At 53.1% G+C, this 113,193-nt stretch overlaps 7 protein-coding genes and 1 long non-coding RNA gene across 15 annotated transcripts; 6 read left to right on the top strand and 2 right to left on the bottom strand.

The window, feature by feature from the left end:
• Window positions 1-13,762: 13,762 nt before the first annotated feature.
• Window positions 13,763-23,211, top strand: LOC120404518 (zona pellucida sperm-binding protein 1-like). The gene is made up of 13 exons (XM_039537226.1): window positions 13,763-14,010; window positions 16,134-16,255; window positions 16,675-16,986; window positions 17,245-17,515; window positions 18,297-18,440; window positions 19,145-19,329; window positions 19,415-19,512; window positions 20,388-20,515; window positions 20,614-20,803; window positions 20,891-21,041; window positions 21,812-21,896; window positions 22,406-22,529; window positions 23,034-23,211. The coding sequence occupies exons 1-12, from the start codon at window positions 13,818-13,820 to the stop codon at window positions 22,525-22,527; spliced, it is 2,001 nt and encodes a 666-aa protein (XP_039393160.1). The 5' UTR covers window positions 13,763-13,817; the 3' UTR covers window positions 22,528-22,529; window positions 23,034-23,211.
• Window positions 23,212-30,549: 7,338 nt separating this feature from the next.
• On the top strand, window positions 30,550-40,193 carry LOC120404519 (zona pellucida sperm-binding protein 1-like). Of its 3 annotated transcripts, none has more exons than XM_039537229.1 (13): window positions 30,550-30,792; window positions 33,189-33,310; window positions 33,725-33,877; window positions 34,174-34,216; window positions 35,393-35,536; window positions 36,362-36,546; window positions 36,627-36,724; window positions 37,934-38,061; window positions 38,151-38,340; window positions 38,429-38,579; window positions 38,791-38,875; window positions 39,371-39,493; window positions 40,008-40,193. In XM_039537229.1, exons 1-13 carry the CDS (start codon window positions 30,600-30,602, stop codon window positions 40,145-40,147), a joined length of 1,755 nt encoding a protein of 584 aa, XP_039393163.1. In that variant the 5' UTR covers window positions 30,550-30,599; the 3' UTR covers window positions 40,148-40,193. The 3 variants fall into 3 exon arrangements, with proteins under 3 accessions (XP_039393163.1, XP_039393162.1, XP_039393161.1); XM_039537228.1 differs by having other exon boundaries at window positions 33,725-33,976; XM_039537227.1 differs by having other exon boundaries at window positions 33,725-34,009.
• Window positions 40,194-46,543: 6,350 nt separating this feature from the next.
• On the top strand, window positions 46,544-53,870 carry LOC120404517 (zona pellucida sperm-binding protein 1-like). Its single transcript, XM_039537225.1, has 13 exons — window positions 46,544-46,788; window positions 47,551-47,669; window positions 47,853-48,104; window positions 48,138-48,312; window positions 48,756-48,899; window positions 49,608-49,792; window positions 49,879-49,976; window positions 50,599-50,726; window positions 50,822-51,011; window positions 51,098-51,239; window positions 52,087-52,171; window positions 52,671-52,796; window positions 53,691-53,870. Exons 1-13 carry the CDS (start codon window positions 46,596-46,598, stop codon window positions 53,852-53,854), a joined length of 2,001 nt encoding a protein of 666 aa, XP_039393159.1. The 5' UTR covers window positions 46,544-46,595; the 3' UTR covers window positions 53,855-53,870.
• Window positions 53,871-58,897: 5,027 nt separating this feature from the next.
• Window positions 58,898-61,152, top strand: LOC120404606. Its single transcript, XR_005598059.1, has 3 exons — window positions 58,898-59,015; window positions 59,532-59,687; window positions 60,491-61,152. It is a non-coding gene; the product is annotated as an uncharacterized LOC120404606 (long non-coding RNA).
• Window positions 59,962-67,854, bottom strand: PRPF19 (pre-mRNA processing factor 19). Of its 3 annotated transcripts, none has more exons than XM_039537443.1 (16): window positions 67,136-67,353; window positions 66,619-66,768; window positions 65,580-65,656; window positions 65,226-65,367; window positions 64,906-64,979; window positions 64,752-64,814; window positions 64,498-64,539; window positions 64,142-64,216; window positions 63,571-63,646; window positions 63,192-63,301; window positions 62,838-62,993; window positions 62,630-62,699; window positions 62,077-62,162; window positions 61,149-61,319; window positions 60,633-60,738; window positions 59,962-60,421 (listed from the first exon to the last, which is right to left on the bottom strand). In XM_039537443.1, the coding sequence occupies exons 4-16, from the start codon at window positions 65,356-65,358 to the stop codon at window positions 60,324-60,326; spliced, it is 1,260 nt and encodes a 419-aa protein (XP_039393377.1). In that variant the 5' UTR covers window positions 65,359-65,367; window positions 65,580-65,656; window positions 66,619-66,768; window positions 67,136-67,353; the 3' UTR covers window positions 59,962-60,323. The 3 variants fall into 3 exon arrangements, with proteins under 3 accessions (XP_039393377.1, XP_039393374.1, XP_039393376.1); XM_039537440.1 differs by lacking the exon at window positions 67,136-67,353 and adding an exon at window positions 67,572-67,854 and having other exon boundaries at window positions 59,963-60,421; window positions 66,619-66,785; XM_039537442.1 differs by lacking the exon at window positions 67,136-67,353 and adding an exon at window positions 67,572-67,852 and having other exon boundaries at window positions 59,967-60,421.
• Window positions 67,855-68,204: 350 nt separating this feature from the next.
• TMEM109 (transmembrane protein 109) lies at window positions 68,205-75,575 on the top strand. 3 transcript variants are annotated; one of them, XM_039537444.1, is made up of 4 exons: window positions 68,205-68,445; window positions 69,259-69,527; window positions 72,488-72,590; window positions 73,530-75,575. In XM_039537444.1, the coding sequence occupies exons 2-4, from the start codon at window positions 69,291-69,293 to the stop codon at window positions 73,916-73,918; spliced, it is 729 nt and encodes a 242-aa protein (XP_039393378.1). In that variant the 5' UTR covers window positions 68,205-68,445; window positions 69,259-69,290; the 3' UTR covers window positions 73,919-75,575. The 3 variants fall into 3 exon arrangements, with proteins under 3 accessions (XP_039393378.1, XP_039393380.1, XP_039393379.1); XM_039537446.1 differs by lacking the exon at window positions 68,205-68,445 and adding an exon at window positions 68,506-68,792; XM_039537445.1 differs by lacking the exon at window positions 68,205-68,445 and adding an exon at window positions 68,655-69,077.
• An 8,290-nt stretch (window positions 75,576-83,865) lies between these two features.
• Window positions 83,866-93,376, top strand: TMEM132A (transmembrane protein 132A). Its single transcript, XM_039539081.1, has 10 exons — window positions 83,866-84,064; window positions 84,157-84,375; window positions 84,815-85,212; window positions 85,533-85,682; window positions 86,152-86,344; window positions 86,428-86,571; window positions 87,469-87,674; window positions 89,176-89,377; window positions 90,163-90,354; window positions 90,846-93,376. The coding sequence occupies exons 1-10, from the start codon at window positions 84,014-84,016 to the stop codon at window positions 92,040-92,042; spliced, it is 2,952 nt and encodes a 983-aa protein (XP_039395015.1). The 5' UTR covers window positions 83,866-84,013; the 3' UTR covers window positions 92,043-93,376.
• A 2,574-nt stretch (window positions 93,377-95,950) lies between these two features.
• Window positions 95,951-104,129, bottom strand: SLC15A3 (solute carrier family 15 member 3). Of its 2 annotated transcripts, XM_039533489.1 has the most exons (9): window positions 103,402-104,129; window positions 101,482-101,765; window positions 101,216-101,381; window positions 99,660-99,767; window positions 99,202-99,297; window positions 98,184-98,352; window positions 97,811-97,969; window positions 97,248-97,406; window positions 95,951-96,864 (listed from the first exon to the last, which is right to left on the bottom strand). In XM_039533489.1, exons 1-9 carry the CDS (start codon window positions 103,963-103,965, stop codon window positions 96,710-96,712), a joined length of 1,860 nt encoding a protein of 619 aa, XP_039389423.1. In that variant the 5' UTR covers window positions 103,966-104,129; the 3' UTR covers window positions 95,951-96,709. The 2 variants fall into 2 exon arrangements, with proteins under 2 accessions (XP_039389423.1, XP_039389424.1); XM_039533490.1 differs by lacking the exon at window positions 99,660-99,767 and having other exon boundaries at window positions 96,710-96,864; window positions 103,402-103,965.
• Window positions 104,130-113,193: the final 9,064 nt, after the last annotated feature.

Here is a 113,193-nt window from a genome sequence, read left to right as displayed (position 1 = left end):
TTTCGCATGCTGGGTACTCACACTTGAACATGGGCAGTGGGGGAAACTTCCTCTGGGAGAGGCGAGCTCCTAGTCCTGCCTCTTCCGCCCACAGCCCCGCCTGCACTCCGCTCCTGCTCTGCCCCAGGCCCCGCCCCACCTGCCGCAGACTCACCATTCACCTCTTCACCTCCCCTCCCAAGATCCCCTCCTCCGCTCATCTCCTTTCCCGCCTGCTGCTCACCCACCTGCTGCTCACCTCCTCACCCCCACCAGACCCTTTCCCCGCCCACTACGAGACACCCCCCCACACACACACCACCTGCTGTGCAGCTGGCTCGCCACTCGCCTCCTCACATAAGAACATAACATAAGAACAGCCAGACTGGGTCAGACCAAAGATCCATCTAGCCCAGTATCCTGTCTTCCGACAGTGGCAAATACCAGGTGCCCCAGAGGGAGTGAACAAGTGATCCATCCCCTCTCGCCCATTCCCACCCTCTGACAAACAGAGGCTAGGGACACCATCCCTACCCACCCTGGCTAATAGCCATTGATGGCTCTATCCTCCATGAATTTAACTAGTTCTTTTTTGAACCCAGTTATAGTCACCCACCCTGCTGCCGCACCCCCTGTGACACCCTCACCCCTTTTCACCTTAAAGCACTAATAGCATTCCCCAAGGGAACTGAACAGGCAACAGGTATAGCTCAGTTGCCAGATTCTCCTCTGCACGGCAGGGAGCTTGGTGTGTGCTGTATAGAGAGAGACGAAAAGCCAGGCTACCTGCGCCAACCTGAAGCCTAATCTCTCCTTTTGAAAAAGTGCTGGTCATTGACAGCCTGCATAGGCAGTAGTTTAATCACCTTTCTTACCCAGAATTCCCTGCCAGACTCGTTTACTTAAACTGGGTTTGAATAAAACAACTAGATCAAGAAATAAACTCACTGGCTATGTCAGCTCCTCCTTGAGCCAGGTCAACAGTCACTTCTTCTGGGTACGAGATTAATGGAAGGGTCGTCATTTGGAAACTGGTTTTAACCCCAATAACACATTTTCCTACAATAGAAAATCCAGCGAATGTGGCCAAAGGCTTCCTGGGTGTTGGCGAATGCCTGTCAAATGGCTTCATTACCACTTTAATGGTGTCATAACAGTGTCAGTGATCTCTGCTACTAGGGCTCTGTCAGGCTTTTTCACTGTGTAAAGTTACTCAGGGATCCCCACCACTCGCCTCCTCCCCCGCCCCGCTACTGACTCCCCCCTGGCATTCTCACCCTGCGCCCTGCATGGAGTGGGGTTTGAGGAAAGACACAGGCCAGCAGCTGCAGGGACCTCTGAGGGGGGAAGGGGATGGGGTAGAAGAGAGGAGGAAGACTCAACCCAGGCAGCAGCAGCAAGCCGTGGGAGCCTTGGAGAAGGGTCAGAGCAGGGAGGGGAAGAGGCGAGGGTGGGGACCATGGCCCAGGTGTTGGGCAGCAGGGATGGCTGTGCTAGGGGAGGCCTATTATACCTGCCACCTATGCACGTGCAGACCGAACTAGTGGGAGTGTGGATGCTCAACATCTCTGAAAAAGCAGATTCTAGGCTTCTCAAGTGGGGCACTGGGTTCCTGAGACTCTCACAACTAGTAGATGAATGTTTCCCTGGCCCTCTCCGTGCCTCCATTCCCCATCTGCAAGATGTGGACAACAATACCTCTTACCTAGCAGAGGTGCTATGACAATAAACCCATTGATGCTGGTGAAGCACTCAGGTGCTGGGATGGTGCCTACCATATTAAAGCCCAGGGGGAAATTAATTTATTCTGCACTCAGTGCAGGGTTTGGCTGGTGGTCAGTAAACAAGGCATGAGGCCACACATATTGAAAGAGGATAAAAAGAAGTATTATGCCTCTGTCATTAATGTGACGGGTGCACTGAATGAAGGAGTGGAAAAGAAGAGCATGTGCTGATTCAGTTAAAGACCAGCATAATGCAAATGCACAAGGGGCAGGGGCAGCTCCAGGCACCAGCACGCCAAGCACGTGCCTGGGGTGGCAAGCCACAGGGGGCGCCCTGCCGGTCACCACGAGGGCGGTAGGCAGGTTGCCTTCAGCGGCATCCCTGCGGAGGGTCCACTGGTCCCATGGCTTCAGCGGACCTCCCGCAGGCGGGCCACCGAATCCGCGGGACCAGGGACCTTCCGCAGGCAAGCCGCTGAAGGCAGCCTGCCTGCCGTGCTTGGGGTGGCAAAATACCTAGAGCCGCCCCTGACAAGGGGGCACAATTATAACTCAGGGACAGCAAAATGTGCCTCTGTGACCCTAGCACTCATCCCCTGTACCTTGGGTGGGGGGTGGTGAGGAAGGAAAGGAACTACACTTCTTAAAAGAAGAATTGGAAATGTGTCTGGAACTGGCAAAAGTACTATTTTCCCTAACAGTGTTGTGAGCAATGGCTGAGCCATTTCTGGGGAAAGTTGGCCAAAATATTAAGCCTTAGGCAGGGAGCAACCAAGGAATATTTGATCCTATACAGTTAAAGTTTGGCAAAGTTATAAGCCACTGAAAGCAAGTGACGTGCTGGGCCAGTACAGGGCGTCACTCCTTATTCCACTTATAATACCTTGGCCCATTTCTAGGAAACTCACATCTTTGAATAGTGATACAGTAGAACCTCAGAGTTACGAACACTTTGGGACTGGAGGTTGTTCATAACACTGAACAAACTGTTATGGTGGTTCTTTCAAAAGTTTACAACTGAACATTTACCTAATACAATTTTAAAACTTTACTATGCAAAAGAAAAATGCTGCAAAAGAAAAATGCTGCTTTTTAACCATCTTAATTTAAATGAAACAAGCACAGAAACAGTTTCCTTACCTTGCCAAATCTTTGGTTTTTAAACTCCGCCCCCTTTTTTTTTTTTAGTAGTTTACATTTAAAACCAGGCTGTATTTGCTTTTTTTATCTCTACTGCTGCCTGACTGCGTACTTCTGGTTCCAAATGAGGTGTGTGGTTGACTGTTAACTCTGATGTTCATAATTCTGAAGATCAACTGTATTGACATTCAAAGGTGACTGATGGCGTTAATCTTCTCTTGCAAACCTTGCAGCTCCAGTTTGGCTGGTTACAGGTGACGGCTGTCACAGGGACTGTTGCAATTGGCTATCGAGTGAGTGGGAGGGCAACAATGTGAGGAAAATCAACTCGGAGGCCAGTACATTGGCCTTAGCTTTTGAATGGGTGCTCTAGTGCCCTGGTTTCTTTCTCCTGAGCATTCCCATGGTTTTCATCATATTCGGCGCTTCCATGGCACTTCTGGACCACTGCTTCCATGGTGTAACTTCACTCCTGTCAGCAGGGCTGTCCTGAGGATTTATGGGGCCCTATGCAGTATTATTAAACTGGTGCCCCTATGCCCGATGGCAGCCCGGACTCACATGTATTTTAGATAAGCATGGTCTTTTGAAGGATTTATTTAAAAAACTATATGTCTGAAGAGCCACGCATTTAAGGCTAAAAATGAATACTCTGATTGTGCATCTAAAAATTTATGCAACGATTTTTTAGTGATGTGATTTTATAATCTTCAGCAATACACTAATGAAATATTTTTAAAGCAAATTTTAAACGAAGGTCCTGTAGACTGACATGTTCTGAGTAAATATTACAGTAACGCACAACTGTTTTTGTCAGTAAATTCAGAAACTGACAGTATATACCTGGGGGTTGGCAAATGCCTGTTCAATGGCTTCATTACCATTTGAATGACTCTGTAACAGTTTCAGTGTTGTGCTAATAGGTCTGGCAGGCTGGAGGCTTTTTCACTTTTAAGTGCTAGATCCCTTCTGGAGGAAGACTCACCAGGCTGCAGCAGCCAGCTGTGGTGGGAGCCTGCAGGAAGGGTCAGATTAGAACAGGGATAGGAAGAGTGGGGGGAGTGGACACTAAGACTCAGGGGTGCCCCAAATTTTCGGGTACCCTATGGAGCCGGCAGCCTTGTATGCTGCCTATGCCTAAAGATGGCCCTGCCTGTCAGCAGGATTACATCAGGGATAGATTTGGCTGTATGTCTCTACAGCGCTTTACAAGCACTAGCTACTATGCTGTAGCCTCATCTTCCTGGCTCTGCAGAACATTGCAAGGGACTGTCGCAGAGACCGTGTAGCTCCAGACAGGATCTGGAGCGATGTTCAGAAACAGGCTCAAGCTGCAAAGCTCCAGTCCAACGCCACAACTAGATTTCAGACCTGTCAGAGGCAGGGGTGCAGCAATTCAAGGACCCAATGCTTTACAGAGGAGCAGTGGGGCTCTTTGACTTCATTAGGAGTTATTTGTACACTGCAGGGAGGAAACTGGGCCTCCTGGATTGGTCCAAGCTACTATGGAGCCAGGGGCCACTGGTGAAATGCAGATCCAGAAATGGGTTCAGATTTCAGACACCCTCAAAGTTTGAATCTGGGTGTCTGGGGCAGGCCTGTCTCTAGTGATGTTTGATCTTGGGCATCAGAAAGCACTTCGGTCACCTCCCCCATCTCCCCTTCCTGTCCTCCTCCCCTGGTTTTGATCTCAGGGGCTTTCCCAGGCCTGGTTGCAGAGCAAACAGTTTCCTTTCTGGTCTTGCAGGGGCTTTTGATTGCTAGGGTGAGCAGACAGGCAGGTCGGAGCAGCGCTGGGTGGGACACTGACAGCTTCAGAGAGAAACTGCGTGCCAGTGGATAGAAAAGGAGGAAGATAGAGAGAGGAACATAGGAAAATATCCCGGCTACCCAGCCCAGCCGCTGAAAGGCCTTAGGCCAGGGAATGGGAAGAAGGAATGATAGCAGCAAAGCAGCAATGGGTGGGACAGGACTCTCAGAAGCACGGCCTAGGATCAGTGGGGATAGTGGAAATCTCAGTGGTGGGATCCAATGAAGCCAAGGGTCTGAGCAGACATCTCCATGCAGTATGGAAATCCATCTAGACCTGCCTGATCTCAGGGTCTTTGTTAACTACCAGTGGTTTCCTTGAGCTCAGAGTAAGGAGGGAAGTAGCATAACAAACCCATGGCCCCATAGGACTCCTGTATGACTGATCCCCTCGGGATCTCACACTAACAGTGAGGACAGAATAGGGGGTCCTCCTGCTTCAGAAGATCAGCCCAGTGAACGGGTGCAGGTTGTGACCACGTTAACTTAAGAAGTCCCATCTGGCCGTAATGTCTCAGATTCTCTTGCTTCTCTACCTGGCACATTAGGTTAATCTGAAGGGTGGCTGCTCACCTAGGCAGCTGACTTGTCCCATCCATGGGTATGATGCTCCATAGCAAGAGGCCACCTAGTTCCATCCCCTGGTCATCAGGCTGGACCCTCCGACTGGGACCAGATTGCCCTTGATCATATCCTGTAGCCAAGGAGTCTTGTGCCTGGAAGTCAGTTTCCATGACACTGTCAAATCAGAGCAAGGAGCAGATCATGCAGCAGAGGAGTTTGGTGGCTCCGACTCCTGCTCTATGGGAGTCAGGCACTGATTCTTTTTTCTTCACGGCATAACTACCTTGCTTGCTTTAGTTATTTGCACAAGTTTTTGAGCTTGATACAGGGGTAACAGGGTGACATACTCTGGTACGCAGGAAATCAGACACAATGATCAAATGGTCCCTTTTCTGGCCTTAAAATCTACATATCAGGGCAGCTCTATGGTGGTTGGATACCTAAAACCTTCCCATCATTAATTGGTGGGGGCAGAAGTAACTGGTGGATGAGAGGTAGGGCCCGTGTTGTACGAAGTCTACAGAATTAGCTGCTCCATGTTTTGTGTGGGGTAGAACGCATTGCTTTGGCCAGGGAAGGATGAGGGGGTGGGGGAAAGATTCAAACTGAATTAGTGAGAAATTGCCTCTTCCATCCCCCACCCCTTTAATTGCTCCCACCTAAATTCCACTCTCCCATCAAATCCATTCCCTAGCCAGACTCGCCACATTTTTTACCCAGCCTGTTTTCTCTCCTCCATTTTACAGTGAGGGGGGGGAGAAAATCACAAGGACAGGGGGGAATGGAGGGACAGAGCACCCCCAGCCAGAGCACTCAGATACTCCCATCCTCACTCCGGAAAGGCCGAGCTAGAACCAGGGCAACCCTTCCATCATCCCAATGGACAAGGAGCTACCAGGCACTCTCCACCCCACTGGGGCCACATAACCCTGTTACTAACCACACACAAACACGTGAGGCCTAGGCATAAATACACACATGCCCAGGCTGAACAAACACAGTGAGTGTTACAAGAGGGTATTGCCCAATTCCTATACCCTGCACAGAGAGGGGAGCTGGAAGTCCCCATGCCAGCAGCAAATGTTTTCAATTTCAAACACACGCTGGACGTGAGGATTTGGTTAGGACCCATCTCAGTGATGTTTTTTATTAAGCACGGTAAATGGATCAAGTCCCCGCCCCCTGCATTCCTGTTTGTCACTTCCAGACTTTCTGAAGTCCTGGCTGCTGTACCCTGAAACAACATCTTTTGCTTTCAGTTTCTGCAGGCTGGGGCATTTTAGTCTGAATTTCAGGGGTTTTCCATGGTGATAACCCAAACATCCCTGAGGGAATGCCCTAGGACCAACAGCACAGCACAGCAGAGCTGACAGGCTAGTAGGGTGACCAGATGTCCCGATTTTATAGGGACGGTCCCAATTTTGGGGGCTTTTTCTTATATAGGCACCTATTACCCTCCCCCACCCCGTCCCGATTTTTTACACTTGCTTTCTGGTCACCCTACAGGCTAGAGCCATCGAAATAATAAACTGTGGATATGGGTCAGCTGCTACCTAAGAGAAGTGGGCGAGGCGATTCTGCTGGCTAACAAGGACAGCCTGAAAGGAAGGGGTGAAGGAGGAACAAGGACAACAGTGCAAAAGAAAGGATAAAATAAAGTTGAGTTTATTTAATTTTGCAAACTTGCCACCCCAACAACCCAGCTTTTCTCTTGATCAGTCTTTGTTTTTCTCTCCTCTTTCTCCCTTTTCACATTCTCACCATTTCCCCCTCTTTTACTCTTATCCCTGACCCTGTGTTTTATCAGTCATTGAGATGATCTGTGTGCCTCTGTGCCTTTGGGTTGCCAAAAATAAGGTAAAAGAAGCCACTTGATTCTCAATCAGGTCTAAAATCCTCACCTTGCGAATGTTTAGGTTTCTTTCCCCCCACCCCACCCCAGTAAGATTATTTGAATTGTTAACATACTCTTCCATATAGAATGGGGCATCTTATACATCTAAAAGGACTTATGAACCTGTGTCGTTCTCCTGTGATTAATTGTTCTCTCAAAACTCATCTCACTTTTGATTCCATAATTTGATCCCTGTAGCCCTTTAATCCTTCCCAGCATTGCCAGATGAAAACGTTTAAAAATAATGTGTGTATATGTGTGTGTGTGTGTGCGCACACCTTATCACCAAAAGTCACCAACTGGAGGGAATTTAGAGAACAAAATAAAATGCAGTATTGGCAACCCTCATGACTTTATTATAAGTCTCATGATATTGGGTGTTTTTCTACCCCAGTTCCTGGAGGCACACAATTAAGAGAATCTCAGGTTTTAGTAAGGAAAAAAATTTTTTTTTCTAGCTTTCAGGGGCACAGAGAAAAGCCTGAAAACATAGACCTTAAAGGCTCCAAAACAAGAAGGCATTTAAAAACAACCCCAAATGTATTATTTTTTAAAATCTCATGACTTCAAACATCCCCCCCAGCAGCGCACAGATCATATTGGCTTGTTCTCTCCCATAGGCAGTTGTTGCTGTAATGTTATTTCTGGATTCAAATCCTCAAGGTTAGTATTGCCTCAGTGATAGGACAACTGTAATGAGACTTTGGGTATGTCTTACTTGGGTTTGAGTCCAAGCCCCACTCCTGTCCACACACAAATCAGTCTGACTCAGGTCAGCAAGCACTCAGGACCTGGGTCCTAGAACCCTGCTAGCAGGGCCAGATTAACTTTTTGTGGGCCTGGCTCCAAACATATTTGTGGCCCCCCCGGGGGATGATTGTAAAAGGGGCCAAGGGCAAAAGCACAGTGGGGCGGGAGTTAGGGTTGGTCCCTAGAGTAAGGGAGGGGCCTGGGGTAAACTGCAAGCGCAGCAGGGCTGGAGAGGGGGTAAACAGGATCCCCCCCACCCCTACCCACATAGAGCGGGTACCTACCTTCTCCCTGGTTCTAGCCCATTCTCTTCATCTCTCTCTGCACTGAGCTGCCCCTCCTCCAGTGTGACAAAGTGGGAATGTTCTTAATGTTTTCTCTGAATACTGTGTGGGTGCCTCAGTTTCCCCTATGCATTTCTTAAGTATCTAGGTGGTGGGATAAGGCTGTGTGATTGTTGCAGAGCCCTAGAGGGCAGGTGTGATGCTGTCTGCACAGAGAATGGCTGACACACTGTCTCCTGGTAACTGATGGCCTGGGCCCCTCCCCTGCAAGGTGCCAACTGAAGGTGTTGAAGAACAAAGAGATCAGGTGACCTCCTGGCCTGGGGAAAGAGACAAAGGACAGAGGAGGGGCTGGAGGGGGTTGCAGTTTGGAGCTGGCTGGGGAAACGGAGGGAGGCCCAGCACTGGTGTCTGGGTTCCCTACCCCACAAGACGGACCTGATTGAGGGGTCCTGTTTTCCATACCTACAAGCTCTGCTTTGACTGTGTTCCTGTCATCTAATGAACCTTCTGTTTTATCGGCTGGCTGAGAGTCACGGTGAATTGCAGGAAATAGGGGGTGCAGGACCCTGACTCCCGCACGTTCATTGACATCCAGCAGCAGCAGCAGAGGTTCTCTTCCAGCCCTCTGGGGTGGGTGTTGGGAGTGTGAGGGGTGGAGGATAATGTGGTTACTCCTATAACCCGACTTTTAGTTTCCAGTCAGCACTGCTAACTGGACACCCAGGTCCCATTTTCTACTGGAGTTTCCAGTCTAAAACTGGATACCTGGCAACAGGGCTGCCAGAAAAGCCTGGGGGGGAGGGGCAAGCAATCATTTTTAAAAGCAAGAGGGCTAAGCCTTAAGCGGTGGGAAGCAAGGGGTGGGTGGGCTAGGGAGTGGAGAGGAACTAATGGGCAGGGCCATGTCTGCTGTACTGCCCAGGTAGGTTGGAGACTGTGGGGATCAGCTGACACAGTATCCCCAGCCCAGGTGATGTGACAGCCAGTGGTGGATTTAGAGTTAGTGGGGCCCCCCGGCCCTGTGCTCAGCTTCATTTTTGGGGCCCGTCCTTGGGACCCAGCCAAGAAAAAGAACATTCTCTCTTATCTCCCCCTGCCCCCGTTTTTTCATTCTTTTTTCTTCATCCTCCTCCTATAAGTAATAGCAAGTAAATGAAAATAAGGTGAGGTACCTTGATTGTTCTTGTAGCCTAACTTATTTTTCCACAAACCACTTGAAAATTGAGGAGGGTCTCAACGGACCACTTAATGATCTTTCCAAATATTGTAAAACAACGTTGGGGTGCGGGGTCTGGCCAGGAGTTAGGGTGAGGGAGGGGGCTCAGGGTTGGGGCAGGAGGTTGGGGTGTGGAGCGCTTACCTGGGGCAGCTCCTGTTTGGTGCGAGGAGTGCAGGTGGGAATGCAGGGGGTGCAGGAGCTCACATTTGATGCTCAGGATGGGGGTGGGGATGGGGGTTCAGGAGTCAGGGCATGGGATGGGGGGGCTGGGTGTGTGGGGAGGTGCAGGGGGCTGGGTGTGTGTGAGGGGGGCTCAGGGTGGGTGAGGGCTGTGGGTGTGGGCTGGGGTCAGGGGTGGCTCTAGGCACCAGCAAAGCAAGCACCTGCTTGGGGCAGCCCATTTGCAGGGGTGGCAGAACCAACAGGGGGCTCTGGGAGCTGTAGTTCTTTGGCTAGCTCCCTGCCTATAGAGCCAGCCCTGGAGCAGGGAAAGAACTACATTTCCCAGCATTCCCTTGGCCACTACCAACTGGAAAGGACGGAGTGGGACCTCATGCGGCAGTGTGCTGTGAGTGCTGTGAATGGTAGGGACACCATATTTCAACATTCAAACAACAAGACACTCCACAGGGAGGGAGGGTAGCCCCACCCTGCCACCATTCACTCCCTTCAACTGTCCCCAACAGAAACCCCAACCCATCCAACCCCCCCCACTCCCTGTCCCCTGATCACCCCCTCCCGGGACCTCTGCCCCTAACTGCCCCCCAGAATCCCACCCCCTATCTAAGCGCCGCTGCTCCTTGTCCACTGATTGCCCCCTTCCGGGACCCCTACCCCTAACTACCCCCCCAGAACCCCACCCCCTATCTAAGCACCACCGCTCCTTGTCCCCTGATTGCCCCCTCCTGGGACCCCTGCCCCTAACTAAGCCTCCCTTCTCCTTGTCCCCAACTGCCCCCTCCTGAGACCCCCCCAAACTTCCCCCCTAGGACACCACCCCCAAACAGTCCCCAGACCAACCCCAGGGACTCCCATGCCGAACCAACCGCAGCCAGTCCCCAGACAGCCCACCCCAACCCCAGACCCATCTAACCTCCCCTGCTCCCTGTCCCTTGACTGCCCCCCCAGAACCGCCTACCCCTTCTCCAACCCCCCGGCCCCTTTACCGTGCCACTCAGACGAGCGTGTCTGGCTCTGCGCAGCGCCAGACAAGCTGCTGCATACATGTTGCTGTGCTCCCCCGCAGAGCCCACAGCTCCCCCCCACACACACACCCAGCAGCTGCCTTCCAGATTTGAACACCTCAAAATTCAGAAGTGCTCAAGCTCAGTTTGGGCAGCTGTTACTTCATTTCTCCCAAATCAAATATACTGATCCACTGTAACTTGCTGTAGAAAAAGTAGAATAAAATTGAGCAAGAAATGCTTCCCAGTGGTTATTAGGACTGGAATTGCTATTTTCAACAGCCATTGCCTTTTTTTTTGTTTGTTTGTTTAAAAGAAAGACAGTGATATTACATTGGCAAATTCCCCATAGAAAGAAAGAGTGGAACAAAAGAATAATAAAGGCACCTCAACTTTCCCTCGTTGATGTAGGACAGTCTTATAATATGCATCCAGATATCCTCCAATCACACAAGCTGAAAATTGTTCCACTTTACTGCAGTTCTGTAATCATATGGGAACCAATCCTGTCTGTGTTCTGTGCACATCTAAAATTCCTGCTGAATGACCCGCCCTGGGAGCGAGTTACCAGTGACCCAGGGCTGCGGCGGAAGGAGGGTGCAGGTGGGGGGGGAGAGCCCAGGACTGGGGCGGCAGGAGGTGTGGGGGCACTGGTGTGGGGTAGGGGAGCCCAGGGCTGGGGTGGCAGGGGTGGGGAGAAGCCCAGAGCTGGGGCGGCAGGGGGTGTGGGTGGGGGGAGCCCAGGGCTGGGACAGGGGGGCAGCCAAAATTTTTTTGCTTGGGGCAGCAAAAAACCTAGAGCCGGCCCTGGCTGGGGTCATGGGGGTCCTCACGGCAGGGGGCTGGAGGGGGTATGCCCCTATTCCAGCCGGTTCCCCAAAGCCCCACCCCACCTCTTCTCTGCCTCCTCCCCGGAGCAGCCAGCGTGCTGAGGATCCATTCCTCCTCCCTCCTGCGGGCAAGCAGCTGATCAGCGGGGTGGGAGGGGGGGAGGGAACGGAGCACAATGGGGAAAGAGGCGGGGGAGGAGCTTGGCTGCTGTCAGAGCCTGCCCTGCTATAGCAGGAGCCTGCAGCACTAAGCTTCTGCCCCCTGTCTGGTGGGGCGGAGGAGAGCTGGCCGGGCTGGGCCGGGGCCCCTTTGGACTGTGGGCCCAGCACCATGGTAAATCTGGTACTGCCTGCTGGGGGGGTGGGTCAGAGCCCAAGTCCTACTGCAACTCAGGTCCAAGTCCTGTCATTTTGCAGTGTAGACACAGCTCAAGCCACAGGCCCGAGTAAGAAGGTCTGTGTAGTGTGGTATGGATGTGTTAGCATGGCTGAGAAACCCGGGTCCAGCAATTATAAACCCAGGTTTACAGTGCAGTATGGATGCTCAAGTGCAGGCTTGGAAACACTGGATCCCACAGACCCAGACTTAGTGTGCAGTGTAGACATACCCTACACGGATCCAAGCTGAGAAATGCTTCAAGTCCTTCAAAGGAAAACATGGTAGTGAAAGACACGAATGGTTGGAACCAAGAGAAATCCCTAGTGTAGACAAGGGCTAGGATCAGTAGCTCCTTGGGGCAAGGTCTGTGTCTGTACTTGTTTCAGGGAAGTGCAAAACACACTTTTGGGTGCTACAAAATAATAAGTAATGATAATGGCTGGGTTAGGGACACACAATGGGTGCAGGAGGTGGAATGTGTGGGGATAGCAGGTGAGCATGATGGGTGCAGTAGTTGGCACAACACCCTAATAGGCATTTTCTGGTGATAATGTCTCCAATTCTTCTGTTCCTCACCTGTCATGTTAGGTTAATCAGAAGGACGGCTGCTCAGCAGTGCTGCAGGACTGTCCCACCTATGTTTGCAAGGCTCCCTTGGCAAAGGCCGCCCACCCACAACCCTTCACCATCAGCCCAGAACCATCAACCAACACCTGAGCGACCCTGAACATCATCTTCATAGACCAGACAACACTGTGCCTGGAAGCTGATCTCCGCGACACAGTTAATCAGCTCAAGAAGCGGATCATGCAGAAGATGAAGTTTGGTGACTTAGGGTCCATAGCTCTGCTGTATGAAGGCTGGGAACTGAAGGGCCCAAACAAAATGGAGCAACAGGGAGTGAAGAACCAGGCCAACCTGGTCATCTTGTTCAGATGTGCGGGAGGAGGGGGAGAGGAAGGGGAAGCAGGAAAAAGATGGCAAGAGGTCTCTTATCATTAGAGCAGGAGAAACTGCTTGTATTTCTCCCAGGCACTTCTAGGGCACCAATCAACATCACATCTCAGCACTGGTTGCTGTGTCCAGCTTTTCACACTAGGTAGGTTTGAAAAGTGTAATTTAAAAGACTGTGTCTCAATGTTTTTTTCAAAATATAACCCTTGGATGGAAAATGGAAATAAACTAAGAAGAATATTAGCAAACCAGCTGAGTTCTTTTCTCCTGTGTCTTCCGTTCACCTTTTTGTTTTCAATTCTGGTCATGCTCCCCTCAGAGGAGGTTTTCAGACTTTGAAAGAGGGGCAGCATGAACTCCTGGTCTGTGCACAGCATATGCAATCAGGACCCCTGGGTTCTAATCTCAAGCCTGACACTAATCCCCCACAGTGACCTTGGGCATGTTGCTGTGCCGCCTGTGCCTCAGTTTCCCCATCTGTATAATGGGAATAATGATACTTATTTCTCTCACCAGAGGTGTAATGAAGCTCAATGAATGTGTACCAAGAGCTCTGAGCAGCTTGGAGGGATGAGGATGTGGAGCAGAGAAAGAGAATAAATGTAGACAAGGGAGGCAAATATATGACTGGAAAGAAAACTGTGGGACATCAAGTGCAGTCCCTTGCTATCGCAGGCAACCCCATCAAACATGCTGCCTCCCCACCGGGCGATCAACCCCCAGTCTCTTGCATGGCAGGCAGAGATCTGCACCACTACATGAAAGAGGAACACAATGAAATAGAGGGGAAAAGAAGATCATGTGGAGAGGGAAGCTTCAATTCCCATCACAATATCAAAACAAGAACTGGGAGGAGGGCAGGAAGCTGGGGTTGAATTTGAAGATGGGGGTAGGAGCTTTGCTGACATTTCCCTTTCACCCTGAGCTTTGCACTTGTGACCCGGCCCCTCAGCAGCAGCAGGGAGCTCCACAGATGCAGCCTCTCTGCTCTCATGGTTCACAGCCCGCCCCTTCCCACGCTGATTTTATAAAGCTCCAGTCTCATAGCTTCCTTGTAATGGGAAGTGGCTGCTGGGCAGGGTTTTGCTAGCAGTGCCTGAAACTATGGGGCTAGGCTATAGGTATTTTGTGAGCTTAGTACTGCTCTGGTCCCTGGGGACAGCACTTGAGCAGGGGGACTTCCTTGGGGTCAGTTTCTCTGTCTTGCAGCGTGGGTATGAGTATGACTGTGGAGATTATGGGATGCAGCTGCTGGTCTTTCCCAGCCCAGGCCGCACTGTCCGCTTCAAAGTTGTGGGTAAGTGGCTGCCTGGTGGGGGCCTATGCCTTTTCATCTGCTAATGGTGTAAACTGGGAGCTTCTGACTTAATTAGTTCTGTTGGGCAGGCTGGAGCAGGGATGTGATCTCTTAACCTTCAGTTGTGAGGTGACCTCCTTCCTTTTGCCATGATCTTAGCTGGCCTGCCTGTTAACCTTAGATCTTGAACTCCTAGGCTAGTGTGACTGACTGGGGGTAACTTCCTGCATATCCATGGAAGGCCTTGTTGTTGAATTAAATATAAGTATCCATTGTCCTAATGACTGGTCTAGCGCTAACTTGTGCTCCCCAATATGGAGGAGCAGCTAGTGCAGCTCCTCCAGGAACTAAAAACAGTGAATGGCCATTGTGCAAGCTGGCTGTTTTGCCTTAACCCCCAGAGAGGTACCACCTCCTGGAGAGGCTCCTATACACTAGTTCAAACTGGGCTCTCTGGGGACCAACAGACCAGGAAAGGACTCCTGGAAAAAGAGCCTGAGTTTAAGCTGACTCAGCAAAGGGACAGACCTGTCTCACCAAGGATTGGGGGGCAACGCTTGGGGAAAGGCTGGAAGGAGTAACACCTACCAGAGCTTGAGCTGGCCATTGTGGTGCCCTCTGGTCAGCTTCTTAGCATGCATGTAGGATCTTTTTTAACATCTTCTGTCTTAAGAATAAATGTGCTTGCTGAGAAGATGCTGAGTAGTAACTTACAGCAGCTGGCAATACATTGGTCATAGCTAGGGCCCTACCAAATTCATAGTCACAGAATTTAAACTGTAAATTCCATGATTTCAGCTATTTAAATCTGAAATTGTAGGGGTCCTGACCCAAAAAGGAGGTGAGGGAGAGGGAGAATTGCAGTACTGCTACTCTTACTTCTGTGCTGCTGGTGGGGTGCTGGGCACCTCAGAGGATGGATCTAGACTGTTCTCAGAGGTACCAGATGACAGAACAAGGAGTAATGGTCTCAAGTTGCAGTAAGGGAGGTTTAGGTTGGATATCAGGAAAAACTTCTTCACTAGGAGGGTGGTGAAGCATTGGAATGGGTTCCCTAGGGAGGTGGAATCTCCTTCCTTTAAGGTCAGGCTTGACAAAGCCCTGGCTGGGATGATTTAGTTAGTTTGATATTCTAACAGCTGCTGCTTTCTGGCTGCCCAGCTCTGAAGGCAGTGCAGAACTAAGGGTGGCAATACCATGACCACCACCCCCCTAAAATAACCTTGTGACCCCCTGCAACTTCCTTTTGGGACAGGACCCCCAATTTGAGACATGTTAGTATCCCCCATGAAATCTACATCATATAGGGTAAAAGCACACAAGACCAGATTTCATGGTTGGTGACTCATTTTCATAGCTGTGGATTTGGTAGGGCCCTACCTATTGGAGAGAAAGCAAAGTGCAGGTGCTGGCCATTTAGGCAGCCTGGCTTGCTGGGGATACTGCAGTATAGGCAGGGAACACACTGATCAGGAGGCAGAGGTGCAGGCCTCTGCCCAAGAGAGGTGATGGCAGAGGAACTGAGGACCTAGAGTAGATGTCCTCAAAGGACCATGAGTGGGGAATACAGGTGTTGTTACTCGGAACTGACACTATCCTTTATGCCTCACAGGATGTGCTGTGAGTCACTGCTCCTAGGATGTATCTGGATGGCCTAAACAGGCTGGTGCCAGACCTAACTCTCTTCCTTCTAGCTTGTGTTATTGCACATGCTCCTTCCCCAAAATAAGCCTCTCAGTTGTAAGTCCTAGACTGAAGGCAGAGGACACAAGCCTTCTTGTAACCTCCCAAAAGAGTGGCTTTGAGTTCTCAGCTGCTTATGTGGCCTAGGCTTGTCTTGTGGGATAACTTTACATTGGAGTCACTGCAGTGTTGTAATAGGGCTATGTCCCAAAACCTCACTTTGGAATCAGCTGATTCCTTATAAAAGGGGAATCTCCCTATTTTAGGATCAGGCCTACCTGAGCTGCACTGAGATGCCACAATGTAGTGGACCACTGTCCCTGCTCCAAATAGGAATACTTAAGAGACATTGGTCTTCTGCACTACTGAGGCGGGGGGAGGGTGCTGAAGGAACTGTCTCATGTCAAACTTCTCCTGCCACTTCCATGCTATCTCCACAGATGAGTTTGGGACAGCCTTTGAGGTTACTAACTGCTCCATCTGCCTCCACTGGGTCACATCTAACCAGGAAGGGGCTGTGATCTTCTCAGCAGGCTACAATGGCTGTCATGTGCTGAAGAAGGTGAGTTTCTGCACCTCTGACCTCCATGGCATCCTCTGTGCTCCCATTACGAAGACCTGTGCCGCATCCCAGCAAAGCACAGTTCTTGGCTCTAGTCCAGAAAGTCAAGTATCAGAGGGGTAGCCGTGTTAGTCTGGATCTGTAAAAGCAGCAAAGAATCCTGTGGCACCTTAGACTAACAGACGTTTAGTTACTCTATAAGGTGCCACAGGATTCTCTCCAGTCCAGAAAGTGTCACTGAGCATCTCAGCCATGAAGTGTTTACTGTGGGCTGTCCAACTAATTTTACTGACCTCTCCCATAACCCCCAGCAGAGAGGTAAAGCGGTTGGCTCCCTACTAGTCTCCCTGCGCCTAATTCTATTAATGCCTCAAGGTTGATTGACACACCTAATACTTGCACTTTCTTTTTTTGTACAGGATGGCCGTAACCACCTGCGGGTCCGTGTAGAAGAACTGCTGAGCACCAGGGCTGTTGCTGCCACCCGTGACGTGAACATGACCTGCCCCAAGCCCACTGAACATGACTTAACCATGCGCTACGTGCCTCAGCCGCAGCCGGGCCTGGTGCGCCCGGTGCCTCAGCCGCAGCCGGGCCTGGTGCGCCCGGTGCCTCAGCCGCAGCCGGGCCTGGTGCGCCCGGTGCCTCAGCCGCAGCCGGGCCTGGTGCGCCCGGTGCCTCAGCCGCAGCCGGGCCTGGTGCGCCCGGTGCCTCAGCCGCAGCCGGGCCTGGTGCGCCCGGTGCCTCAGCCGCAGCCGGGCCTGGTGCGCCCGGTGCCTCAGCCGCAGCCGGGCCTGGTGCGCCCGGTGCCTCAGCCGCAGCCGGGCCTGGTGCGCCCGGTGCCTCAGCCGCAGCCGGGCCTGGTGCGCCCGGTGCCTCAGCCGCAGCCGGGCCTGGTGCGCCCGGTGCCTCAGCCGCAGCCGGGCCTGGTGCGCCCGGTGCCTCAGCCGCAGCCGGGCCTGGTGCGCCCGGTGCCTCAGCCGGGCCTGGTGCGCCCGGTGCCTCAGCCGCAGCCGGGCCTGGTGCGCCCGGTGCCTCAGCCGCAGCCGGGCCTGGTGCGCCCGGTGCCTCAGCCGCAGCCGGGCCTGGTGCGCCCGGTGCCTCAGCCTCAGCCGCAGCCGGGCCTGGTGCGCCCGGTGCCTCAGCCGCAGCCGGGCCTGGTGCGCCCGGTGCCTCAGCCGCAGCCGGGCCTGGTGCGCCCGGTGCCTCAGCCGCAGCCGGGCCTGGTGCCGCAAATCTATCCTCCACTGAGTAATATCGGTACGTTCTCCTGTGTCTCCACTGCTGGGATTCAGGGAAGCTGTATTTGCCCTTCACCCTTGCCCAGGACACTGCAGTACACCTTCAAATTCAGAACTTAGCCCATCCTGACTCTGAGGCCTCTACCAAGAACCATCATGGCTTGTGTCAGGGACTGGAGCTGGATGATAAAAACAGAACTATGACCTTTCTTGTACTAATGTGGTGTGGGGGGTGGATCTGAGTATGTGGTGTCTGGTCCATGGGTATTGTGTAACACCTGTGTGGGTGGGATCTGTTGTGGTGATTGGGTCTGCACATTTACTCTAACTGTGAGATTCACTGTAAAATGTGTAAGTTTATAAAAATGTCATGAAGTGGTGATGCAGGAGAGGTATAAAGGAGACAGACTGAATTAGCCTAAATGAAAAGGCCTATTGATATAACTCAAGGACCAAGTTGAAACCATACTCAGTAAAAACAGATGTGGAACCAGAGAACATTTGTTTACCAATGAGGCCTAATAAGGGGGTGGGCTAGTCTATCCATTGTTTTCTTGTGGGTCCTTAAAGACAGTAGTTGTGGGGGAAGACCAAACAAATGAAGGCTTCACCCCACTCTCTCCTGGGTCCTAGACTTTCTTTACCCTAATCCTGAGGCATGTCCTAACCAGGCCAGAGAGGGATCGGATGACCTCTCCACACCATCAGTGGTACCCAAAAGTGTATTGGGGTAGCAAAGTGGCCATGTACTGTGCGCCAATCATCTTCTGTGCTCAGTGGTCTGTACCCCAATCTTCCAGGTGCCCACCTGACACCGGAGCAGTGCCAAGTGGTGGCTGGGAAGATCCCCTGTGCAGATGCCCTTGACCAAGCTGCCTGCTTCCAGGCTGGCTGCTGCTATGATAGGACTGACCCAACTACTCCTTGCTACTATGGAAACACAGGTAAGGGACCTGCTGAAGGAGTTCTGTCCCATAGAGCTCAGGGCATGTTCACATGATAACACTCAGTTGGAGGAGCTAGGCCCTGAGCCAGCAACTGCTGCTGTCTCATTCCATTTCCACTGGGCAGGGTGAAGAAGCAGGGGATGGAAAGTGTCCCCAGATCATGTATTCAGGGCCCAGAGTTGATGTAAACTGAGTACATCCATAGATGTTCACACCCAGGCTGAGTACATCCATAGATGTTCACACCTTCCCACTTAAAGCATGGGAGCTCTCCACAATGATTCCCATTGCCCCAACCATAAGGGTGGAGAGGAAATGGCTCAAGAATATAAGCCTGAACTCTCTCAACACCTGAGAAACCTCAGTTTATGAAGGGCCTACACAGAGTGTGCTCTGCCACTGCAAGGTAAGTAGAAAGAATGCATCTTCTCTCCAGGGGGTTCCATTGGGGGAATATGGCCCAAAGCCCTCCTCTCCATAACCTTCTCTATCTTTCTGAAGGAGAAATAAAAAAAAAGGGGGGTGAGGGGCAGCATACTAGCCTGTGTTCTGAGGCACCATGAATATTGGCTTCTTCCCTCAGCATGTCTGTGCCCAAACCTAACTCTGGCTTGTAATAAAGGGTTGGGGTTCCTGCCCCCACATGTTCAGCATCATTAGGCTTCAATTGCTGTGCTTAACCCTACTCCTTTGTGTTGTAGTCACTCTTCAGTGCCTCATGGATGGTCACTTTATTCTGGTGGTCTCCAAGGACATGTCTGACCACCCCATCATCCTGGACAATATACGGCTAGCCTATGCCCAGGCAGGGTGCAATCCCATCAGGATGACAGAAGCTTTTGTGCTCTTCCGCTTCCCTCTCACACAATGTGGCACCACAGTCCAGGTGACAATACATCCCCTGACATGTAGCACAGACTCTTCTGCTTCAAGAAGGGACTAAACACCTCCTGTTTCCTATTCCTCTCCAGATGATTGGGGACAAATTAATCTATGAGAATCAGCTGATCTCTGGCATTGACATACAGACTGGGCCAGAGGGCTCCATCACTCGGGACAGCACCTTCATGTAAGTTGGTCAACTTCTGTCCTGCATAGACAAGAGTCTTTCAGTGTGAGACAAATCCTCTCTCTGAGGAATCTAATAGATCCCTTAGTTTCTAGCTTTTTCAGGACAGAAGAATCTCAAGATGCTAAGTCAGTCTTAATTCTGCCATCTCTATGGTAGACAGCTGACTTTCCAGTACCACAAAGCAAAACTACCTTGAAATTCAGGACTGCTAACAAATACTAGAGCTTGACAACTCTACATTTCAGTAGGAGGGAAAAGCTGACTTTCTGGGGAAAACAGAAATCAAAATTCTGGACTCTAGTCAGTTGGAATTTGTCATCAAAGATTAACTTTGATTAAAATCCCTTCTAAAATATCCTGTGGAAAATTGACACTTTTTTGATGCATGTCCCAGTCCAATGACAAGGAAGAATAAAACAAGACTAAAATGTGCCTGGGATACTAGGAGGATAGCTTCTACTGTAGCAAACCACCATGCAATTAATGGCAAGTAACTAGAGCCTCTTTCTGAATCACTTAAGTAACAACTGCCCACCTCTCCCTATATTAGGTTGGATAACAGTTGGTGGCAGAATTGCTGCTGCCAGGAGCGATGTGGCTACAAATGAGCAGGTGCTTCTAGCCTGTCTGAGAAGGTGTTCCTCTTCCACACCACCCCTCCCCCACCATGTGGCCATGCTTAGACACTTCTGTGGAGTCCAAGTTGTAGGGAAGAACATCTGATTTGCTAGAAGGGTTGATGGAGACATCCAAGTACTGATAGGTCCTGACCTTTCTTGTCTGAACTATTAAGTCAGTGCCAGAAGCAGTATGGCCTCAATCTGAATTCACAGCACCACCCCAATCTCCTCCTTCTGCTCTCTCCTGTGCAGCCTCCATGCTCGCTGCATCTACAATGCCAGTGACTTCCTGCCAGTCCAGGTCAACGTCTTCTTGCCCCCCGCACCTGCTCCAGTCACCCAGGCAGGACCCCTCCGGCTTGAGCTGCGCATTGCTACAGGTAGGTGACCCCTCACTCCAGGGCAGCGAACCCGTTCCCTGAAGGCCCACAGGCATCTCAGCTCAGCTCTGCTCTCCTCCTGCCCTCTTCCCCCACAGACCTGAACTACAGATCGTATCTCACGGAGATAGACTATCCTGTGGTGAAGGTACTCAGGGACCCTGTTTACGTGGAGGTTCGCATCCTGCAGAGAACAGACCCATCCCTGGTTCTGGTTCTGCACCAGTGCTGGGCCACCCAAAGTGCTAACCCCGTGCAGCAGCCACAGTGGCCCATCCTGGTGGACGGGTGAGTGGCTGGGGGCAAAGGGATTACTGGCTCTCAAGGAGTGGCAATCCTGGCAACCTGCTTAAATCTACCCCTCCTTGTTCCTAGGTGCCCATTTCTAGGAGACAACTACAGAACCCAGCTTGTGCCCATGGGCCCTGCCTCATCTGAGCTGCCCTTCCCAACTCATCACCAGCGCTTTGTCCTCTCCACCTTTGCTTTTGTGGACTCTACTTCCCAGACGGTGCTCGAGGGACTGGTAAGTGAGGTCGGGGGCTGAATGCCTATCATTGGTAGCCATTCCTACTACAGCTAGGGGAGTGACCCCTGAATAGCCTCTTCCTCTTAAAGAGGAACTTTGCCCATCCAACTGGAAAAGGTCCATTTTGGAGGGTGTTGCAAGCTGCAGCCCCTGTGAGGAGTTATTCTGACTCCTGGTACCTTGGTCATGTTGTGGTAGGTGAGTTGGCTCACATGTTCTGCAGCCCCACTTCTCTTCAGGAGCAGTGCTCATCTATCATAAGAACATTGGTCTTGAGCCCTATGACCACTGAACTGCATGGTTCTGGTCACTACTGACCTGGGTACAAGACTGACCTTGGGTGGAAGCAGCTCTAGTATATAACCTGGATCTTTGCCTTCCACCAATTAGAAAATAGCATGAAGATTTCCCTGCTGGAGTAGGGCCTCCTTGGGGTGGACAAATACCACCCTAGTTCTCAATCCAAGAATAGCAAACTCATAGGTTTTGCCTACTCAAGAAATCAGTCTGAGGAAATCCTCCAGTGACTTGTACACACTGGCACCTCCTTGGCAGGTGATGTACCAGGATGCATTGCCCTCTGCTGAACACCATGACTAGACTTTCCCAATGAAGATGCAAGTCCAGTATTACAGTAACTAATCAGACCTCAAAGGTTAAAAGGGCCAGTCCTTTCTGGAGATGCATGGTTTGAGGCTGTGCACTTGCTGACTAGAATGACTGGCCAGTGCATTATGTAACTTGGGTTTCTGCCATGTCTGGTTTAGGTGTACATCTTCTGTAGTGCCTCCGCCTGCTCACCATCCCAGCTGGAATCCTGCAGGACCATATGCCCATCAGGGGTAACTGCAAGTAAGTCTGGCCTCTCTGTTCTAAGCATGGGTGTGTCAAGCTGCTGCTGGTTCCAGACCCACACTGGCTGCAGCCCAGCCAGAGCTCTCAACTGTCCAATTAGCTATGTTCTACAGCATAGAAACAGTTGGCAAGGAGTGTGAACTCCAGCTCAGACCAGTGGATCAACTGCATGAGTAAGGTACTCTACAGCCTCTAAAAGCATCATGCATCAGCATGAAGTAACTCAGTACAGCTACATCTGACACAGACCACTAGGCCAGATCCCCTGCCCATCCTTGTGGCAGCCATGATGTAACAATGGCCTGACTGTCTCCTGTAGCTGTGTAGGAACCAATAAACACTCCTTGTCCTCCAGGACAGTCCTAATTCTGAGGCCTGGAGGTGTGAGCAGAGATCACCCCCTTGTCAGGCCAGCAGCTGGTTCTGAGTGAGCTCTGCTTCAGCTTGCTGGCAGCCCTGAAGAGCCTCCAGATTCTCTAATTCTCTCTACTTCCCCCTACCCGCAGGAGGCCGTCGGTTTCTGAGTATCCAAAATGGGACAGAGCCTCTTGATGCGGTGAGCTCTCATGGGCCTGTGATTTTTCTGGGACAGCCCAGAGGCATTCAAAGAGCCAGTCTATGGGAATGAAGGTAACTATCCTCTCAGATCTCACCCCCCCCCCCCACTCAGTGGTGTCAGACACCACGGCCAGGCACATGGCAACTTCAGTCCTGTCTCATTGGGAGGCACTGTCTCCTGCCAATGTGTAAAGGGGTGAGGTAGGTACTGAATCAATGACCTGCCTTGTAGGAGGGAACTGGTAACAGAAGCTTGCTAGCAGCAGAGGATGCATGGACTCCCATCTGGCCAGGCTCTTACTCGTGCCTCTGTTTGGGGAGTGGGGAACACAGGACTGACTCAAGAGTAACTGAGGATGTCCCATTCAAAAGCATGTAGCTGGGATTTAAGTTGCTGGATAGCAGTGTCCCCTAAGGGGCAGGGAGTAATGCAAAGAACCATCTGCCTGCTTCCAGTTTAGCATTAGTGAGTAGGGATGGAGTCAGTCTTATCCCATCCCTGGTAGGGTAGATAAATCTAGGTATCCTACATCTCCTCTGGCCACATATCTAAGCCATAATCTCCTTTTCCCACAGACCCTGGTTCTAAACTGGACCTGTCCCCTGTGCTCCTGGCTGGGCTCTTGCTGGTGGCTGTGGTCTCCATCCTCACTGCCGTGATCTTGCTTTGGAAGAAAGAAGGCTGGATGACCAGGTTCCAAAATCCTCATGAAGGAACATTGTAACAAAAAACAATAAAACTGGTTGTATCCTGCTGGTGGCTTGTGGTCCCCATTCTCTTGGGGTGGGCCATGGCATGCAGTACTCAGAAACAGCAGTTAGATTGTATTACTTTCTGTAAACCAAAGGTGGTATCCTTCCCCCCACTGCCCCAGGTGTAGCCTTCTAAGGTACTAGGGCCCCACAAGCTCACATAGACTTCATACATGCACCAGTCCCTCCAAGCAAATATTAACTGCATCAAGGCTGCCTCAACCAGCACAAGTTCCCATAGCTCAACTTGCTAAGGAGAGCAAGAAGCAAGCCTTGCATAACTGCAACTATGGTAAATCTATGTTCAGCACAGGTTTCTCCTGCATCACAACACCCTGTTGCATGTGTCTCCTTCAAGCATCTGTGAGAAGAAGTGCTCCCCTCGACACTGCCTAAGGGCCAAAATAGAGGAGCTCCCTAGGAGAATTCCATTACTACCCCCACCACAGATGAACTCTACATAATATGCTAGGACTGAGGCACCATGTACTAGATCAGCCTCCACTCTCAGAGGACAAGTCTTGTGGGTAGAAGATAGCTGATGTATCCAGCTGGCACAAGCATTCAGATTCTCCAAAGCAGAGGTCACAAATGCAGGGCAGTAGAGTCTAGGTGTGCAGCAGCCTAGAGCTGACACTCTAAATTCTTCTCTAGAACTGAGAGCCTAGGTGTTTCACATACAGGCTCTCCCAACCCAGCAGTATAACAGTGTGGTATTCCACAGGGGCGGTTCTAGACATTTCGCCACCCCAAGCAGGGCTGTATGCCGCGGGAGGCACTCTGCCAGTCGCTGGTCCCGTGGCTCTGATGGACCTCCGGCAGGTGTGCCTGTGGAGGGTCCACCCAAGCCGCAGGACCAGCAAACCCTCCACAAGCATGCCTGCGGGTGGTCCACCGGAGCCGTCTGCCGCCCTCCCGGCGACCAGCAGAGCGCCCTGCGTGGCATGCTGCCCCAAGCACGTGTTTGGCGTGCTGGGGCCTGGAGCCGCCCCTGGTATTCCAGTGCCTACACCACCAACACCGCTCTAGTGGCTAAGTGTCACTATAAGGGGAGATTTTGACAACCCAGCAAAATGCCTAGGCTACTGCTAGTATTGGAATGTATTATGTTTATTGTCAAAAGCAGCTGACAGCCTTTGTAGCAGCCTTAGCATAACTAGTCAGGAGGGGGTTGACCATGAGATGTGAGCATGACCCTGCTGCCTTCCTTGGTCAGCAATTTCAAAACAGCTTATGTCTGCCTCAGGTTGTTTGTGGTTTTTTTAAAACAGGAAGTCAAGCTAATCTTTAGATTGTAGTGCAGGAATAGTCTTGCAGCTGTAAGAGATTAAAAATCTTGCTTAATGTGTTTTCTCTCCTTGACATGTTGATGTAACTGTAGCAGTTACTAATATAAAGCTGCTAGACAGGTCTGAGGAATTCTGGGTTTAACCTTCTGGACATCTCTTGGAATCACCAGTGATGGGTGGATAGCAGGCTACTTGAGGCCCTCCCTCCAGACCATGGGTAACTCTTGTTTTGCGGTGTTCTAATCCTTAAAGATATGCTAAAGTCCTTGACCTCAAAATAAGTTTGTTTGGCACAAACCCAAATTGCTTTAATCAAATCTTTAATCAGACAGATGTGTTGTGTCCCCCTTTGACTTCTTCCTTTCAAAGAGTACAATTACCCCAAGCTTTGGGTTGAGAGATCCCTGGGTAACATGACTGGACAAACTAAAGCAAGTTCAGACCTACCTGTTATCTCCTAATCACTGAACAAACAACCCATTGGTAGGCACAGCCAATTCTGCTGTGCAATCCTCCTACCAAAAGGGCACAAGGGGGTGGCCTTATTACTAAGGTTCTACCAAAGCCACAGCCATGGAAAAATGCATCCTGGACCATGAAATCTGGTCTTTTGTTTTTACCCTATACTATGCAATTTCATGGGGAAGACCACCATTTCTCAAATTGGGGGTCCTGACCTAAGTTCCCTGTAAGCTGTGCAGCAGCCTATTTACTGTCAGACAGGCACTCAGGGAAGCAGTGCAGCTGAGATCTGTTGGGGGGAGACCCTTCCCCAGCCCCAATCTGCCAGAGCCAGGGGGTGCTTCATCCCCCTTCCCCTAAGAAAATGAGCTCTATCTACTGTGAAGAGAGGTGGATAGAATGGGAGATAGGTCACCTAATAGGTTGCACTGGCCCTGCCTATGCAGTCACCTAGGGTGCTAGGATTTGGGGGGCAGCATTTTCTTCAGAGGCGGCCAGATCTTCGGCCGCCCCAGTCGCCACTGGCATTTAGGCGGTGGGAGCTGGGGCAGAGGGGCACAGGGCTGCCTGCAGCAAGTAAGGTGGGGGGGGGGCAGCATGCAGGGGAACTTCCAGCCCCTGCTCCTCCACCTCCCCGAGCACGCCGTGGCTGCTTCATTTCTCCCTCCTCTCAGGCTTGCGGTGCCTAAGCTGATTGGTGCCACAAGCCTGGGAGGCGGGAGAAGTGAAGCAGCCATGGCGTGCTCAGGGAGGAGGTGGAGCAGGGTGAGCTGGGGTGGGCAGCTGCTGCATAGCTCCCCAGGCTGGGGGGAGCTGCCGTGGGGATAGGGGAGGGAGCAAGGTGGAAGTTTTGCCTAGGGCGTGAAACATCCTTGCACCGGCCCTGGAGATAGGGGAAGCTTGATGGTTGCATGTAATGTGGGAAGCCAGCTGTGGATTTATATAAAGACCTTAATCATCAGCTGAGGTACTGAAGTGGTCCCATATCTATCAGAGGCTGTCAAGGATGTCCATGGTCTCTGACCTGTGATTTCACCATCATCAGATTAAATGACTCATCCCAAGATCACACTGGAAATTGGTTGCAGTGCCGGAAATTAGATGCAGATCCCAGCCCAATCTTCCTCTGCGGGCAATAGAGAGGAAAATAATACTTGTCACTGTAATAGTCATTTTGCCATGTGTGACCAGACACACATGGCAAAATGACTACTCAAGTGGCACTTAACTAGTGCACTACATCTCTGCTAGAGAGTTTTCTTTATTTTCTTCATTTCCTTCTCACTGTTTGCTTACTACAAATAAACAAAAAAAAAAAGCCCCCAGCCTTTCTGGGCACTTCCCCTTCTCCAGCCAGACTACATTGTATGATCCTATGCCACTGTGATGCTTGCTGGGATACCCAGGGTTGTGAAAGACCTTGATACTACCTGCCCTTAGCATGAGCCAGCCCCATCTGTGCCTGCAGTAGGTTAGCTCCCCAATGTCAACAGCTTCTGACAAAATGAGCACTGCCTTTCAGGCCTCTGCAGGTCCCCTTCTCTCTATACAGATTAACTCCAACCCCTGAGCATCCAGCCCCAGCTCCATTGGACGCTCACAGAATGCAGAGCTGGTACTCCCAAAGAAGTACACCCCAGCCTACCAGTTCCACCTCTGCTCACTGCTCTGCTTAACACGCAGCACTTGGATATGTTTATAGTAAAAACAAGAAGAAATTTAGTTAACAAAGATCAGAAATTCATGATGAAACAAGTAGAATTAATGGAAACCAATGGTTACAAACAGTGGCCTGCTGTTCCCCCACTGGTCTGATCCTCTCACCCTACTCCCATGCTGCTTTAACCCTAACCCCTCATTTCAGTGGTACTGGAGCCAGAGTTGTGTGCCTGACCTACCACACCTTTCATATAAAACAAAATCATAGCATGCTGTCTAGAGCCTAAACTTAACTGACAAGACATTCCTCTGTCTCATAAAGATTAGTGCAGCCAAAGTTTGCCTCCCAGCATCAATCAGGTGGGATCCTCTGTTCATAACACAAGTCAGCTGGCAGCTTGTTCCCTCATGAAAGATAACTGGGTGTATCGCTGCACCCCCAGATATAGTACCAATGAGCCATTGTATTCATTTGCAGACAGGATAGCCTCCTGCTTGTTTATTTCTTTCTGTAAATTCCCTTTCTTTAAGATATCAAACTCCCTTCACTAGTATTCAGCTTAGACTGTAGCTGGGCATCCAGTGTGATTTTAATTTACATGTGGTCAGACTGATAGATAATCATAGAATATCAGGGTTGGAAGGGACCTCAGGAGGTCATCTAGTCCAACTGCCTGCTCAAAGCAGGACCAATTCTCAACTAAATCATCCCAGCCAGGGCTTTGTCAAGCCTGACCTTAAAAACCTCTAAGGAAGGAGATTCCACCACCTCCCTAGGTAACCCATTCCAGTGCTTCACCACCCTACTAGTGAAAAAGTTTTTCCTAATGTCCAACCTAAACCTCCCCCTCTGAAACTTGAGACCATTACTCCTTGTTCTATCATCTTCTACCACTGAGAACAGTCTAGATCCATCCTCTTTGGAACCCCCTTTCAGGTAGTTGAAAGCAGCTATCAAATCCCACCTCATTCTTCTCTTCTGCAGACTAAACAATCCCAGTTCCCTTAGCCTCTCCTCATAAGTCATGTGCTCCAGCCCCCTAATCATTTTTGTTGCCCTCCGCTGGACTCTTTCCAATTTTTCCACATCCTTCTTGTAGTGTGGGGCCCAAAACTGGACACAGTACTCCAGATGAGGCCTCACCAATGTTGAATAGAGGGGAATGATCACATCCCTCGATCTGCTAGCAATCCCCTACTTATACAGCCCAAAATGCCATTAGCCTTCTTGGCAACAAGGGCACACTGTTGACTCATATCCAGCTTCTTGTCCACTGTAACCCCTAGGTCCTTTTCTGCAGAAATGCTTCCTAGCCATTCGGTCCCTAGTCTGTAGCAGTGCATGGGATTCTTCCGTCCTAAGTGCAGGACTCTGCACTTGTCCTTGTTGAACCTCATCAGGTTTCTTTTGGCCCAGTCATCTAATTTATCTAGGTCCCTCTGTATCCTATCCCTAACCTCCAGCGTATCTACCACTCCTCCAAGTTTAGTGTCATCTGCAAACTTGCTGAGAGTGCAGTCCACGCCATCCTCCAGATCATTAATGAAGATATTGAACAAAACCGGCCCCAGGACCGATCCTTGGGGACTCCACTTGAAACCGGCTGCCAACTAGACATGGAGCCGTTGATCACTACCCGTTGAGCCCGACGATCTAGCCAGCTTTCTATCCACCTTATAGTCCAATCATCCAGCCCATACTTCTTTAACTTGCTGGCAGGAATACTGTCGGAGACTGTATCAAAAGCTTTGCTAAAGTCAAGGAATAACACATCCACTGCTTTCCCCTCATCCACAGTCCCAGTTATCTCCTCATAGAAGGCAATTAGGTTAGTCAGGCATGACTTGCCCTTGGTGAATCCATGCTGACTGTTCCTGATCACTTTCCTCTCCTCTAAGTGCTTCAGAATTGATTCCTTGAGGACCTGCTCCATGATTTTTCCAGGGACTGAGGTGTGGCTGACTGGCCTGTAGTTCCTCGGATCCTCCTTCTTCCCTTTTTTAAAGATGGGCACTACAGTAGCCTTTTTCCAGTCATCTGGGACCTCCCCCGTTCACCATGAGTTTTCAAAGATAATGGCCAATGGCTTTGCAATCACATCCGCCAACTCTTGTCTGAAAGAAACTTTTTATCACCTTTGGGTGACCAGCCCCAAGTCACAAACCTGAAGAACATAATTTTCAGTATATATTCATTTCTTCTTACACATTATCCATCCATGCATTTTGCAATGAATATGAGGACCAATGGGACACAGGCTTTCAGGAAAGACCTTCCATGACACCCTTTGGTGAACTCAAAACCCAGTGATGTCTGTAACCCTTTACACCCCTGTGCCCTCTACCAGTTGGCTCCAATAGGTCCCCGGATCCCAGTCTCCCATGGTGCAATGCAGTACCTCAGCCAGAGAGAAGACTGTGGTGTATCATAGGAAATGTGGTTCTTCTAGACAGCACAGCCCATAGAGGAGAATGGGAGCATGAGGCACCTGAACTACACCTCCCACAAAACACCATGACAGCATTTCCCAATCAAAATGTTTTCAGCTGAAAATTAGAGGCCAGAAATGTTTGTTTTTCAGCCAACATTTTTTCAGTTTTAGTCTGAAAATTTGGGTTTTTTTTACTTTTCACCAAATAGTCAAAAGTTTCTACAGGGGAAAAAAAAAACATTTGCAGAGCAACTCTATGCTGAGCATTTATGCTGAGCAGTAAGTTGCTCTGGGAACAGTCCCATTTAAATCAACATGAGGATGGGATGCAGAATCTGGCCATTTGACCACAATGTCTTTGGGGCAGGAACTGCTTCTTACTACGTGTATGTTCAGCACCCAGCAAACTGGGGCCTTGATCTCGATTGGAGCCTCTGGGTGCTGCTGTAATACAAATAATAATAACAGTCAAGTGACTTGCCCAAGGGCACGGAAAATCTGTGGCAGAGTCACATTCAAATTCAGAGTCCTGTGGCACCTTATAGAGTAACAGATGTATTGGAGCATAAGCTTTTGTGGGTGAATACCCACTTCGTCAGACACGTGTGACAAAGTGGGTATTCACCCATGAAAGCTTATGCTCCAGTACAGCTGTTAGTCTATAAGGTGCCACAGGACTCTTTGTCGCTTTTTACAGATCCAGACTAACACGGCTACCCCTCTGATATTCAAATTCAGACCATAATGGCAAAGCCCTTGCTGGGATGATTTAGTTGGGGTTGGTCCTGCTTTGAGCAGGGGGTTGGACTAGATGACCTCCTGAGGTCTCTTCCAATCCTAATCTTCTATGATTCTGTGATTCTATGACCCACAGCCCTGGATCCACCCAGACCTACCTGCCCCCAAAAGTCACTGTACTGAGCTGGGGCTAGTGTGTTGCACCATTCCTGTATGTACTGCAGAATTGGTCACAGGCCAGGAATGGCTGTTATGGTGATACAAGGGAGGTCACAGGTCAGGATAGATCAGGACTGGAAGTGGTGGGTGCTAGGCCAAGCTTGGGCAGGACTCCAATTATTCCCTCTCAATAGCAGTTTCTTCTAGCTCCTTCTCACCCACTGGGAAGAGAGTGAATCTTGGAAGGAGTTCCCCTTCCTTCCCACTGACACCCCGCAGTGTGAGAGAGAGTAAAGGGGGAGAGTGAAAGTCACAGGCAAGGAGAAGGAGAGAAAGACAGGGCAAGAGAGGGGGGCAGAGAGGGGACATCCCAAAAGCCAGAGTAACAGTAGGATGCACTGTGTGGGGGTTTTGTTTATTTATTTTTGGTTGGGGGATTCAATGGTTACATTTCCCTTTCATCCTGAGCTTTGCACTTTTTACTCGGCCCCTCAACAGCAGCAGACAGCTCCCCAGGTGCTGCCTTTCTGCTCACCTGGTTCACAAGCAGGTCCCACCCCTCCGCTCACCCTACAAAGCCCCAGTCCCACAGCTTCCTTAGCTATGAGAAGTAATTGCTGGGCAGGGCTTCTTCTGTAACGTCTTCAGCCATGGGGCTGGGCTGTAGGTATTTTGTGGGCTTAGTGCTGCTCTGGTCCCTGGGGCCAGCCCTTGGGCAGGGGGACTTCCGCAGAATCAGTTTTTCTGTCTTGCCACGTGGATATGAGTATGACTGTGGAGACTATGGGATGCAGCTGCTGGTCTTTCCTAGCCAGGGCCGCACCGTCCGCTTTAAAGTTGTGGGTAAGTAGCTGTGGGGCTTGCTTAATAAGCAGCCAAGGGTACCCCCATCTATGTTCAGGTTCCCTTTTAAACAAACATGTTGGAGGGTTTCTTAGAAGCTATTAATAGCTTCCCTGTCTTCCATGGGTAACTCTGTCCTTGTGGACTAGCTTCCTCTCTTAATTGTGGATCTAATTTTTCAGTTTACTATAACTTTCTAGCTTAGTAGTTGTCCTCCACCCTAGGAGGTGTTATCTGGCTGACTTCAGTGGTCCCTCTTCTGATTGTAAGACAAGGGCCTGACTAATGGTGGTAATAATGCAAGAAGACCTTCCAGTCTCTGGCTTGACTCCCTGAAACTTCTCTGCTCTAGGACTCCCACCTGACTAAGCAATAGATGCTAATATCGCTGTACATTGCTGCAAGACAGCCCTTGTACTGCCAGGATTTGGCACCATTCCACTCTCCTTGGTGGGTTTAGGAGAAACTTGGCAAATAAAGACTAACTTGAATTTGGAGATGGCTGGTATCCAAATCCAGCTACCCAAAGATACTATTGATGGAACAAGACCTAGTCCCTGCTTCATACATTTCCCATAGACTTTAAGGTCAGATGGGACCATTAGGATCATCTAGTCTGACCTCTTGCACAAAGCAGGCCACAGAATCTCACCCACCCACTCCTGTAACAAACCCCTAACCTATGTCTGAGTTATTGAAGTCCTCAAATTGTGGTTTGAAGACCTCAAGCTGCAGAGAATCCTCCAGCAAGTGACCCGTGTCCTTTGCTGCAGAGGAAGGCGAAAAACCTCCAGGGCCTCTGCCAATCTGCCCTGGAGGGAAAATTCCTTTCTGATGCCAAATATGGCAATCAGTTAAACCCTGAGCATGTGGGCAAGACTCACCAGCCAGCACCTAGGAAAGAATTCTCTGTAGTAACTCAGATCCCATCGCAGACCATTTGGCATATTTACCTGCTAATAATCAAAGATCAATTAACTGCCAAAATTAGGCTATCCTATCATACCATCCCCTCCATAAACTTATCAAGCTTAGTCTTGAAGCCAGATATGTCTTTGGCCCCCACTAATCCCCTTGGAAGGCTGTTCCAGAACTTCCATCCTCTGATGGTTAGAAACCTTCATCTAATTTCAAGTCTAAACTTCCTAATGTCCAGTTTCTATCCATTTGTTCTTGTGTCCACATTGGTGCTAAGCTTAAATAATTCTTCCTCCCTCCCTGATATTTATCCCTCTGATATATTTATAAAGAGCAAGCATATCTCCCCTCAGCCTTCTTTAGCTTAGGCTAAACAAGCCAAGCTCTGAGTCTCCTTTCATAAGACAGGTGTTTTCCATTCCTCAGATCATCCTAGTTGCCCTTCTCTGTACCTGTTCCAGTTTGAATTCATCCTTCTTAAACATGGGAGACCAGAACTGCATACAATATTCCAGATGAGGTCTCACGAGTGCCTTGTATAATGGTACTAACACCTCCTGTCTTTACTGGAAATACCTCACCTGATGCATCCCAAGACGGCATTAGCTTTTTTTTTTAATGGCCATATCACATTGGCGGCTCATAGTCATCCTGCAATCAACCAATACTCCAAGGTCCTTCTCCTCCTCTGTTACTTCCAACTGATGTGTCCCCAATTTATAACCCAAATTCTTGTTGCATGACCTTGCACTTCTTACTATTAAATTTCATCCTATTACTATTACTCCAATTTACAAGATCATCCAGATCTTCCTGTATGACATCCAGTCCTTCTCTGTGTTAGCAATACTTCCCAGCTTTGTGTCATCTGCAAACTTTATTAGCACATTCCCACTTCTTGTGCCAAGGTCAGTAATAAAAAGATTAAATAAGATTGGTCCCCAAACTGATCCATGAGGAACTCCACTAGTAACCTCCTTTCAGTATGACCCATTGTAGTCTCCCCTTTAACCAGTTCCTTATCCACCTTTCAATTTTCATATTGATCCCCCATCTTTTCCAATTTAGCTAATTCCCCATGTGGAACCATATCAAATACCTTCTCAAAGGAAATGCAGTGGATCTAATTTACCTCAATTTCAGTAAGGCAACAGATTTTTTTTTTTTTGGTCGAAGAAGATCGTTTGTTTGGCACGATCAACCTTTTGTAAACCCATGTTGTATTTTGTTCCAAATTACCATTGACCTCAATGTCCTTAACTACTTCCTTCAAAAATTTTTCCTGGACCTTGCATACTATAGGCCTGTTAGTTTAACATCTGTAGTTACTCAGATCACTTTTTTCCTTCCTTAAAAATAGGAACTATGTTAGCAATTCTCCAGTAATACAGTACAATCCCCATTAGCTTTCCTAGAACTAGTGTCTTAACTTACCCTTACCCATGGGAGACGGTTTGTCAGTGTGACTCTCTCAACAGATGAGTTTGGGACTCCCTTTGAAGTTACAAACTGCTCCATCTGCCACCACTGGATCACATCTGGTGAGAAAGGGGAGGTGATCTTCTCGGCTGGCTACAATGGCTGCCATGTGCTGAGGCAGGTGAGTGAGTTGGCACAAGAGGCTCCAGTGTCTCCATCATCCCTGCTGCTACATTGAACACCTGCCTCTAAATCCAATGCATCAATGTGAAGCGGTTCTTGGCCTCCTATGTAGGACGCTTGACTGTCCTGTTATTGATGAGATCCAGCTAGCGTACCCAGGCAGCTGCAGTGCTGTAGATTCTTTCCTACCTACTGCTGCACAGCTGTACTAAGCTTGCCAACCCTCCAGGATTGTCCTAGAGTCTCCAGGAATTAACAATTAATCTTTAATTAAAGACAGTCATGTGATACAACCTCCAGGATATGGCCAACCAAAACTGGCAACCCTAGCCTGTGCAGGGGGGTCTGGGCTGAGCAGCTGTGGACACTCCATTGCACCACAATCTTACTAATCCTTCTACTTTCATTGCAGGATGGCCATAGCCACCTGAGGGTCCGAGTGGAGGAACTACTGAGCACCGGGGCCATCGCTGCCAGCCGTGACATGAACATGACCTGCCCCAAGCCCACTGAACATGACTTAACCCCAGAGGAGACCATGCGCTACGTGCCGCAGCCGGGCCTGGTGCGCCCGGTGCCCGTGCCGCAGCCGGGCCTGGTGCGCCCGGTGCCCGTGCCGCAGCCGGGCCTGGTGCGCCCGGTGCCCGTGCCGCAGCCGGGCCTGGTGCGCCCGGTGCCCGTGCCGCAGCCGGGCCTGGTGCGCCCGGTGCCCCAGCCGCAGCCGGGCCTGGTGCGCCGGTGCCCCAGCCGCAGCCGTCCCTGGCGCGCCCGGTGCAACAGCCGCATCCGGGCCTGGTGCGCCCGGGGCCCCAGCCGCAGCCGGGCCTGGTGCGCCCGGTGCCCCAGCCGCAGCCGGGCCTGGTGCGCCCGGTGCCCCACATCTATCCTCCTCCAAGCAGCATAGGTGTGTGACATCTAACTGATTTGAGTGTGTGGTTCCCCCTCTAATGGAAGGTTTCCTGCTCCACTTCTGACTCCTGTGTTAATCTTAAGGGGAGCTGCTCCTTGTCTCTTGCTTGTGGCTGCCATTTTAGAGCTGAGGTTGACAGTGTTGTAATCCATGCTCAAAAATGAGATTAGTTTAGAAATCCTGTTCTTTCAAATAAACTTGGGGGAGGAGGGGTGGCTATTTGCCTTCTGGTTTTTCAAAGCCTTAGGGGAAGGCACTTGCTTCCAAAGGTGAGTGTTTGGGTTTTTTTCCTCTTTTTTTCTTTTGGGCAAAATCCAGTCACATGCACCAATGTGTCCTTGCCATTGGCTGCTCATAGGGGTCTCCCTGTTCCTCCAGTATCCCAGGGTTTGGGATCTGATGTTGTTGTATCCCTTCATAACTCACCCCCACATCCACTTGCAGTCGATCTCCTGTTCCCCTCATTCTCCCCATGCATCTTGCACAGGCTCTCAATAGCAGTGTCCTGACTAGCCCTCCCCCTAAACCAGAGTGGCAGCCACTTTGCCTGTAAGTACAGCTTTGGTCTCATTTTAAAGAAAGTGGAAATTAGCAGCCATGTTTGAGGGACACTTCCTCTGATGGCCACCATTTTCCCCAGAGCCCATCCTGCTAGCGTCTGCCCCATTAGCAGTAATGGGAGATGGTGACTTTATGAATTTTTCCTTTTTTAATAGAGCAGGCGTCTGCTCACCATTTCATGAGAAGGATAGAAAAACCCATTCCTGAACCGCTAACTGATAAATCGGAGTTGACAACACTGGTTTTGAGGGGAGGGGGATCTCTCCTCTGACACAGCAGCAGATCAGGAGCCTGAATTTCCATGTCACATTTTAAGACTGGTATCAGGCTTAATACTAAGAAGGGCAACATGTAACATTTGGAGGCCTAGGGTGGGGCTGTGAGCACAATGCTGTCTGAGGTGGTATGTGGTTTGAGGCGGTAGGGTGAGCTTGGATGGAGGACCACTGTGGGAGCTCTTGCAGCCCTTTGGGGAGGAGGGTTGAACTGGTGTTGAGATCAACCAGTTGTCCAGAGGTTGCTACAGATTTTCAAGTCTCTGGGGAAGGGTCTCTTGTGATCCCTTCAGGGGATCTCCAGCTCTCCTTAATCCACACCCTGCTGTTCTAGGTGCCCATCTCACACAGGAGCAGTGCCGTATAGTGGCTGGGAAGATCCCCTGTGCAGACACCCCAGGCCAAGCTGCTTGCATCCAGGCTGGCTGCTGTTATGATGAGACTGACCCTACTACCCCCTGCTATTATGGCAACACAGGTAGGAGACCTGCCCTCATGTTAGCTTATGGAGCCCTTTGCTATCTATATCCTGGGAAGCTTGGTGAGACACCATCCTTCTCAGATGAGCTGGGTCACCACCTACTAGCATGCTGAACTAGACTTGGATCCAACTTTTGTATCTCTTACTCTGGGCTGCAGTTGGCACCAGTTGTGTGCAAAGGGATTCCTTCCTACATGACTGTCTCTCTCCTCAGTTGGCTAATGCCTGGCAGATCTTGAGAGCAAACACCAAATGGCAGAACCATCAGACAGTACAGGCTGGTGCTCCACCATCAGATTGATGGATAACTCTGTTGGCTTGTCTCATTCCTGCACAACACGAGCTGCAACCATGCTGTGTCAAACCCACTTACCCCCATGGAGTTCCACTGAATAGATTCCAAAGCCTGAAGGGACCACTGATCACTAGTCTGCTCTAGGAATTTTCAGGGAAGTGCTATAGCTTGTGTTAGACAGGAAGTCAGATCTGTTAGCAAACATCCAGTCTTGAATTTTCCATTACTGACCCTGGGCAGACCATTCCAATGGTTAATTACCCTCACTGTCAAAACTACATCTTAGTTAAATATTTGTTCCCTGTGTAGCTACTTAGACTGTAATCAAGTCACCCCTTAACCTTCTTTTAGTCTAGAGACAGAATTTGGTCACTACAAGGCATGTTCTCTAATATTTCTCATGACTCTTCTCCAAACACTCTCCAATCTATCTTTTTTCTTTTAACTATAGTTTAGTGTGGCATGGACCTCTTGCCCAACTCTTTACCAGGAACATCTATACTTAATCCTGCTCCTTTGTGTTGCAGTCACTGTTCAGTGCCTTGTGGATGGTCACTTCATTCTGGTGGTCTCCAGGGACATGTCTGATCACCCCATCATCCTGGACAGTGTCAGGCTAGCCTATGCCCAAACAGGATGTGATCCCATCAGAATGACAGAGGCTTTTGTGATCTTCCGCTTCCCCCTCATGCAGTGTGGCACCACGGTCCAGGTGAGGACACACCCACTGGAAGGGTGAGTGCTCTGCTCAGGGTCTTGGGACTAACCCATCCCATGTCTCAACTCTTCCAGGTGATCCATGACAAACTGATCTATGAGAACCAGCTGATCTCTGGTATCGACATCCAGACTGGGCCAGATGGCTCCATCACCCGGGACAGCACCTTCATGTAAGTTGTCCTGCTCTGTTCACCATCACTTCCTTGCTGGTCAATAGCCTTCAGCCCTTCTACAGTGGAAGCGGGAGGCCAGTTACTCTTTTCCCTGGCAAAGATCCAATCTAGCAATTTTCTACAGCCTCTCCTGGGGGTTACAGTGGATGAGAGGCTGGATATGAATCAATGCTGTTGGCCTTCTTGCCAAGAAGGCTAACAGCATATTGGGCTGCATTAGTTGAAGCATTGCCAGCAAATCAAGGGAAGTGGTGATTCCCTTCTCAGCACTGAGGCAACACCTGGCGTACTGCATCCAGGTTTTTTGTTTGTGGGGGGGGGCAACTATAGAAAGGATGTGGACAAACTGGAGAGTCCAGCAGAGGGCAATGAAAATGATTAGGGGGCACATGACTAATGAGGTGAGGCTGAGGGAACTAGGCTTCTTTCTTCTGCAGAAGAAGAGTGAGGAGGATTTGATAGCCCCCTACCTAAAAGGGAGGGTTCCAAAGAGGATGGCGCTAGGTTGTTCTCAGTGGTGGCAGATGACAGAACAAGGAGTAATGGTCTCAAGTTGCAGTGCAAGAGGTCTAGGCTGGATATTAAGAAACACTATCCCACTAGGAGGGTGGCGAAGCACTGGAATGGGTTACCTAAGAAGGTGGTGGAATCTGCATTAGAGGTTTTAAAGGGCCAGCTTGACAAAGCCCTGGCTGAGATGATTTAGTTGGTGTTGGTCCTGCTTTGAGAAGGGAGTTGAACTAAATGACCATCTTAGAATCAGAAGAGTAGGATTGGAAATACCACTTGCTACATGACCTCCAATGACTAGTAGGCACAGCCAGTCTGACCTGAGAAGGCCATGCTGAGGGACTGAACTTCCTACAGGGATGTTAGGAAGAAAGGTTGGATAACAGTTGGTGGCAGAATTGCTGCTGCCAGGAGCGATGTGGCTACAAATGAGCAGGTGCTTCTAGCCTGTCTGAGAAGGTGTTCCTCTTCCACCCACCCCTCCCCCACCATGTGGCCATGCTTAGACACTTCTGTGGAGTCCAAGTTGTAGGGAAGAACATCTGCGTTGCTAGAAGGGTTGATGGAGACATCCAAGTACTGATAGGTCCTGACCTTTCTTGTCTGAAGAACTATTAAGGTCAGTGCCAGAAGCAGTATGGCCTCAATCTGAATTCACAGCACCACCCCAATCTCCTTCTGCTCTCTCCTGTGCAGCCTCCATGCTCGCTGCATCTACAATGCCAGTGACTTCCTGCCAGTCCAGGTGGAGGTCTTCTTGCCCCCCACACCTGCTCCAGTCACCCAGGCCGGACTCCTCCGGCTTGAGCTACGCATTGCCACAGGTAGGTGACCCCTCACTCCAGCACAGATACCATCCCCTGAAGGATCACAGGCATCTCAGCTCTTCTCTCCTCCTGCCCTCTCCCCACAGATGTGAGCTATGCATCCTATCTCACAGAGAGAGACTATCCTGTGGTGAAGGTACTCAGGGACCCTGTCTACATGGAGGTTCGCATCCTGCAGAGAACAGACCCATCCCTGGTTCTGGTTCTTCACCAGTGTTGGGCTACCCCAAGCACTAACCCCCTGCAGCAGCCACAGTGGCCCATCCTGGTGGACGGGTGAGTGGCTGGGATGGAGCGGGAGCATGGCTTGGAGAAGAGGAAGGGAATTTCCTTGGTCCACCATTCTCTCATGTCTTGTTCCCAGGTGCCCATTCCTGGGAGACAACTACAGAACCCAGCTTGTGCCCGTGGTCACTGCCTCATCTGAGCTGCCCTTCCCAACTCACCACCAGCGCTTCATCCTCTCCACCTTTGCCTTTGTGGACTCTGCCTCCCAGGTGGTGCTTGATGGACAGGTGAGAAGGGGTCTGCATATAAAGGGGGTGAGGAGACGGAAGTCACAGGACAGGGGCAGGAGCTCCTATTTTAGTTGGGTTCTGACCTGCAAATTCTCTGCTGAGGTGCTGCACATGTGCAACCAAACTGATAGCTCTGGATTTACTTCCTGGCTCCTAGCAGCACTGGCAATCACTCACTAACTCAATTCTCACTTGTGTGGATTTTTAGGTGTACATTTACTGTAGTGCCTCTGCTTGCTACCCCTCCCAGCTAGAGCCCTGCAGGACCACATGCCCATCAGCTGCTACCACAAGTAAGTCTGAGTGGCTTCATCTGTGTACCAGTGGTCTGAGATCCATGTGGGTTTCTACAAGCTCCTATCCCAAATACCAGAGGACTCATGGTGAACAGAGTTCTGCTTGTCCTCCTATATACTTCAATGAGTTCAGCCCAGCTCTTTGTGTATCTCTACCATGTACTGTAGTGCTAGCTAGGGTATGATGGGCTAACACAGAGGTTAAAAGGCAGTTGTAGGAGACTAGGCCAATGTTGGAGAGCTCATTAGAACATGGTCTCCTGAGGCAATTTCTAGTGTCTGCTACTCCTGAGGAAATGGCCTTTCTTCCCATCTTCTCCCACACTTCAAATAAGCAATTCATGATCTAATACCTGGTACCACAACCTGTCAGGAGGCCTGTAAGGGCTCATAGTTGAGTCCATGGTGACACTGCATCTCCTTACATGATGCACTCTCACAACCAGAGGGTCTTGGAATGGAGAGTTAAGGAACTGTCTGTCCATCTCCCAGGAGGCCGCCGGTTCCTGGATGTCAACAATGGGACAGAGCCCCAGGACCTGGTGAGTTCTCATGGCCCCGTGATCTTCCAGGAGAGCCCTGAGCCATGGAGAGGACAAGTCTATGAGAAAAAGGGTGAGTTCTGTTAACCCTAGTAGGACAGAACTGGCATCTTGCACAGTAACCTGGAATACAGCAAGTCAATGCTGTCTAGGGGGTGCTAATCTAAATGTTAAATGTTCATGGGGCTACATGCAGAAGTCCCTCCATATGTAAGCTAATGTTGTCTGAACCATGTCTGAGTGCTTCCCATGAGTGGGCAAATGTCCAAAGAATAAGGAAATAACCCAGCATTCATAGGATGTCTTAAACAAGAGAACTTAGAGGGCATTAGCACCTTGTATGTCCCAAGCGTCCTTGGCACTTTTGCACAGGAGCTAGCATTGCCTCAGCCATCCAATAGAGGGCAATCAATGGAATGGTAGTGCTGATTCACAATCTAAAAAGTGAGTTGACCAATCAAGCATCTTTCTGATGAAGGCTGACCTAACAGGCAGGGGGAGAACTACTGGGGCAGGGAAGACTAGGTGTCATCTCCACACTTTAGACCCTACAAAAATCTGGATTGTCTTAACCTCTTCTCCTACAGACCCTGTCTCCAGACTCAACCTGACCCTGGTGCTTCTGGCCATGCTCTCACTGGTGGTTGTGGTTTCCCTCATTACTGTGACACTCTTCCATAGGAGAAGCAGCTGGATGACAAGGTCCCAAATATTGCATGGCAGATAATTGTAAAATAAGGGTGGGGAAAAATAAAATCTCTGGATTGCACTAATGTCTTGTGGTTGTGTGCCTCTTGGGGAGGGAACAGCAGTTGCTGAGGCCAGGGGTCTTCTAATGGCCTTGTAGGTTTTTTCCTTCCCTTTCCTCCTCCCTGCCCCCCCCCCCCATTCAGCAGCAGAACAGACCTCTACAGGGATAGACTCCAGAATAGGATGTAGCATAGAAGGCAGGAAGAAGACTGCAAGCTAGTACTAGACAAGGTACAGCAAATGGCTTTCTCTGGTTTTGGGGGTGGGGGTCATCTATGGGGGTGGGGTGGGAAGCCACTCAGCCCAGCTAGAGACTTTAGTTAACTTTACTGTGAATAGCTGGATTCTAACTCAGCTGGGCACACAGTAAGAACTACTGGTACTTGCCAACCTAACCTGAAGCCAATGTGAACCAGAGGACTCACCTAAGTGTAGTAACTAGAAACTCTAGTGTCTTGTTTCTGGGGGGACTGGCCAGCCACTAGCTTACAGGAGGTGGTGAATATTTCCCCATTGTGTATGACTGACTAGGAAACCTGATGCTTCAAGACCTTAAGCATCCTACCTTACAGCTGGAATCTCCCCCATAACTTATCTTCTGCTTCTAGACATTTAAGCTATAGCTATGGGGCAATCTAAAATGTGGCTGTAGGGTGCACAGGCATAAATGAGCTAGCTTTCATCTGGCTAGTTGAAACAGTAGACATGAAAGTGTTATACCATTATAAAAGGCAGTAGTGAGACCTTACCTGGAATACTGTGAACTCCCACGTGTAAAACAAAGTCCAACTGGACCAGATACAGAGAAGGGCTACTAGGATGTCTAGAATAATGGATAACCTCTCTTATGAGAACAGACTGAGAGGCTAAACAGAAGTCTCTAAAAGAATGATAGAGATTGCTCTCTTGAAATGCATCAGAGGGATAAATATCAGGGAGGAATTAAGCACCACCATGGACAAATGGATATAAACTGGCCATAAATAAGTTTTAGGCTTTAGATTAGATGACAGGTTTCTAACCATCAGAGGAGTGAGGTTCTGGAGCAGCCTTTCAAAGAGGAGGGGAGAGAATTCTCACTGGCTTCAAGACTGAGCTTGCTATGTCTAGGGAGGGGATGGTATCATGAGACTGCCTACACTGGTATGCAGCTGATCTCTGACTGATAACAGTGAATATCTCCAATGCCTGGTGATAGGACACTGAAGGGGGAGGGTTCTGAGTTACTACAGATAATTCTTTCCACAGGTGCCTAGCTGGTGGGTCTTGCCCACATGTTCAGAGTCTAACTGATCACCATATGTGGGGTTGGAAAGGAATTCCCCCATGTCAGATCGTCAGAGACCCAGGGTGCCTTCCCCTCCAGCACCAGGCATGGGTCACTTGTAGGCTTAAACAAATGTAAATGGTGGATTCTCTGTAATTTTCTCTTTAAATCATTATTTGATGACAACAGTAACTCAGACAGAGGTCATGGGTCTATTACAGGAGTAGGTGGATGAGGTTTTGTAGCCTGTGATGTGCAGGAGGTCAGACTAGATGACCATGATGGTCCCTTCTGGCCTTAAAGTCTGACAGAAGGGGGGGGGAGGGGTCTCTGAAAGCTCAGCCATGGTAGCAGACAGCCACCTATAAGGAATAACACAACAGTGGAGATACAAGTTGCATGTAACTGGATGAGTGCTTGTGACTTTATTCATACCAGCTACATGACTGTCTATGTTGATTCATGTGCAAGATGTGACAGTGCAAACGCTTGGCATCATCTTGGCACAGAAGCAAGATGAATGATTCTCTTAGGGTACCAGAGACCATCCAAAGGGAGGGGTGTAAGCTACAAGTTTTGCATGAGGATTGCTGGCACTGATTTGTGCCAGGATAGAACAATCACAATAACAGGTTTCCTCAACAACCCAATGCCTTATTTAAATGATGCAAAGCTGGGGGCTAATACTGGATGACTTACAATAAGGCAGTGACTTTGGGGGGAGGGGGTCAGTGTGCTTTCCAGGACTGCAGCAATGGAGAGGGAAGGCTTAGCTAACTAAACTAGCCTGGAGCCAAAACAATAGGGTGGCAGCAGAACAGCAAGTTTCAGGCACAAGGGTGCATGTTCTGTATTTTTTGCTATTGCTGCCCATTAAAATCTTTAAACAGAAAACCCTGGCCACCCCCAATTCTAAAGGCAGGGTGAAGAAAAAGGGAGGCCTCAGTAGCATGCTGAAAGGCCAATTCTGAATATGTATAAAATGTCATTGCCTGGGGGTTTCTTCCAGACACTGAGGGTAAGGCATGGTATTTCCCCTGACAGAAAAGGCCTGCTTCAAAGTCCATGGGAATCCTTCCATTGACTTCAGGGGGCTTTGAATCAGGGGCAGACACACTTGACAGAGAGTTGGAGGAGAGGAGGAAACTTCTGTAGGGGAGAAGTGCTGAATGTGATTGAAAAATGGCCAAATATAATGTTTCTCCTGCTGAAGTAGAGAAACTTGGGCTGAGATTTAGCAATGCCATGAGAAAAAGACAGAGGGAGCCTAGGAAAAACACCAGCTAAGAGAAGCTCAAGAGGCCTAAGCCTATGGAGGTGTCCACAGGTTTCACATTGAGGCAGGCCTCAGCCTGAGCTTTCTGTGGCGCTCCATATTTGGACAAGTTAGGTTTCTTCAAGGCCTGGTACAAGGCCTCTCTGCTTTTTGACTAGTTTCACTCCTAACTTGGCCTCTGCCTAGGCCACCAGGATTAACCCCCTGAATGATTTTATAGCTCTTTTAAAATAAGATTAATAATTATGGGCCTCAGTTCCACACCTCATCAGAACAGTGGCACCTCCATCAGCCTCTGGCACCATGCCATAGTGTTTCAACACTGACACAGACAGAACGGAGTGACTACTAGTGAATTAACACCACTGGTTTCTGTACCTCCTAGCTTTTGCCCACAGATCTCCCTGCTGAGCAGGCCTGATCCTTCTGAAGTTATGATATGTAATGTTAGGTCTCGGCTCATAACCCTTATGGGGTTGGTGATGAGACACAGCACCAGAGTGACTGGTGGCCAGCAGGTGCAGCTCTAGGCATTTTGCCACCCCAAGCACGGCAGGCAGGCTGCCTTCGGCGGCTTGCCTGCGGGAGGTCTGCTGAAGCCACAGGACCAGCAGAACCTCCGCAGGCAAGCTGCCGAAGGCAGCCTGCCTACCACCCTCACGGTGCTGGCAGAGCGCCCCCCCACGGCTTGCCACCCCAAGCATGTGCTTGGTGTGCTGGGGCCTGGAGCTGCCCCTGGTGGCCAGGACTACACCTGTACAGAGATGATGATGATGTCACCTGCATGAGGGGAGAGTGGGGATCTGTTGCTTTCTAGTGGCTGATTCACATGGAGGTTAAAAGGTAATAATTGGAGACATACCAATCTCCTAGAGCTGGAAGGGACCTCAAAAGGTCATCAAGTCCAGCCCCCTGCCTTCACTAGCAGGACCAATTTTTGCCCCAGATCCCTAAGTGGCCCCCTCAAGGATTGAACTCACAACCCTGGGTTTAGGAGGCCAATGCTCAAACCACTGAGCTATGCCACAGCCACTCCCTAGAGGTGGTTAGTCCCTTATCTCAGAAATTACTGGTTTTTGCTCTGAAGATCATGGAGTTTAAATTTCAGCGTGTGCCCAAGCAGGGGCAGTTGAAATTGCAAGCCAGAGATTGACATACAGGGCAATGGGGTGCAGAGCAGTGGGACCAGAAGACTAGACTAGCAGCATGTGTTGTAGGTGAGCGTTAAGGGTACTAGCAGAGCTGAGGGGAAAGCTTCTTTGGCAGCTGCTAGCATCAGCCTCAGGGCCCCATCCTCAATTCCCCAGTCCTAGGAGCAGTTTCTCTACACGCCTTACCTGCCGCAGGACCCCATTGTGCCAGGCACCATACAAACATTAAACAACAAGACAAGGGCTAGAAATCCCTTTTTAAAAAGGAAAGCTGATGTTCTGGTATGTTCACATGACTCCAGGATCTGGAGCTTTAAGAAAAGCACAAAGTATTGCATCACTCACAATAACATGATGAGAGTTGGCAACTCTGTCTCTGCTTCTTCCCCGCTTCGCTGTTGTGTTGTAAACACTGGGGAGGCATCGGTGGAGGTATGTAAAACTCATTCAAATAATAATGGTTGAGAGAAGCTTGAAAGCATGACCTCCGCAGATTTAAAAGCCAGAAAAGCATTTTAAAATAGCCACAAATTTGTTATTTTTAAAAGTTCATGAGTTTTGGGGGTCTCATGATTTTTGAGTGCTCAGGGCTGGCGATACTCTAGGCAGTGAGAAGGGTAGAAAGAGCGAGGGAGATGAGATGGAGAGTCCCAATCCCAAATAGGCAAAAATCATGAGATTTTTCAAAAAATACACTTTGGGGTTTTTTCATAGGTTCATGGATTTTAAGGCCAGAAATGACCCTCAGATCAACCAGTCTGACCTCCAGCACAGCACAGACTAAAGAATGTTACCCCGTTACCTCTGCATTGAGCCCGATAACTTGTGTCTGAGTAAAGCATCTTCCAGGCAGACCACCTGCAGGCTGGTCTACACTAGAAAGTTAGGTTGACCTAGGTGTGTCCCTCAGGGCTGTGAAAAATTCACCCTCCTGAGAGACGTACTTAATCCAACCTATCTCCCAGTGTAGATGCCATGAGCTCACTGGAAGAACTCTTCCGTCATCCTAGCTACCACCTCTCATAGCACTGGATTTAGTGTAGTAAGTGTCAGCACTACAGGGCATCACTGCAGCTGTAGTGTTTCTAGTGCAGACATAGCCTGATCGAGAATCCACCACTTCCACTGTCAGTCTGTTCCAAGGGTTAATCACTCAACCTGTTAAAAATGTGTGCCTTATGTCTACCTTGCCATGGATGGTGGGTGAACCACGGGCTTAGGGAGGCTAGCCCCCAGCCTGGCCCACCCCTTCAGCCTGAGGCCTCCCGGCTGCCAGCCCCCCTCCCTCCCAATCCTGGATTGCCCGAGCTCCACCAGCCCTAAAGCACCAGGACGTGCACACACACATGGAGCACCAGGCTGGCTGCCCCCGGAGCACTGGGTGGGTGGGCTGTCCCCTTCCCCAGCACCAGACCACTGGGCAGGCATCAGGCAGCCTTCCCTTCCAGCCTCCAGCCCTGGAACGCTGGGTGGCATGGCCCCAGCCACCCAAAGTCCTAGCCGCCCCAGCTAGGGTGACCAGACAGCAAATGTGAAAAATTGGGACGGGGATGGAGGATAATAGGAGCCTGTATTAAAAAAAAAATGACCAAAAAATCAGGACTGTCCCTATAAAATCGGGACATCTGGCCATCATAGCCCCAGCCCAACCCAGCAGGCTTCCTGGAAGAGGAGCAGCCGGCTTGCCTGGGCTGGGGCCAACTAGCAGAAGGAGGGGGCCGAGCTTGGGCAGGACCATGCGGGGCTGTCTGCGGAGGTATAGCCTTCCCAGGCTATTTTATGTGCCACCCATGGATTTGGCTGGCTCCAACTTCCAACCAGTGGACCTTGTTCCACCGTTCTCCACTCGATTAAAGAGCCCTTTAAGATAGCCAATCTTTTCTCTCAATGTAATTGAGCCACTTCTTGATCTCCTTTTTGATAAGCTAAACTGACTGAGCTCTGTAAGTCTCTTGCTATCCGGCACTTTATCCATCTGGCAAATTGCATTTGTGACAAGTGTTCTCTGTACCCACTCCAGTTTTTCAATAACCCAATCACACCGAACAAGAAAGAAAAAGGCCTCATTCAATACCATGGCCACACACACACTGACTAGACCTTGTGCCTGCCCACTTCCTGGACCCCCATAGATATACTGACTAGACCCTTCAGATTACAAGGCTGATTCTCTCCCAGGTGAGACCTCAATGTGGGGTCTCAGACTTATACCCCTGAGAACAAGTGTCACTGTTTCACCAGCTGTTATCCAGACAACTTGGCCTACTGATTTTGGGGGCACTTGGGGTGCACTTGAGCCCTGTTTTCAAGCTTTTCTCTGCAACTGTGAAGGCAAGAAATTTACTTTTATTTTGAATGCACACTGAGATTCTCAGCTAGTCCCTTGTTTCCAGGAGATGGGGCTTGGAATAAAACATCAGTTACCATGAGACTTGCAATAAAATCCTGAGAGCTCGCAACACTGAAAAGGGAGCATAACAGGAGGATTCAATGGGAGAGGGGTCTTAGGGCTGAAGGGTTCGATGGTTTTGTTTCCCTTTCACCCTGAGTTTTGCACTTTTTACCTGGCCCCTCCCCAGCAGCAGACAGCTCCCCAGGTGCTGCCTTTCTGCTCATCTGATTCACACCCCACACCCTCCCCTCCCCTCACCCTAGAAAGCCCCAGTCCCACAGCTTCCCCACTTATGAGAAGTGACTGCTGGGTAGGGCTTCTTCCTTAGCACCTTCAGCCATGGGGTTGGGCTGTAGGTATTTTGTGGGCTTAGTGCTGCTCTGGTCTGTGGGGAATGCCCTTGGGCAGGGGGACTTCCGCAGGGTCAGTTTCTCTGTCTTGCAACATGGATATGAGTATGATTGTGGAGACTATGGGATGCAGCTACTGGTCTTTCCCAGCCAGGGCCACACTGTCCGCTTCAAAGTTGTGGGTAAGTAGCTGCCTGGTTGCTTCTTAAGAAAGCTAAGAAGCCTCCTGTTTTCTTAGATATGCAGGAGGGTTTTATGGGTCTCCTGTGAAAACCTCTTACTTATATAGTATGTAATGAGATCCCTTCCCCTCCCCCCTAAAGTTCCTACTCTAGTGTGTTTCTTGGTGGCTTCCTGGCCCTCAAATCTTGAGTAACCTGGTCTCCTGAAGTAAGAGTCTGTGACTTCTGTCCCTCGGAGAAAAGACCAGGGCCACCCAGAGGATTCAGGGGGCCTGGGGCAAAGAAATTTTGGGGGCCCCTTCCATAACAAAAAGTTGCAATACTATAGAATGCTATATTCTCATGGGGGGGGCCCTGTGGGGCCTGGGGCAAATTGCCCCACTTGCCCCCCCACCCCTACCAGGTGGCCCTGGAAAAGACTGGTGTTACCTAGTTGGATTCAACTGTTTGGGCCAAGCTCTGGTGTAACTCAGACATCTGAGTTCAAGACACCTGAATCCCGTGTCCTCCATGGGCTATCCCCTCCCTGTTGTCATGCACAAGTGTGGGATGGGATGGCTGGGTCTGGCCATTACTGGCACTCCAGGCTTGGTAAATGAGGGCTGTCCTTTACCTTTTGAGCTGCTTACCACCATGCTAAAGCTCCACTAAACTGAAGGATGTGACAAACAACAGTTGCTGTTCCAAACATGGCTACTTGGCAAAGCTTCATCATGGGCTTTAACTCTTCCTTACCCATGACGTGTATGACTCTCTCTACAGATGAGTTTGGGACACCCTTTGAAGTTACCAACTGCTCCATTTGTCTCCATTGGGTCACATCTGGCAAGCAAGGAGTGATCTTCTCGGCTGGCTACAATGGCTGCCATGTTCAGAAAAAGGTGAGGTGGGGGCAGGTGTTGCACATGTACCTGAGCAACTACAGAAGCTGTAGATGGGTCCATACCTGCTGCCCCAGCAGCCTGTGAAGATTTGGAGGGGTGGGGGGGGTGGAGGCTGTGCTTAGCACCTACAGTCAGTCTGTTATGACACAACACTGACTGACTGGCACCTCTTCATTGCAGGATGGGCGTAACCATCTACAGGTCCGAGTGGAGGAACTACTGAGCACCGGGGCCATCGCTGCCACCCATGATGTGAACATGACCTGCCCCAAGCCCACTGAACATGACTTAACCCCAGAGGAGACCATGCGCTACGTGCCGCAGCCGGGCCTGGTGCGCCCGGTGCCCCAGCCGCAGCCGGGCCTGGTGCGCCCGGTGCCCCAGCCGCAGCCGGGCCTGGTGCGCCCGGTGCCCCAGCCGCAGCCGGGCCTGGCGCGCCCCGAGGCCCAGCCGCAGCCGGGCGAGGTGCGCCCGGTGCCCCAGCCGCAGCCGGGCCTGGTGCGCCCGGTGCCCCAGCCGCAGCCGGGCCTGGTGCGCCCGGTGCCCCAGCCGCAGCCGGGCCTGGTGCGCCCGGTGCCCCAGCCGCAGCCGGGCCTGGTGCGCCCGGTGCCCCACATCTATCCTCCACCAAGGAACATTGGTATGTCATCTTGTGTGATGGCCTTCACTGGAACTGTTCCTTGTCTCCTCCTCACAGCTGCTATGTTGTTAGAATTGATCATGGTCATGTCTCAGGGGAAAGAGGGTTGAGTGTGGCTCATTCCTCCCACAACAGTAGGAAAGGAACATGAGATCACACAGGAAATTGTCACTGGTGCCTGCTTGATGACAGGCCACATCTTGTACCTGTGAGGCCTGGCATGGAGCTCTGTACACATAGTGGTGTGAGGATACTGGAATGACTGGGGATCTGGAGTAAAAGGCTATTTGAAGGAGTGGGGAGAGTATCTGGTGACTTGGCAGCAGGAGTAATGAAGCACACAAAGGGCTAAGTTTGGATCATCTGAAGGGTTTTAGGGAGGGCCAATTGTGATCCCTTCAGAGGATCTCCAGCTCTCCTAAATCCACACCCTGCTGTTCTAGGTGCCCATCTCACACAGGAGCAGTGCCGCATAGTGGCTGGGAAGATCCCCTGTGCAGACACCCCAGGCCAAGCTGCTTGCATCCAGGCTGGCTGCTGTTATGATGAGACTGATCCTACTACCCCCTGCTACTATGGCAACACAGGTAGGAGACCTGCCCTCTTGTCAGATTATGGAGCCCTTTGCCATCTCTATCCTGGGAAGCTTGGTGAGACACCATCCTTCTCAGATGAGTTGGGTCACCACCTACTAGCATGCTGAACTAGACTTGGATCCAACTTCTCTGTCCTGGGAAGCCTGGCCATATGCTCTCAGTTGAGAGAGGCTGGGATTCGGCTGCTGCTCTAGGACTGCTGTCTCAAGTGGAAACTACTGCCATGTACCCCTTACTCAGGGCTGCAGTGAGTGCCAGCCACATGCAGACTGAGTTACTTCCCAGAGCATGGTTTTGCTGATCTGTCTTGAGTAAAGCAAGACTAACACCACCAAATGTGTGGCAAAAGAGAGCAGCAAGGGAGCACAGACTGGCATCCGCAGATTTGAGAGTGAGAAACAGCCGGTGTGTGCATAGATCCTACACAACACACATTCTACTGCTACCTGACTAGCAGAGGAACCCAATTTTCTAGCTCCATGGGGTTGCATTGTGGGTTAGTATGGCCTGGAACCTGTTTCCAAAGCTCTCCTAGATTCTTGCCCGATACAAGCAGCTGCCCTACAAGGAATATGAAATCCTGATGTCGTCTCTCAACAATGACTATATAAACTAGGGGGGGATCCAGGACTCCTGACCAATCATGTTCCAAATCTATTACTCTGTCCTCTGTACTTAACCTGCTCCTTTGTGTTGCAGTCACTGTTCAGTGCCTTGTGGATGGTCACTTCATTCTGGTGGTCTCCAGGGACATGTCTGATCACCCTATCATCCTGGACAGTGTCCAGCTAGCCTATGCCCAAACAGGGTGTGATCCCATCAGAATGACAGAGGCTTTTGTGATCTTCCGCTTCCCTGTCATGCACTGTGGCACCACTGTCCAGGTGAGGACACTCCCTGTGGAAGCCAGGGAGAGTGCTCTGCTCAGGGTCTTGAGGGACTAACCCACCCTATGTCTCAAATCTGTCAGGTGATTGGGGACAAACTGATCTATGAGAACCAGCTGATCTCTGGCATTGATGTCCAGACTGGGCCAGATGGCTCCATCACCCGGGACAGCACCTTCATGTAAGTTGGCCTGCTCCGTGCTTGAAGAGCTGGTGTTGGAGAAGTAACTCCAACCTTCCCATATCCCAAGGGGATGGGAATAGGCTGCTTCACTGACTAGTGAGATACTGTGATCCCTCCATTCCCCACTTCAACAGCCTCTCCTGTCCAGAAGGTTTCCCTAGCATCTTGCAGACTAAGCTCACTTCAGAAGGTGGCTGATCTTTTTCTGAGGTGCAGTGCACCATCTACCTAACAGCATATAGAAACAACTGCTGTAATGATCTGTGTCCCTAGATAAGCCCCAAAGTACCCTCTGTTCATGGCACTTGGTATGCCAGGAATGAGATTTGACTACAAGTGAGCAGGTGCTTCTCTCCCATCTGAGAAGGCCCCCATGTGGCCATGCTCAGGCACTCCTGCTTAGTCCCTGAGCTGTAGGGAAGAACACCTGAGTTGCTGGCAGGGTTGATGCACTGGCATCCTTGGATGTGTTCCATCCAAGTACTGATAGGGCCTGACCCTGCTTGTCTGAAGTGCTAATAAGGTGACTGCCAGAAGCAGTATTAGCTCAATCTGAATTCACTGAGCATCAGCCCAACACCACCACCCCCATCTCCTCCCTCTGCTCTCTCCTGTGCAGCCTCCATGCTCGCTGCATCTACAATGCCAGTGACTTCCTGCCAGTCCAGGTGGAGGTCGTCTTGCCCCCCACACCTGCTCCAGTCACCCAGGCAGGACCCCTCCGTCTTGAGCTGCGCATTGCCACAGGTAGGCAGCCCCTTTGACTCCAGCACAGAGATCCCATCCCCTGAAGGGATATAGGCGTCTCAGCTCTGCTCTCCTCCTGCCCTCTCCCCACACAGACCTGAGCTACAGATTCTATCTCACGGAGAGAGACTACCCAGTGGTGAAGGTACTCAGGGACCCTATCTACGTGGAGGTTCGCATCCTGCAGAGAACAGACCCATCCCTGGTTCTGGTTCTGCACCAGTGTTGGGCTACCCCAAGCACTAACCCCCTGCAGCAGCCACAGTGGCCCATCCTGGTGGACGGGTGAGTGAGGTGCAGGCATCCTAGGGCTATTAGTGGAGGAAAGAATAGTGCTTGGTCAAAACTGAACAGTGTCCCTCTGCTCTCAGGTGCCCATTCTTGGGAGACAACTACAGAACCCAGCTTGTGCCCATAGGATCTGAGCTGCCCTTCCCAACTCACCACCAGCGCTTTGTCCTCTCCACCTTTGCCTTTGTGGACTCAGCCTCCCAGATAGCACTTGATGGAGAGGTAAGGATGGCCTGAATCTACTCGGGGTGGGGGGGGAACGGTCCTTTCCTGGTCAGGCAAGGACCTGCATCCTCTATGCTTCTCTTGTGGGGACATTGCTCTTTACCTTTTTGTGAAGCTTGCCTCTAGATGAGGCCATGGCCAAGTGGGAGGGTGTGGCTTTAAATACCTTTCTCTTCTCTCCCTCTCCCGCCCCAGCATCAAGCTGGAGAAATTGGTTCCCTTGATCTCATTGGCCTATGATGCTCCTAATTTAACACCTTGTTGAGTGTGGCACTTACAGCCATTACCCCCAAAATGGGCACAGCATCATAGCAGCTGCTTTAGGAACACAGTCCCCTGAACTACATGTGATCCAGGTTGTACATGAACAGTGACCAGCTGGGAGTCTCTGCATCTCAGATGTGCAATGTTCTAGCTCCATCTGGCTAGTGGATAATGTTCCCCAGGATTTCTCTCATGTTTGGAGAGAATATCCACTTACCAGCATCCAGTGTCAACAGCCTCCATGGCATTGCTATACCTTAAGATGCATAACCTGGGTTTTCATGGGGCTTAGTCCAACAGAACCTCCTTGTCATGTAATGTACTGGGGCTGGTACTACCCTCTGCTGGATGGAATCTGTTCTGGTAAGCATCTTGTCAATGACCAGAGTCCAGCAAAGATAAGCCCCTACTGCAGCTAAATGGGTCCTCCATTTAGGCCATGTGATAGCAGCTAGTGCTGGAGCTGAAGGGCCCAAATTCCCTCCTTGGTGCTGCCTATGTGCAGGGAAGCTTGTCACAAGAGTTGCTACCTGCTGGGTCAGAGCTACTCTAACTCCATTTCCATTTGTGTGGATTTCAGGTGTACCTCTTCTGTAGTGCCTCTGCCTGCCGTCCCTCCCGGCTGGAGCTCTGCAGGACCATGTGCCTATCAGGGGCTGCTATAAGTAAGTCCTCTGTGGCTTCCACTGTGTACCCAGCCCCACTGCTTCAAACAAATATTTGAGGAGATCCTGGGGCATAACAGCTAGAACTCTAACTGTTCCATTATATAGTCACTGCAATGTGAACTCAGCTGTATTCCCCTACATGTGACCTGCCAACTAGCTAGGTGCATTGTGAATTTGGAGGCAAGTACCCTGGCTAGATGGTACTATGGTCTACACTGTAACTGCACCCTTGCTATATAGGAACTGAAATAGGCCACTGGGATCCCCAGAACAGATTTCTAATATGGGCTACTCCTGCTAAAATTGCCTCTTCCCACCTGATCCAAACCCCCAATGACCAACTCAGGAGGACATATTGAGCAGAAGCCACTCATCTGTGCAGGTGGGTCTACACTGGCCTATGCATCCTCAAATACTACACTCTCCACCTAATCTTAGACAGCACTGGAGAGCTCTCTGAAGACCACTCCTTAACTCTCCCCTTTCCACCTTCCAGGAGGCCGCCGGTTTCTGCATATTGGAAATGGGACAAGAGAGCCCCAGGACCTAGTGAGTTCTCATGGACCTGTGATCTTCCAGGCAAGTCCTGGGCCACACACAGAGCAAGTCTATGAGAACACAGGTGAGTTGTCCTGCCATTATGGTTGCAAGTCTCAGGCTACTATGCAAGAGACTAGTTAAGTCAATGTTGCCTCTAATGTGGGTACTACTCCATGTGTGCTAAATGTTCCTGGGGCCACACATGGATGAGCAAGAAGTGATCATCTTAATATATAAGCTTATGTTGATTGCCATAGTATGACTCCCAGGAGTAGAACACTTCCTTCACCACAGCAGGAGGACAACCAACCCATCATTCAAAGCAAGGCAGACCCCAGTGGGACATAGACTCATAGAATATCAGGGTTGGAAGGATCTCAGGAGGTCATCTAGTCCAACCCCCTGCTCCAAAGCAGGACCAATTCCCAGCTAAATCATCCCAGCCAGGGATCTGTCAAGCCTGACCTTAAAAACCTCTAAGCAAGGAGATTTCACCATATCCCTAGGTAACCCATTCCAGTGCTTCACCACCCTCCTAGTGAAAGTTCCCCCCACGCCCCCCAATATCCAACCTAAACCTCCCCCACTGCAACTTGAGACCATTACTCCTTGAATAACCCCTTGATGGTGACTTGCAAGCCAGGGAGACTGTGCCTACAATGCACTGGGCTGGTATCAGCACTGACCGCCACTGGATGGAATCTATCCCCAGGAACTTTCTTTATTGACTGACTGGAGCCTGCAAGGAATAGAAGTCTCCCCTGCTAGGAAGAGATGGGTGGTGACTTAATGCAGATGCTTGCCTGGTACACCTGAGTTAATCAGGTGTAACCTCAAATGGCTGTGATGAAGGCCTATGCACTGTTAATGGGTAGTAACAGCATCACTGGGGCAAGGGTGCCTAGTCTTATCTGCATTTGCACATGCACGCACACACCCAGTATTGCCTTAACACCCTCTTTTCCTCCTCCCACAGACCCTGTCTCCAGACTGGACCTGACTCCTGTGCTTCTGGCTGTACTCTCTCTGGTGGCTCTGGCCTCCCTCATTGTTGTGACCCTGCTCTGTAGAAGAAAGGGCTGGATGACAAGAGCCCAAAGCCTCCGTAGTGGCTCGCTGTCAAACAAGGGTGGAAAATAAAAACTGCTGAACTGCACTAGTGGCTTGTGGTGCACTTTGTCTGGAGGGAGGCTAGAACCAGCAGCTGCTTTGTGGACTCTGCCTCCCAGGTGGTGCTTGATGGACTGGTAAGGGAGGGGCTAGAAAACTAACTAGGGGAGTCATTCCTACCATGCTCCAGGCTGGGATTGATTCCTCCGGAGCAGCCCTGGCTCTAGGTACGATCTACTCTGCTGGAACTCATTTGTGGAGTGGCAGAGGGTAGGTGTTGGGATGGAACAACTTCCTCCTCTATCATGGGGACACCAGGGGTCTCCCTGCAGGCAGGGAAGGTAAACTAGCTACCTGAATCAATGTTTCTTCTTTCTCCCCCACACCCCTGCTGCATGCTCTAGTGTGGCACCTGGCTGTTGGATGCCAACAGATGGCTAACCTGAGTAAGGGTCTCCTTGTGCCTTCTCAGTGCAGCATGGCTCCTCTTGTCACCACTCAGGCTGGTTCCTCTGAACAGGAACATTGTGGGTAACACGCTCCAACTTCTCTGGCTTCTATTGGACTAGATCTGATGTCCACCAGCATACTTGTTCCACCAGACGGTGTAGGATGGTCCATGGGAAGGATCTCCTAAACCCTGATAACCACAGTGATGGAAACTCATCAAGCTCAGTGCTAGGGCCCTTTCTAATCCTGCAGATAACAGTCCTAGGTAAACTCTCCTTATCTCCTTCCCCAACCACACTACATAAGAGGCTTTCCCCTAGAAAATATGACCTCCCAGCAGCTGGCTCAGTGCATTGAGCAGCCCTGGCCAGATCTAACTAGCTCCTAACTTGTGGGTTTCAGGTGTGTATTTTCTGTAGTGCATCTGCCTGTCACCCTTCTCAGTTGGAGGCCTGCAGGACCACTTGTCCACCAGGGGCTGTTACAAGTAAGTCTCATCTGTTTTATCTGTAGAGCGGATGTGAGGCACTGTTTTACCAGCACCAGATCACTCAATCTCTGTGGACCTAAATACTGAAGCGGGTGCATCCTACTTACCATACGAAGATCTCCTAACACAAGCATAGCCTTACTTCTCCTCAGCAGAAGACCTGCATGTCAGCCATTTCTGTATAACCTTCAAAATACAGTGCACCTGGCTACATGCATTATGGGCTACCTTGCCTGTGTCAAAGGCATCTGGTAAAAGTCACTACTGGAGCCAGGCTGCCACCCAAATGCAACAATAGCCTTGCATGACTACTGATCCAAGATAGCACAATGCCTGGAGCTGAAAAGGGGTCACGCATACTGGTGCTCTTGTCTCCTCCATACATCCAGGGTCACTCACATGAGAACCCATGGATTCTGTTTCTACTCCTTACTGGGGCAGCAGTTGGCATTCTGTGATGGCCCTAAGGGGGGTTCTGCCCCATTTGCTGGGTACACTTTTCACACTTCTCTGGAAGCCCTGGTGAACAATGTAAGGCCCTCTCCAATACTCTTCTTTCTCATGAAGTCACTAGTTCCCTGGCATCCAAAGTGGAACAGAACCCTTGGACTTGGTGGTGAGTGCTTGTGGGTGGGTGAAGTTATCTCAGCAGCCTGCTGGGCAAGATGGCAAAGACAAAAGTGAGTTAACACCAATTAAGAGTGTCCTGCTGGCATGGTAACCCTGAGTAACTAAGGGAGCCTGAAAGCTGGTGGCACTAGGCCAGACAGCTTCTTGGAGGGTGGCTGTAATCGCAGGTGCATTAGAGCTCAGAAGCTATATGTTGCTGTACCCAGGAGTGAGGGGTTAGGATGAAGTTCATTATTCCAAGGGGTATCTAACTTGCTTCTTGACAGGAGTGGAGAGAATTAGGATGAAGGGACTCATACAATGTCCCTGTAAAGCTGAGAGAGAGAATCCTAAGTGTCCCAACTAGGATCTCCAATGGGAGTAATGACTTCCTATTATATGGCAGGGGGCACCAGGGATCTTTCTACCCTCTGCAAGTCTGTCTCCATCTCACTCTTCTCTCTCTTCCCTTCTCCCCCTCCCCCAATCCTGGCTCCAGAGAAGACTTGAACCCTATGCTTCTGCACTCTGTGGCCCTGGCACTTTTCTCACTTAACATGGTGGCCTCAGTTATTGTTAGTGTGAGCTTGACCTGGAAGAGATGGTCAACTGAGAAGGCTCAAACTTTTTTGTAGTGGAGTTGTGAAATAAGACAAAATCATGTTGCATCTCACTTGTGGTGGTATGTTGTAGGGTACACTCCCACCTTCAGTGCTCTGACCTAGCAAATGTCATGGTGGGTAGGCTGCAGCATTGCTCATTTTCCTGGGTGTCACAACTTCCTATGGTTGTGCTAAGGTAGTTAGCAATACTGTCCATGCCCTGGCTAGGTTGCAAACATGGGGAGGAAACTGGAGATAGTAGGAAGAGTCACCTTCATCTCCCAGCTCCAATGAGGAACTTCAGAACAGCCTTTTTCCAGGACAAGAGATATGGGGGGTGGATATTTTGGACCCCATCCCTCCCAGTCTCCTTATTCTCCATGGTCTGCCTCAAATGAACTCTAATTCTGCTTTCCAACTCAAGGGGCCTAGAAGGAAACATTGGCTGATACTACAGCATCCCTCTGTCTTCATCTCAAGACTAGATGAACTTCTTTCTAGAAGTTAGACTTTAGTGAAGCAAGTTATTGGGCTCCATAGGATAGATACTTGCAGGCCATTTTTGTGGATTGGATGTGATAAAAATTTTGTATGCACACAGGGCTTTACATCTAGGGGTAACTAGGTGACATTTAATGGTCTGACACACACAGGAGGTCAGACTAGCTTTAATTCTGGCCTTTAATTCTATGTATGCTAGAACTACTAGAATGCAATGATGGTTGTATAGAGGATAGGGAGTACAATCCCCATAGCTGAAACTGCTGGTCAAGGTTGTAGGGAAACAACCATAAAAAAACTTCCTGAAGAAATGGTGAGAGGGGCTGTCTTCCACTCACTCTACACCCACAACCGTGCTGCTAATTCAACTCTTCCACCAGGCTACCATCGAGGCTGGTCAAACATTAGCCACTCACAGTTCCCTAGAGCTAACTATTAGCTCTGATGTAGCAACACTGCCCTCCACAGTTGGGGCACCATATCTGAAAACAGCCATCTCAGTGCAAGTATCACAGTGATCTATGATTTACTAATAAACAGGTCAGATGCCATCATCTGTCCAAGAAAGAGGTCTGTGAGAAATGCTTTTAAAATGGGGTCAGCCTTGTTCTACCAACCTTCCTGCAGACCTATCATGAAAGCTTAGCTGATGGTGTGCTTGTAAACAACTAGGCCGGGCTTTGCACTTGAGGATAACTAGGTGTCCACGTGAGCACGGCAGGGTTTATGATGGCCTCCTAAACAAAGGAACAGTACAGGGCAGGGGGCAGTTCCAGGGGATGTGTGAGGTAGGGTGTTGTCACAGAGCAACGGGGCTGGGGTTTTAAGTACATGGTATTAATAAATATAGGGGGTGTTGAGCAGTTAACCAAATGTATTATACTCTTTCCATGTCCATTCTATTCACCATTGTCAAGTATCCTGTAACGCTGTAATGCTGAAGTCAGCTTTTGCATGCAAATGTAAGTGTCAAAGACAAAATGCATTAATGTTCTACCCCAGTATGAGCTGGGGTGATACCTTCCCAGACCAGTAGGTGGAATACTAGTATCTAAAACAAAGATGAGGAAGACAAGGAACAAGTTAGGAAAGTGTTTGTCAGTGATGTGTAAAGAGTTTTGTAACTCAGAAAATACTCCTAGCTGAAATGTATCATTCCAGTGACATACCTGGGTAAGGTGAATTAAACAATGCTTCATGAGATGGCTTCCCAGAAACTGGTAGCCCACTGAACCTTTTCGTGTACTGTTATAGACTTTTAGCAAAAAACCTGCATGACCTTGGTTTTGTATGAAATGTATACAAGAGACCCAATAACCAAGGTGTGGTCTAGCAGTTGACTACACTACTTATCACTAATCCACAGTTTTTGATGGCATACAAGAGCTCACAGCAGGAAAAGTGATCGCAGGTGGCTGAGGCCCGCTTCCCCTGCTGGATTTTGGAAATTGAGAGCCCTTGACTCAGTGGGAAGTCATGTGCAGAGAATGGCATCCGGGTGATGTGTACACAGCAAGGTGCAGATGAGTTCTGCATCAGTTCAAGCTCCCTTCGGCACTTACAGGTCACTGCTAGCTATGAACTGCAGTGACTGAACATGAAGGTCACAGATGCATGAATCACTGAGGCCAGAACTGTGAGGGTGGGGTACATGTTTTCTGGCCAATCATACATGGGAGGTGGGTGGGGGATCTAAAGGACCTGGAAAGTCCAACACCTTGTGTATGTAACTTATTCCCACTCAGCATAGCTCTCTGGCCCTCTAGTGGTAACTGGCTATAGGGAGCCTGCTACAGCCAGGGCTAACAGAGATAACTCTGCTGGCTGATGCAGGAGATGCTCATGTGTTAAGAGCCAAAGGTTCCTTCACTCAGCCCCTACTGCTGCCATTTCACAGAGGAGCATAACCTTATGGGTGTCTAGTTAGAGGCCAGCTGCCTTCAAAATGGGTTCAAAGGACTTTTCATCCCTCTGGCTTTCAGTGTCAGTTTGCTGAGCCCTGCAAAATGGTGCTGTTTACAGCTGCTGGGAAGATTAGAATCTTGCCAGCACCCCAGTTGGCTTCATACCAATGCTGAATAAGATGGAGGGTAGGACTGATTCTTGCCACACAGCAGGATCTAGCCCTAACAGCTGCTTGAGATGCTGCTGTGATAGCGAGATGGGTGTTTGAATAGGGCTCCTTCAGCCATGCCTGCAGCTACCACCAGGGCAAGGATCTCACTGGCTTTCACACATAGAGGTGCTGAGCAGATCCACTCTAAGGAAAAGGCAGCTGCTGAAGTGGTACCAATGACTCCTTTGATGGGAGAAGCCAGCGCACCTGTGGCTAATGAGCTGCTTCCTAAGCAGGTTTTAAGAGAGGGCCCCCTAGGCTATATAAATGGGGGCAGGCCTGAGAAGAGACTCAATCAGGAAATGGGCAAGAGATCTCCAGGGAATGCTCACTGCAGACCCTCCTTGGAGAAAGTGTCAGGAAGCCAATGGAGGGGCTGGGCCTGCTGCCCTTCCTCCACCAGAGGCTGAAGGCAGCAACAGGGTAAGCTGGTCACACTCAGAGCTAGGTGAGGCTGAAAGCTGGGCGTGAGGTGTGATGAGACACCAGAGCTGTCCTGGAGAGTCTGAGCAGGGTGAAAGACCAGCACCGTACTTGGTGTGTTGCAGATACAATTTGGACTGTGTGGGGGAATTCTGGACTCCTGTGGTGGTTTCTCGTAATAAATTAACCCTGCAAGGGTTATGCACATTTGGAAAGTCTTTAAGTACTATTTCTGGGGAAACAGAGGCAGGGGTACTAGTCCTGGGCTCCAGCAGGGCCACCCTTTGACAAATCCCTTTCAAACCCCACTAAAATGACCCATTTCATCTTTAGTGTTCAAACCGCAACAAAACTAAATTCTGTGAATTGCTGTGGGGGCTTGATCTGGTGGTTAGACCAAGGGCTAGGGCTTCAGGCCTGCAGCCTGGTACTCCCAGCCCTCCTACATGACTTCTGCCATGTTTTCTGCCCTTGCTGTAACATGGGATTGTGATACATTCTGTACCTATTTTGCAGAGGACTGGGGAGGATTCATATTCTTAAAGGTGGTTGGAGATCACTAGCTGAGGGGTACATGAGAAACAGCAAGAGCCTGTTTGTACAAGAAGTTACAGCAAGTCCAGTGCTATCCCACAAACTCAAAGGAGGTTGCTAATTTCACAACTCATCCAGGTACCAAGACTTTACTCATCAGCTGAGAACTGCAGCAAGATGGGGCCAGGGCATAGTAACCCTATGCAGGCTCCCACCTCTCTTCCAGTCATCACTATTCAAACAGCACTGGGAGAACTTAGAAGGGATTCAGATGACGTGGATAGTATCTCTTATCCTTAGATCCCCTTGCCCAAAGTCTAGGGGCTCTTTCCCCTGCATGTGCTACCTCACAGCTCATCAGGGAGGAGGTACACACCACTCCCACACCCCATGAGGGTTCAACATTCTTTATTTTTATTTTTTTTAATGAAAGTAGATAGCTGCTTACAAAAAAAAACGCACAATTCCCCATCCCCCCCTTCTCTCCCATGCCTATGCCACCCCACTCTTTCCCCCACCCAGCCTCTCATTCACAGCTGTCTGTCAGTGGAGGGGTTTAGTTCCATTTCGTTTGTTACGATCACAGAACAGAATCTAAGCTGGAAAGACAAACACAAAACTGGAAAAACAAAGCCTTTGAGCACAGGTAATACCTCCCCCTCATACCTCAAAGTAAAGCAATGATAACCCCACCCACCCATGTTACCTCCCCCCAGTAACCCCAACACTACAGTAAAGGACACAGCCCATCCCCCCAGATCCTAGGAAAAGAGGCTACAGGCTGTAGAACTTCAGGCTCCTGTCCATGCCCGTTGAAGCGATGAATTTAGCATGGTGGCCGAAGGCCACACCCGTAGTCAGGCCACTGTGTTCTGTAGGGAGACATGAGAGGTGGTTAGGGGAGAGACACCATATGGTTAATTTGCAATTCATCCTACTAGGACCTTCTCCTCCATCCCAGGACCACCTCATGCAGCACACTCCATGAGGATGGGATCTCAGGGACACAGTGAAAGGCACAGCTCGCTCATCCACTTGATGAACCCAGCACAGGCACATGACTCTCCCGGCTGAGCACCTCACCTGTGAAGTGGAGGATCTCCGTCCACTGCTTGCAGATGTAGATCTGGACGTCTGTGCCGCCCAAGGCCAAGTAGGTACCGCTCTGGTCAAATATGAGGGACTTCACCTACAGATAAGAGAGAGATCTGAGCCCCAGGCACAACTCTGAGTCAGACCCAGGGTGCTGCTCTCCCTCCTGTACCAGGCTGCCAGGTACTCACCCCCCCACCCCCCCACACACATACTAAGCAACCCCTCCCCACACACTCACCTATTCCTACCATACACCTGGCTCCCAGAGGGGACCTCTCCCCATATACCCACCCTGGGCATCTGGGGAGAGGGAGAACCCCCAACACACGTGCACACATCCCATACCAGGCACTGGCTCCCTGATGCAGGGAGAAGCCCAGTCAAACTAGGATGCACAAGGACATGGAGGAAAAGCTGCCAGGTCACACCCCTCAGCTGGCTCATATCGGGGAGAGGTTGTGGGAGCAGGGACAGGGCTTGACAGAGCAGGAGGGTCACACACACCTCAAAGTTATTGTCCAGCTGCAGCGTCTTGAAGTTCTTGAGCTTGCGCAGATCCCAGAGTTTGACGGAGGAGTCGTCAGCGGCCGTGGCCAGGTAGTAGCCGTTCTCTGAGAACGCGATGCTGGTGATGGGACCGGAGTGCCCTGGGAAGTTGGCCACATTGGTGCGTTCCTGAAACGGACAGACAGTTAGTCGCCCATTGCTGAAAGGCAGGCACTGAGTCGAGCCTGGGCCAGCTGGGAAAAGATGGGCGCAGCAGGGAGGCTGGATCTTCCCTTCCCATGAAGAGAGCTTGGTCCAGGGGACAGGAGCCTTCTCCGCAGACTTTTGTGCTGTGATAGTCTCATCCCCCACAACCAGACTCCGGCTACAGAGCGACTCTTTCCCTGGGGAAAGCACCCAGCTAGGACATCTGTGCATACTATCCAACAGGGGCCAGAGTGGAAGACATCTGTGATAGCCAAGCTCCACCCACCACCCAAGCTCCGCCTACTCATGGCCAGCTCTCCATAGTAAGACCACACCTCTCTTTTCCTGTATGCTTCAACCAGCACTGAACACTGTCAATGCTAATGTACAGCATTGTTACATTGCAGAGCTAACGTGACTGAGCTGAATGGAGCACTTTGCCCCCACTGGTTCAGGCTGTCTGCAAACTCAGCCACTGCTGCATCACTCGCACACCAGTCACGTGGGTAATTGTCGTAACAAAGTAAGAGCTAGAGGCGTCTTTCTTTTAATGAAAGCAGAGATCCTAGTGTGCCAGGGAGAAGGCCATAGTTGGCCTGACAGCCCCATGCTCTAGAAAGTATATAGGGACCAGGCCTGGCTCTGAGTGCGCTCCTAGCCATGAGGCTGGAGCTGCCAACATGCCAACATCCTCCAGCACCAGGCTCCGCAGCAGTCAGGCACAGCCAGCCAGCCCTACCTTCAAGTCCCAGATCTTGATTTGAGAGTCCATAGTCCCCGTCCCAAAAATGAGCCCATCAGGGTGGAACTGAGCACAGGTGAGAGCTGCAGAGACAGAGAGAGAGAGAGAGAGATTCAGGGACTGCCAGGGGGAAGTCTCACTTGGATAACAAAAGGACACAGCAGAAAGCAAAGCCCTCTCCCAGCCTTCCCCATCACAGGGTTCTCAAGGACTCGTGTGACACAGAACACAGCCCTTCCTGCAGCCTCTTCCCCAGCAAGAATACGGAAAGATTATCTAGGAGAAAACATTCTAACATATAAAATAGTTTATGCTACAGAAAGCAACTTTATCTGATTTGATGTTGGACTCCACTTAAACTGTACACTAGATTAACATGCAGGGAGTGAAAACATGTAATTGAAGGTTAAAAGTGACCATGTTCTACAGTCTATTTCTGAAACATGCCCTTAACAAGCTCCTCATCTTACGCTCTAGAAAATCATCCAGCTAAAATGAAATGGGGCACAATGGCCCTGCGAGCCAGGGGTCCCTGATACCCAACCCTTACCGCAGCCAGAGGTCTCATCTGTGACCTTGGTGAGCACACGGCCCGTCTGGATATCAGAGAAAGCCCAGTACTGAAAGAGAGGAACAAGGAGTGAATGCATCCCACAGCCGCCAGCCCTCCACTACCTCCTGCCCACACCAGCTCACTGATCGAGGTGAGCTCCAACAACATGGGGAGGAAGGAGGGATCGGGGCGACCTGGGTCTCACCTGGTCATCAGAGGAGCTCAGGAGATAGTCGCCCGTGGCATGCAAACTCAGCCCTGTCACGGCGCTCTCATGGGCCCGGACAACCTGCACACAAGTGGCGCTTGGGACCGACCAGATCCGGATAGTGGCATCGGGAGAAGCAGAGAACACCAGCTCCTAGGTGTGTGGGGAAAGAACATGCACAGGAGTTAGAGCACCAACATTAGGAGGGGCAAGAAGAGGTTAATAGCAAGGCACATTGTAGGAGGGGACCAGACTGTGATATGGGCCTGGAGACCCCCAAGAGGTGGCCCCAGAATCCCTCCCTCAGCATGGCATGGCCAAAGGAGATGGGGAGTTGGCCCTGGCCCTTACCTGGGACGGATGGAACACTACGCTGGTGACCTTCTTGGCGTGCCCTTTGAGAGTTGCCAGGATCTGCTCCGAGCTCTTGTCAAAGACGATGACATTTTTATCCGCCCCGCCTGGAACACAAACAGAGAGGGATGGGGCCCAGAGCTGTGCAGACCTGTCTCCCCTCAACATCCCACAATCCCCAGCAACTGGGTGTAGAGAGGTCCTTACTGCCCTCTACCTCATCCCGATCAGCCCGTAGCCGGAAGAAGTGTGCCCAGGAAACAGGGAGACTTTTGACCCATATCCCCACCCTCTGGCAAACATCAGCAGCGGGTTCCAGAGGCCACAATCCCCACCAGCCCAGTGGAAGAAGCTGGCACCGAGGAGGCTGTCTTACCAGTGAGGATCTTGTTGGTGTCGGAAGGACAGAGGTCCAGAGCGAGGATCCCTGGGATGCTAGCGCTATGCAAGCCCTGTACAAAGAAAAGGGGGTCAGACGGAACCACTGCCAAGCACGAAGAACCCCTCGAGGCAGGGAGGGACCCTAGCAAAGAGCTCTGGGTACAGACTCCATAACCAAGGCTCTTTGTTCCCACCCAGATCTGCTCCGCACCCTGCTATATTCGCCCCTCTCCTCCCAGTGCTTGCGAGCCAGCACCTCTTCGGCTCAGATGGGAGAAGCAAGCAGGACACAGCTCAGGGTCCAGGTGCCAAGAGATGCACCAGGGCTAACAGCCCACCTGCTGAGAGGAGACTCCAGAGCCTCAGTGGACCAAGAGGAAGAAGCAGCAACTGTCCCCTAGCAACACAGTGCCCCCTGCTGCCACAGCAGGGTGAGGACAAATGTGCCTGGGTTCTGAAAGGCAGCACAGCCCTCTGTAGTTGCATCTGGGGAAGGCATTTGATGCCATGAGCAAGGTTTGAGACCCTAAAAGTTAACCTTTGACCATCTGCATCAGAGAACTCACCACATGTGAGGCCACCTGTCGATACTTGCTGAGCTCCTCTGGCTTCACCAGCTCCTCTGGAACTGTCTTGCCTCTCTGCAGAAGGAAGAGCACCCAAAGGGAAATGACCATGCTCCTGGGAGAGCACCCAGTCCCCTGCCTTTCCCCCACCCGGCCAACCCCACCCAAGGAGCAGAGAGATCCTCCTCCTCCTCCTCACAGACAGATTCCCTCAATAGAGACCTCCAAAACCACTGAGCTCACCTCCCTGCTTCTTTACCTCTGCTCCAATGGAGAGCCCCCTTCCAACTCAGACTCCCCCCAGATCCTGCCCCCCACCCTAGGGAAGGAAGGGGATCCAGGGAGCAGGCTCTCACCTTCTTACGCTCCGTGGTCAGCACCGTGGCTTTGTCTTGAAGCTGGAAAACAGAAGAGTGAACTCAAGAATTGTGATGCTAACAGCCAGAAGGCTGGCACAGGAGGGCAGCTCTCTGACTGCCTGCGCCATGCAGGCACCAGGGCACAACAGATGGGGCAGGGAGATGGAAAAGGAGCGACTGCATGGGAAGCAGGAATGAGTCTCGCTCCTGCAGCAGAGCACAGGGTGAAACTGGAACAGATGACTCTTTACCTTCTGGATGATCTCGGGGGTCATGCCTGCCAGCTCTCCCAGATCCATTGGCTCGCCAGCACCCTGGATTGGGGAAAGAAGAGGACCATGAGTCCAGCAGAAGAGAGAGCAGAGTCAGGAGACACAAGGAGAGAGCTGTGCAGGAGGGACTCACCGTGATGTTGGGCTGGGAAGATGGCACAGCCTGGGGGACTATGAGGCCAGCCTGGGGTTTCAGAGTCGCCAACGCTGCGGAGACACAAACAGTGGCTCAATGGGTTAAAATGGGAGCCAACTGCAGGCTCACAGGAGTGCCACAGAGGTTTTGTTACAGTTACTTTTTCCCATCAGTACTGCCCCCTGCCTGCTCCAGAGGCACAAGCTCCTCCCCTGACTGCTCCCAGGGCATTCGAGTCAGAATCCCTCCCTGGACTGACTCTCCCCATGGTGCTGCAGCCTTGTCCTCAGTCAGACCTCCTGCTCCCACCAATTTACCTTCTCTGGCAGCGGTGACCTCTTTGGTGAGACGAGCAATGACGCGGCAGGCAGCATCATGCTGGTACAGTGCGTGCGACAGCTCCTGGCGGGTGGTCTGCAGCTGCTGGCGGAGCGTGAAGCTGTGCAGCATGACGGCGTCCTATGGAAGGACTCAATGTGAGGGAGCCAGCCAGGGCTCAATGCTCCGCCCACCTAGGTAAGTAGAGTGGATGGCTCCACCCAGCCTCAGCAAGCAAGGAGGGTGGGTCCTCCCACCCAATCAGAGCAGAATCCTGTTCTTTCTGCTGCCCCAGCACCCCTCCCATCATTTGCCCACTTGACACCCAACACTGTCCCCACGACAGCACTTACCCACTCATCCTGAAGGGCTTTCAGAATGGCCGGGATGCTGGTGGCCGAGGGTGGCTTGGGCCGGATTGGGTGGGCAACTGTGAATGAGACACACAGGGGTGTGTTAGCCTCAGCGGCAAGGATTAATCCCTTTCCCTGTCTCCTGCATCTCTACTTTTTCTCCATCCCCAAAGCCCATCCTCAAACACACCTGCTCATCCACCCCTTTATCCAGATCCATTTGCACCCTCACTTCATCCTCTACTGTATGCCTACATCAGCTGCTGGTGGAAGAATCCCATTAGAAAATGAGGTTGTTAAAGTATCTCTGCAGTCAGCATACTGGGTCACAGCATCTAAGTTGGTGTCTGACCTACTACCACAGCAGATCAGGCTAGTGACCCAGCTAGCTCAGTAGCCTACCTAGGATGGTGGCCAGTATCAGGTACAGTAGAGACCCCCAAACCCTAGTGATGCAACTCTTCTGATAGTGTGAACTGTCAACGGGAGGGAGAGGAACAGAAATCCCTAAGCAGCTGACTCCATTTAACCAGTCCTCTCAGAGGCTGTTGCGAGTGGGAGAACTCTGGGCCTATACAAGCCAAACCCAGCTCATTCCAACAGGGGAGAGAAGGAAGAGGCAGCATTCAAAAAAGCTGAATGCATGTCAAGAAAAAAAACATCTCCAGAAAGGAGCCAGAGGAGAGCCAAACTCCCTGGGAAAAAGGTACAGAGTTTGGTGAAAGTGGACCTGCCTCCCCAGGAAACTTTGGACTTGCCTGAGAAGAGAACTATGGAGAAATCCTAAAGATTTTGGGTGTAGGTGACGATAAAATGAATCCTGATTCACCCCTTTTATAAGGGTTCCTACATTCTTTTGGTGTCCTTCCTTCCCCAACCTTTTCTGTGATGGTCAGACCAACCTGGTCCACCAGGCAATTGCTTGGTGAGTTGTGGGAGCTCAGGCCATCAGGGTAGCAATGATGGTCTGCCCAACTCCCTGGAGCTGGTGAGAATCCACCAGGTCACACCTCTAGCTCCGCTCCCCTCTGCTTGATACCTTTGATGTCGATCAGTTGCTCTTCAGACAGCGGCTGGTTATTCACTGGGTCAGTCCCATTCTCCGCGATGTACTTTTCAATCAGTCTTCGCTCATAGACGTGGTTTGAGACAGGAGACACGCAGGGGTGCTCTGGCACCTCATTGGAGACTGCAAAGAGACAGAGACTGCAGGGGTGACAAATGGACAAACAGAGCCTAAATACCCACCCCCGTACCCCATGCTTACCCGAGGACAGAGAAGCCCCAAGACAAAGGTAACAAGACACAGACCAATCTTTCCTACAGCCTCTACATGTGTAGCATTATCTCCACATTTACCCTATTCTTTTTCTATGCATGCTAGTGTTTTTCCTGATATTTTAGCTCCACTGATTCTCCCCACCCTTATTTATTTAGTGGTACAGTAGCCAAAGGGTTATGGTGCTCCACCACAATCCTGTAGGTTGCGGGTTGGAGTCACACTGGATCTCACTCTGGAAGGCCACCTTCAATTCACCCAGCTGCAAAATGGGTACCTGATCCCTCGGGCAGCCAAAGGCGGGTGATGCCGGCCCCATCGTTGTGTTGGCTATGAAACTTCCTTGCCCTAACACCTCAGCACGGGGGGAAGGGATCTGTTTGTCTGTCCTTGAGCCTTCTCAACCCAGACACTGCTCCTTTCTCAGGAACCACACGACGCCGGCGGGGGAGCGATGGGGCGCTGGGGCGAAGCGGCCATGCAGAGGGGGGGATGCAGGTGCAGACTCGGGGTCCTGCGTGGGGTGGGGGCGGGGTCACTGGCTGTGCAGAGGAGCCGGGCACGGGGGGGGGGGGGGAAGGGAGGGCTGGTTTTAGAGTCTCCTCGTTGGGCTCCTCGCGCTGGGGAGACACCAGGGCCCCCGTGCTGGGGGGTGTCAGCTCCACAGGGCCGGCTCGGGACGCCCCCCCGCAAGCTCCCAGCCCGTCACTCACTCGAGCATATGAGGGACATGGCGACGTCTCCCCTACGGGTTCCGGTTCTGCTTCCGGGTCACGGGTTCTGCTTCCGGGGGAGGGGCTGGGAGTCCCCTCTCCGTGTCCCAACCGAGGCCGGTCCCGTTCCCCGTCCACTCGCTCACGCGGGGCCCCAGCGCGCGCGGGAGACTCCGGAGTCCCGCCCTCGCCGGAAACGGAACTTTGCTCTTCCCGGCATGCCCCGGGCCGGCACGCCGCATAGATCGGGAACTTCCGGCTACCGCTCGGGCATTTCCGGAGGGGGGGGAAAGCACTGCCTGGCTGGAACGGCTGATCCCGGCATGCACCTCTTCTAGAGACTGCAATTCCCAGAATGCACTGGGCGGACACGCCCCGGTCCGCCCCATGACTACAATTCCCAGCGGCCCCGGGCCTAGAGCCGGATTTGAATTTCACACCCAGCAGCAGCGTTCGAGCCGCGCTCCAGCCAACAGCCGGGCAGCCCCCTGCCCCGTCCCTCCCTGCGCGGCGCCAGCCCGCCCCGCCCCGCCCGCGTTGCTGGGCCGTTTCCGGGGTTGCACGCAGGGGCGGCTCTAGACCCCAGCGCGCCAAGCAGGCGCGTGGGGCGGCCCTTTCCCGGGGGGGCGGCATTTGGCTCCGGTGGACCTGCCGCAGACATGACTGCGGCGGGTCCCCTCTTCCCGCGGCTCCGTTTGAGCTCCCGCCGCGGGACCGGGGAAGGGCGGCGCACCTTGGGGCAGCCTACTTTCTAGAGCCGCCCCTGGTTGCACGGGCCTGGCAGCTGGCGGTGACGTGCGAAGCCCGGAGCATCCAGGATGCTCGTTGCTCCCGCTGGGGCCGGGCGACTTGCCCCCGTGTCGCAGCTTCCCACGTGCGTTGCTGGCTCCTGGAAGGCACCTGTTCTGGGCTGGCAGCTGACTTAATAGGGGACACGGGGGGCTCACAATGACACAGGGGAGCTTGGCCACCTGCCAGCAGCGCCTGGGCTGCCCTCGCTGCTTTCCTTCTGTTGTGTGCCACGCTGGGGCTTTGCAACATGCTGCTACGTGGGGCCTGGGCAGCGGGTCAGGACGGGTCCTGGATCTGGCTTAGAAGATTCTTCCCAAAGATGGCACCTCTGGCTGCTGAGTCATTGCTGGCCCCATTGCAGAGAGAGAGACTCCTTTCTAGTCAGACAGCCTGCAGCACCCAGCTGTTCTTTCAATCTCTCCCAGCCAAGTACTGAGCTACTGTGAACTTGCTCAGCAGGGGCTGTGTGATGTGATCACTGCCTAAGATGGGTGCAGGCTTGACCTTTGACCTCATTCCCACCACATGCAGTGAATGCTTGGGTGTCGAATGTCTCCCTCTGACTGGCTTGGTGCCCTGTCAGTCTGCATAATCACAGCTCACAGGCTGAGACATGAGTCACCCCTTCATTTTCCTTTTCCATGGGGCTATGCAGCTCACAGGGGAGTGAGTGGGGGGCTGGGGAGAGGTCACAAAGCGTATAAGTGAGGACTGGTAAGTGGCTGATTCTCAACTAAAAGGAAAGGTTGCAATTGCCCTGGGGTTGCTGGGATGTTATTCGCCTACTCGGCATTCCTGACATTACGGTGCTGGCCTGGGGCCAGCAGTATCGCAGGGATCCTATAACCTCATTATGATCTGTGCCTTTAGCCATTTCTCTCCTTTCTCTCGGCAGAGATTCCTGGGACTGAGAGGAGAGCTAGAGAGATGACTGGGTGGGATCCTAAGCTCTGGTGCTGTCGCCAAGCCCCGCTCCGACCAGCCGTGGCTATCCTGATGTCAGTCGCTTTCCTTCATGTAGCTGTGGCCAGCACTCAGCACTATCGCGGGGAAGCCTGGAGAGAGGCGGCTGTCCATGCTGACTTCCTGTCCCAGCTGGCTCAGGGCATGAGGGAGACCCTGGAGGAGTGGATTGGCCGGGACACACTTCAGCTAGTGACAGAGGTAAGGCAGGAATCCTAGCTGAGTCAGGAAAAGGGTGGGGGCTCCATGTATTTGTGCGGTGTGCTCGAATGCTCGCTAGGATCAAGGTTCACCTCCTCTGTCAGTTCTGTTGAAATAACTTTATAAGCATTGCCAGAGCTGTCAGAAGCGACCTATGGAGGGAGGCAGCATAGTCTAGTGGATTGAGCAGCCACTGAGACTCAGCAGATCAGGGTTCCACTCCCAGCTGGGCAAGGTGACCTTGGGTAAGGGGCCCCCATGCATCAGCTTTCCCATGTATAAAATGAAACAAAAGCTACCGTAAAGTATTTTGAGATCTAGTGATGACAAGTGATAGATAAGAACGAGGTGGTGGTAGTATTATTTTATTATCTACATTAGGCAAAATATCTGGTACAGGGGGGATGGCTCAGCGCTTACATCACATTCCCCTGTCAATACCCAGCCCGAGCTGGGGAAGCTAATGAGCCAACCAGTGAACCAAATTCAGTGATAAATCCTGGTCATGTGCCACCTGAAGCACTTTGTGATACGCTAGGAAGTCTGGTACAATACATTTCCAGTGCAGCCGCTATTGGCAATCCCAGCTTACCCATTTCCAGAAACTTGGTATGTTCCCCCAGGGATTTCAGACCAGGGAAGTTTCGATTAACTCAGCCATCTGCTCCGACAGAAGGCAGGGTGTGCCGAAGCCTTGGGACTGTCATTAGAGACATAGGTTCTATTCCTAGCTCTTCTGGTGGCAGCCCCCTGCAACCTCTTACCTGATCTGTCAAGTGACAGTTGGCTCCCAATGTAGGCCTTGGTTTATTAAGGATCATTAAGTGCACAGAAATGGTAAGAGCAGAAGGATGGTCCCGTGGTTAGGGCACTAGCCTGAGACTGGGGGACCTGGATTGAATTTCCTCCTCCGCCCCAGGGACAGCTTTCCTGGTCAAGTCTGTTAGCCTCTCTGTGTCTCAGCTTCCCAGCTGTAAAAGTGGGACAACAGCCCTTCCCTGTCCATGCAGTGAGGCTAAATATGTTAAAGATTGTGAAGTGCTCAGATACTATGGTAAAGGGGGCTGTAAAAGTGTGTTGGAGAGAAGGAGCCTTTGTTTTTTTTTCATCTGGGGTGGTGGAGCCAGCTGGCTGGTTCAACAGCACTTCAGAGCATATTAAGGCTTATTAAGTGAGTGAGATTCCAGCACCCAGGCTGACTTATATGTTGGGGACACTGTCTGTCTCTCTGTAACCAGGGGAAGCAGCCAGCCGGCTTTGAAAATAGCAGTGTTGGCACCCGATTAGCTGAAGGTTTGGGATCCGTTCCCTAAATACTTGTGCCTCTTGTATGCGTTCTCTTGTATGCAGAAACTGAGTGGAGTCTCTGCTCTGGGCTGGATTGCAGCCAGGACGGATAAAAATTTGTGGGTATTTTTGTTTGGTTTTTAAATTGGATTTTTAAAAAATTATTTAAATCAGTTTCTTTTAAAAAAATAAACCTGTTCAAAATGAAATCCTGAATTTAGTCAAAATATGTTCAGGCCTACATTTATTGTAATATCTTAGAACATTTAAATAAAAAAATCAATAAGCCGAATCCCTGAGCCTCTATCAAAAACTGTGAGCTAAAGTCTGCTTTACAATATAAAGAATAAAGGGTAAAACATCTCACTTTTGAGGTCATGCTTTCTATATATGGCACAACAGGTCATGTCCTGTATTAAGGGGGGACACGGGGGCTGGGCTACTGGATGCAAGAGACTGATCTAGTCAAGATGGGCATTAGGATCTGACCTCTGACTCTAGGAGCCACTACCATGTGTCTTATCACTAGGGAGCAAAAAGATGTACCAAATCTAGTGTCAAGGCTCTATTTAGTTGTAAATTAGCATGTTCTAAGATTAGATCAACCAATGAGAACACTTTTTTCTTTAGAAAATAACTGAAGTACAAATGGAACCAGTAATTAAAATCGTTTTAAAATTGAGGCTGTCCACTTGGTGATTTAAATCACCGATGTAAATCACCTTGGTTTAAATCAATCCACGCTGATTGCAGCCCAGCTCAGCTTGGCACCAGGCCTAAGGGGTGGTGGGAAAACAGACTCCACACCACCTTTGTGGTTTTCCTATGATGAGTCTGTCTCAGCTGCTGGTAAAGTTAGAACAGCTTCAGGGGCTGCCCAAGGCCCCAAGAGGCTACCCTCACTGTCAGAAATAGCCAGAGCACAATTGCATTCAGGCCATGCCACCCCTTCCCCAAGGAAAACCGTAGCACTGTCCACCAACAGCTCCCAGTGTAGTTAGAGCTCGCTTTAGGCTCTCCAGAGACTCTCCCCGTGCCAGGGGAATCCCCCAGGTCCCTTCCAGCCCTACATTTCTATGATCTTGAAGGCAAGGGAGTGGTAGATCTGAAAGGCAGCAATGTCTCCAGACAGGCCCAAAGCCAGTGTGGAGGAATAGCCTTTGTTCTTCCCCTCTTACAGCTGGGCAGCAGAGCTCTGCGGAGATGCAGTGACTTGCAGGTCATACAGGGGGTCTATGGTGGAGCCAAGAATAAGTCCTAAGCCAGCACTTTAACCACATCCTTCCTTCCTTTGCAGCTGGGGAGAGGGACCTGCTGGAGTTTCTCTGCTAGCCCTGGCAAGGTCTCCCTTTCATCCCGGAGCAGAGGGGGGTGCAGCAGGGGCACAGGGCTTCCTCATCTCCCACATCAGGTGCTGCTCCCCTTACTGGCAGGGAAGGCTGTACTCACCCAGCCAGGCACCAGCTCCTGGTGGAACTCCCATGTGAATTCACCTGCCCAGCCAGTGAATTGGAGCTTGGCCGAAGTCAGGGAGGAGGCTCTGACCCGGTGCCTTTAGCAGACATGAAGGAGTGGGGTGCTCCCCGACTCTCCCCTTATTTTCCTCCCTAGTCACTCTCTCGGGTATCTCTAAGCCAACTGAGAAAAGCGCTCTCACTCTCTCTTCCCTGCAGAACGTCTCTGCCGTGTTCTGGATTGTGTCCTCTGGCATCTCGGCAGGTCTGATCACTCTGTCCGGAATCGCAGGGCAGATCCTAAGCGCCTTCGGAGTGAATGGTAAGTTGTTTGTTATTTACCAGTGTCACCTAGAGACCCCAGCTGAGATCAGGTCCTCATTGTGCCAGGCGCTGCCCAGACCCACAGGGAGAGAGAGGCCCTGCTGAGAGCAGGGTCCCATTGTGCCAAATGCTGCACAGACACGCAGTGTGAGAGAACTCCTGCCCCAAAGAGTTTACAGTCTAAACAGACCAAATAGACAAAGGGTGGGAGGGGGAACTGAGGCACAAAGAGTGTGAGGAAGATGGCCAAGATTACCCAGCAGGCCAGTGACAGAGCTGGGAATAAAACCCAGTTCTCCTGAGTCCCGGTTCAGTGTCTGATCACCTGTTTGACACTGCCTTTCTGAGCCATCAGGGCACGTTCCTCACCTGCATGCCGTGGAGGAGAGCGGGTGTTTCTCATTCACCTACCTGGCAGGGAGGATCTGTTTCACTGTTTCTAACTGGAGCATGAGGGACCCAGTCCCACCCTCCACAGCAAAGAGGTGTGTGTCCCAACCTGACACTCGGTGCCTGTATCACTACGGGTGCTTCTTCCCTTCCAGCACTTGATGGGTTAAAAATGGTCCTTCCCCCAAGGAAAGAGAGGCCTCCCAGTCTGGTGGTGAAGGTTTGTGTCTTTCAAGGGGATCTCTTCTTCCAGTGCAGGAGGGTTATTTCACACATGCAGCCCCTAGTACCTCACCCCAGGATGCTCGAGCCTGTGTGGGGAGATTAGGAGACAACATGGTTTCTCCTTCCAGGACAGGAGGGGTTACTCCTGCAACCATCACCTCTTTTCCCATCATGTCCTTCTCTCCAGGAGCAGCCTGTCCCAGCCCCACTAGAGTGGGGATCCTCCTGCCTGCACATGGGGCTTACCCCAGTCCCACAGGGGGTCAGCACAGCATCACGTCTCACATGTGGCTAACCACTTTCCTCCTCCTTCCCTTTCCAGGAGATCACGTGGTGCAGCCCCTTAAGCTGGGCCCTGCCCAGGTACAGACCCTGCTGCTGTGGGGCCTGGCCGCTGTGGTGGGCTATTGGCTGCTCTCACAGCTGCTGGGCCTGTTGCTGTCCATCCTGGGACACGTCGTGTGGGGGCTGAAGGTGGCGTTCTTCCTGGGCTGCTTCCTGCTGATCGTCTCGGCGGTGCCCAACCCCTCGGTGCAGGCCTTGCTGCTGCTGTGCCTGCTCACCCTGTATGCCCTGCTGGGGAGGCTGAGTGGGGCGCGCCACTCTGGGAGCCAACTGGAGGCCAAGGTGCGCAACCTGGAGTGGCAGGTGGAGGAGCTGCGGCGCCGGCAGAGGCGGTTATCCCCCAGGAACCTGGAGCAGGATGAGTGAGGAGCGGGAGGTGGCCCCTCCCAGCACACTACGGACTCTCACACCACAATTCACTGCTATGCTGGTTCTCTGCACATGCTCATGGGGGCCTCTCCACCCTGTGGCTCTTCTCAGGCCCCTCCTCTCTGCACACTCACAGGCCCCTCCCCATTGTACAAACTGACAGATGCTACCCACCTCAGGGACTCGCAGGCCCCACCCCCATTCCCCATGGCGCTTGCAGGCTGTCCCCACACCCACCCCAGGGACAAGCGAAGCCCAAAGGGAGCTCTCTGGAGTGGAGGGATGAACCCGTGGGAGATGGTGTGATTTTCCCCAGCCTGCCCTGATCTCGTGGGCAGAGGATGGGAGGTGCTCCCTCAGCTGCCTGCCCCCACCCCTGCCATCTCCCATAGAGTTGCTGCCATGGGGCTCATCACACTGGGGCTTAAAAGGGCTGCTTTGATGTTGGTGAAGTCTGGGACCAAGTGGGGGTTTGGTCTCGGGTGCTAAGATGCTGAATTCCGCCCCTTCTTCTTTTCCTGCTGTCTCCCTCTTGTCCCCTTCCCATGCTGCCCTACAGCTGGCGCCGGGGCTCCTGGCCTTTCCCTCCACCCTCTACCTCTGCCTGATCCTTTCCCCACCGTCACCCCATCCCCTCACCTAGCCCTGGACCGGTCTCGCTAAGAAGGCTGGGTCCTAAGGGTTTGATGCACAGAGGTGCTGAGCTCTTGCCGCTCCCATTGACTTCAGCTGGAGTTGAGGGTTGGTCAGTGCTTCTAGAAGTCAGATGCTGGATAGATAAACTGGGGGCAGGGGCATTGTATCCCGTTTCAGGAGGGGGCAGTGTACCCCTGCAGGATCTCTGATCAGGGAGGGTGTGTACAGGGGAAGGGTTTCCCCAAGTGCCTTCATCCAAGCCAATGGTGCCTTCTTAAGCTAAAAGTGGATGGTGTTTGTTGCAGGGCGGGAGGGGAAACTGGGATAAGTGTATATGGGGAAAATGTTTACAGGTCCTTTTTAAGAACCTCCCCCCCAACACCATCCAAGCCAAAGACACACAGCACATGGGAGCGGGCACAGGGAAGTTCTTCCTCCGTTTGTCACAGCTGGGGTGGGAGTTGTCTCTTGGTGCCACCTCAAGCATGGCAGGTGGCCTTCGTGTTAATCTGCCCCCGGATCGTGGCGGAGCGGGCCACAATTGATCAGAAAGGAGGGGTACGTAGCAACTCCTGTTCATCCTCCTGCGTGCCCCTAGGGAACGTCTACACTTGGAGCAAGGGGTGCGATTCCCAGCTCACGTAGATACTTGCGCTAGCTCTCATTCCCATGAGCATGCTGAAAACAGTAGTGTAGACAGCCTGGCCGAGTACAAACCCTCCTGAATCCCGTGGGTGCAGACTCGGTACAGCTAGCGCCTTCCACCACTCTCTGCAGTTCATGCTACCCCAGCTACGCTGCTGTTTTTACTGTGCTAGCTCCATGAGAGCTAGGATGAGCATCTCTGAACTGTAGGGATTCACAGCTAGGGGCTGGAGAGGAGGCCAGTGGGGCCAGGGCTTGGACTGGGCATGTGTTGTTGGGTGGAGGTTGCCAATCTGTGCTTTGAAAGTTCTGTCTATTTTAAATGAACAGGCCATTTTGTTACCAGGTTCCAAATAAAATCTATTTAACCACACTCTGTCCAGCCCATGGGCAAGTTTGGGTTTCTTTCTTCCGCCCTTCCCAGCAGGTGGCGCTGCAGGGAATGACAGAGCCCCCCCCAGTCCCAGTCTTTCCCAGCTGGAGGACTAGAGCACAGGAGCGCTGGCTGTGGGGTGAACAATGGTCCCAGCCTCTGCCAGCAGGGAGTGGGGCAGGAGCGCTGGGGGAAATAGAGCAGTAGGGAGTGGTGCCCTGGCTGCTGGGGGATGGATGGTGAGGGTGCTGCTAGGCAAGGACAGCTGCTGCGAGCCTTGGGAGGGAGTCCTTGCCAACACCCTGGCTAAGCCATTACCTCTCCTCTCTGTGCCCAGCTGTCAGGATAGGGATTCCCAGTGCTTCTTATATTACAGTCTGGCGTCTTAGGCAACAAGCCCTGGTGTCTTGGGAGGGAGGAGATTAACGTCTACAAAGCTGTCTGTGCTCATCCCTCACCACCTGGAGCCCCCAGAAACCCCAGGGATGAACAGGGGTGTGTAGCGGGACAGGGGAGAGGAGTTGTGCTGCCATCCCTCACCCCGCTTAGTAGGAGAAGGGCCAGTTGCCCCGTGGGGTCCTCCAGGGGCTGGGAGTTCAGGACTTGCCAGGGGGGAGCTGGGATATCATTCATCAGGGATGCAGCGAGAAGGGGATGGAGCCCCAGAGCTCTCCCTCTCTTTGGATGCGAATGGAGCACTGGGACAGCCCAGCAGCTGGGTGGGGCCCCATCCCTTTGCCCCTGCAGGCTGATCAGTACCTCTCAATCAATTCCCTGCTGCTCCAGGGGTCTCGGGCATTGGCGCACCTCGCTCTCTCCTGGTCTCTGCCTCTGGCACACGCTGGCCAGGTGGTTGGGTTTAGTGGGTGGGTGCTGGGTGGTGGTGTGGCCTGTGGTGTGCAGGAGGTCAGGCTAGCTGACCTGATGGACCTTTGTGGCCTTAAACTCCAGGACTCTTGCAGCCCCACTCATGGCCCAGGGCCCCATTACGCTAGGCACTGTACAGTCACAGAGCAGAAAGGGGTGGGGTCCCGGCGGCTGCGTCTGGCTAGGCTGCTCCTGATCTGAAAGCAGCTATGTGTGGGCTCAGTATTGCCCTCATCCCACCTCTCTCCCATGTCCCTTGTTTGCTTATCTCCTCTATCCCTGTATCAAGCTCCCAATTCCTCCCCATGCCCCTGTCTGGGTCTCCCCCATGATCATCCAGCTGTTATATGATACAGGCTGAAGGCTCCAAGCTGTTGCTTTCTGGCCTGTTTAACCCTTCAGTGCCTGGGCAGGTTTATTTCTGCCCTGGCAGGGTGCGGGTGAAGTAGGGTCCATGGCAGCCCGCGCTCTCCCAGAGCCTGAGGGCAGAGCCGACCAGCTGCGGCTCCCTGCTGCTGGCTGCTCTCGGTGGGGGGAGGCATGTCAGAGCAAGTCTGGGCGGGAGCTCTCCATGGCCCTCAGCAGGCCTCTGGTGCCCAGGGGCTGTGTCAGGCTGCGAAACACAGGCCCTGGTGCAGCTGGGTTGGGGGAGCCGCAGGGCAACAGGCTTATGGCACGCTCAAGAATCCACTCGCTCTGACCTGGCTGTCTGCTTATGTACAAAGCACCAGTCACCAGGGGGCTGAGCTGTGGGCTGAGCTGTCCCCACTTCTGCCTGTCCCTGTGGCCCCAGGGCTGGATTGACATCTTCAGTGCCCCCACCCCCCTGCTGATCTTCATGTTACACACAGTTTGAGAGAGATAAGGCACCCCTAGAATGCCGGTGCCCCTAGGCACGTGCCTACTGTGCCTAATAGGCAGGCAGACGCAAGGCTGCATTTCCAATCTGTCCCTGCGGCTCCCTTGCTGTCTGCCTGACTGTCCCTTCCTGTGGATCTCTCACTGTCTACCAGTCTGTCCCTGTGGTTCTCTGGCCATCTGGCCATCCACCTTTCACCTTCCCTCGCTCTGTCTCCTACCACTCTTCCTTGCCACCTCTTGCTCTCTTTTGCTCTTTCTCCTTCTGCCTGTTTTGCCCTCCTGCTCACGTTCTCTCTCCTTTGTGCTTTCTCTCCTGTTGCTCCCTTGTTCTGTCCCGTCCCTGTTATAGCCTGTATGATACTGGAGTCCAAGCCCCAGTCGGTGTTCCAGGAGCCATGGCGCCAGGCTCTGTACGCACAGTGAGGGAGCCAGCCCCTGCCCCAAGCAGCTTCCAATCTCCCATGCATAGGGAAGCACCAATCCTGCCTCCAGCTCACACGCCCTGTCCCTTCCCCCCTCACTGCCTCGCTCTGTCCATCCTTGGCTCCTTCTGCCCCTCGCTCAGCCGTCTCCAGCTCTCGCTGTCATTCCGTTTGTCTCTCCCTCTTTCCATAGCGTCTCACTCCTCCCCTCCCTCACACCTTCTCTTGTTCATTTCCTGCCATTATCACCCTCCCTCGCTCTCTCCCTCACCCTCAGTCCCCCTCTATTGCTCCCTGTCTTGTTCCTTCCTTCTCGGCCTCTTTCTCTCCCTCTCTGGCTCCTTCCTTCCTGACTCTGGCTCCACCCTAGGCCCCGCATGTTGCTGTTACTCTGGGATTCGCATTACCGTACCCGCTTTCCCAGGCCCCGTTCTGTGCTGGGCGCTGTACCGGAGGCGGTGCTAGGATGCCGGCTGGGAAGAGACGGGTTTAGGACCCGGCCGTGGCGGCAGGCGAGCAGCCCATGTGCTCTCTCCCTCCCTCCCTCCCCATCCCTCTATTGTCTGGGAGCAGCAGCCCCGAGCTGCCGGCTGCAGACGGAGGCGCGGCAGGGGCGCACGGGCAGAGCTGGTGCGGCGCTCGGGGGCCGGGGCATGTTGTGGGCGCAGGGCGCGGGCGGGGGGATCTGAGCCCCGCGCCAGCCCCATGGCCCCGGGACGGGCAGGGATGGTCCCCCCGGGCTCCGGCCGCGGCTGCCTTGTCTTGCTGGCCGCGCGGGAGGCCCTGGCGCCGGCGAGAGGTGCGTGGGGGAGCTCGGGGTGCGCCCTCGCTCGGCGCCCCACGGACACCCCGGCAGCGCCGCTGAGACCCCCGGGCTTCCCCCGGCCCGCCGAGCCCCGGCGGACCCCGCAGGAGCCGTGCGCCCTCCGCCCCAGTGACTCGGCTCTGAGCCACATAAGACTCCGGCCCCAAACACCTAGGTCTGACTGAGCCCCATTGGACCCGTGAGCCTCCCACCCCCAGTGGGGACCCCCGTCCCAGTTATGAACCCCATAGGACCCGTGCAACACCCCCGATCGGATCCAGTGGGGACCCCTGCCCCAGTACCTGGCTCTGAGCCCCACTGGACCCATGTGCTCGCCCCGCCCCCCGGGATCCAATGTGTACCCTGACCCAATGATCCAGCTCTGAGCCCCATTGGATCCTGCAGGACTCATGTACCTCCCCACCCCCCATGGGATCTAGTGGCAACTCCTGCCCCTGGGCCCTGGCTCTGAGCCCCTTTGGACCCCACAGAACTTGTGCCCTCTCCTAATATCCATAAAAGCCAACATCCCACCCCTGTGGTTTCCCCACCCCCTGTGGTCCAGAGCCAGGCCCTTGTCTTTCCTCTCAGGTCACAGCAGGGGTCCCCAGGGGCTTCCTCACATCCCCTTTAGGGTCTGATCCTGGTGGAACCCCAGGCCCTCCTCAGGAGCTAACAAGGTCCCCAGAGCTCTCCCCAGCTCCTCTGATCAGTTCCTGAGCCCCGGTATCCACACCTCCCTGGGTCCCCTGCTCAGGACACAGCTCAGGCTGGAGCTCCCTGGACAGCAGGATTCCCCCTAGAAAGAGGCCAATCAATCTTCCCTGGGGCGTGCAATGCTTCTGATGCAGCTAGCTCTGAGGGCAGGGCAGGTCGGGCCCTCGCAGGCACTCCCCAGGGCAGTCTAGCTGTGAAGGTCTCAAGCCATGGGGCTGACCCCCATCCCTTGGGAAGCTGCTCCCCAGGTTAAAGCATCTCTGTTAGCAAACGCTCCCAGCTCTACCAGTCCTTACCCCTTCTGTCCCAGCAGCTGTCTGTTAGCCTGAAGGGGCCTTCTCCCTCCTGGGTATGCTGACTGTTCTCACCTCTAGTCACTCCCTCCTGCCCCACCCACCATTCTTTCTGCCACCTCCCCCCAAACTCTTTCCTGCTCGGAGATGTTTAGCCCCCAGTGCTCTAGGTGCAATGGGAGCAGAACTGTGCAGGGCTTGGTAGCCCCACATGATGGGATGGGATGGGTTGGACCTGATGGAGCAAGTGTGTCAGTTTCCCCATCCAGGTCCATTCCTGGGTCCTTCAGGTCCCACACGCAATGGGGAGCTTCTGGAGTCCCCAGGCACCACCGGAGCTGTGGTTCAGAGCAAGCTATCTCTGGAGGGGGCGGTTTCCATGGGGCTGGTGCCTGTGGTGGGATTGTGACGTTTCATGGTGAATCCTGACCTCGGCGGGGACAAACGGGGAAAGGCTTGGGCCATATGAGAGAGAAGGGTCCCTGGGCTGAGCAGGAGGGTTTTGAGAGGGGACTGGGAAGGAAGGCAGGGAGCCAGTCCCACAGCAGGAGAAGGGGCGATATGAGAGGCAGGGAGCTAGGCTGGAGCTGTCAGGATGATGAGGGGAAATAGATGAGAGTGCAATGTAATTAGCTGGCCAACCAAGCAGGGGGAGGGGAGATGGCAGAGGTCACTGCCTGTGGGAGGCAGATACCAGGCTTGTGAAGAACCCACCTGTTTCTTCCCCCCAACTCCCACCCCCTGGATCTTGGGATGTAGAGACCTGGAGGGTAGAGGGGGATGTCACAGTATCTCTCAGCCACCTGCTCCCTCCCTGGGGGACAGGGACTGGGGCAGGCGTGATAAGAGATCACAGCAGCGGGGAAAGCAGCATTTAATGGGCTGGCTGATGGGGGTGGGGAGGGGTTCATAGCCCTGGACATGCTGGGGAGGAAGGTTTGGTAATTTCTACCCCTCTGTGTGGAAGGAGCTGGCTTGTCTGGAAGAACCGTCATAGAGCGTCTTACCCCATATGTGTGGCTTCCCCACTCCCACGGTCTGTCACGGGTACCATCTTGGCCAGTGCTGAGGCTAGCTCATTAGAGCCCTAAACAGGAATATTTTTGCCCCTTTCCAGCACATACTAATAATTAATGGGGGCCCCCTTGAGCTGCTTGGGGCCTTAAGCAATTGTGTAGTCTGCTTAGGCCCCTGCTCTGATCTTGGGTGACACTGGGGATTGAACCTGGGACCTCCAGAGCTAAAAAGCAGGAGCTGCTACCCCTGGGGCTGTAACAGATGCAAATCCTCTGTAGATCGGGCACAGATGGGGAACTTGCACCACACACCTGCCCGTGGGCTAACGTACATAGCAGCATGGCTTGAGACACGGACCTAGGCCAAAATATATCAGGGCCTTGAGCCGCAGCCCCTCCTGCTGGTGGGGTTGCCTCCCTGCTGGGTCCAAAGGGACGGACTCTGAGTCCCCCCTCCGCCATACACTTCACACCAATCAGTGCCAGGCAGCCTCTTTCCTCCCAGTTAATTGGATTATGCTGGCTCTACACACAGCACCTTCTGCTGGAACATCATGGGGCTGAGGCTTCCCCCCTCCTGGACCAAACCCCAGGCCATCACACAACAAGGAGCAGGGAGGCGGTGACTGGGCCCCCAGCCTGGCACCCCAGTTGAGGAGTCTTCAGGGAAGGCCGAGAACCCATTAAGCAGCGGGTTGGGGGCAAGGGGAGGTCCCCACACTGGGCTGGCAGGACAATGGGGGCATGGTCCCAGAATCCTCTGCTGAGATGGCAGGAGACTTCTTCAGGGCTTGTGGGATAGCATCATGGGAGCCCCCTGCACACACAAACATGTCCGCTGGACGGCTACCCCCCCCCCCACACACACACACTCCTTCTTCAGGAGGTGGGGGTTGTGGCCCTCACACTCAAAGCCCCTTCCCCTTAACAATGGCAGCCTCGCCCTTCAACCTCCCCCGCACTTTTCTAGTAGCCATCCCTCCTCTCTCCACACTGGGCTCAGCACTGCAGTTGTGTCTCTGCAGACTCAGGCAGACATTACAGCGTTGGTGCCGTGCGAGTCAACTCCGGAGTCTCCTTTGAGGGCTAAAAACTCCTCATTTTGGAAAATGGCTCCTGTGCAAGCTGAAAGCCGCTAGCCCAGGCGACATTCCTGATAGTCCTGGCCGAGTAGGGGAAGTGGCTTTCAAGCTCCATGCAGTGACCCCCTCTACAGCCTATTTGCAGGTTGAGATGGTGCTAACATTGAGTTGCGGTTGTTAAGTAAAGATCACCCCATTTCTGCGGTCGGAGCAGATTGGGTTATTATTTTCTGAACTGCTCTCTGAGAGGCAGGGAAATTCTAGAGTAAAGTTACCAGCTCGCCCAAGACTCTTAAAAACGTTGAAATCAACTGATTTCTGAGATCTCCCAAATGGCTGGTTCCGTTTTCATCAACGTATTGGCTCTTCTTTGACAAACTGTGTCAACTCTAGGGCTGGGTGAAGAACAAAATAACCATTTTTGCAAACCATGTTGGAATCGGTTTTCTATTGTTTTTTAATTATGCGGGGGGGGGAATTGGTGTTTTTTTTAATTGAAAATGGTATTGACCTTTTTTGTTATCGGAAACCCAGTGGGTGAAAAATCTGAAAGAATTTCATAATTTTTGTGGGGTTTAGAGGGTTTTTTTTGTGGTGAGGGAATCTTTTTTTTCTTTTTTATAAAAAGAAAAAATGAATCAGCTGCACTCGACTGGCATGTCGTTGTGTGTTCAGTTGTGGCATTGGTGTGCTTAGGTTCCATAGAGACGCTTTTGAACCCACTAAGTTCAGATGTTAGCAGAAGCAAAGACCAGCACGTGATTAACAGTCAGGCTAATGGCCCCTTCCTCTCTCAGTCATGCACCTTTGGCCCTCCTGTCTCTTGTCGTGTCAAAGTCCCACTGAATCTCCAAGTGTCTGTGGAAATCCTGGGGAAACAACATCTGAATTTCCACTGGCTCTGTACATCACAAAGAAGCAAGCGAGCACAAGCCTGTTTGTATTACAATTGCACCTACTCCCCGCAATGGAGATAGTGGGACTCCATTGTGCTAGGTGCTGCACCTGTTCACGGAGGAGACAGTCCCTGCCTGGCAGAGCTAGCAAGCTCAATAGACAAAGGCCAGAGGAGAGGGGGGAAGCATTTGCCAAATGGAGAACTGAGGAACAGGTTGCTTAAGCCAGTGTTTTCAAGAGCTCAACACTCTGCTGAGCACTTTTGAAAACCCAACTCTGATTTGGATGCTGAATGAGAGCTGAACTCTGGCAGATTGAACATAAGCTTTGTCTACGGCTCAGCAACAATCTGGCCATAAGTGACTTGCCAAAGGTTTGCTTAGATTCAAAGGGTGAAATCCTGACCCTGCTGAAGCCCATGTCAAATTTTCCACTGACTTCAGTGAAACCAGGATTTCACCCAGACTGTACCTCCAGAAGGGCCCATTGTTCTCATCCTGTCTGATCTGCATCAGAGAATCACAGAATATCAGGGTTGGAAGGGACCTCAGGAGGTATCTAGTCTAACCCCCTGCTCAGAGCAGGACCAATTCCCAACTAAATCAATAAATATATGGTGATATACCTATCTCATAGAACTGGAAGGGACCTTGAAAGGTCATTGAGTCCAGCCCCCTGCCATCACTAGCAGGACCAAGTACTGTCCCTGTCAGATTTTTGTTTTTGTGTGCCCCCGCCCCCCCCCCTTTTTTTTTTGAGCCTTGGTTGTGAGAAAGGCTGGTCTTTTGATTAAAGCACTGGACAGAGACTCTGGAGGTCTGGGTTCAAACCCCACTTGTGCCACAGACTCCCTGGGGAGTCACTTAAAAAAATCGGTGCCTCAGTTTCCCACCTGTAAAATGTGAGTAATAATAATTTTATGTAGACTGTGAACTCTTTGTGGTTGGGCCTTTATCACTGTGTGTCTAGGCAGCGCCTGGCACTATGGGGCCCTGATCTCAGCTGGGGCAGGGCCTGTCTCTCACTGTGTGTCTGGGCAGCGCCTGGCACAATGGGGCCCTGATCTCAGCCGGAACCTCTAGATGCTGCTGTAATACAAATAATTTCGCTCCCTTTTCTTCAATGGGGGCAGGCTTGATCCACCCCCTTGAATAGCTTAGGAACAGTGACACTCCACTCCAGCTGACATCCTGTCCTGGCATCTCCTCCTCTCAGGAGGGGTTGGGTGTGGGGGAGGACACGTGCCCTGGTAAGTGTGTGGGGTAGAGGACACCTGACTACTGGCAGCAGACCTGGTTTTTCTTCTCCTCGCAGTGAGCGGAGAATCGGACCCCCCCGACCTCGTGTACCTGCCAGCCGAACTCAAGGTGCTGGACATTCCAGACCATTTCCGGCTGCAGCGGGTGGATCGGTACCTGCCGGGAAATGCTTCCCTGGGCTCCCGCTCTGAGACTTACCTCCTCCTCCATCACCAGCCCATGGCAAAGCCTCTTGTCCAAGCCACCTACCTGCCCTTCACTGCCCAACAGGTAACCCTGCCCATCCAGTGGTGCCTCTGCTCTGGGCTCTCGGTCCCGTCTGACCCACCTCTCCTGGTCTCAACCTGTGTCTCTCTCTCTAGGCGGTGCCGGCAGCCGATCCCCACCACAGGTACGGCTCTGCGGCCTGGGACGTCCGAGCCGTGTCCATTGAGGGCACAGTTTCTCCAGCTGAGCCGTATGCCAGGGTCCTCTTCCACCTCAAGGGGCAGGACTGGCTGCCGGGACGGCACGACCTGCCCTGCGTCTCCCTGCATGCTTTCCACCAGACGCGGGCTGTGCATGGAGCCTGCCGCCTCCAGGTCAGTACGTGACCCCACCCCCACCTGCCCTCCCAGGAGATGGAGGGCCCAGCACCCAGACATGCTTGGAGGAGGGGTGGGGCCAGTGCCCCTTCCTAGCACCAGATTGTGGTGTGTCAGGGGTTGCCATGGAGAAGATGAAGGTTGCGTGTCCCCCATAGCAAGGCTGCAGGGGCAGCTGGGGTTGAGGGGCTCCCCGGGACAAGGCTAGCTCTTCTCCAGGGGGTGAGCTTGGAGGTCTAAGTGATCTTGGACTGGGGGAAAGAGGGGTGCTCTGTACTGGGTGGGGACAGCAATGCAGTGTTGGTCGGGCTGCAGGAGTTGATTTCCCCCTGTGGTGGGTGATGGAGACTTCAGGGCCCATCCTAGAGGTGGGAGGTCAATGAAGTTGGGGCTAGGCCCATTCTCTCTGAGCCCGCTCCCTGCTCTTCCTACTCAGGCACCCCTGGGAGTGTGCGTGGTGGAGCTGGAGTTCCCCCCACGCTGGTTCTCTGCCACACACCCCTCCTCACACAGCCGGCGCAGAGCTGCGGAGCCCGCCCAGCCCCCTGAGCGAGCCGAGCTGTACTATAGCCTGGGAACTGGGGAAACGTCTGCAGAGTGTAGCCATGCAGGGCCCCGGGAGAGGCCCCAGCTGGGCGCTGAGGGCACCAAGGAGAGACTGCACTATGTCGGCGCTGTGGAGCTGCGAGCCACGGATCCGCCTCGGCGTCAGGAAGTGCGGCTGGATGACAACGTGCTCATCCGGGTCCCCGACATGGCACTGCGGCCAGGGCAGCTCTTCACGGCCACCCTGATTCTCCAGCAGAACTTCACTGCCGACCTGCTGACCCTGAGGTGAGATCCAGGGGGAACCAGAGACACAGCCTGAGGCACAGGAACCCTACCCTGATCTGCTGACCCTCAGGTGAGATTCAGGGGCCCATCCTGAGACATGGGGAACTCTACCCCAACCTGCTGACCCTCAGGTGATATCCAAGGGGACCCAGGGATCCACCCTGAGACACAGGGACCTTACTCCAAGCTGCTGACCCTCAGGTGAGATTCAGGGGGTCCCAGGAACCCAGCCAAGGACTCTCTTGGGTTCAGAGGGTCTCTGCTTTGGGTGACGTCTCCTCTGGAGTCCATGCTCTGATTCTGAGCCGTGCTTCTTTCAGGATCAAGGTGAAGAAGGGGCTGCAGGTCCTAGCTGCCCGTCCCGCCGTCCCCGAGGCCTGGACGGCCAAGCTGGACAAGTTCAAGGGCTCCAAGCATCACACCGCTCTGGTCACTTGTCGCCGGCTGGATGCTGGCCAGTTGGACTGGAGGTAGGAACCACTTGACTCCTGGAGGGGATAGGGCTGACACGCTTATTCTCTGGGGCATCAGCCAGTTGGGCAGGATGTAGGGAACCATGTGACTCCTGCGGGCTCTGGGCTGATACCTGTATTCTCCTGGGCATCAGCCAGTGGGGACCGGAAGCCATGTGACTCGGGAGAGCAGTGATGATGTAGCTGTACTCCCAGGACCCAGCCAATCAGACTGTAGGTCTGATGCCATTGGCCTGGGGATGGGATGGCTGTTGCTACTCCCCCACATATTGAACAATCAGATTGGAGGGAGGGAGCCATGGGCCACTGAACAGGATGGTTCCTCTCTCTGGTCACCTCCCAGTTGTGCTTGGAGGTGGAATTTGCATGGTTCGCAGTGGAGCAGGGGTGAGATGCCACAGCCCCTGTGGGTGCTGAATCCGTCCTCTGCTTCACTGCCCCCTGGCTCCCTCCTGCCTCCATCCAGGGCAGCAGATTTCCCCGAGTTCCTCTACCTGGATTTGGCGGTGGAGAACGGCACAAGCGGCCTGGCCTCCACGCGCCCTGTCACCTGGCAGGTGGAGTACCCTGGCCAGGACCCTGAAGCCGAGAAGGACAAGATGGTGTGGGAGATCCAGGTGTCGGAACGTGACGTCAGGGCGCTGGTCCCGCTGGTGAAGGTAAGGCCTTGCAGTTCTGTCCCTGCACCAGGCGGCTCCCCAGAGGCAGGGTCTCAATCTGTGTCCCCTCTTGGTCTCCCCAGGAGCAAGAGATCGTGAACACCGCCCCCCTGACAGGGATCCCCCAGGCGGTGCCGGTGAAGCTGGTTGCTGTGGAGATGGGGGGAGCTGTGTTCGAGGTCACCGAGCAGATGGGGTGTGAGTCTGCCAACAAACAGGTCCTGAAGGTGAGAAACAAACGAACCACCCACTGACCCACAGAGAGGTGCCCTCCAGGGCCATCATCCCCCATCCTGGCCCTCTGAGACCCAGATTTCTCCCCTCTCACTGTCAGATGCCTCCCAGAGCATCATCCCCTAGCTCTGTCCTCTGAGACACCAACTCCCCCACCACCACCCTCAGGTGCCCTCCCGCAGCGTCACCCCCGTCCTTACCCTCAGAGATGACAGCTCCCCTCTCACCACCCTCAGGTGCCCTCCTGGGCCATCAACCCCTGTCCTTGCCCTCTGAGACACCATCTCCCCTCTCACCATTCTCAGGTGCCCTCCTTCAGCATCACCCCTGTCCTTACCCTCTGCAATGCCAAGTCTCCCCTGACCCCTCAGGCTGGGGCAGGAGCAGAGTTTACATGGGAGCAGATCCGGTGTGACCACTTCTCAGGTCATAGTTCAGCCCAGTCAGCCAGTGGGGCGGTACTGGGACCTCCTCTTCCATCTGGAAGGTCTGGGCTTCCCCACTATTCCCCCTTCAGGCTCTTCCCCCCCCCCCCCCCGGTTCTCCTCACCCCCATTCCGCAACTCAACATCTCTGACATCCACCTCCTGTGCGACCCCCCCCTCCCATCGCCAATGGCTCCACCTCTGGCTCCATAGCCACATATCCTTGGTCCCCTCCTACCACTTGGGGTTCAGCCCCTATTTGGTCCCCATCTTCACTGCCTCTCACTCAGTAGCCAGGGGGCACTGGTTCCCTTCTACTCTGTTTCCTCTTTTCAAGCTACTCACCACACCCTTTCCCTGGGTCCATGGAGTATCCCGAGTGGCAGGCTTGTGGGGTGGGACAGGGGTGAAGGTGTCTGGACATTTGTCCACATGTGCTGTCCTTCATGCCCTCCTGGCCCCCAGGTGACAGACGCGTGCGACTCCGTCTACGTGGGGGGCAAGGAGAGCCGGGGCGCCCGTGGGGCACGGGTGGATTTCTGGTTCCGCCGGCTCCATGCCTCGCTGCTCTTCACCGTCTGGGTGCCGCTGCTGCCACTGCGTGTCGAGCTGACCGACACCACACTGGAGCAGGTGCGCGGCTGGAGGGTGCCCGGTGCTGCTCCAGACAGGTCAGTCCCTCTGGCTTCCTCCCTGGAGCAGGGATCGGGGCTGCTGGGTGGGCAGGCAGAGTGCCAGGGCATGGTGTGTTGGGAGGATGCCAGGGCCTGTCCAGTGGGAGGGTGGGCAGGGCCTGGCAGGCAGAGAGGGCATTGGGGCCTGGTGCATGGGAAGGATGTGTTGGAGATGGGGAGGTGGGGGCTAGCGCCGGGAGCTGGGTGCATGAAGGAAGCAGGCAGGGCTGGCACCGGGGCCATGTCCAGACTCCAGTGTATGCTTTGGGGCAGCTCAGATGCCACAGTGATGGGACTACAATGGAGAGAGGGCCCAGGGGAGACATCCCCTTGGAGCAGGCAGGTTGGTAGAGTGAGGAGCCCAGAGTCTGTAGTGACTGGTTGAGTGAAAGGTTCTGCACTCGGGGCACAGGCAGTTGGGGAGGTGGGGGGCCAGACGCTGGAGGGGAGGAGCTGGAGTCTCTGTGATGGGGAAGGGGGACCTAGACTCTCTGATGGGGCAGTGGCCAGCGGAGGGGTGTCACAGATCCACAGGATCAGTGCTATGCGTCAGCTTTGGAACAGTCTCTAGGAGGAACCCCTCAGTGGGCCAGACCCCCGAGGGGTCTCACTTTTCCTCCAGGGCAAGCCACACGCCTCCTCAGACTGAACCTCTGGGCTTTCCGCACTCCTGCTTCACGGTGAGCTCTGTTCAGCGAGTCCCATACAGACAGTCTCCTGGCAGAGACTTGTCCACCTTCAGGGATTAATGTACCTCACCCAGCATTTGCTGTGACACCAGACAGTGTTGTCAGAACAGCTGGGTTTATTAGTCAGTGAGAATGCAGCATAGGAAGGCCTTAGGTTAGCACAGAGGAATGAAGGTTAAAGCAGCGTCCATTCTGGGTAGCCCAGCTAAGCTGTAGTGACCCCCAGGGTTCAAGCTCTGTGTCTCGTCCATCTGGCCTCCTTCGGCTGGGCGCCGGACCCTACAAGGTGGGAGAGTCCCAGAGCCCGGGCTGCAGCCTGAGCCCAACCGTCCACTCTGCAATTAAACAACTCCGCAAACCCGAGTCAGCTGGCATGGGCCAGACACGGGCGTCTGACTGCAGTGTGGGCATACCATCAGAGGCTCCACTGATATGGGGACCAAGATCCAGACAGGTGACACCCATATCTACGTCTTGTCACCTGCCCTGAGAGCAAACAGCCCTTTTCCACTCCCTAGGTAACACGGCAAAAATTGAGGCAAACCCAGTCTTCATACAAAAAATTCCCACTTCATAACAGGGAGTCCCAGAGTCTCTGATGGGGCAGAGGCCAGATTGGGGGTCCCAGTGTCTCTGATGGGGCAAATGAACAGAGGACAGGCTCTCTGTGTCAGTGCAGAGGCTGGCAGGGCGGAGTCCTGGAGGCCATAGCACCAGGATGGGATGGCTCTTGGCTGCATGCACCACATGGGGTTAGAGCCCCATGCCTGGGCGTTCCCTGCTGAGACCGTGGCGCCCTCCTCTGCAAGCAGTGGCCTGGCGGAGCCCGAGGAGGCTGGGGAAGAGGCGGAGAGGCGACCTCGTGGCTGCCGGCTCCAGTACCAGCGCGCCGGCGTCCGCTTCCTGGCGCACTTTGTGGCTCACCCGCTGGACGGTGGACGGCACCTGACCTACATGCCAAGCCCCGACTGGCTCCTGGATGTCTCCCACCTAGTGGGTGGGCAAGCCAAGGTGCAGGACCCCCGTGTGGCCACGCTGGAGGGCGGGAGCGTGGTGATTGGCCACGAGCCGGGAGTGACGTCAGTGGAGGTAGGGGCTGGGGTTACTGGGGGGTGCCCAGGGAGGTGGGAGCCAGGGGGGTGAGCAGGGGGAGGGGCACGAGGCATAGTGTGAGTGGGGGGTGCCTGGGAGGTGGAAGCCAGGAGGGTGAGCAGGGGAGGGGCATGGGGGTTGGGGTGGGGTGAGCTGGGGATGCATGTAGTAGCAGGGATTGGTGTGGGGGGGACAGCTGAGCAGAGGGATGGAGTAGGGGACCAGGGAGGTTGAGAGGGAGGCACAGAGGATGGGTGTGGAGGTGGCTGGGGGGAGGGGAAAGCGTGGGAGATGGGAGGAGGCTGGGGGGGCACAGGAGGATGCATGGAAGATGAGGGTACAAGGGGAGTGTGGGGGCTGGGATGGCACGGGGATGCATGGGAGATGGGGAGGAGGGAGAAGCATGGGAGATGGGCGACATGGGGGAAGGCTGGGGGGCAAAGGGGAAGCATATGAGATGGGGGACAAGGGGAGGAGTGTGGAGACTGGGGGGGAGGGGAAAGTGTGGGAGATGCGGGGTGGCTGGGGGAGAGGGAAGCGTAGGAGATGGGTGACATGGGCGGACTGGGGAGCACGGGGGAAGCGTGGGAGATGGGGAACATGGGGGGGGGAGTGTGGAGGCTGGGTGGGGACAGAGGGAAGTGTGGGACATGGAGGGAGGCTCTGGGCAAGTGCCTGTGTCCCCAACTCTCTCCTCGGTGCAGGTGCGCTCCCCCGTCTCAGACTCCATCCTGGGCGAGCAGACCCTGGTGGTGTCGGACGAGAAGGTGGCCGTGTCGGAGCTGCAGGCCCAGCTGGTGTCAGGCCTCTCGCTGGTGCTGAGCACAGAGCCGGGACACCCCGACGTCCTCACCGCCACCTGCCAGGCACTCTCAGCCCTGCACTCCCCAAAGCAGGTGAGAGGGGAGCTCCGTGGGGCCTGGGAGGCAGAGCGCAGGGCTGGGGACACGGGGTGTAGCCGGGTGATTCCTAGAGATGTTCCAGGCCCCAGGGGCTCAGCGAGCTTGGCCGTACTGGCCCTTTAAGCTGCAGCTTCTGCCCTTCCAGTGCTGGGCCTTGACATGAGATCCAGACCTCTCTGGTGGCAGGTGAGGGCAGGGACCCCAGCGTTCGGCAGGGCCCTAGAACCTCTGGGGTTGGGCCTTGCACTGAGTCTCTCCCTGCTGCAGCAGGGGTGGGAGGAGGGAGTCAAGTGCATGTTGCTGTGGGGAGTTGTGGAGTGGGGCCTGGTGCAGCTCTGGCCCCCACACAAAGCGAGGGAGGGCAGCAGCGCAGGGCTCACGGGTGTCTCTCTTCTCACACCTTCCGTTTGCCCCCACCCCCTGCCCGTCTGTGTGTCGTCCCTCTCCCACAACACTACACGCCTGTTGCCTGATCCCCCCTCCAGGAAGCAGCACTCAGTGTCTGGCTGGCATTCACCGACCACACGCTGGCCCCCGTGGAGCTCTATGGCTGGCGGGACGTGGCGCTCTCCATCTCCTCCCTGGACCCTGGCGTGGCCTGGGTGCGGCCAGACGAGGAGCTAGCTCGCCCGCTGATCGTGGCCGAGGGGCCGGGCCAGGGGCCCCTCCTGCAGCTGGGCCTGCACACCGCGGACACCTGCCGCAAAGGCAAGCACCGGGCACCGCTGGCTGCTGGCACCGCCTGGCTGGAGGTGGGCGTCAGCCGGCGGCTCCCAACCCCCGGTGGCTCACGGCCCCGCGATCCCCGCCCGGAGTCCCCCTTCCAGCGGGCCGAGGGGGCCATGTCGGGGGAGGCGGTGACAGCAGCAGCTACGGAGCCCATGGTGGGGCCCCAGAAATGGGCCCCAGCCGGGGTGGGACCCGACCTGACCAAGTTTGAGGGGCCCCAGGGCGGCACCTCTTCCGAGGATGACGGGCCTGGGGAGGAGGAGGAGGATGAGATGGTGAAGGCCCCCGAGCGGGTGACAGACCTGGAAATCGGGATGTATGTTCTCCTGGGCGTCTTCTGCCTGGCCATCTTCATCTTCCTCGTCAACTGCATTGTCTTTGTGCTGCGCTATCAGCGCAAGGAGCCCCCTGATGCCGGGCCGGGCCTGGCCCCCTCCACCCAGCAGCCCCACAACTGGGTGTGGCTGGGCACCGACCAGGAGGAGCTGAGCCGCCAGCTGGATCGCTGCAACCAGCACCAAGAGCTCAGCCCCAATCCCACCCCCGACCCCTCCACCCCTGCCAAAGATGGTGGCTGCTGCTGCTGCGGGACTCCCCCGGGCACGGAGGGAGGCAGTGGGGAGGCTGGGGCCCCTGAGGTCACGGGGCCTGACGGGGGGGTCTCCACCAGCACTTTCCTCCCTGCGGTTCTGGGGAGCCCGGCCCCCCCCAGCACCTTGTCCCGGAAAGAGGTGGCTGCACCAGGGGGCAGGCGTAAGCGGGTGGAGTTTGTGACCTTTGCCTCGCCCCGGGCCCCTGAGGGCGCCGCGTCTCCCCCGCCCTCCTCCGCCCCCACCATCCAGTCCATCCTGGTGGCCAGCGAGGACGACATCCGCTGGGTCTGCGAGGACATGGGGCTGCGGGACCCTGACGAGCTGAGGAGCTACATGGAGAGGATCCGGGGCAGCTCCTGACCTCGGCCCCCCCGCACCCCACTGATACCGTGCAGGGCAAAGCAGTAAGGGACCAGCCCCCGCTCCCATTGGCCACCCTCCCAGGGATCTGCACTGGGATCCACTGGGCATTCTCTGCCCAAACCTGCTCCCTCCCAGTCAGTGTTCGGAGGAGAGCACTGCCCCCTGGCGTTGCTGCCAGGGGTCAGGGCTCTACCCACTAGGGACGAGTCGTACGCCCTTGGATCACTGGGACGCAGGGCTGCGTTCTATAGTGACTCTGTCTCTGTCCCGGAGATCTAGCCTGGGCCCCCTCAGTTGCTACCTTGATCCCAGCTGAGGCCCCTCTTTCCCTCTCACTGGAGGGAGTTTGACCTCCTGGATTTGGAACCCAGGCATCCTGGTTATCGCGCAGGTTCTGGGGGTGCTTTCCCCACTGGTCTCCAACCCACCGAGGGGCAAGCCGGTGCCGGATTCCCATTTTGCTTTGGCTCTCATTGCAATGTTGTGTTGATTGTGATGGTTTTCATGGCGAATGTCCTTCCTGTGGTCTGACCCTCGGGATATTCTCCCCCCCCCGCCCATCTTGCAAGGGTGGGCCCCCTCCACGGGGGTACCATCCGGCCCCCTTCACCCTGGCCCTGCGTTCGTTTTGTACGATCTCTGGCATTTTATACCTGTAGCGTCAGGAGGCTGCCATGACGGGTCCTTTATTTATGGAAGATTTTTAATTCTTATGTTGTTACAAAAATAAAGTATTTAAAAACAAATACCCACCCCCTGTGCGGATGGGGCAGGGGGAACCTTTCCATCCTTCCCTGCCTTTATACTCAGAGCACCCCCTGGGTGGAAGGAGGAGATGAGCAGCTGCAGGCTCCCTCTGCTATCGAACTTCTCCAGTCACTCGGCCTCATTCTCAGGCCCCATCTGCCACCGTAGGCCATTCTTCCACTGGACTGTAGAGGGGAATGGGGGATGGCCCCTTGAGAATATCCCCCCTGCACTGAGGGGCCTTCCCAGCTGGTAAAGAATTGGGAGAAGGGCCTAGCTACCAGCCCCCAGTAAATGAGGTGGATCGTGGGCGTAGCTGAATTGCATTCACTGTGGCTGTTACCTGCTTGCCACAGGAAGCAGCTCATGAATCAGAGCAGCCCTGGGGCTGCTCTAACCTATGCCAGGGCCAGGCACAGCCCAAGAATACAGGGAGCATGACAGTGGCTTAACACCAGCCCTGTGCTGGAGGCTCGAAGAGATGTCTCCATGAAGAGTAACATGCTGCGTGTGAGGTCAGCAGGAACATATGTGCACTTGATTCATATCCCACACAGCCGCACGGTGAGAATGGGCCTCTTAAGAGCAGCCTTATCTAAAAGGGAAAGTTTCCCTTGGGGCCTGAGCCAGGCAGCAGGGCTCCCCTCTCCCTGCTGTCCCAGCCTGCCCTCCCCACTGCCAGCAGCTTCAGCCTGTTTGACAGCCCGGCCCACAGACCATCTGATTAGAATTAGATTTTCCATTGCTAAGGAAAGCAACCGCATGGCTCCCTTGCTGAGCCTGCAGAAGAGGTGTCTCGCTCCGGCATTGACCTTGGGAAAGTCCCACTCATGCAAATGCCCATGTTTAATTTTGTGCACCCTATGCATGAATGTTCGAGGTGGGGGGGAGTTTAATCTCTGTGCCCCAGATCACCATCTGTAAAATAAGGATCTGAAAACTTCTCTTCACAGGCAGGAATTTGCTCCTCACTCAGCTTGGCAGAGACCTTGGGAGCTTTTCGCCTTCCTCTTCCTGTAACCCCTCAGCTTGACTCAGCCGAGAGGTTAGATTGTCGAGACCTTAGGTTCCTTGGGAAAGCAGCAGGCTTGTCAGTGAGGTGGAAAGTAGAGCTGTTTGAAATCTAGCAGTTTCAGTTCCTGGTGGGGCCTGTGGGCAGGATTAGCTGGATATTACAGGTCTCACTTCAATTCCCTGCCATTGCAGAGGCCTTTGATGACATGCACCTCAAAGGCAGCATCTCCAAATCAGAATATCAGGGTTGGAAGGGACATCAGGAGGTCATCTAGTCTAACCCCCTGCTCAAGGCAGGACCAATCCCCAGATAGATTTTTGCCCCAGATCCCTAAATGGCCCCCTCAAGGATTAAACTCACAACCCTGGGTTTAAGCAGGCCCTTGTTCAAACCACTGAGCTATCCCACCCCACTTCTTTAGATGCATGGAGTGATGCATTTTCACTCCATGCATCTGAAGAAGTGGGTTTTTTACCCATGAAAGCTTATGCCCAAATAAATCTGTTAGTCTTTAAGGTGCTGCCACTGAACACAGAATACAAAGTGTACAGGGCTCACTTTAGATGATTATTTTTGATTACATACATCTGCACAGTAAAAAGGATAAAAGAAATTGTATTTCAATTCACCTCATACAAGTACTGTGGTGCAATCTCTTTGAAAGTGCAACTTACAAATGTAGAATTATTTATTTTTTTACATAACTGCACTCAAAAATAAAACAATGTAAAACTTCAGAGCCTACAAGTCCAGTCAGTCTTGGAAGCATGTCCTCTGGAATAGTGGCTAAAGCATGAAGGGGCATACAAATGTTTAGCAGATCTGGCACATACATACATTGCAATGTCAGTACAAAAATGCCATGCAAACATCTGTTCTCATTTTCAGGTGACACTGTAAATAAGAAGAGGGCAGCATTATCTCCCATAAATGTAAACACACTTGTTTGAACAATTGACTGAACAAGAAGTAGGACTGAGTGGACTTGTAGGCGCTAAAGTTTTACATTGTTTTGTTTTTGAGTGTAGTTATGCAACAAAAAATCTATATTTGTAAACTGCATTTTCACAATGAAGAGATTGCGTTACAGTACTTGTATGAGGTGAATTGAAAAATACTATTTGTTTAAAATATTTGCACAGTAAAAAAAGAAAAAAAATCTAAAGAGCACTGTATACTTTGTATTCTGAGTTGTAACTGAAATCAATGTATTTGAAAATGTAGAAAAACATCCAGAAATATTTATAATTTAAACGAGTATTCTGTTGTTATTTAACAATGTGATTTAAAATTGTGATGAATCACATTTTCTTACATTGAGTTAATTTATTTTGAGTTAATTGCTCGAGTTAATTGCAATTAATTGACTGCCCTATTAATCTGTTATAGATCATTCGTCCATTCTGTCCCACGCTGCTCTGCCAGTGGTGCCAGCAGCAATCGCCCACTTGGTCAATTTTCAAACAAGCACCTTTGTGCTCTCTCCAAGGCTGCTACTCTTCATAACCATCTGCATTATCCTCCTTTCAAACTCTGCTTTGCCAGGATGCCTTCCACAAACTTGCCAACTGGTGCGCTGAGACCACTGAGCAATATTGCCTCATTGTTTCCTGGTGTTCCTCCAGCTGTCTGTTGTCTTTGAGTTGGATGAAGGTGAGGTGAGGAGGCACACAGCAGTACTCATAATAATCTTACTAACCACTTAACCAGCTGTAGTATCTTCTGCTGATGTGCTCATGAGCAGCTCTGGCACACACTGGTCATGTCTTTAACCTGCTTAGAACAGCCAGCCATCACGTATCAACCCTTTATAGACTGGAAATGGACCCTTGCCGTGAAATGCAATCCCCATCATTGATAACAGTCCATTTGGTTTCAGATTCTCCCGCAGTGTTTGGGTTGCAAGGCTCCAGGTGCAAGTCTTGTTCGTTTACAGAAATCTCTTTTCATTGGAGTATTGTTTTTTACAGGAACATGTTTTTGCTTTGAGATCTGCCGTGCTTTTCCCTGCATTATTTTCACTCGTCATAAAATCATAGATGCCAGCTGGGCACTTAAGGGCCACTGCATTCACCCCTCTGTCTTTTCCACCGCATGCTGGTGGCTTGGAGCACCTTTATCCAACAACAACCCCCCCCCCAATAAATTAACCCCCCCCCCCCCCCGCTCTAAAATTCCATCTTTACAAACACCTCCACTTGGACCAACCCCCAGAGAACAGCCAGGAACAAGCCACCACCGCTGGCCTCTCCCCATCAGAGCCCATTTAGCATTACGTAGAGTAACACGGATCGTGTCAGTTCTGAGGTCCCATCCGCCAGTGGTGCCAGCAGGTTTACCACTCTTTGAGATTGTATCCAGCCTTTGCCCAGTTGAGCCCTGACATTAGCAGGGGTTGAGGAGGAGATTTTTCCCTTGAATAGGATGGGGCAAATCTTCCACCCTCTCCTGGGCTCTGGGAATCAGCCCCCCAACCCCTCATTTCCAGTGCCTTCTGCCTGTTGATTTAACCCCTTACTGGTGCCCGTCCCAGGAGATCAGCCATATCAGGACACTGCTGGATAGCAAAACCCAGGCAAGAGAGGGCATCCTTAGGAATTCTGGGGACTGGAGGGTGGATCTTAGAGCCTGGGGGTAGCCAAGGAGGCAGGACAATGTTTCTCAAGGGTCTCCGACAAGCCCCCAAGTGAGCCATGAGGAGGCGCTGCCCCTTAGGGCATCCCCCTCCCGCTTGAGTCTGTCCCTACCTCCTGTGGGTGCCTTATGGGTGAGAGTCCCTGGTGCCCTACTAGGGGCATCCCTCCCACCCCTTCTCCAGGGAGGTTTGCTGACCCAGCTGTCCTGCATGGGAGCAGGCAAGTCACTGAGCAGAAAGGGGCAGCTGGAGGGGGGCGGGGTCCCCTCAGTCCCCTTCGCGGCCGACGCAGGCACGGCAGTTGGGCTGCTGCTGCTGCCTCTCGTAGAGGCCAGAGATCCAGAAGAAGAGCACGCAGGTCACAGTCTGGATCCCAGCCAGGAGGAAGAAGTAATAGTCCATGTGGCAATTGTTAATGTTCCCTGGGGGAACAAGGGGTGAGCTGTCAGAGCACCCCCTGCTGGTACCAGGCAGACCCTCCACCTCTCCCCCCTGCAGCAACCCTAGCCCAGGGCATATTTCTCCCTACACAGTTAGCTCAACCCAGCACCAAGTAGACACCATCTTCCACCCTCCCAGCCCCAGGGACCCGTCCCCCTTGGCACTGTCAGCAGAACCCCCTCTATGGAGAGCTCCCCTTGCTGGCAGTGGGATGATGAGGCCTGAGAGTGGAGAACAGACCTATCTCCCCACCTGCCTCAAGCACCCCCTGTCGGCCCCAGGGATACATTTCCCACCCCCAGCTCTGCTGAGGGGCTGCCTCTCTCCCTTCTGCTTTGTATTCACCCCCGGGCCCCGCACTCACCAAAGTCCTTGGGGCAGTTCATCCAGCCATGCTCCGGCACTGAAAGGAGAGTCAGCAGCCCAGAGCCCAGGAGCGAGCCCACGCCAGAAATGAAGAAAAAGAGCCCCATGATGGCTCCCTGCATGGACTTGGGGGCCTCTGAGTAGGCAAATTCCAGCCCTGGGGGAGAGCAGAGAGCTCTGAGGGACCTCAGTAATACTAGGGCAAACAAACACTGCTTCTAGCCACCAGGGCATGGGATCAAACAACATGCTGTTTGCTACCATCCCAGCTGATTGATGAGCTGGCAGCCCCAACCCAAGCACTTGCCTTGAACCCATTTATCTACAGACCAAGCCTTGCATTGCTTAGCTTCATGAAATCAGAGGCAATCACCACCTTCCTAGATACAGCTGTATTTGCTGTTCTTCAGCCCCACCCAGCACGGTGCTAGGGGCTGTTAGTCAGACCCATTGCACATGCTCAGTCTAGCCCCACCACCTGGCGCGTCACATCTCACCCGTGCTGCCTTATTGTTACTGGACCCCAACGCGCTAGGCACTGGACAAACCCAGCACGGTTACCTGGAATGCTGGCGAAGATTTCACTGATGCCAATGAGAAGGTACTGGGGAATCTGCCACCAGATGGGCAGTGTGGCGGCAGAGTACACATCCTCTCCGATGTGCTGCAAGATGGTCTGGTTGTTCTTCACATACTGCAGCCTCTTGGTCTCCAGGGCGCCTGCCGAGGAGGGGCAGGATGGATCAATGTGGCATTCCCCCACACATGCTCAGAAGGGGTCAGCCCCATCTGAGCAAGGCCGCATCGGCCCCTGATTTCATGGCAGGGAGAGTCTATCAGCCATCTTCTGGGATCCCCCCGCAATGCTGGTCAGCTCCAGCCCTGGCGTTGGGCAGTAGCCTCCCACCCACCAGCCAGGGCCATCAGGCATTACCTGCCACAATGATAGAGGCGAGGCCAAAGAACATGCCCAGAGCCATCCTCTTCAGCGCCGAGGGCAGCAGCTTCCGTCTCACCAGGAACGGGTCAATGACTCGATCCTTCAGCGGGACCAGAACTAGCAGGACCACCACATTGGCTAACAGGAGCCAGGCATCAGGGAACTAGGGAGAGAGAACTGGGTCAGATCTAGCCCTTGGGCTAACAGAACCAGGCACTGGGGATCTAAGGCGAGAGAACTGGGTCAGAACCAGCACCTGGGCTAACAGAACCAGGCACTGGGGATCTAAGGCGAGAGAACTGGGTCAGAACCAGCACCTGGGCTAACAGAACCAAGCACTGGGGATCTAAGGAGAGAGAACTGGGTCAGAACCAGTCCTTGGGCTAACAGAACCAGGCATAGCCTTGAGAAATAACTCTACAGCAACTGAAAACCCTTATTCTGCATCTCCTACCTCTCCCAGCCCTGACTCTCCCCCTGCTTCCCCATCCCCTCCCCGCCATAGGTGCTGGAACTAGGGGTGCTGAGGATGCTGCTGCACCCTCTGGCTGGAAATGGTTTCCATCATATACAGGGTTTACAGTTTGGTTCAATGGCTTTCTGCACCCCCACTACACAAATTGTTCCTGGTACCCTGCTCCCCTCCAGCTGCCCGGGACCTGCAGAGAAGCGGAAGCAGCTGGGACAGTTTCTGTTCTATCTCCAGCCTGGCCGGTGACCACAACCAGCATCACATGCCGCTCACGCTGGGCCTCTCACAAAGGAGGGATTGTGCTGTCAGGGGCAAGTGATATCCTGGACCCGCCTCCCTGCCCAGGCTGGGGATGTCACCCTAATCAAATGGGCAGCAAGATTCACCCGTGCTGCTCAAGATGGTCTCTTCCTTTGGCCTGGCGCCAGCCCTCTCTCCATCACCCCACCTTGGGGTGTCTTCACCAACCCCAGCAATGTCACTCAGACCCTGAGTTGATGCCTTTGCCTGCCATCCCCACTGCATGCCACAGCCCCTCACCGTGTAGCTGCTGCCCGCACCACTGCCCGTGCTGTTGTGCTGGAAAATGTTGGGGATGAAGAGGTGCAGGCCTTGCAGATAGTAAGTCGACTGCATCTGGAATATAACAGGGAGATCAATGTGGGGCTCAGATCCATGGGCCATCCCTCCCCTGTCACCTCTCTTGGGACATCATCATCCACCCCAGTGATGTCACTCAGCCCTGCCCCGCCCCACCAGGGGCATTGTCCCTCCTCTGCCCCCTTGAGTTGGGGTCATTGTCTGCCATCCCCACTGCGTGCCCTGGCCCCCATGGGAACTGAACCCCGCTCCTACCCCACTGAGGTAGGACAGACACACCCAGCGGGAGGGGATGGGCTGACACACACCCCCAGCACCCTACCCCGGGAAACTCTGCTATGCCAGGACTGGGGGAGCAGTGTGGGGGTGGCCCCCAAGAGAGGGTTAATGGGTCCTACCAGCAGCCAGTGACTATCGTTCTTTAGCATTGGTGAACCAAAGAGGAAGAAAATCAGGAGGAAATCTTTCGAAGGAATGGACATGGTCCCTGTTCCAGGTGGCTGGCCCTTTAAGGAGAAATGGGTCTCAGCCCCACCTGGGACATGGTTCAGGTGGGGAGAGTGAAGCTGGGCCATGTGACTCCTCTGGGAGTCACAAGGCAGAGGGCTGGGGGGTGGGGGAGAGGGAGAAGGCTGCTGAGCTAACAGAGGCGGGCCAGAAGAGCAGAAGATAGGGCAGAGGGGGCAAACTTTTTGGCCCGAGGGCCACATCTGGGTATGGAAATTGTATGGCGGGCCATGAATGCTCACGAAATTGGGGTTGGGGTGCGGGAGGGGATGAGGGCTCCAGCTGGGGGTGCAGACTCTGGGGTGGGGCCAGAAATGAGGAGATCAGGGTGCAGGAGGGGGCTCCAGGCTGAAGTAGGGGGTTGGAGTGCGGGGGGGATGGTTGAGGGCTCCAGCTGGGGGTGTGGGCTCTGGGGTGGGGCTGGGTATGAGGGGTTGGGAATGCAGGAGGCTGGGACTGAGGTGTTCAGAGGGTGGGAGGGGGATCAGGGCTGGGGCAGGTGGTTGGGGCATGGGAGGGGGTCAGGGGTGCAGGCTTTGGGCAATGCTTACCTCAAGCAGGTCCTGGAAGCAGCGGCATGTCCCCCCTCTGGCTCCTATGAAGACATGGCCAAGCAGTTCTGCGCGCTGCCCGGTCCGCAGGCACTGTCTCTGCAGCTCCCATTGGCCTTGGTTCCCAACCAATGGGAGATGTGGGGGCATCGCTTGGGGCAGGAGCAGCGTGCGGAGCTCCCTGGCTGCCCCTACGTGTAGGAGCTGGAGAGGGGACATGCCACTACTTCCGGGAGGTGTGTGGAGCCACAGCACGTGCACAGCGGGGCAAGCCCCCGACCCCGCTCCCTGGCTGGAGTGCCAGAGTGGGGCAAGCCCTGGACCCTGCTGCCCAGCAGGGGCTCAAGGGCTGGATTAAAACATCTGAAGGGCCGGATGCAGCCCCCGAGCCGTAATCTGCCCACTCCTGAGACAGGCGGATGAGCCGCTGGCCTCTCGGAGCCCGAGGAGGACAACTCAGGGAGAGTTCTGGCGCCAATTCTGGGCTAGGGAGGGGTGGGAATAGCTGCTGGCTGAAGACTCGGACCAATGGGATCGGCAGCAGATGCGAGAGCTGAGGAGCTCTTGTGCAGATGGACTTGATGGATTGTTCTGAGCTGCTCATGTGATGAAGCCAGCCTCGGGGGGAGGGGGAGAGGGGGGGTAAAAGCTTGGAGGAAGCCTTTGTTAATTATTTCAGGGACACTGAGGCAGAGCTGCCCCTGGCCACGAGGGGGCACTCTGGAGGCAGCACCCCTGTTTGCAGCCCCCACCACCGTAGGATCTGAGGGTCTCACAAGCATTGATGGTATTGATCCTCAGCTCCAAGCTCCATGAGGATGGCTTGACGCCGACCCCACTGCTAACCCCCTCTATGCATCAGCAAGCCCGGTGCTGCCGCTCCGCCAGCTCCCTACCTGGAAATAGACCATCCAGTAGGGAATGAAGGTCAGTAGCACCGGCAGGATCTTGGCCATCACTTGGAAGTTGGCAAGATCCTCCTCGGGCGAAGGAATCCGGGGCTGAGATTTGCCATCAGGGAGAAGATCTGTGCCCTGGGCTTCTGATTGGAGAGTGCCCGGCCTGCAGCGAAAGGGGAGAGCACAGATGGCATGAGGAGGCCAGCGTGGGCATGGACCCAAAGGGGATGGGGGTAGCTGGGCTCCACCAGCACCGACCCTACCTGATACGGCGCACTCGGCTGCAGCAGCTGCCCCGGAAGGCCAGCCTGAGCATGGCAGAGACCTGACTGCCCGCGGGGGGCTTGGTGACGAAGGTGGGGGCAGCCAGGAGGAAGACAAGGAGGGCCAGGGCCACGCAGGCCGCAGGGATGGTGTAGCCGATGAGGAAGTTGACATTTTGCTGGATGAAGGCCACCACAAGCAGCGAGATCACCGCCCCAATGTTAATGCTCCAGTAGAACCAGTTGAAGAAGCGCCGTGTGGCATCGCGGCCACGGTCCGTCACCTGCAGGGAGCGCAAGGCAGGATGGCGTGAGCCAGGCTGCGCTCCGCTGCGTCCCGACAGGGCCTCATCCCCTGTCCCCACTGCGGGAAGGGGGGGTCCCAAAGGAAATGAGGGGGGTTAACCCTTTATGGGCTGTGGGAAGAGAATTTCTAGATCCCTGGCGGGGGCTGCCTCCCATCTCTCCTGCCCTTTGGGGAGCCAGGCAGACCCTCGGTAAGAGTCCCCTTGCCAGGCCATCACCCTGCCCACCCCAGGGACTTTCACCTGCAGGAAGCACCAGGCCAAAGCTAAGCCACAAACACGGAGGTGGGGACTCATCTCCCCTCCCTCCCACTCCTTAACCCTGACCCAGCCTCCCTCCTTCCTATCCTCTCCCCCATTTCCTGACCTCCTGCTCCCTCCATTCCCCAGCCCTTCCCATCCTCTCTCCTACCCAACCAATCAGGGTGCCCCATTGCAACAATACCCCCTGGGCCCCCCTGTCTGGCCGAGGCTCTGCCTGGCTCCCCAAAGGGAAGGAGAGATGGGAGGCAGCCCCCTAAAGGGGTCTAGGCTTTCTCCCCCTACAGCCCATAAGAGGTTAACTCCCCACCCCCTTTTCCTATGGATCAGAGAAACAATCCGCTTCCCCCAGTTAGACCCCCTCACCTCCCCTGATGGGGGTGGGGGGAGACAGGGAGGATTAAACCCTTGTGCTCTGGGAGGCGAGATCATCCCGAGTAGGGTGACCAGACAGCAAATGTGAAAAATCGGGACAGAGGATGGGGGGGTAATAGGAGCCTATATAAGGAAAAGACCCAAAAATCGGGACTGTCCCTATAAAATCGGGACATCTGGTCACCCTAATCCCGAGGGACGTTCTCCCTGCCCCCAGCCAAGCCTGGAAACTCTGGCTTGTTCCTGGGGTCTGAGGTGGTAGAGAGGAGACTTTACCCCACCATCTGCTGGGGGGGGATAGAGAAACAGCCCCCTATCCCACAACATGATAGGGAAAGCCCCCCCAACCCCCCATGTGCAAGCGTTAATATGTGCATGCACACAGGTGGACTTGTTTGTGCCTGCATTTCCATGTGTGTGTGCTTTTGAATGCCTGTGTGTGTAAGCACGTGTGCTTGTGCATGTTTGTGTAAATGTGTTCTCACAAGTGTGCAAGCTCATGGGTGGGATGTGTGCCCTTGTCTGCATGGCTGCTTGCGTGGATGTGCTTTTGCTTCCGTGTGTGTGCAGGGGTGTGCCAGATGTATTTGCATGTGTGTGCCTGTGTGCATGGGTATTCATGTGTGCAAACTTGTGTGTGTCTGTTTGCATGCATTGTGTGTGCACACGTGCTGCATGCATTGCCTCTGTATGTGCACGCGCGTGTTGCATGAATTGCCTGTGTGTGCACAGATGCGCATTTCATGCATTGTGGGTGATTATGCACACACGTATGCATTGCCTATGTGTATGCACATGCGCGCTCATGGATGTGTGTGCAACATTAACCCTTTGGCATTAGCTGGGGCGAGGGTCCTGCCCAGGGGAATCTCTTGGGGGGGGGAGGGGGTATGTGTGTGTGTAACCCTTTGTGTGCTGGACGTATTGCTTTCCAGGTTGCTGACCCTGGGGGGATGGAGGGGAAAGGTGTGCCTGTTACCTGGTCGGCGCCAAAGGGGGTGAGGTTGGCCTTGACGGAGCTGATGCCCAGTGCCAGCAGCAGCAGGCCAGTGTACATCAGAGGGGCGCAGTAGTGGCCGGGTGCTGACTGCTGGCACTCCCCACTCTGGTTCTGGCAGGGATGCTGCAGCTGGTAGACTGGCATGTCCCCGCACAGAAAGAGTCGCCCATCCGACGAGGCCGTGGCGGGCAGCAGGCAGGCCGACACCAGGTAGAGCAGGAAGCTTAGCGTGATGGTCCAGTAGCGGCCCAGGTAGACGTCAGCCAGCCAGCCCCCGATGGGCGAGAGCAGGTAGGAGGCACCCAGGAAGAGCAGGGCAGCCCGCGAGGCCTGCAACCCCCCCCAATTGAAGTTGCTGCTGTTGAGGTAGAGGACAAGATTGGAGACGATGCCGAAGAAAGCCGCCCGCTCCAGGATCTCCACCAGTAGCACGGCCGCGCAGGCCGCCTTCCGGCCCTCGAAGGCATCCCATAAGCCCCCGGCCGGGGCCTCTTCCTGCCCCAGCAGGGGCCGGCGCTCCCCTCTGGTACCATCCCGGGCCATGCACCACCCTGCCTGGGCACTGCACGAGTCTTCCTGCTCCCCCTGGCCTTCTCAGTCTGTCTGCCCTTGCTGCTCCGTCTGTCCTGAGCCTTCCCCTCCCACGCTCTGTCTGGCTGTCCTCCACACTCAGTCTCTGGCTGCCTGTAGCTCTGGCTGCTTCTGCCTTCCCTGCTCTGTCTCTTGCTCTCGCAGACTGTCTCTGTCTCACCCTTCCTGGGCGTGTTTTCTCCGATCGCTCAGGCCAGTTCCCACTTCCCCATTTCTCTGCTGAATGGAGACATCATATGACATCTCCCTTCCCAGAAATGAAACTTCCATTCCATGGGTTCCCCTTTCTCAGGGAATTGGTGCCCTGCCCTCTCCCCATGAGTGACACCCTTCTTCATGCTTTTCCAGCCCTTCCCCAAATTTTCCCTTCACTCTCCTTTTCCCCGCTCCAGTCTTCTCCCAAGATGATTCCCTCTGCCTAATAATCATATGTAGCGCTTTCTATCAGGGGATCTCAATGTTCTTTACAAAGGCACTCACTATCATTAGCACCAGATAGGGAAACTGAGGCACATATGGGCAAAGTGACTTGCCCAAGGTCACCCTGCAGGCCAGTGGCAGAGCTGGGAATAGATCCCATCTCTCATTAGTCCCAGTCCAGTGCTCTTTCCACTAGCCCCCACTGCCCCCAAGAGCAGCTGGCTTGCTTAAAGCCAAGAGGGGTGGAAGCACTGGTGGGAGACTGTCAGAGGACAGGGTCTCCCATCCCAAACTTGAAATGAATAGCTTATCGCGGTGGAGATTTTAAACTCCTTTTACAAAAAAACAAAGAAACCCTCCTGTTGCAAAGGAAATGCAGGCAAACAGGAAGCAATAGTTCGTTCTAATAGCTCTTGCCCAAGACTGAGTTGTGTGCAAACAATGGGCTCCTGATGAGAGGGATTTAACTAATAACCATCCTGAGTCACTCCCGGTTGTCTCCGAGGAGTTCTGAAGAGCCCTGGGGGAGGGGTCAGAGAATAGGTGACAAGCCGATCCATAGATTTTCAGCCCAGAGGGGACCTTCAGCTCCATCCGCAGGTCCATTACACCTAGGTGGCAATGGAGCTGCAGATGAGCCTTTTGCAATGGGGCTTCTGCCCCGAATGCTGCACGGCCCCATCCTGGTGTGAGAACACAGGGTAGGTGTCGTTGCCCAAAGCCTTGCAGTGTGTAGCCTGGTCTTCCTGCTCCCACAAAACCCTTTTCCTCCCTTCTGCCCGCATGGGGTTTGCAGATTGTATGTTTCTCCAGTGCCCCTAGCTTTGGCTCTTCAGAAAGGGCCTTTGCTACCTCCTTCCTCTCATGGAAGTCCAGTGCACTCCACCGTTCCAAACTCCTCTGCCAATGGACAGGAGACTCCCTAGGAGGACCAGAATCACCATGCTGGATCAGGGCAGGGAGCCATCTGTGCTGCCTCCAGCTAGTGCCAGCTGTTTCAGAAGGTCCAAGACCCTCACTGCTGATAGTTGTAGGACCACCATCTTCCCAGCCCCCCATTAGAGGTTGGCTTATGCCCTGAAGCAGCAAGCCCAGGACCAGACCTTCCGTGGCTTCACATCAGCATGGCTCCACTGAAGACAGTGCTGCGACATTGATTGACACCAGTTGAGGATCAGGCTCTTGTGTTTTTTTTTTAAGGTCCTTCCAACTCTAACCTCTCCCATCCTGCCTGATTTCCTCCTCCCCCAATGGGTAAATAGTGCAGCTGGTACCCCCTCTCGCCAGCAAAATGCCAACAAAGTTATCCATTCCCTTTTGACAGTGTGCCTCAGGAAAGTTCACTCTGCAAATTAATCCCGGTTGGTTTGTATGGCAACATGGTCATGTGGATTGACATCTGGCAGACAGCTCTTCCTCGGAGCTGTCATCTCTCGTGCTGGTATTTCAGCAGCAGCTGCTATAAAAAATACACCCCCAGAGTTTCTATCACCAGTTGATATATGTTGTGATTTCTCCTTTTGATGCTGCCTCTTATGGAGCATGGAATTATTTAGTATCTGTCGTGTGACGTCTCCTCCAATTTGCTCAAGGAGGGCAGGTATTTGGCCCAGTTTTGAATGTCCAGTGAAAAAGTTTTTGTTGTCTCTCTGCTGAGCAGTCCTAGGTTTCAGGGCCTTGCAGCTCAGCTGCTCATTCAAATGAGGTGAGTGCGGGCTATTAGTACAGCTTGTATGCCCCAGTCCCTGAAGAGAGGTGGCCACAAACAACATGTAGGCAAACCCCTCTATCAGGGATCTCAGCCCAAAAACCAGTGCTTCGTGCCCACTGTCCTGTCCCTTCAGGGGAAGGTGAAAAAACCCTGCAGGGGGCAGAGGTAGCATAATTTGCCCCCAAGCAGGGCTCATCCTGGTCTTTAATAGAGATTGGCTTAAACCTTGAAACATACCCTGCCAATGTTTCTGTTATCGCTAATTATGATAATGCTGGAAGTTCTTGATCTCCATATAAACATCCAATCACTTTTGGAAGCTTGTTCAATTCTGAACCTCAACAACTTCCAGTGGCAGTGAGTTACACAGGCTCATTGTATTGCGTGGAAAGTATTTCCCTTCACTGGCATTGAATTTGCCCCCTTTCATCTAGTGTCCCCTCGTTCTTATGTTAGGAGGCAAGGAGAGCAGATGTGCCTGATCTCCCTTCTCTAGACTAGTCATTGTTCGATAGATGTGTTTCCTTTCGAGTGCTCAGCCTGTACGTTCTCTCAGAGCCCAATCCTGCACCACTGGAGTCAGTAGGAGTTTAGCAGCTGACCTCAATGGGAGCAGGACCAGGGGCTTAATGCAGCTTTACTAGATGGAATATGTCACCCATCTGTGGGAGCCATCCCCCTCCCCACTCACACAGTGTCACTTTCAGCCAAACATGATGTAACCTGTGGGTGAGTGTGGGTTACTGTGGCAAAGTACCTGCTTCTCCTCGGCTGGCTCAGTCCCTTTTTGCCTTGGAGACACAGGCTTGGGCAAAGCAAAGACTTTCCCGGCCACGCAGAGTCTGGCTGATCCTTTTCTCAGTCAGTCCCTTGCTGTTTTTCTCCCCTTCTGGGGACAGAGTGCAGTCTTCCTTGCTGGAAGAGTTCAGAGTCTTGCTGCACCTACTCGCTGGCAGCTTCTCTGCTTCTCTCACTCCCCCCCGTTTCCCTGCCAGGCAGGGTTTAAAAAGGTCTCCAGCAATTGGGGCCAGCTGATCCTAATTAGTTCCCTGGTAACCCCTGTTCCAGCTGAACCTAATTTCTCCATGGCTATCTCCCCTCAATGGATAGGGAGAGGCCTTTTAACCCCTCTGGGACTAATTACTACCCCTCCCTTGGTAGCTATTTGTCCTGGGTTTGCCACATATACCCCCCCACCCCGCTCAACACTACGGGGTTGGGCTACTTGGGTCGGAAAGCAGTGCACCCTCGACAGGCCATCTGCATTGCCATGTTGGGTTCCAGACCTATGCCGTACTGTGAAGTGGAAGGGTTGAAGCGACAGAAACCATCTTGTTACTCTCGTATTTTTGTCCTTGTTTTGGTGAATCCACTGCAAAGGGGCATGGCCCGTGACCAGGATAAACCTCCATCCAAGTAGATAGTAGCGGAGGCTTTCTATGGCCCATTTTACTGCCAGGCATTCCTTCTCCACTATGGCGTATTTCTGTTCCCTAGGTAGGAGCTTCCTACTGAGGAAGAGGACGGGGTGTTCGTCATCTCCGACCATTTGTGAAAGCACCGCCCCCAGCCCTACTTCAGAGGCGTCCGTTTGTAGAATAAACTCCTTCCCCCAGTCTGACAGGTTTCAGAGTAGCAGCCGTGTTAGTCTGTATCTGCAAAAAGAACAGGAGTACTTGTGGCACCTTAAAGAGTAACAAATTTATTTTAGCATGAGCTTTCGTGAGCTACAGCTCACTTCTTCGGATGCATAGAATGGAAGGTGCCACAAGTACTTCTGTTCTTTTTCCCCCAGTCTGGGGCTACTAGTACGGGGTCTGTACAGAGGGCCGACCTCAGATCTGCAAAAGCGGCTTCGGCTGCAGCAGACCATTTTACTATATCTGGGCCCCGAGCTTTGGTTAGGTCCGTTAATGGGCATGCCCTGGTGGCAAAGTGGGGAATGAACCATCTATAGTACCCCACTAGTCCCAGGAATACTCTGACCTGTTTTTTCCGGAGTGGTTGGGGCCACTTCTGTATAGCTTCTAACTTGTTGAGCTGGGGCTTCACCACGCCCCTCCCCACTATATACCCAAGGTACTTGGCCTCAGCTAACCTGATTGAACATTTGGAGGGATTTGCAGTCAGTCCTGCCTTCCTCAGGGTTTCTAGGACTGCTTCTACCTTCTCCATGTGTGTCTCCCAGTCGGGGCTATAAATGATGACGTCATTGAGATAGGCAGCCACGTACTTTCCATGGGGTCGTAACAGTTTGTCCATTAGCCGTTGGAAAGTAGTGGGGGCCCCATGCAACCCAAAGGGGAGAACAGTGTACTAATATAGTCCTTCTGGAGTTGCAAAGGCCGTCTTCTCCTTGTCGGCCTTAGCCAGGGGGATCTGCCAATAGCCCTTAGTAATGTCAAGGGTAGACATAAATTGTGCCTTTCCCAGTCTGTCAATCAGTTCGTCTATCCTGGGTATAGGGTATGCATCAAATTGGGACACCTCATTCAGCTTGCGGAAGTCATTGCAGAACCTCATACTGCCATCCGGCTTAGGCACTAAAACCACGGGACTGGACCATTGACTATGAGATTCTTCGATGACTCCTAAGGCCAGCATCTTTCTGACCTCTTTCCTAATCTCCTCTCTCTTGGCTTCTGGGATCCGGTATGGCTTGACGTTCACCTTCACTCCAGGCTCTGTGAAGATGTGATGGTGAACCTCAGTAGTCCTGCCTGGCTTTTCCGAGAACACATCCTGGTTGCATTTAAATCAGGCTGATCACTTCTGATCGTTGTTCCGGAGTCAACTCCAGGGATATTCCCACCAGGTTGGGCTGATTGCCTTTAGGGGATGGTGCCCCCAGCACAACCACTGGAGCTTCTCTATCCTGCCAAGGTTTCAGCAGATTTATATGGTAGATATGCTCCAGCTTCCGGCGACCTGGCTGTCAGACCTTATAGTCGACTTCTCCTATAGCTTCTATTACCTCATATGGCCCCTGCCACCTGGCCAGGAGCTTGCTCTCCGCTGTGGGTATGAGCACCATCACCCGGTCCCCTACCTGGAAATTCCGGGTCATTGCTCGACGATTGTAGTACGTCCGTTGTGCCCCTTGGGCCTTCTCCATGTGTTCGCGCACAAGGGGGGTGACTCGGGCTATTCGGTCTTTCATCTGCAGCACATGTTCCACAATGTTTCTCCCCAGATTCGGCTGTTCTTCCCAGTCTTCTTTAGCCAGGTCCAGTATGCCCCTGGGGTGTCAACCATATAACAGCTCGAAGGGGGAGGATCCAGTGGAAGCCTGAGGAACTTCCCGTACGGCAAACAGTACATAAGGCAGCAGGGCCTCCCAGTCTTTCCCGTCACGACTAATCACCTTCCGTAACATGTTTTTCAATGTCCTATTAAAATGTTCGACGAGGCCATCGGTCTGGGGATTGTAGACCGATGTTCTAAGGGTCCGTATGTGGAGCATGGTACATAGGTCCTTCATCAGTTTAGACACAAAGGAGGTCCCTTGGTCCGTCAGGATCTCCTTAGGTATTCCTACTCTGGAAAAAATCTGGACTAATTCTTTGGCTATGGTCTTGGACATGGTATTCCGTAGGGGAATGGCCTCGGGGTATCGGGTGGCATAATCTAGTACTACCAGGATGTACTGATGGCCCTGGACTGACTTCTCCAATGGCCCTACTATGTCCATGGCTATTCGCTCAAACGGAACCTCAATAATTGGCAGAGGTACCAGAGGGGCCCTTAAGTATGGTCGAGGCCCATGTATTTGGCATTCCGGACAGGAGGTACAATATCGCCGGACGGCCGCATAAATGCCAGGCCAAAAAAACCTCTGTAGAATCCGATCGAGGGTCTTATCTACCCCTAGCTGGGCCCCGAACAGATGACTGTGGGCCAGATCCATTACCGCTCTCTGATGCTTCCGTGGGACCAAGAGTTGTTCTATGACTTGCTCTTGGACGCGGTCTACTCTATATAGCAGATCCTTCTTAATCATTTAATATGGCCCTGGGCCCTTAACTTGCCCCTCCACTGGGACCCCATTTACCTTGACTACTTCCTTATGAATATTGTGGTATATGGGATCATTGGCCTGATCCTGACCAAAATTCCCGCGTGCGGTCCTTATTTGTCCAAATTTGGGGGGGGGGGTCTACCTCCGTCTCCCCCTCGGGGAAAGCCCCTGGGGAACCAGGTCCAATGATGGAGTTGTTGATGGCCGACCCAGTCCCGCTGTCAGCTGAGCCCCTTCTTTCCCCTGCCAGCGTAGACTTCTGGTACTGGGTCAGGATCCTCGTCCTCCTCCTTTTATCCGCCCTCCGTTCCCTCCGAGTTTTCCTAGACTTCCCCGGTGGGGAGAACAAATTCTGGCTAAACTCATGGAAGGCGGGGGGAGGGTCACCTATCTGGACCACACCTTGGGTCCCAGGGTCATTATTTTCTTCTACCTTGTCCCCAGGGAGTAGGCTATCAAACCCCAGGAAGTCTCGTCCGATAAGGACAGGGTAGGGGAGTTTTGGAACTACTCCCACCGTCAACTTAGTGGGGTTTCCAAGCACTTCTATGCTTATGGTTGGATAATAGTTGACATCCCCATGCACACAGGATATTCCCGAGTGTTTGGCCTGGGATAGTTGGCCCGGCCTGACCAGCTTCCCTGAGACTAACGTGATTGCACTTCCCGAGTCTATTAATGCTGTGGTCTCTATACCGTTCATCTTAATGGGTCTAGTGTATCTATGAGGGACCATTGCAACCCTGACTAGACTTATTAGATCACATGGTTCCCCTATATCTCCCAGTTCACATTGCATAGGCTCTCCTAGGTTTGGGCATTGGGCAGCAATATGCCCCAGTTCGCCACAGGCATAGCATCGGTACCCCGCTCGGGGCAGCCCCCTATTTTTCGGGCTGCTGGGATTTATCCCCCAAGTCTTTCTCCCCCAGTCCTCCAGTCTCTCCGGGACTGCTGGCTGCTCTTCCACCTCCTTCCTCCCCTCCATTGTCCGTCCTGGCGCTAGGGCAAACCGGGGCCTCGGCGCAGAGACTGGTCTCCGATTCTGGCGCCTTCCTTCCCCGGTGGTCCGAGAAAGTTCTTGGGCTGCTAAGTGTCTCTCTACGAGAGCAACTAGTTCATCATAAGAGGAGGGATCATTTTGGCGGACCCACCCATGTATGTCTGGTGGCAACCCCCTCATGTACCTGTCCAATACCAGGATTTCCACTACCTTCTCTGGCCCATGGGTCTCGGGGCGGAGCCACTTCCGGGCGAGGTGTATCAAGTCAAATATCTGGGACCTTGGTGCTTTGTCATCCCAGTACTTCCACTCGTGGAAGCGCTGGGCCCTTATGGCCGGCGTCACGCCTGTCCTCGCCAAGATTTCCGCCTTCAGCTGGGGGTAATCCATAGCTGCTTCTGTGGTCATGTCAAAGTAGGCTTTCTGGGCCTCCCCACACAGGAATGGAGCCAGGAGGCCTGCCCACTAGTCTTGGGGCCAGGCCTCCCACAGGGCCGTCCTCTCAAATGCAAGGAGATATGCCTCTATATCATCGTCTGTTGTCATTTTCTGTAAATAGTTGCTCGCCCGTAGCAGCTGGGTCCCCTGGGCCCCGTGCGTCAGCGTGGCCAGGGCTTTCAACTGGTTCACTACTCCATTCAGGGTGGCTCGATCTTGGGCCACCTGGTTCATCAGCAGCTGGTTTGTCTCCTGTTGGACACGTACTGACTCTTGCTGGGCCGCCACCTGTACTCTGGTAGCCTCTTGTTGGGCCGCAGTGTCTTGTATCAACGCCTTCACTACATGCTCCATTTTTTTTTTGTGTGTGTGTGATTTTACCTTGCCCTGAGGTGGCTTGCCACAGAGCCTCACTCACTATGACATCCCGCTTCTAACACCATGTGTGGCAAAGTAGCTGCTTCTCCTTGGCTGGCTCAGTCCCTTTTAGCCTTGGAGACACAGGCTTGGGCAAAGCAAAGACTTTCCCGGCCACTCAGAGTCTGGCTGATCCTTTTCTCAGTCAGTCCCTTGCTGTTTTTCTCCCCTTCTGGGGACAGAGTGCAGTCTTCCTTGCTGGAAGAGGTCAGAGTCTTGCTGCACCTACTCACTGGCAGCTTCTCTGCTTCTCTCTCTTCCCCCCTGCTTTCCTACCAGGGAGGGTTTAAAAAGGTCTCCAGCAATTGGGGCCAGCTGATCCTAATTAGTTCCCTGGTAACCCCTGTTCCAGCTGAACCTAATTTCTCCATGGCTATCTCCCTTCAATGGATAGGGAAAGACCTTTTAACCCCTCTGGGACTAATTACTACCCCTCCCTTGGTAGCTATTTGTCCTGGGTTTGCCACAGTTACATATTCCCCCCTGCGCCCGAGCGCTAGCCGCTGTGAGTCTGTTAGAGCCTCAGCTAGGGAGCTTTTGCTTTTTAGCGCCTACTGCAAACACTCTAGAGGTTCCCCGGTTCAGTTCCTGGTGTGCCCACCAGGAGGGTAACTGTCACAATGGCAACCCACACCCTTCAGGTATTCAGGGCCGGGTCCAAAGTCCACTAAGCTCAACGGACAGGTTCCTGTTACTTCCCTGGGCTTTGGCTCAGGGGCTGTTTGTGGGTGTGATGGGGTGTACGCCGTCTCCCACGGCAGAGAGAGGGTTAATGAGAGCATGGGCACTCAGCCAACCTGGCTGCACCTGGAGGGAAGGTGGGGTAATTCTATTACCAGGCCCACTGGGGAGGAGCTGGATGGCTGATGGAAGGCAAAGAGGCTCAAAGCAGCAGGGGAGAGAGACATGGACACACAGCAAGCCTGGGGAGAGGCAGACAGGAGACGGGCCGCCAGGGAGAAAGCCCTGGGAGGTGTCAAGAGCAGGTGAGAACGTTGCAGAGCCTGGGAAGAGGGTGCAGAGGAGCAGGGCTGGGAAAGGCCTTGAGACAGGCTCAGCTAGGAAGTAGCCCAGCAGGTCTGAGGGAGCAGACATGAGCTGCTTGCTCCAGGCCCCCTGGGCTGGCACCTGGAGTAGAAGGAGGGCCTGGTGTTCTCCCACCGGCTACGGTGA

The sequence above is a fragment of the Mauremys reevesii genome, linkage group 4, assembly GCF_016161935.1.
Source record: "Mauremys reevesii isolate NIE-2019 linkage group 4, ASM1616193v1, whole genome shotgun sequence".
Taxonomy (NCBI): Eukaryota; Metazoa; Chordata; order Testudines; family Geoemydidae; genus Mauremys; species Mauremys reevesii.
Note: the sequence above shows the minus strand (reverse complement) of the source record. Positions and strands in the feature narration are given on the sequence as shown.

Excerpts from the sequence above, each read along its gene's own strand:
- LOC120404518 (XM_039537226.1), top strand. The coding sequence starts at position 13,818 with ATGGGGCTAGGCTATAGGTATTTTGTGAGCTTAGTACTGCTCTGGTCC. Across the intron at positions 19,513-20,387 it reads ACTCGGGACAGCACCTTCAT|CCTCCATGCTCGCTGCATCT; the intron begins GTAAGTTGGTCA and ends TCTCCTGTGCAG. Across the intron at positions 21,897-22,405 it reads CCCATCAGGGGTAACTGCAA|GAGGCCGTCGGTTTCTGAGT; the intron begins GTAAGTCTGGCC and ends CCCTACCCGCAG.
- LOC120404519 (XM_039537227.1), top strand. The coding sequence starts at position 30,600 with ATGGGGCTGGGCTGTAGGTATTTTGTGGGCTTAGTGCTGCTCTGGTCC. Across the intron at positions 33,311-33,724 it reads GCTGCCATGTGCTGAGGCAG|GATGGCCATAGCCACCTGAG; the intron begins GTGAGTGAGTTG and ends CTTTCATTGCAG. Across the intron at positions 36,725-37,933 it reads ACCCGGGACAGCACCTTCAT|CCTCCATGCTCGCTGCATCT; the intron begins GTAAGTTGTCCT and ends TCTCCTGTGCAG.
- LOC120404517 (XM_039537225.1), top strand. The coding sequence starts at position 46,596 with ATGGGGTTGGGCTGTAGGTATTTTGTGGGCTTAGTGCTGCTCTGGTCT. Across the intron at positions 47,670-47,852 it reads GCTGCCATGTTCAGAAAAAG|GATGGGCGTAACCATCTACA; the intron begins GTGAGGTGGGGG and ends TCTTCATTGCAG. Across the intron at positions 52,172-52,670 it reads CCTATCAGGGGCTGCTATAA|GAGGCCGCCGGTTTCTGCAT; the intron begins GTAAGTCCTCTG and ends TCCACCTTCCAG.
- PRPF19 (XM_039537440.1), bottom strand. Across the intron at positions 64,540-64,751 it reads CCCCCGAGATCATCCAGAAG|CTTCAAGACAAAGCCACGGT; the intron begins GTAAAGAGTCAT and ends TCTGTTTTCCAG. Across the intron at positions 62,163-62,629 it reads AGATGAGACCTCTGGCTGCG|CTCTCACCTGTGCTCAGTTC; the intron begins GTAAGGGTTGGG and ends CTGTCTCTGCAG.
- TMEM109 (XM_039537444.1), top strand. The coding sequence starts at position 69,291 with ATGACTGGGTGGGATCCTAAGCTCTGGTGCTGTCGCCAAGCCCCGCTC. Across the intron at positions 69,528-72,487 it reads CACTTCAGCTAGTGACAGAG|AACGTCTCTGCCGTGTTCTG; the intron begins GTAAGGCAGGAA and ends TCTTCCCTGCAG. Across the intron at positions 72,591-73,529 it reads AAGCGCCTTCGGAGTGAATG|GAGATCACGTGGTGCAGCCC; the intron begins GTAAGTTGTTTG and ends TTCCCTTTCCAG.
- TMEM132A (XM_039539081.1), top strand. The coding sequence starts at position 84,014 with ATGGCAAAGCCTCTTGTCCAAGCCACCTACCTGCCCTTCACTGCCCAA. Across the intron at positions 86,345-86,427 it reads CGCTGGTCCCGCTGGTGAAG|GAGCAAGAGATCGTGAACAC; the intron begins GTAAGGCCTTGC and ends TGGTCTCCCCAG. Across the intron at positions 86,572-87,468 it reads CCAACAAACAGGTCCTGAAG|GTGACAGACGCGTGCGACTC; the intron begins GTGAGAAACAAA and ends CCTGGCCCCCAG.
- SLC15A3 (XM_039533489.1), bottom strand. The coding sequence starts at position 103,965 with ATGGCCCGGGATGGTACCAGAGGGGAGCGCCGGCCCCTGCTGGGGCAG. Across the intron at positions 101,382-101,481 it reads AGCCGAGTGCGCCGTATCAG|GCCGGGCACTCTCCAATCAG; the intron begins GTAGGGTCGGTG and ends CTTTCGCTGCAG. Across the intron at positions 97,970-98,183 it reads CGCCTCTATCATTGTGGCAG|GCGCCCTGGAGACCAAGAGG; the intron begins GTAATGCCTGAT and ends CCTCCTCGGCAG.